The 143,286-nt window shown below is 46.1% G+C and overlaps 2 protein-coding genes, 1 long non-coding RNA gene, 1 other non-coding gene and 1 pseudogene across 7 annotated transcripts; 2 read left to right on the plus strand and 3 right to left on the minus strand.

Annotated features, from left to right (window-relative positions):
- Positions 1 to 22,885: 22,885 nt before the first annotated feature.
- SLC38A7 (solute carrier family 38 member 7) lies at positions 22,886 to 46,348 on the minus strand. 3 transcript variants are annotated; one of them, XM_054533093.2, is made up of 11 exons: positions 45,826 to 46,348; positions 45,064 to 45,192; positions 39,832 to 40,030; positions 39,469 to 39,610; positions 38,455 to 38,553; positions 37,428 to 37,485; positions 37,079 to 37,193; positions 33,289 to 33,436; positions 32,242 to 32,441; positions 31,304 to 31,358; positions 22,886 to 25,261 (listed from the first exon to the last, which is right to left on the minus strand). In XM_054533093.2, exons 1-11 carry the CDS (start codon positions 45,868 to 45,870, stop codon positions 25,159 to 25,161), a joined length of 1,293 nt encoding a protein of 430 aa, XP_054389068.1. In that variant the 5' UTR covers positions 45,871 to 46,348; the 3' UTR covers positions 22,886 to 25,158.
- LOC129050820 (uncharacterized) lies at positions 45,545 to 68,779 on the plus strand. Of its 2 annotated transcripts, XR_008514645.1 has the most exons (5): positions 45,545 to 45,862; positions 47,247 to 47,373; positions 64,094 to 64,216; positions 66,855 to 67,007; positions 67,871 to 68,002. It is a non-coding gene; the product is annotated as an uncharacterized LOC129050820 (long non-coding RNA). The 2 variants fall into 2 exon arrangements; XR_008514646.2 differs by lacking the exon at positions 64,094 to 64,216 and having other exon boundaries at positions 67,871 to 68,779.
- On the minus strand, positions 68,123 to 94,976 carry GOT2 (glutamic-oxaloacetic transaminase 2). The gene is given in 10 exon segments (NM_001131416.1): positions 68,123 to 69,285; positions 70,384 to 70,534; positions 76,718 to 76,883; positions 77,357 to 77,507; positions 78,887 to 78,991; positions 79,218 to 79,379; positions 79,889 to 79,948; positions 82,813 to 82,941; positions 84,411 to 84,567; positions 94,786 to 94,976. Coding segments are annotated over 10 exon segments (1,293 nt in total). The 5' UTR covers positions 94,875 to 94,976; the 3' UTR covers positions 68,123 to 69,162.
- Positions 94,977 to 104,444: 9,468 nt separating this feature from the next.
- On the minus strand, positions 104,445 to 104,551 carry LOC112129514 (U6 spliceosomal RNA). Its single transcript, XR_002911905.2, has one exon. It is a non-coding gene; the product is annotated as a U6 spliceosomal RNA (small nuclear RNA).
- Positions 104,552 to 141,606: 37,055 nt separating this feature from the next.
- LOC100452517 (gem-associated protein 8-like) lies at positions 141,607 to 142,889 on the plus strand (annotated as a pseudogene).
- Positions 142,890 to 143,286: the final 397 nt, after the last annotated feature.

Consider the following 143,286-nt stretch of genomic DNA (forward strand, 5'->3'; position numbering starts at 1 on the left):
GGTTTCACTGTGTTAACCACGATGGTCTTGATCTCCTGACCTCGTGATCCACCCGCCTCAGCCTCCCAAAGTGCTGGGATTACAGGCATGAGCCACCGCGCCCGGCCCCACTTTTTTTTTTTTTTGAGATGGAGTTTTTGCTCTGTCACCCAGACTGGAGTGCAGTGTTACGATCTTGGCTCACTGCAACCTCCGCCTCCTGGGTTCAAGCAATTCTCCTGCCTCAGCCTCCCACGTAGCTGGGATTACAGGCACACGCCACAATGCCTGGCCAATTTTTTATTTTCAAAAGAGATGGGATTTCTCCATGTTGGCCAGGCTGGTCTTAAACTCCCGACCTCAGGTGATTCACCTGCCTCAGCCTCCCAAAGCGCTGGGATTACAGGCGTGAGCCACCATGTCTGGCCAATTCTCTACTTTTTTTTTTTTTTTTTTTTTTTGAGACAGAATCTGGCTCTGTCTCCCAGGCTGGGGTGCAGTGGTGTGATCTCGGCTCATTGCAACCTCCGCCTCCCGGGTTCAAGTGATTATCCTGCCTCAGCCTCCAGAGTAGCTGGGATTACAGATGCCCACCACCACGGCCGGCTAACTTTTGTATTTTAGTAAAGATAGGGTTTCACCATGTTGGCCAGGATGTTCTTGAACTCCTGACCTCAGGTGATCTGCCCACCTCCGCCTCCCAAAGTGCTAGGATTACAGGCATGAGCCACGGCGCCCAGCTGACCAAACTTCCACTTTTTGTAATGAGTTGGAGCCTAGAGTTGAAAAACTCCAGATATTTTTTCCATCTTCTTTGTGGCCACCGTCTTCCCGCCATAGGTGCAGGATGGCCCCAACCAAGAACAGCTGCCAAGATGGCTGGGGAGTGAGAAAGGAAGTCACGACTTATTTAGCGTCCACTGGCAGGCTCTGAGGCTGCCTCCTTCACCAGTTTCCCCTATTGGTTGCCTATACCTGGCACATGGTCAAGTACTCATGGCTGGGTACAGTGGCTGGTAGCTGTAATCCAGCACTGTGAGAGGCCAAGACAGGAGGATTGCTTGAGCCCAGGAGTTGAAAACCAACCTGGACAACATAGTGACACCTTGTCTCTACAAAAAAATTTGAAAAATAGTCAGGAGTGGTGGCACTTACCTGTAGTCCCAGCTACTCGGGAGGCTGAGGCAGGAGGATTGCTTGAACCCAGGAGTTTGAGTTTGCAATGAGCCATGATCGTCGCACCACTGTACTCTAGCCTGGGTGACAGAGTGAGACCCCATCTCTATAAAAGAAAAAGATTGTCACATTTAATTTCAGATTAGAAAACGAAGATTTGGCTGGGTGCCGCAGCTCACGCCTGTAATCCCAGCACTTTAGGGGGCCGAGGCAGGCAGATCACCTGAGGTCAGGAGTTTGAGACCTGCCTGGCCAACATGGTGAAACCCTGGCTCTATTAAAAATACAAAAATTAGCCAGGCATGTTGGTGCGCCTGTAGTCCCAGCTACTTGGGAGGCTGAGGCAGGAGAATCGATTGAACCTGGGAGGTGGAGGTTGCAGTGAGATCACCTTTGCACTCCAGCCTGGATAACAGAGTGAGACTCCATCTCAAAAAAAAAAAAAAAAAAGAAAGAAAATGAAGATTCAAGCCTGGGCAACAAAGTAAGATCCTGTCTCTGCAAAAAATGAAAAATGGCCGGTCGTGGTGGCTCACGTCTGTAATCCCAACACTTTGGGAGGCCGAGGCTGGTGGATCATGAGGTCAGGAGTTCGAGACCAGTCTGGCCAATGTGGTGAAACCCCGTCTCTACTAAAAATACAAAAATTAGCTGGGCGTGGTGGTACGGGCCTGTAGTCCCAGCTGTTCGGGAGGCTGAGGCAGGAGAATCACTTGAACCCGGGAGGCAGAGGTTGCAGTGAGCAGAGATCACACCACTGCACTCCAGCCTGGGCAACAGAGCAAGACTCCGTCTCAAAAAAAAAAAAAAGAAAAGAAAAAAGAAGAAGAGAGAAAAAAAGAAAAAGAAAAAATTAGCCAAGTGTGTGGCACGTGCCTGTGGTCCCAGCTACTTGGGAGGTTGAGTTGGGAGGATCACTTGAGCCCAGGAAGTCAAGGCTGCAGTGAGCTATGAATGCACCACTGCACTCCAGCCTGAGTGACAGAGTGAGACTTTGTCTCAAAAAAAAAAAAAAAAAACAGAAAGAAAAAGAAAAAAGGAAGATCCAGAGATCATTTTATCAGTCTCTTTAATTTCATAGGCCAGGTGAGGTGGCTCACACCTGTAATCCCAGCACTTTGGGAGGCTGAGGCGGGTGGATAACCTGAGGTCAGGAGTTCGAGACCAGCCTGGCCAATATGATGAAATTCTCTACTAAAAATACAAAATTAGCCAGGCATGATGGCACATGCCTGTAATGCCAGCTACTCAGGAGGCTGAGGCAGGAGAATCTCTTGAACTCAAGAGGTGGAGGTTGCAGTGAGCCACGATCCTGCCACCAGCCTGGGTGGCAAGAGAAAAACTCCATCTTAAAAAAAAAAAAAACAGTTTCACAAATAGGTTAACTCAGGTTCAGAGAGGGTAAGTGACCTGGCCAAGGTCACATTGGGAGTTCTGCAGTAAGCTGCCCCTGATCTCCGGGCGACACAGAGTGTCTCCTCTTACACAGTCTGATCTCTGTGACAGCTTCAGGAAGGATGACAATGACAGCTGACATTGAATGCTTTCTATAGACTAGTGATTTCTATTTATTAACTTCTTTTTTTTTTTTTTTTTTGAGGCAGAGTTTTTGCTCTTGTTGCTCAGGCTGGAGTGCAATGGCGTCATCTCAGCTCACCACAACTTCTGCCTCCTGGGTTCAAGCAATTCTCCTGCCTCAGCCTCCCGAGTAGCTGGAATTACAAGCATGTGCCACCACGTCCGGCTAAATTTTTGTATTTTTAGTAGAGATGGGGTTTCTCTATGTTGGTCAGGCTGGTCTCGAACTCCTGACCTCAGGTGATCCACCCACCTCGGCCTCCCAAAGTGCTGGGATTAAAGGCTCGAACCACCATGCCCAGCCTATTTATTAACTTCTTTAATCCTCAGCACAACCCTATGAGGTAGGTAGTATGATTAGCATGCCATGTGAAAGACGAGGAAACTGAGGCACAGAGCAGTTAAAGGAACTTGTCCAAGGTCCTATAACTGGGAAATGGCACACTGGGATTTGAACCCAGCCATCAGATTCTTTTTCTTTTTTTCTATAGAGATTGATCCTTTTTTTTTTTTTTTTTGAGATAGGGTCTCACTCACTCTGTCACTAGGTGGGAATGCAGTGGTGTTATCACGGCTCATTGCAGCCTCGACCTCCTGGGCTCAACCATTCTCCCACCTCATTTTTAAAAATATTTTTGCAGAGACGAGGTCTCACTGCGTTGCCCAGGCTGGTCTCAAACTCCTGGGCTCAAGTGATCCTCCTGCCTCATCCTCCCAAAGTGCTGGGATTACAGGGGTGAGCCACCCCACCTGGCCTGAGATTGATCCTTCTGAAACAGCTGTTGGATTCTTAACTGCTACTCTATATGGCTTGCCTAATATACAGGAGAGAGACATTATTATCATTTATCTGTCAGTCCCAGAATAGGGTTTGGGTTTCTTTGAGTCTAACGTAGGGGCTACAAACCTAATGCCTGTAAGAACCAGGCAGAGGACATGAACAGGTGAAGCACACAGGTGTAAGGCAACAGGGCATGGTGGGGCCAGTGATAAACTGGAGAGCATGTGGCTTTTTTTTAGAGACGGAATTTCACTGTTGTTGCCCAGGCTGGAGTGCAATGGCACGATCTGGGCTCACCACAACCTCTGCCTCCTGGGTCCAAGTGATTCTCCTGCCGCAGCTTCCGAAGTAGCTGGGATCACAGGCATGTGCCACCACGCCTGACTAATTTTGTATTTTTAGCAGAGACGGGGTGTCTCCATTTTGGTCAGGCTGGTCTCAAACTCCCGACCTCAGGTGATCTGCCTGCGTCAGCCTCCCAAAGTGCTGGGATTACAGGCGTGAGCCACCGCGCCCGGCTGCCTGTGGCCTTTTAAAGCCACCCGGCTCCAGAGGGGTATTGCTAGTGGGAAATGCAAACTCAGAGACAGCTTCCCAACAGAAGCCACGAATCTGAATTTTTTAAAATTATTATACAAAAAAAAAATTATTTTACAAATCTGAATTTTTAAGTGTAATCTCTCAATTGTATAAATGATGGCAACTAAACTTCAAGTTTTCTTTTTCCTAAGCAATGTACAGGTCAAAGAAAAGATATAGCTAAATAAATGCAGCTCACAGGCCACAGTTTGCAGCCTCTGGTCTGAGACGTAAAGCATTTCCTTTCTTCTTCATCTCTCTTTCCTCAAACTTTTTTTTTTTTTTTTTTTTTTGAGACAGAGTCTTGCTCTGTTGCCCAGGCTGGAGTGCAGTGGCACGATCTCAGCTCAATGCAACCTCCGCCTCCTGGGTTCAAGCGATTCTCCTGCCTCAGCCTCCCGAGTAGCTGGGACTACAGGCGCGCGCCACCACGCCTGGCTAATTTTTTTGGTTTTTAGTAGAGATATGGTTTCACCAAGTTGGCCAGGCTGACCTCGAGTGGTTCACCCGCCTCGTCCTCCCAAAATGCTGGGATTACAGGCGTGAGCCCCCGTGCCAGGCCTCATCTCTCTTTCTTACTCTTATTCCCTCTGCCCCCTCCCTTTCTTTCTACTTGTTCCCACCTTGAGTGTCCCAACCACCCACCTTCTGGTCATCAGTCTGGTAGTTTTGGCTGAGAGAGTGGGAGTAATCCAAATAACCCACACCAGTAGGGGACTCCAGGTACAGGACTCTGGCCACCAAGTTCCAGCAGTGCGGATTCGTGTGGAGCAACCTGTTGGTATCATTTGCGGGAGGAGGCAGATGTGCAGGTGCCCTTTGGGCTGCAAGGACCAAAGGCATCCATGGGGCTGATTGCAGTGTCTGTAGGGGCTCTTGCCGGTGCCTCTTAACAAGATGTCGGTCAGGGAGGAGCAGAGGTGAGTGCTGTCGTCAGGGAACAGATGTCTAGGCAAGTCCCATTTTCCTTTCTTTCTTTCTTTCTTTCCTTCCTTCCTTCCTTCCTTCCTTCCTTCCTTCCTTCCTTCCTTCCTTCCTTCCTTCCTTCCTTCCTTCCTTCCTTCCTTCCTTCCTTCCTTCCTTCCTTCCTTCCTTCCCCCCTTCCCTCCCTCCTTCCCTCCTTCCCTCCTTCCTTTTTTTGAGACAGAACCTCACTCTGTTGCCCAGGCGGGCATGCAGTGGTGGGATCATGGCTCACTGCAGCCTTTACCTCCTGGGCTCAAGTGAAACTCCAGCCTCAGGCTCCTGAGTAGCTGGGACTACATGTGTGCACCACCCCATCAGGCTAACTTTTAAATTTTTTCTGTAGAGATGAAGGTCTCACTATGTTGCTCAGTCTGGTCTTGAACTCTTGGCCTCAAGAGATCCTCCCGCCTCAGCCTCCTAACGAGTTGTAATTATAGGCGTGAGCCACCACACCCAGCCACAAGTCGTTTTTCTTCCAGTTTCTTCAGATCTTCTCTAGAGAGAACCCTTCCACCGCTTGAGCAACAGAGGGTATTCCCATTTAAAGTCAAACTTTACAATGAAGCTTCTTCCTGAACCTCACCTCCAAGCTTCTCCTTACTGGTTATGTTCTTTCTAGGCTCCTGGGAGCGGGGGATTGCAGAGAGATAACTCTTCCCTGCCAGGTACTGTGTTAAATACTCTATGAGAATTACCGCCTTGCCTTTTTTTTGAGATGGAGTCTCACTCTGTCTTGCCCAGGCTGGAGTGCAGTGGCACAATCTTGGCTCACTGCAGTCTCTGCCTCCTAGGTTCCAGTGATTCTCTTGTCTCCGCCTTCCAAGTAGCTGGGACTACAGGCATGCACCACCACACCTGGCTAATTTTGTATTTTTAGTAGAGATGGGGTTTCACCATGTTGGCCAGGCTGGTCTCAAACTCCTGACCTCAGGTGATCCACCCGCCTTGGCCTCCCAAAGTGCTGGGATTACAGGCATGAGCAACCCCACCTGTGGCTCGCCTTGCTTTTCTTTCTTTCTTTTTTTTTTTTTTTTGAGATGAAGTCTCACTCCATCGCCCAGGCTGGAATGTAGTGGTGCCATCTCAGTTCACTGCAACCTCCGCCTCCTGGGTTCAAGCAATTCTCCTGTCTCAGCCTCCCAAATAGCTGAGACTACAGGCGCCTGGCACCACACCCGGCTAATTTTTGTATTTTTAGTAGAGACGGAGTTTCACCTTGTTAGTCAGGCTGGTCTCGAACTCTTGACTTCAGGTGATCCAACCGCCTCGGCCTCCCAAAGTGTTGGGATTACAGGCGTGAGCCACTGCGCCTGGTCCTTGCTTTGCTTTTCATAGCAACCTTGGAGGTAAGTCCTCATTATTATCCTTATTTCTCAGATGAGGAAACTGAAGCTCAGACAGGTTTATTTGCTCAAGGTCACATAGCTGCTATATGTCAGAGCCCAAATTTGAACTAATCAGTCTGTTTCCAGGGCACATATTATGCTAAACTTCTTTCCCTACATGATGTAAATCCTCACAACACTAACTTTATTGTTGCCCATTTCATAGATGAGGAAACTAAGGCCTGCAGAGGTTAGGGAACAGCTAGGAGGTGTTGGAGATGAGATTGTATGGCCTCTGGCTTATCCAGGCATGTGAACTGACTGCAGCTTTTAGTATGCTCAGGATGGTTTCCTTTCCATGGGATTTTACTCATATAATCTGAAATTAAGGTCCGCAAGGCAATGGATTGGTGAAAACACTGGGACCCAGAGATGGGGAGTGACTGGCCAAGGTGATATCAACTAAGACCCAGCTCTGTCACCTAGGCTGGAGTGCAGCAGCACGATCTCTGCTCACTGCAACCTCCTCCTCCCGGGTTCAAGCAATTCTCCCGCCTCGGCCTCCCGAGTAGTTGGGATTACAGGCGCAGGCCACCTTGCCCGGTTAATTTTTGTTTTTTGTAGAGACGGGGTTTCACCATGGGCATTTTTTTTTAAAGAGACAGGGGCCTGGCTATGTTGCCCATGCTGGTCTTGAACTCCTGAGCTCAAGTGGTCTTCCCGCCTCGGCATCCCAAACTGTTGGGACTACAGGCATGAGCCACCATATCTGGCCCAGGCTTTAGTTTCTTTCTTAATTTTTTACAATCTTGCCCCACCCTCTCTTCATTTTAAAGGGAACTTATGCTCCTGTTTGGCTGGGCTGGGCTGCTTTGATTAAATCTCCTGCAGGGCTGCTCCCAGAAAGCAGAGATCCTCCCCAACAGGAGCTAAACCTAACTTCACATGGTTTAGTTAAGATGAGAGGAGTCTTAGCCAGGCACAGCGGCTCACACCCTGTAATCCCAGCACTTTGGGAGGCTGAGGCAGGAGGATCACTTGAGGTCAGGAGTTCGAGACCAAACTGGCCAACATGACGAAACCCCGTCTCTACTAAAAATACAAAAATTAGCTGAGCGCAGTGGTGGGCCCCTGTAATCCTAGCTACTCAGGAGGCTGAGGCAGGAGAATCGCTTGAACCCGGGAGGCGCAGGTTGCAGTGACCTGAGATCGTGCCACTGCACTCCAGCCTGGGTGACAGAGCCAGACTCTGTCTCAAAAACAAACAAACAAACAAAAAAGATGAGAGGTCTTCCAAGGCCCAGCCCAGTGCTAAATGAACTCTCCTTCTTTTCACTGCTGGTCTGCCCTCAGCAGGATGTAGGCCATAAAGAAAGAACCACTTTTTTAAGCCTAAACATCTTCTTGCTGTGTAACTTCACAACACTCTCCTCCCTCTCTGGGTCTCAGGTTACCTTTCTCTGTAGTGGGAGGGTTGCAGCCAATGACTGCTGAGGTCTTTCTGACTAGGAAATCCTATGGCTGCAGTTGAAGCTTGCCACTAATGATCCTGCAGACACCTCCATCCATAGCTGCCACCCCAACCCATATGGCTGGCGGGGCTGAAGGCAGGCCAGGAACCAGCTGCAAGAACTGGGGCAGCATGAGTCCTCAGCGAGGACCCCAGAAAACAAAGGGAAGCCAATGTTCTCTTGCCAACACAGGGCCGCCTCCCAAGAGGCCCACTTCCAGGCAGCTGGGCAGCTTCCTGGCCACAGGACTGGCTACATAATGTGCAGGGCCCTTGTTCAAGAGTTAGGCCGGGCTCGGTGGCTCACGCCTGTAATCCCAACACCTTGGGAGGCTGAGGCGGGCGGATCACTTGAGGTCAAGAGTTCGAGGCCAGCCTGGCCAACGTGGTGAAACCTCGTCTCTACTAAAAATACAAAAATTAACTGGGTGTGGTGGTGGGCGCCTGTAATCCCAGCTACTTGGGAGGCTGAGGCAGGAGAATCGCTTGAACTCGGGAGGCTGGGGTTGCTATGAGCCAAGATTGGGTCAGTGTGCACTATAGCCTGGGCAACAGAGCAAGACTCTGTCTCAAAAAAAAAAAAAAAAAAAAATTCAAGAGCATTAAACCAAGAGCAGGGACCTTCTAAACAGAGGTCCCTGAGTGACTGCATGGGCCACATACCCATGACATTTACCCTGCCTGGCCACCCTAAGACACAGTACCAAAGGGTCACTTTCTTTCACTTTCACAGGTTTTTTTTTGTTTGTTTGTTTGTTTGTTTTTTTTTGTGACAGAATCTCACTCTGTCACCCAGGCTGGAGTGCAGTGGCGTGATCTTGGCTCACTGCAAGCTCTGCCTCCCGGGTTCACGCCATTCTCCTGCCTCAGCCTCCCGAGTAGCTGGGACTACAGGCGTCCGCCACCACGCCCAGCTAATTTTTTGTATTTTTAGTTTTCACTGTGTTAGCCAGGATGGTCTCGATCTCCTGACCTCGTGAGCCACCCGCCTCAGCCTCCCAAAGTGCTGGGATTACAGGCTTGAGCCACTGCGCCGGGACGATCACTTTCACAGGTTTTTTTACAGTCCCAAGGGACTCTTCATTAAAACCTCGGTGCTCTGGCTGAATGGTGGTCCTGGCTGCAGTTCCACAGAGGAGGGAGAGAATTCTGGCTGGGAAATGACCCTACTGGGTGAGGCAGTGTCTTCTTGGCAGGGATGAAGGTCATCTGGTCTACTTTTTCCTTCATACAAGCCACAGCTATGCTGAAGGTCCCAAAGGATCTCCAATTGACCTAGTGCCAGGCTATAAAGGCTGCGGGCAAGGCAGACTCAGGACTCCAGAGCCAGAAACTCTGGAGGATGTTAGAAGAGCAAGCAGCTCAGTGTGGCAGAATGAGCCCAGCCCAGCCTAACAGGAGCATAAATTCCCTTTAAAATGAAGAAAGGGTGGGGCAAAATTGTAAACAATTAAGAAAAAAACTAAAACCTGGTCCAGGCATGGTGGCTCATGCCTTGCCTGTAGTCCCAGCAGTTTGGGATGCCGAGGCAGGAGGATCACTTGAGCACAGGAGTTCAAGACCAGCCTGGGCAACATAGCCAGGCCCCTGTCTCTTAAAAAATAAAAAATAAAAAATAAATTGGCCAGACGCGGTGGCTCACACTTGTAATCTCAGCACTTCGGGAGGCTGAGGCAGGCAGATCACAAGGTCAGGAGTTTGAGACCAGCCTGACCAGCATGGTGAAACCTCATCTCTACAAAAAATACAAAAGGCATGGTGGCATGTGCCTGTAATCCCAGCTACTCAGGAGCTATTCTCCTGAGGCAGGAGAATCGCTTGAACCCTGGAGGTGGAGGTTGCAGTGAGCCAAGATCATGCCACTGCACTCCAGCCTAGGCAACAGAGAGAGACTCTGTCTCAAAAAAAAAAAAAAAAAAAAAAAAAGGCCAGATGGGTGGCTCACACCTGTAATCCCAGCACTTTGGGAGGCTGAGGCCAGCAGATCACCTGAGGTTGCGAGTTCAAGATCAGCCTGACCAACATGGAGAAACCCCGTCTCTACTAAAAATACAAAAAAATTAGCTGGGCATGGTGGCCCATGCTTGTAATCCCAGCTACTCAGGAGGCTGAGGCAGGAGAATTGCTTGAACCCAGGATGTGGATGTTGCAGTGAGTGGAGATCATGCCATTGCACTCCAGCCTGGGCAACAAGAACAAAACTCCATCTCAAAAAAAAAAAAAAAATTCAACAACCAAAACCTGATTACCCAGCAGAGCACCCTGGCAGGATGCATTTGATAGAGTGGTATGTTCTGTGTTCTGGTGGCCACACCTGCAGTGCACACACCCTGGGCCAGCTCAAATGCTGAGGACGTTCCAACACTGAGCTCACTTAATTCACCCAACAAACCTGTCAGATGTTTATTTTTGTTTTCACCATGTAGATTTAGAAATTCGGACTCAGAGAGGTAAAGTGCCTTTCCTGAGGTTTCTTATGCAATGAGTTTAGAGCTCACTGATCAAATGATAATGCATGGGAAGTGTTATACACAGTGCTAAGTGCATGCATAGTAAATGCTTGAGAAAGGTTAGTTATATAAGATCCTACTGACTGGAAATGGTAAAACCAGGATTCAAATTCAGACTTATCCAATTCTAACTCTGCTCTATTTCAGATATCAAGACTGTCCCAGTGCCCAAGCCCTGTTCAGTTAAACCTCAGTTAATTCGAACTCAGCTATCTGGAGCTCACAATTAGTTTGAATTTTTTTCTCCCCCATGGGCTTTCAATCCTTAGGAGAAAAAATAGCAAATCCTCAAGACACAAACTAGTATTCAGTAAAAGCCAGAGCTTGTACTGAAGTGATGGTCCCTAAGGAGTTCTAATCGACCCAGAGCCAGGAAGTTAGGGTTGTAAGCAAGGCATTCAAACTAGAATTAGTCTATAGGCTGGGCGTGGTGGCTCAAGCCTCTAATCCCAGCACTTTGGGAGGCTCAGATCACTTGAGGTCAGGAGTTTGAGATCAGCCTGGCCAACATGGTGAAATCCCGTCTTTACTAAAAATATAAAAATTAGCCAGACATGGTGATGTGCACCTGTAATCCCAGCTACTCAGGAGGCTGAGGCAAGAGAATTGCTTGGACCCAGGAGGCGGAGGTTGCAGTGAGTTGAGATCACACACTGCATTCCAGCCTAGGAGACAGAGCAAGACTTTGTCTCAAAATAAAAACAAACACAAACTAGAATTAGTCTATGAAGGCAACTTTTCAGGAACATTCTGTGGTTAGCACTCTGGCCCATTGCCTGCACCTTCTCGGTTCTCAAGCCTAGACAGGGGTGACACGTCATAGGTGCTTAAAAACAACTTTTGCAGGAAAGGAAGCTCTTTTCCAGACCGTAAATCAGCCAAGAAAGATTTGGTTTTATTCATGAGGTTTGTTTAAGAAGAAAGGATTTATTTCTTTTTTTAGAGATGGTTCTCACTCTGTTGTCCAGATTGGCCTCAAACTCCTGGGTTCAAGGGATCCTTCCGCCTCAGCCTCCTAAGTAGCTAGGACTACAGGTGCATGCCACCACACCTGGCTAGAAGAAAGGATTTCTAACACATGTTTAGATTATTTATTTTAAACATCAAGGAATATACAGGTTAGAAGACTAAACCCATATCAATCAGGAATTCAGTTACATACAATGGTCATTAGGCTCTGGTTATTTCAGGTCCCGCTGTATTAGCACAGAACCCAGAAGCCTCCCTTATACTAATACTCATGGTGCCAGCTTCCCTTATACCAGTATCTTGGGTGTGGCTGAAGAGAAGGTAGAGTCAGCTTCTCCCTGTGCTTCTGTTAACCATGAGCAGCCAGACAAGTAAGGAGGATGTTGGGATTTGTGAACTGCTAAAGTCTGTGGTGAAGCTGAGAGGCTGCATCTGTCTTACCTCACTCCCTGCCCAGCCCTTGGCTAGTGTTTCTGGTCAGTCCCATTCCCTTTGTCAGCCTGAGCTTCTGAGCAGAGACTGATCGGACAGCTGGCTCTGACTCAAACCTCTGCTCAGCTACTGGCATTTCAGTGCCCCAGAGTGAACGCTAGGTTGCAGAGAAGCAAAGGGGTGGGCTGGAATTGGCTGATTTGGTTCAAGGTCAATTGTAGCTCTTTAAAATCCAGATGTTCCCCGGGGGCAGGCAGGGCATATACATGAGAAAAGCTGCCAGGTTGGAACGGTAGTGAACTTGAGGGCAGGGGTCCATCCAACTCTAGCTCATGGTTTCTAAGCAGGAATGAGGACCAGGGTTGCCGGAAATTCCAATTTCTCAGAGAAGCCAGACATTCAGATACTTTTTTTTTTTTTTTTTAGACAGTCTTGCTCTGTTGCCCAGGCTGGAGCACAGTGGTGTGATCTCGGCTCACTGCAACCTCTGCCTCCCAGGCTCAAGAAATTCTTGTACCAGCCTCTTGAGTAGCTGAAATTATAGGCACATGTCACTATGCCTGGCTAATTTTTGTATTTTTAGTAGAGATGGGGTTTCACCATGTTGGCCAGGCTGGTCTTGAACTCCTGGCCTCAAGTGATCCACCTGCCTTGGCCTCCCAAAGTGCTGGGATTACAGGCGTGAGCTACCACACCCAGCACCCAGCCTGGCTTAGTTTAGCTTTTTTGTTTTTTTTGTTTTTTCCTTTTTTTTTTTTTTTTGGGACGGAGCTTCACTCTTGTGCCCAGGCTGGAGTGCAGTGGCACAATCTTGGCTCACTGCAACCTCCACCTCCCACATTCAAGTGATTCTCCTGCCTCAGCCTCCCGAGTAGCTGAGATTACAGGCACGTGCCACCATGCATGGCTCATTTTGTATTTTTAGTAGAGATGGGGTTTCACCATGTTGACCAGGCTAGTCTTGAACTCCTGACCTCAGCTGATCCACCTGCTTTGGCCTCTCAAAGTGCTGGGATTACAGTCGTGAGCCACCGTGCCCAGTCCCGCTCTTAGTTTTGTTTTGTTTTGTTTTGTTTTGAGGCGGAGTCTCGCTCTGTCGCCCGGGCTGGAGTGCAGTGGCGCGATTTCGGCTCACTGCAAGCTCTGCCTCCTGGGTTCACACCATTCTCCTGCCTCAGTCTCCCGAGTAGCTGGGACTACAGGTGCCCGCCACCACACCCGGCTAATTGTTTTTGCATTTTTAGTAGAGACGGGGTTTCACTGTGTTAACAGGATGGTCTCGATCTCCTGACCTCGTGATCTGCCCGCCTCAGACTCCCAAAGTGCTGGGATTACAGGCGTGAGCCACCGTGCCCAGTCCCGCTCTTAGTTTTTAAATGCTTCTTCTTCTTCTCCCCTTTCCCTACCTTCCTCTTCTTCCTCTTCTTTCTTTCTCCCTTCTTTCTTTTTTCTTAGTCTTTCTTCTCTTCCAGTTTTTTTTTTCCCAAAACATCAGCACACAACGGCTTCTATTTACAACCTCTGGTGAGGAGAAGGCTGAGGACAATTTAATCAGCCAGAGCTGGAAGGAACCACAGAACCTCACCATCTCACAAATGTGGGACCAGCGCAGAGGGGCCTGCCCAAGGTCAGGTAGTGGTGAGCGCTGGAGCCAGCACTGGAAGCCAGGGCCCAGGCTCCAACCAAAAGGAGGATTTCAGTCCCTGAGGCTGAATTAGAGGGGAGAGGTTTGCAGCAGAGAGACTGGAGTTAGTTGTAAAGAACTTCCCAGCAGCGAAGATGGGAGAACTGAGAGGCAGCGGGAAAAGCCATGCTCTCCCTCGGGCCAGGCTGGTGCTTTATTTCATGGAGATTGCACCAGCCCCGCAGACTTGGTCACTTGTCTGGTCTGCTGTCTGTCTTCCCATCTGCTGTGTGCAGCATCTGCCTCATTTCTTAGGGTGTGCCTTGTACACACTGAGCATTTGCTTTGGGGGATCTTGCCCTTTTACTATCTTTAAAGTTTGCCCCTATTTGGCCCTGTTCCCAGTGCAAAGAGCCCTGATGGGAGCTACAGAAAGCGAGTGCCTTTGTTCTACGGTGAATGGCTGTGTCTTAGCTCAGAAGATGAAAGGAAATAATCATTTGTCTACAAATGCTGGGAGCTGGGGTCCTCACAGAATGCAGTGTTTTCCTCTCACCTTAGCTTCTTTGGCTTCAGAGATTCCATTCCAGGTAGGTCCTGCCACAGTCTCTCCTGGCAGCTCCTCCTTGAGTCCTTTTCCCATGACCACAGCCCTACCTGCGGGGAGAGAGCTGGGGGAATAGAGGAGGAGTAGATACTGCAGACTCTACCCATGGGCAGCTAGCTGCTGTTTTGTGCTTTTTCTGAAATAGGTCACTGCTGAATCTGTTCTTTTGAGGAAAAAGGACAGAGAAGGATCTCAGGGCTTCCTCCTCATATCCACATCTTTCCATTCCCTGGATAGAGCATCAAGGACATAGGCAGAGACAGAGGCTCAGCCAGCTAAATATTAACCATTAGACTAGGAAGCTGGAGGCCTGGCTTCCAGGCTGCAGTTAACTGCTGGTGACCTTGATAAGCCACCTTCCCTCACTGGGCCTCAGTTTTCTTCTCATTTTAATAAGAATGTTGGATTAGGGGCCGGGCGCGGTGGCTCACGCCTGTAATCCCAGCACTTTGGAAGCCGAGGCGGGTGGATCACCTGAGGTCAGGAGTTTGAGACCAGCCTGGCCGTCATGATGAAATCCCGTCTCTACTAATAATACAAAAATTGGCTGGCAGTGGTGGCAGGTGCCTGTAATCCCAGCTACTAGGGAGGCTGAGGCAGGAGGGCAGGAGAACTGCTTGAACCTGGGAGGTGGAGGTTACAGTGAGCCAAGATTGTGCCATCGCACTCCAGCCTGGGCAACAAGAGTGAAACTCTGTCTCCAAAAAAAAAAAAAAAAAAAAAAAAAAAAGAATGTTGGATTAAATCAGGTTCCCAGATTTGAGGCTTTCATGGATAAATAAAATCTGTATCTCCGTCAAAAAAAAGAAAAGGTTGAGATTTATTATTTTTTTTTTTCTGAGACGGAATTTCGCTCTGTTGCCCAGGCTGGAGTGCAATGGCGCGATCTCAGTTCACCGCAACCTCCTCCTCCCAGGTTCAAGCCACTCTCCTGCCTCAGTCTCCCGAATGGCTGGGATTACAGGCATGTGCCACCACACTCGGATAATTTTTTACATTTTTCTTAGAGATGGGGTTTCATCATGTTGGCCAGGCTGGTCTCCAACTCCTGATCTCAAGTGATCCGCCTGCCTCAGTCTCCCAAAGTGTTGAAATTACAGGCGTGAGCCACGGTGCCTGGCCATAATCAAAACTCTTGAATCAAAACTAGGACTAGGCTGGGCATGATAGCTCATGCCTGTAATCCCAGCACTTTGGGAGGCTGAGGTGGGTGGATCACTTGAGGTCAGGAGTTCGAGCCAGCCTGGCTAACATGGTGAAACCCCATCTCTAATAAAAATACAAAAAATAGTCAGGTGTAGTGGTGCATGCCTGTAATCCCAGCTGCTTGGGAGGCTGAGGCAGGAGAATCCCTTGAACCAGGGAGGCAGTGGTTGCAGTGAGCCAAGATGGTGCCACTGCACTCCAGCCTGGGCAACAGAGCAAGACTCCGTCTCAAAAAAAAAAAAAAAAAGTCCTGGCACGGTGGCTCACGCCTGTAATCCTAGCACTTTGGGAGGCCGAGTTGGGCAGATCATGAGTTCAGGAGTTCAAGACCAGCCTGGTCAACATGGTGAAACCCCGTCTCTACTAAAAATACAAAAATCAGCCGGACATGGTGGCGCACCTGTTAATCCCAGCTACTCGGGAGGTTGAGACAGGAGAACAGCTTGAACCAGGGAGGGAGAGGTTTCAGTCAGCCGAGAGTGAGCCGAGATTGTGCCACTGCACTCCAGCCTGGGCAACAGAGCAAGACTCCATCTTGGGGCGGGGTCAGGGGCAGGAAATAAAGAAAGATACATGGATGAATGGATGAAGGACAGATGGATACACGAATGGATGCATGGATACATATGTGCATGAACTGGCTGAACGGAATCCAGGGTGACCTGGGAAGAGAAAAGTCAAGAGCTGGCCATAGGATCACTAACCCAAAGCACAGCCCATTAAATCTCAAAATGGGAATGCTGAAAGGTTGGAGAAGCTCCCGGCTTTCAGAAGAGGAGACGGTAGGACTTGCTCCTGGCTCAGAGGTCATTCATGAGGGAGCTAGGAAGGAGTTCAGAGTCCTCTGGCGTTCCTTATCCTTTTATTGACAGAGTGTAATTCTATGCTCCTTTTTCGCCCTTATATCACCTTTTTTTTTTTTTTTTTTTTTTTTTTAAAGACAGGGCTTCACTCTGGTCACCCAGGCTGGAGTGCAGTGGTGCAATCTTGGCCCGCTGCAGCCTTGACTTCCCAAGCTCAGGTGATCTTTCCACCTCAGACTCCCAAGTAGCTGGGACTATCAGGCATGTGCCACCATACCTGGCTAATTGTTTGTATTTTTAGTAGAGATGAGGTTTCGCCATGTTGCCCAGGTTGGTCTTGAACTCTTGGGCTCAAGTGACTCACCTACCTTGGCCTCCCAAAATGCTGGGATTACAGGTGTGAGCCGCTGTACCTGGCCCTCTTGTATCATCCTAATCATTTTATTTTAAACAAATAAATGATTCCCTGTCTCCCATAATAAAATGTGGTTTATTGAGGATGAGGCTATGACTTGAAAACTTTTTTTTTTTTTTTTGAGATGGAGTCTTGCTCTGTCACCCAGGCTGGAGTGCAATGGTGCAATCTCAGGTCACTGCAACCTCTGCCTCCCGGATTCAAACAACTATCTTGCCTTGGCCTCCCGAGTAGCTGGGATTACAGACGCATGCCACCATGCCCAGCTAATTTTTGTATTTTTAGTAGAAATGGGGATTCACCATGTTGCCCAGGCTGGTCTCGAACTCCTGGCCTCAAGTGATCCACCCATCTAGGTCTCCCAAAGTGCTAGGATTACAGGCGTGAGCCACTGCACCCCACCCCATTCTCATTTTTGACCAAAAACCAAAGCCCAAGAGATGTCATTCAGTTTTAGCTGGTGGCTGGGAATCAGGTTCCTGGTCCAACCACTGACCCTCCAGGAGATGGAACTAGTCACATCCCCAGCAAGACCCTCTTTCTCCATGTTGGGCCTTCAGAAGAGACCTCACTGAGTGTGCAGGGTGCAGCTGTAGTTAGTGGGATGTCAGTGAAATGACACATGACCCAGGTCCTCTTTTCCAGGAACTAGGGAAGCTTGCTATTTAGAGTGATGTGAGGTGAATCCTCTTATGTGAAGAATTCCATCCTGATTTACTCAAGGTACTCTTTGATGCCAAATGTAATCTTTTAAAAGAATAACAACAGTCAATGGTTTATTTATTTATTTTTTCATTTATTTCTTCAATCATCCCTCATTATGGGCAAGGTACTTTCTACGAATTCCATATAATTCTTGCAAAAACCCTTTGATCCAAGTATTTGTGTATATTTTTCAGATTATGTGCTAGACAAAATGGCCACAAGTTCTTTGTCACTTCTCTCTTGAAGAGATGGGGTCTAGCTCCCCTCCACTTGAATCTTGCTGGGCTCTGTGACTCACTTGCCTGAGAGAATGCTATGCAAGTGGCATTCTGAGGCTCCTGTAGCTGAAGACACTTCTCTCTGGGCCTCTTGAAATGCTCACTATTGGGCTGAGCATGGTGGCTCACACCTGTAACCCCAGCACTTTGGGAGACCGAGCTGGGCAGATCGCTTTGCACTCAGGAATCCAAGATCAGCCTGGGCAACATGGCGAGACCCCATCAAGAAAATACAAAAGACCCCTACAAAAAAAATACAAAAAATTAGTCGGGTGTGGTGGCATGCCCCTGTAGTCGCAGCTACTCGGCAGGCTGGGGTGGGAGGATCAGGGAAGCAGAGGTTGCAGTGAGCCGAGATCACACCACTGTTGGGACTCTCCCAAGGATGCAGCCACCACACTATGAGAAGTTGAAGCCACATGGAGAGGTCATGTGCAGATGCCTCAGATAACAGCTCAGGCAAGTTCCCAGCCAGCAGCCAGCAAGCGAGTGTGCCATCTTGGACACTGTGCCCCAAGTAAGCCTCCACATGGCTGCAGCTCTAGCTCTAACTAACACTACACAGAAGAGAAGAACCACCCAGCTGATCCTGGTCAACCCACAGGATTGTTACGAAAGTAAACTTTTGTTTAAAGCCTCTAAGTTTTGGGGTGGTTTATTATGCAACAATAGAGAACTGGAGAGATGAGAAAGCTAAACATCAGATGATTATTATTATTCCTGTTTTGGCAGCTGATGCAATTAAGATTCAGGGAAGTTAAATAACTTACTTGAGGTCACATAGCTAAGGAGCCAATGGAGGAATTAGTTGGGAGTCAGACTTTGATCTTTCGGTCTCCAAAGCCCAAGTTTTATGCATTCTGTTCAGTGGGCTTTTCTCCATATCTGACTCCCACACCAAGTGCTTACAAGTATGTGGGACATTAGGATGGGGATGTCATTTTTTGTTGTTGTTGCTTGTTTGTTTGAATAATTTTCTTTTCTTTTCTTTTTTTTGAGACGGAGTCTCGCTCTGTCACCCAGGCTGGAGTGCAGTGGCGAGATCTCGGCTCACTGCAAGCTCCACCTCCCGGGTTTATGCCATTCTCCTGCCTCAGCCTCCCAAGTAGCTGGGACTACAGGCATGTGCCATCATGCAGCTAAGTTTTTGTATTTTTAGTAGAGACAGGGTTTCACCATGTTGGCCAGGATGGTCTCGATCTATTGACCTCGTGATCCACCCGCCTCGGCCTCCCAAAGTACTGAGATTACAGGCATGAGCCACTGCGCCCGGCCCCCAATTTTGTTTTTAATGGGAGAGGATCAAATGGATGAATCTTGTGTCTGTTTCCCCTAGGAAACTTGCCAAGTTTGGAGGACAGGGCGTCTACCTTCTTCCTGTCTGCAAAGTCTCTGGCCTTCCTCCACATCTACTGACATTTTTTAAATTGTATCATACCTAACATTATTACCAAATTATTTCAGTACCAAATCTGGGTTTGTAATATCTACATCTATATCTAGTTTATGTACCTATACAGTTAGCATCTATGATTATTTAATTGGTCTGATTCCCTCATCAGGCTCTGGGCCGTGACTGAGAGTGGCCTTGCCTTAGTATACGGGTGTCACTCAGATGGACCAAGCAGCAGCCAAGTCTCCAGGAGCTCCAGTGACTCAGAGGCCTGGAGTCTCTTCTGTGGCTACAGGGTTCCCACTTTGATGAGCAGAGATTATGCAAAGGTGACCTCTACTGACCAAAGGAAGAAACGGCTGTTATACATTCCCTGTTCCTTCTAGTTCAGCAAAATGACTGACATAGTGACTGCTGTTGGCCAGGCACTTGACATGTATTATTATGCCATCATCCTTGCATTTGTAATGTCTACATCTACAAAATGGGCATCATCACCCCGCTTTATAGATGAGGAAATGGAAGTTCAGGGAAGTGAAGTAACTCCCTGAGTTCTCACAGTGTTAAGAGGCATCGCTAGGATTCAAGCCAGGTCTGTCTGATGCCAACGACTCTGCGCTGTCCACGAGGCACCTGCCACTCAAAAGTGTGGCCCAGGGATTACCAGAGCGTTGGCATCTTTGGGAGTGTTAGCGATGCAGGCCTCAGGCCCCACTCCAGACCTAGTGAATCAGAATTTGTAGCCCAAGGAGAGCCACCAGGGGATTTGCGATAATTCTGTGCACTTGTATCCATGTTAAAGTCTTAGAAACAGGCCGGGCGCGGTGGCTCATGCCTGTAATCCCAGCACTTTGGGAGGCCAAGGTGGGCGGATCACGAGGTCAAGAGATTGAGACCATTCTGGCCAACATGGTGAAACCCTGTCTCTACTAAAAATACAAAAATCAGCTGGGCGTGGTGGCATGGGCCTGTAGTCCCAGCTACTCAGCAGGCTGAGGCAGGAGAATCGCTTGAACCCGGAGACGGAGGTTGCAGTGAGCCAAGATCGCGCCACTGCACTCCAGCCTGGGCGACAGAGTGAGACTCCAACCAAAAAAAAAAAAAAGTCTTAGAAACACCCTGACTCCCAGGAGGTGGCAGGGAAACACCAACATGGGTCCTCTTGGGAAGAAGTTGAATTTGTACATTTCTTTTCTTTTTTTTTTTTTTTTGAGACAGGATCTTGCTCTGTCATCCAGGCTGGAGTGCAGTGACACAATCGCAGCTCACTGTAACCTTAAGACTCCTAGGCTCAAGTGATTCTCCTGCCTCAGCCTCCTGAGTAGCTGGGACTACAGGTAAGCACTATATATATATGTTTTTGTTTTTTTTGAGGCTGAGTCTTGCTGTTGCTGAAGCTGGAGTGCAGTAGCACAATCTTGGCTCACTGCAACCTCTGCCTCCTGGGTTCAAGTGATTCTCCTGCCTCAGCCTCCTGAGTAGCTGGGATTATAGGTGCCCGCCACCATGCCTGACTAATTTTTTTATTTTTAGTAGAGATGGGGTTTCACCATGTTGGCCAGGCTGGTCTTGAACTTCTGACCTCAAGTGATCCGCCCGCCTCAGCCTCCCAAAGTGCTGGGATTATAGGTGTGAACCACTGTGCCCGGATTTTTCATATTTTTTTTTTTTTGCAGAGATGGGTCTTACTATGTTGCCCAGGCTGGCCTTGAACTCCTGGCCTTATGCAATCCACCTCCCAAAGCGCTGCAATTACAGAACTGAGCCACTGCACCTGGCCTGCTCACTTGTCTATTTATGCAAGTTAAAAGCACTGTCTGCCCCCAGTCTTACAACCTGTGGGACCGTGGGCAAAATATTTAACTTCTCTTAGCTTTTGCTTCTTCATAGAAATGTAAAGACCACGACTGTGCAAGTAAAGTGTCAGCACAATATAAGAACTCAACAAACGCTGCTATTCATTCATTCATTCTTTCAGGAACTACTGAGCGCTTGTGCCAGGCACCAGGTGGAGGTGCCTGCTGGGTAAAGAAGACATAAGCCTACTCTCAAAGAGCTTACAATCTAATGGGAGAGATGGACATTAACCAAGTGCTTACAAGTACTTGGGACATTAGGATGGGGATGTCTTTTTTCAAAAATCTGTAGGCTGGGCACGGTGGCTCACGACTGTAATCCCAGCACTTTGGGAGGCCGAGGCGGGTGGATCACCTGAAGTCAGGAGTTTGAGACCAGCCTGACTAACATGGTGAAACCCCATCTGTACTAAAAATACAAAAATTAGCCAGGCATGGTGGTGGGTGCCTGTAATCCCAGCTATTTGGGAGGCTGAAGTAGGAGAATCGCTTGAACCCAGGAGGTGGAGGTTGCAGTGAGCTAAGATCACACCATTGCACTCCAGCCTGGGCAACAAGAACACTCCAGCATGGGTGACAAGAGAGAAACTCTGTCTCAAAAAAAAAAAAATTGTATACATTTTAGGGGTACAAGTACCATTTTGTTACATGGCTATATTGCATATGGTGAAGTCTGGGATTTTAGTGTATCCATCACTGAAATAATGTACATTGTATCCATTAAGTAATTTCTCATTATCCACCCCTCACACCAGGATGAGGATGTCTTGAGTGAAGTGTATGAATGGATGAATTTGGCTGTTTGCACTTGAGTACGCCTTTGGCATAGACGCATCCTTTCCTTCCTTCTGTTCAGAGAAGGTGAAACAACCTCCAGTTATTTGCTCCCTAGTCAGGCCCAAAGCCCAAAGCCCAAAGCCAACCTACCCTTCGAGCCCTTCTGAAGTATTTCTTCCTTGCAGGGTCAGTCCCCCACTTTTACTAGGAGTTGGAGCCTGACCTTCACTTAAGTGTGGCTGGAGCAGAGAGGGAAAGTGTGGTGAGAGATGAGCTGGTTAGACTTGACCCTAAAGGCAAGGGGGAGTCATTAAGACCCTCCCAACACACAGTCAATGTCTGGCTACCTTGGCCACTTTTCAGTTCCTGAAGTCATGTTCCTCCCAGCTCAAGGCCTTTGCACATGCAGTTTCCATTGCTTGGCAAAGTCTCCCCCTCTCTCTTCACTAATTCCTACTCATCAGTCACAGGCCAGCTCAAACATCACTTCCTCCAGGAAGTCTTCCTCGACTCCCCAGACAACTTTCCAGATCCCAGACTAACACACTGTATTTTCCTTCCTTGGCACTTATCACAATTTGGAAGTGTATATTTGTGTCACTGCTTGCTTAGCATCAGTCTTCCCACAACTAGGCTGAGAGCAGTGCTGGAGTCTGCTTTGCTGGTTCTTTTTTTTTTTTTTTTGAGACAGAGTTTCACTCTTGTTGCCCAGGCTGGAGTGCAATGGCATGATCTCAGCTCACTGTAACCTCCGCCTCCCGGGTTCAAGCAATTATCCTGTCTTAGTCTCCCAAGTAGCTGGGATTACAGGCGTGCACCGCCATGCCCAGCTAATTTTTGTATTTTTAGTAGAGACAGGGTTTCAGCATGTTGGCCAGACTGGTCTCGAACTTCTGGCCTTAGGTTATCTGCCCACCCTGTTCTCCCAAAGTGCTGGGATTACAGACGTGAGCCACCACACCCGGCCTTTGCTGGTTTTCTTGCCAGCACTGAGCGTGGTGACTGGTGGCTCCATAACCAAGACAGCTGGGACCTGCTCAACACTCGCCTCTGAAAAGATGGGGGTGGATACTCAGGAGTTTGAAGCTCTTGCCAAGATCTGAAGTCGGGGGACAGTCTGAGACCACAAAGGAACAGGAAGGACACAGTGAGGGCTTCAGTGAAGGCAGAGGTCGCAGGATTGGAGACTGTGATACATTCCTAAGTCATTGGAGAAGGACAGGTAGAACGTGGAAGAAAGCAGGGGTGGCAAGAGCCACTTGCAGGTCCCTGCTTGGCAGAGAGAGCATGGCGGTGCCATTCCGGAGATAGGGGTCAGAGACGGTGACGTGCCATCTACACCTCGTACCCCCGGCCCTTTTTCCTCCTGGCAGTGGCCCGGACTCTGTCCCCAGGACCAGACACAGGGGACACAGCTCAGCAGCACAAATCCCTTTTATTAACCATCTTCCCCTTCCCGAGTATACACAAGTAGAAAAGAAACAGTGAAGTACCCTGACAGGGAGGGTGGGGAGAGGATGGGAGGGGGCTCCTGAGGTTAGGACAAGAGGCCAGTTCCAGCTCCTTCTCCTGACTGGTCTGTCTCTGTGCAATGACTCCACTTACATCCCTCAACCCCCAAAACAAGACACTGGGGGACTGCAGCCCTGCTGACCAGGCTGTCTTCCTAGCCCTGTCAGGGACTGGTGCTGGCAGAGCTTGGTGCTGTGCCAGAGACTGACAGAAAACAGCACAGTGGGTCTGGCCCCGGGGGCAAAGATCAGGCACCAAGAGGGGATGTGAGAAAAGGCAGTTTATCCATCTGGGGACTGGACAGAAGCCCAGCCAGCCTCCAACCAGCTTCTGCTTCTTAGATCGGACTGCCCTGAGTGGTGGGAGGCTGGGCAGGGGGTCCCTCTCATACCCTGTACAGAGGTTTTGGGGAAGAGGGGACAAGGAAATGCTAGGGGCTCCAGGTGGAGGAGGAAGTCTGATTGGTGCCTGGGATTGGCCAAAGTGAGAGGGGGCAGCTGAGGGGCTGAGGTGGTCAAAACGGGAATATAGTGGGGAGTGGGGTGGGAGGTGGGGAGATAGCCTATCTCTTCACCTTGTCTGGGGTAACAATTCCAGTGTGACATCAATGTGGCTGGCCACTGAGGCCAGGCCTGATGGATGTGTGTTGCTGAGGAGGCTGGTAAGAGAGCCCCCACTGCCCTCAATTATGTGCGTGGGAGAGACTGAGCTACATAGTGAAATGGGATGGGAGGTGAAGAGGTGACAGGGTGAGGGGGAAGGAAGGAGCAGACAAAATCCAGACTGGAAGGGGAACTTCCAGGCCAGTGTGGCAGGCTCAAATGCTGCCCATCAGTGACAACCCAGCTGCCTTTTTGTTTGTTTGTTTTTGTTTTTTTGAGATGAAGTTTCACTCTTGTTGCCCAAGCTGGAGTGCAACGGCACGATCTCAGCTCACTGCAATCTCTGCCTCCTGGGTTTAAGCGGTTCTGCTGCCTCAGCCTCCCAAGTAGCTGGGATTACAGATGCCCGCCACCATGCCCAGCTAATTTTTTGTACTTTTAGTAGAGATGGGGTTTCGCCGTGTTGGCCAGGCTGGTCTTGAACTCCTGACCTCAAGTCATCTGCCCGCCTTGGCCTTCCAAAGTGCTGGGATTACAGGCGTGAGCCACTGCGCCCTGCCCTGCCTTTTTTTTTTTTTTTTTTTTTTGTCTCTGGGTAGTCACGCTAGGGCTGGCGGGGAAGGAGGCAGAGGAAAGGCAGGGAGAAGAGAAAACATCACTGAAAAAGAAGGTATCGGGGAGGTACACCCTGATTCTGACCAGTCCAGCCCACACAGAGGGTCTGAAAGGTTCTCAGCCTTCTCCATCACCCACCCTGCAGCCTCTGAAAAGAGGGGCCCATCTCAGACAGAAAAGCAGATACCCCCAAACTTATGGGGAAAGCTAACGGAGGAATACTCACAGCACCGTGGCACGGGACGGCCCTTGGCTTCACAGCCGGGCTGGCACCGTTTGTAAACATTAGACCTGGTGATGTCTGGGGATGGAGGAGAGGGATGCCCAGCCTGGACCATCAGGTTAGATGAAAGAGACAGGGTGGGGCCCCTCAAGGCCTGGGAAATGTCCATTAGCTATGGGAAAGAGGCTGACAGGTTCATGGTGGGGGTTGCCCAGGAAGGTGTGGACAAGGTCTGAATCTACCTGACTATGCATTTGCATGACTTCAGTGCTACCTTTGGAAGTGGCCAGGCTCCTGAGGAAGCTACCACTGGCCTGGGGTAATGAGCACAGCCCCTACTCAGGACAGGGTGCTCTGTGGAGGATGGTGGCCTTCTGTCCATAGTCATTCTCCAGAGGGAAGTCAGACTGGATTCTTTCTTATGAGATCTACCGACTCTCTTCACCCATGGATTCCAGGCATGGAGAAGTTGAGAACTGGGAGAGGAGGAAGGTTCCTCTATGACGTGAGACTTCCTGCCGCCATCCACGGCACTGCCAGGACTAGGGAGCAGGAAGGGGACTGGGTTTGAGCTGTCCAGAGGTGTGGGGCCTGAGTTTGCCCCAGTCCCTGGAAGAGGATGTCCAGATGTCATCCCACCAGTTGGAATGATTGTGGACTAAGAATGGCCCCATAGCTCTAAGAGATGGGTTCCTGCGACCAATGGCAAAGGCCTTGTGTTCCCTGGGAGGCAGTGGTTATGCCAAGAGATCCACAAAGATGGCGTTGGCTGTGGTCTGGCCAAAGATGAAGGCTCCCAGGGTGACCAAGAGGACTCCGTAGCTGACCAGCACCCACCAGCTGTAGAACAGAGGGTGAGAGAGGTCTGATCAGTCATCCCATCCCATGACTGCAGACTTCAGTATATATAACTGTTAATTACTGTAATTATCGCACTTCTCCTGTTGGTAGAGCACTTCCTACTTCCCAAAGACTTCAATACGAAGGTAATGTGGGGCCAGGTGTATTGTCCCTAGTCCATAGGTAAGAAGACCAAGATCTAATGGGAGTAACTGATTGGTCACATCATGCCAGGATTCGAATGTAGGCATCCTGATGGAAAGATGTTCAGAAAAAAGCACGTCACATGGAATGTGGTCTATTTAAAGGAAACAAAAAGCAGACATCTGCAAATGTATGTACCAATTAACAGCAACAGGGATAAAATGGAATTGAAATAAAGGGTGATTTCCGGCTGGGTGTGGTGGCTCACGCCTGTAATCCCAGCACTTTGGGAGGCCAAGGCGGGCGGATCACATGAGGTCAGGAGTTCGAGATCAGCCTGGGCAAGATGGCGAAACCCCATCTCTACTAAAAACAGAAAAATTAGGCTGGGTGCAGTGGCTCATGTCTGTAATCCCAGCACTTTGGGAGGCCGAGGCAGGTGGATCACCTGAGGCCAGGAGTTTGAGACCAGCCTGGCCATTGTGGTGAAACCCCGTCTCTACTAAAAAAAATTCAAAAAATGGCTGGGTATGGTGGCTCACGCCTGTAATCCCAGGACTTTGGGAGGCCAAGGTGGGCGGATCACCTGAGGTCAGGAGTTTGAGACCAGCCTAGCCAACATGGTGAAACCCCGTCTCTACCAAAAATACAAAAATTAGCCGGGCTTGGTGGCGCGCACCTGTAATCCCAGGTACACTGGAGGTTGAGGCACAAGAATCGTTTGATCCTGGGAGGTTGCAGTGAGCCAAGATCACGCCACTGCACTCCAGACTGGGTGACAGAGCGAGATTCCATCTCAAAACAACAACAACAAACCCAAAAAATTAGCTGGGTGTGGTGGTGGGTGCCTGTAATCCCAGCTACTTAGGAGGCTGAGGCAGAAGAATCGCTTGAACCCAGGAGGTGGAGGTTGTTGCAGTGAGCAGAGATCGCACCATTGCACTCCAGCCTGGGCAACGAGTGAAACTCCATCTCAAAAAAAAAAAAAAAAAAAAGAAAAAAAAAGAAATAAAGGGTGATTTTTTAAATTCTTCTTCTTTTTCTTTTTTTGAGATGGAGTTTTGCTCTGTCACCCAGGCTGGAGTGCAGTGGTGCGATCTCCACTTACTGCAACCTCTGCCTCCGGGGTTCAAGCAATTCTCCTGCCTCAGCTTCCCGAACTAGGACTACAGGCATGCGCCACCACAACCAGGTAATTTTTGTATTTTTAGCAGAGATGGGGTTTTGCCATGTTGGCCAGGCTGGTCTCGAACTCCTGACCTCAGGTGATCTGCTTGTCTTGGCCTCCTAAAGTGCTGGGATTACAGGCGTGAGCCACTGTGCCTGGCCGATTTTTTTTCTTCTTTAGACATGTTTGTATGGTTTTTTTTTTTTTTTGAGATAGAGTTTCCCTCTTGTTGCCCAGGCTGGAGTGTAATGGTGTGATCACGGCTCACTGCAACTTCCACCTCCTGGGTTCAAGCAATTCTCCTGCCTCAGTCTCCCAAGTAGCTGGGATTACAGGCAGGTGCCACCATGCCCGGCTAATTTTGTATTTTTAGTAGAGATGGGGTTTCACCATGTTGGTCAGGCTGGTCTCGAACTCCTGACCTCAGGTGATCTGCCCATCTTGGCCTCCCAAAGTGCTGGGATTACAGGCGTGAGCCACTGTGTCCAGCCGACATGTTCGTATTTTTAACGCTTTTATAATGAACAAGTATTGTTATGTAATAAGTTTTTGTTGTTGTTGTTGAGATAGAGTCTCGCTGTGTCACCCAGGCTGGAGTGCAGTGGTGCAATCTTGGCTCACTGCAACGTCCACCTCCTGAGTTCAAGCGATTCTCCTGCCTCAGCCTCCCGAGTGGCTGGGATTACAGGCATGTGCCACCATGCCTGGCTAATTTTTGTATTTTTAGTAGAGACGCGGGTTCTCCATGTTGGCCAGGCTGGTCTCGAACTCCTGACCTCATGTGACCTGCCCGCTGAGATTACAGGCGTGAGCAACCACGTCTGGCCCTTTTATGTAACAAGTTTTTTAAAGCATGCACCTGTTCTCAAGCTTTCTACTATTCAGGGAAATGTGCACATGAAAACAATATGTTTTTCGTCCATCTGTCTAGCAAAACTTAGAAAGGCTGTAATATCCAGCACAGGCAGGGGTGTGAGGAAAAGGGGACTCCCATTCACTGCTGCTGGGACTCTAACTAGCACTGCCTTTTTGGAGGATAATATGAACCCGTGTGCCAAAGTAAAATGAACATGGCTTGTGACTTCACAGTTTCCATCTAAGAACTGATCCTACCCAAATCCTTGAGCATGTGTGCCAAGAAGTATAAGAATATCACATTCAGGACAGTTTCATACAAGATAATATTCTGCAGCCATTTAAAAAATGAAAAAGCATGGCCAGGTGTGGTGGCTCACACCTGTAATTTCAGCACTTTGGGAGGCTGATGCAGGAGATCGCATGAGGCCAAGGAGTTCAAGACGGGCCTGGGCAACAAAGTAAAACACTGTCTTGGCCGGGCTCGGTTGCTCAGGCCTATAATCTTAGCATTTTGGGAGGCCAAGGCGGGTGGATCACTTGAGGTCAGAAGTTTGAGACTAGCCTGGCCAACATGGTGAAACCCCGTATCTACTAAAAATACAAAAAATTAGCCGGGCGTGGTAGTGGGCGCCTGTAATCCCAGCTACCCAGGAGGCTGAGGCAGGAGAATTGCTTGAGCCCGGGAGGCGGAGGTTGCAGTGAGCCGAGATCGCGCCACTGCACTCCAGCACGCCAGCCTGAACAACAAAGCAAGACTCCATCTCAAAAACAAAACGAAACAAAAAAGAACGCTGCTTCTACAAAAAATAAAATAAGTAGCTGGGTATAGTGGTGCATGCCTGTAGTCACAGCTACTTGGGAGGCTGAGGTGGGAGGATCACTTGAGCCCAGGGGTTGAGGCTGCAGTGAGCTATGACTGCACCACTTTACTCTAGCCTGGATGACAGAGCAAGACCTTGTCTCTAAAAAAAAATTTTTTTTTTTTTTTTTTTGAGACGGAGTTTCACTCTTGTTGCCCAGGCTGGAGTGCAATGGCGTGATCTCAGCTCACTGCAACCTCTGCCTCCTGGGTTCAAGTGATTCTCCTGCCTCAACCTCCCAAGTAGCAGGGATTGCAGGCATGTACCACCACGCATGGCTAATTTTGTAATTTTAGTAGGGACGTGGTTTCACCACGTTGGTCAGGCTGGTTTTGAACTCCTGACCTCAAGTGATCCACCCGCCTCAGCCTCCCAGTGTGCTGGGATTACAGGTGTGAGCCACAGGGCCTGGACAAAATTTTTTTTTTTAATTTTTAATATTTTTGTCTTCCAAGACTCCGTCATTCAATCTTTCTTAAAAAAATAAATAAATAAAAATTTTAAAAAAGCAGCAGATCTTCTTATGCTGATGCAGTTAAGTGAAAAAAAGCAAGTGGCAGACCAGATGCTGTGGCTCAGGCTTGTAATCCCAGCACTTTGGGAGGCTGAGGCAGGAGGATCACTTGAGTTCAGGAATGCAAAGCCAGCCTGGGCAACATAGTGAGACCCCATCTTGTAAAGAAAAAGTGTTGGGGGAAACTCAGTCCTCGTTTTTGCATATGGCCTTTGAAGATCAAAACAAATCTTTTTTTTTTTTTTTTTCCTGGCCTTCGAGCTGTCCAGAGATTTTAAAAAAACTACCTGAACAAAATAAACAAATGGGACCTGAGATCTGTCTTCAAATGATTTTGGGGGGCAATACTCCTCCTAAGGCCTTTAAATATTTTTGATGGTAAAAAGAAATGTCAGTGGCCAGGCGTGGTGGCTCACGCCTGTAATCCCAGCACTTTGGGAGGCTGAGGCAGGCAGATCACCTGAGGTCAGGAGTTCAAGACCAGCCTGGCCAACATGGTGAAACTCCATCTCTACTAAAAATACAAAATTAAGCCGGGCATGGTGGCTCACATCTGAAATCCCAGCACCTTGGGAGGCTAAGGCAGGCGGATCACGAGGTCAGGAGTTCAAGACTAGCTGACCAATATGGTGAAACCCCGTGTCTACTAAAAATACAAAAAAAATTAGCTGGGCGTGGTGGCGCATGCCTGTAGTTCCAGGTACTCAGGAGGCTGAGGAAGGAGAATCACTTGAACCTGGGAGGCGGAGGTTGCAGTGAGCCAAGATCATGCCACTGCATTCCAGCCTGGGCAACAGAGCAAGACTCTGTCTCAAAAATAAAAATAAAAATAAAAGTAAAAATACAAAATTAGCCAGGCGTGGTGGTGTGTGCCTGTAATCACAGCTACTCAGGAGGCAGGAAAATCACTTGAACCTAGGAGGAGGAGGTTGGTGAGCCAAGATCACACCATTGCACTCCAGCCTGGGCAAAAAGAGCAAAACTCCGAACTCTGTCTCAAAAAAAAAAAAAAAAAATGCATGTCAGTTACTTCAATTGGTAACTACTGTTTCACTACTAGATTGGGGGTTCGGGGGCTCCCTGAGCTCACCACCTAGACAAGAGGGAAAAAAAGAAAGCATTGGGAAGGCAAGAGAATTAACTGCTGTCTATACAATACTAATTTTAAGTCCAGAAAATGCAGATTGGTGTGGACTGACATTGGTCAGTGGAGGGATATGGAAGAGGAGGCTGGAAAAAGCTGATAGCCAGAAAGGGCTGACAGGAGCCCAGGAGCCAGGTCCTGCTGAAGAGCAGGGGATCATTACAGAGGGTGTGGGACAAATTATAGGAGCTGAGGAGGCAGGGTCTGGGTCTGAGGCAGTGGGGGTGTAGGCTGAGAAAGGTGGGGTAAGAGCTTTAAGAAAAGCTGTTTGAACGTGATATGGGACTGTAAGGGGTGGAGACCTGACTAGAAACTGGAACAAAGGGACTAGACCAGGAAAGCTAAACCTGAACCTGAAACCATTTTTTTTTTTTTTTTTTTTTGAGATAGAGTTTCGCTCCGTCGCCAGGCTAGAGTACAATGGTGCGATCTTGGCTCACTGCAACCTCTGCCTCCCAGGTTCAAGCGATTCTCCTGCCTCCGCCTCCCAAGTAGCTGGGATTACAGGTGGCCACCACCACGCCCAGGTAATTTTTTGTATTTTTAGTAGAGACGGGGTTTTACCACATTGGCCATCCTGGTCTCAAACTCCTGACCTCAGGTGATCCACCTGCCTGGGCCTCCCAGAGTGTTGGGATTACAGGTGTGAGCCACTGCACCTGGCTGAAACCATTTTTCATAAAACAAAACAAGAGCCCTGCATCTGTGTATACATCTGCATAGCTACGTGTACAGACACGCACACATGTACAGAAGTGGTTGAGGACACAGACCATACTGGTAACATGGAGCTATCTCAGAAGGGATGTGGGGGTGAGCAGGTTGTGGGGGAAGAGGGACTTCCATCTTTTTCTATTAAGCCCTTTATTAATGTTTACATTGTTAACAACTAGAACACTACCCAATTTTTAAAAGTATTAAAAAAAAAACCTGGCTGGGTGTGGTAGCTCATGCCTGTAATGCCAGCATTTTGGGAGGCCGAGGAAGGAGGATCACCTATGGTCAGGGGTTCGAGACCAGCCTGGCCAACATGGTGAAACCTCGTCTCTACTGAAAATACAAAAATTAGCTGGGTGTGGTGGCAGGCATCTGTAGTCCTAGCTACTCGGGAGGCTGAGGCAGGAGAATGGCGTGAACCCAGGAGGCGGAGCTTGCAGTGAGCTGAGATCGTGCCACTGCACTCCAGGCTGGGCGACACAGCGAGACTCCGTCTCAAAAACAAAACAAAACAAAACAAAAACCCATGATTTCTAAGTACACAAGCCTCTGACTCCTATCTGTTTTAAGGCCCCCACGAAGCCATGCTCCAATCCAGTGCCTCCCTGAGAGGATCAAGGGCTGGGCCCTGCTTTACCTGGCTGGTTTGACCTCTTCCATCTCAGAGAGTTTGGCTTGAATGAGGCACAGCCCTGAAAGAGAAGAAGTGGCCCCGAGCATTTGTGAGGGGAGAGGGCTCCCTCCCTCCTAGCCACCCCCTTTCCCAAGAAGCAGTGCTGGATGGAGAAAGGCCCATGTTTACTCTTCTAGAAATTCCATCTCTGCCCCCACGCCATATCTTGCTGGGGTCGTCTGGCATCTGCTCTCCCATGACAGGCTGGCATCTGACAAGACCCCTTGGGCAGCATGCTAGACTCATAGCTAAAGGGATGGCACTCAATGGTGACTCAGTGGTGGCCCAACCCCAGGGGTCTTCCTAGTACACTTCCGAGCAGATCTGGCTCCCCCGCTCCAAGCAAAGTAGCTGAGGCTTTGAAGGTGGCTTCCTGGATAGAGACAAGCTGGATAAGGGTGGAACTCATGGCTGGGCAGACAGGGCAGTTCTCCAGGGATCTGGCGGTAGATCTGTGTCTGGAACCCAGGTTCCCTGATGTCTGTGTCAGGGTGCCACCCCAGACCCCACTGCCCTCTGGACTGTAATGGGCTGAACCAGCCAGATAGATCCCTCATAGTCAGGGAGCAGCAGACACCTGAATGAATGGTTAAGAGAATAGACTCTGGACCCAGACAGCGTGGGATGGAAAAGGTTTGTTACTAGTTGAGTTTGTTAAGCTCTAGGCAAGTCTGTGACCCTTTCTGAGCCCCACGTGCCATCAGTAAACTGGAGATCACAACTATACCTTCTTTCCAGGAGATAATGCTTGGATAGGGGCTAGTACAGAGGCGAGGCAGGTGATCAATTAGTGCTGGCGGTTACTCTCTCCTGCATGTTTTGAGCAAGTAGGGAGCTGAGGCTAGGCAGGCCCTGGGAGTCTGTGCTGTGGGGCTGTGAGATGGGGCACCAGGGGTCCGCACCTGGGAAGACGAAGATGAAGCAGGCGGCCAGGCCTCCAATGACTGAGATCACCTTGCCGATGTCAGGGATGAAGAGCGCCAGCAGCAGGGTGAGCAGGAACCAGACCAGCGTCTGCAGCACTCGCCGCCGCCGCTCCCGCCCCACGTCCTCCTCCACTGACACCCCCTGGTAGCGCAGCCACAGGCCTTCCACCACCGCCCTGCCCACAAGGAGAAGGGCTTAGAGGTGCCCCTGCCACTAGCAGCCCCCCACCTCTAGCTCACAGGAGCCAGACCCCTAACTGGGTAGACTGTGGGGAAAGCCCCATTCCTGAGCCTCAGTTTCCTCTTCTGTAAAATGGGCCACCAGCACTCTGTTTACCACGGGGACCAGAGACGGTGAAGGTGGAGAGCTTAGCACTTTGCTTTACATCACATGGAAACTGATATTGTTTTTTCCTTAAAAGGAGCTGTCTGGGGCATCCAAAGGGGAGGGTGTCCATGTGAAAGCTCAGGAAAGGATCTGGATAGATTCTTGTTTTTTTTTTTTTTGAGACAGGGTCTGGTTCTCTCACCCAGGCTGGAGTGCCGTGGTGCAATCTTGGCTCACTGCAGCCTTGAACTCCTGGGCTCCAGCCATCCTTTTGCCTCAGCCTCCCAAGTGGCTGAGTAGCTGGGACCACAGGTGCATGCCACCACACCTGGCTATTTATTTTATTTTGTGTAGAGACGGGGTCTCACTAGGTTGCCCAGGTGGTCTTGAACTCCTAGGCTCAAGCGATCCTTCTGCCTCAGCCTCCCAAAGTGCTGGGTTTAGAGACATGAGCCACCGTGCCATGCCATGGATAGAGATTCTTACAGGACTCACGGAATGTTCTGGTGACCCCAGGACAAAGGGTGCTTCTGAGACCTGGCCTGGGATATGTAGGGACCCATCCTAGGCACCGACTCTTTTCTGCAGTCTTCAGTTTCTCCTTCTACGGGATGGGGTCCACACAAGGCCAAAGGACCATGTTGGAAGGGCTCACAGCGGCTCGGAGGGGCCCTGGGGAGTGGAAGGGGGCTCACCGCCCACAGAAGTGCAGGATAGGGTAGGAGGTGAGCACGCTCAGGATGATGAAGGCTCGGGCAACGGCCACAGCCATGTCCTCCGAGGGATAGGACATGAGCACATCAGGATCCACAGCAGCTCCAAAGGTCAGGAAGCCACAGATGCCTGTAGGCAGGGACAACTGGGTCAGGGCAACCCTGGGAGGGTAGTGGGGTGGACTGTCCACTCCTCCTAGGAGCAACATCAGCCTGGAGGCTGCTGCAGCAGCTCTGGACACTTAGACGGAGGCTCAGAGTGGGAGATGGGGCTCCGATCAGATGCCTTCCTCCCTGACTTCTCATATCCCCCATCGCTGGAAGCCCTCCAGCCCCCAGCTTTCTGAGCCTGAACTTACCCAGCACATTCCCACCTCAGTGCCAGACTGTTCTGTCTGGCAGACCTTCAGATGCCATCTCCCTATCATTCGGGTCTCAGTTTAGATGTCCTTCCTCAGAGAATGCTTCCTGCCAGTCCATCTACAATGACCCCCACCCCAGGCACTCTCTCACATCACCCTGTCCTATTTTTCTTTTCTTTTTTGAGACAGAGTCTTGCTCTGTTACCCAGACTAGAGTGCAGTAGTGTGATCATGGCTCACTGCAGCCTTGACCTCCTCGGCTCAAGCGATTCTCCCACCTGAGCCTCCCAAGTAGCTAGGACTACAGGCAGATGCCACCACACCCAGCTAATTTTTTTGTTGAGATGGGGTCTTGCTATGTTTCCCAGTCTGGTCTTGACCTCCTGGGCTCAAGCAATCCTCCTACCTCACCCTCCCAGAGTGTGAGCCACCACACCCAGCCTTCTTCTTTATTTTTTTGAGATGGAATTTCACTCTTGTTGCCCAGGCTGGCACGCAGTGGCACGATCTCGGCTCAGTGCAGCCTCCACTTCCCAGGTTCAAGTGATTCTCCTACCTCAGCCTCCTGAGTAGCTGGGATTACACCGTGCTCGGCTAATTTTTTTTTTTTTTTTGAGATGGAGTCGTGCTCTGTCGTGCCCAGGCTGGAGTACAGTGGCATGATCTTGGTCTCCTGGGTTCTCATGCCTCAGCCTCCTAAGCAGCTGGTATTACAGTCACCTGCCGCCATGCCTGGCTAATTTTTTTTTTTTTTTTGAGACGGAGTTTTGCTCTTTCACCCAGGCTGGAATGCAGTGGTGCGATTTCAGCTTACCGCAACCTCTGCTTTCTGGTTTCAAGTGATTCTCCTGTCACAGCCTCCCAAGTAGCTGGGATTACAGGCGCCCGCCACCACGCCTGACTAATTTTTGTATTTTTAGTAGAAACGAGGTTTCACTATGTTGGCCAGGCTGGTCTCGAACTTCTGACTTCGTGATCCGCCCACCTCGGGAAGTGCTGGGATTACAGGTGTGAGACACCACGCCCAGCCCTAATTTTTGTATTTTTAGTAAGATGGGGTTTCGCCATGTTGGTTGGGTTGGTCTCGAACTCCTGACCTCATGTGATCTGCCTGCCTGGGCCTCCCAAAGTGCTGGGATCACAGGCGTGAGCCACGGTGCCTGGCCGTTTTTTTTTTTAAAGACAGGATCTTGCTCTGTCACTCAGGCTGGAGTGAAGTGGTACAATCATAGTTCCACTGTAGTCTTGAATTCTTAGACTCAAGTTCCTCCTGACTTGGCCTCCCAAGTCGCTGGAACTACAGGCACATGCCACCATGCCTGGCTAATTTTTTTTTTTGAAGACAGAGTCTCACTCTCTCCCCCAGGCTGGAGTACAGTGGTGTGATCTTGGCTCATTGCAACCTCGGCCTCCCAGGTTCAAGTGATTCTTGTGCCTTAGCCTCCCGAGTAGCTGGGATTACAGGCGCCTGCCACCATGCCTGGCTAATTTTTGTAATTTTGGTAGAGACAGGGTTTTGCCATGTTGGCCAGGCTGGTCTCGAACTCCTGGCCTCAAGTGATTCACCCTGGGATTACAGGCGTGAGCCACCATGCCTGGCCGATGCCTGGCTAATTCTTTAATTTTTGTAGAGATGAGTCTCACCATGTTGCCGAGGCTGGTCTTGAACTCCTGGCCTCAAGCGGTTCTCCCATCTCAGCTTTTCAAAGTGTTGAGATTACAGGCATGATCCACTGTGCCTGTCCCCTAACACTCATTTCTCTCTTTTTTAGAGACAGGGTCTCACTCTGTTGCCCAGTTTGGAGTGTAATGGCATGATCATGGGTCTCTACAGCCTTGATCTCATAGGCTCAAGCGATCCTCCCACCTCAGCCTCCCAAGTAGCTGGGTCCACAGGTGCATGTTACCACAACCTGGCTAATTTTTTAATTTTTTGTAGAGATGGAGTTTCACCATGTTGCCCAGCCTGTCTTGAACTCCTGGGCTCAAGAGAACCTCTCACCTTGGCCTCCCATAGCTGAGATTATAGGTGTGAGCCACTGTGACCGGCCTCATCGCTTTCTAATTTTTTTTTAACTGTACTATCACATTGGTCTTTAAGTAAACAATAATAAAAATAAAAATAATAACAATAATAATAACAATAATTTTTTACAGGCTTATTTTCTGTCTCCCCAGCCAGAACATGAGCCCCAGGAGAATAGGGATTTGGCTGTTTGCCTCTCTTGTTCCTGGCTGTGTATTCAGAGGCTAGAACAGTACTGGCCTAGGCAGCTCCTATGGTCCATCCGTGGAAAGAACTCAGGGGATCCTTCTTCCGGGGTCTCCTACACTTGCTCCCTCATCCCAACCACTCTCCACACTGCAGCCAGAGCCATCTTTCCCCGAACCACCCCCCTGCTTAAAACGCTTCCTCTCTGACTCCCAGCAGCCCTCAAGGCCCAGCAGGATCTGGCTGCCAGTGCCTGTCTGGCCTCACTGCCTGTCACCTGCCCCCATCACACACCACTCCAGCCACACAGACTTTCTTCCTGGCTCAGTGTTTTGGTGTTTTGTGGTTCTTCTGTCTAGAACCGTTCTTCCCCAGCTCCTCCTCTTCTGGCTCTTTCTCATCATTTGGGCCTCCTCTGAGAAGAACCTTCTGTGAACCACTCCCAAAGCCACCTATCCAGTCCCATTCATACCTTCCCCATTTTAGGCTGGGTTGGTGGCTCATGCCTGTAACCTCAGCACTTTGGGAGGCCAAGGCAGGAGAACTGCTTGAGCCCAGGAATTCAAGACCAGCCTGGGCAACATAGTGAGACCTTGTCTCTGCTAGAAAAAAAAAAAAAAAAAAAATTAGCTGGGCACAGTGGCACATGGCTGTAGTCCCGGCTACTCTGGAAGCTGAGGCAGGAGGATCACTTGAACTCGGCAGGTTGAGGTTGCAGTAAGCTATCATCATGCCACTGCATTCCAGTCTGGGCGACAGTTTCTGAGACCCTTTCTCAAAACTAAATAAAATAGAACAAAACAAAACACACCTTCCCTATTTCACTGTCATCAGTATGCTCGCCACCATCTGGAATTCCTTACTGATTCCCTAGTTACTCCTGCATGACTGTCTCTCCAACAAGAATGTCAACTCCATGAGGGTAAGACCAGCTCTATCTCTCTCCATGGCATCCCCCATGCTGAGAACAGTTCCTGGTACTTCCTAGGCACCAACTTAGAACTGGTGAATGAATGGATGAATACGCCACTCTCATCTTGGCAGGAGGAGGCCCCAGGCAGGCCAAGTTCAAGCCAATGCCTGTACAAGTTATGCTGGGAATGCAGGGCTGTCCCCAGGAAAGCCGGGCCCCAGGACCTGGGGACTCCTGTGGAAGTGACAGCACTCTAGTCTCAGGTCTTGAGGGGGGAGCACTCACCTGTCCCCATGTAGACAGCGAGGGCTATGACCATGGCAGCTGTCACCACTCCACCCCAGGTCTTCACTTCAGGCTGCTGCATGCTGTTGAAGACGGGCACACTGCTGACGTGGCACTGTCCAGGTGAAGGGCACAGTCATGGTGGGGAAATGACCTCACCCCCAGTTTCCAGAGGAAGGTACCTTGGGAACAAAGACCCCAGGGACAAGGGGCAAGTCCTGAGGCCCCCGCTCCATCCTTCCCCCCAGGATTTCCTCCATTCTGCCTGGGTTCCTCCTCCTTCTTGGGTTCCATCCCGGGGAGGGGTGATCTAAGGGGACAGCAGGGACCTTGCAACTGGCACTGGCACCTGAAATCCGAAGCAGATGGTGGGCATGGCATTGAACACAGCCATCCAGGAAGCCGGCCTGTGAACAAACACACAAGGTGCTGCCACCTGGGAACCCCTGAAAGCCACCAACCCACCCCACACCCTCACTCTTCATTCAGCCCACCACAGTCTCCAGCAACTGGCATTCTATAGGTTCAACCCACAGAAGTCTGGGAACACGGAGAAGAGGCATCCCTATGTCCGAGGCACCCCCGGGAGGGGGCCTGGAGGCTCAGAAAAGCCCCCCTGGGGCCAAAATCCAGAATTCCTGGCTTCCGGACTGGGGCTTTTGCTTTACTGGTTTGTTCTTTTCAAAAAAAGGAAATTATTTTTGTTTTGTTTTGTTTTTTTGAGACGGAGTCTCGCTCTGTCGCCCAGGCTGGAGTGCAGTGGCGCGATCTCGGCTCGCTGCAACTTCTGCCTCCCGGGCTCGTGCCATTCTCCTGCCTCAGCCTCCCGAGTAGCTGTGACTACAGGTGCCAGCCACCACGCCCGGCTCATTTTTTTGTATTTTTTTAGTAGAGATGGGGTTTCACCGTGTTAGCCAGGATGGTCTCGATCTCCTGACCTTGTGATCTGCCCGCCTCAGCCTCCCAAAGTGCTGGGATTACAGGCATGAGCCACTGCACCTGCCCCCATTTTTTTTTTTTAATAATAAATTCACCCTCAAAGATACAGAAATTACAGATAAGCACATACTGGAAACATGGGCAATTCCACCCTGGGATTCCACCCTCAGGTTCCTCCACGACCCAAGGCCTAGCCTCACACTGGCTCATCTGTTGGATGTGGGTGGCAAAGTGCCTCCTATCTCTGATTCTTGCTCTTCCCTCCAGTAACATCAGATCAGGGGCTCTTTCCTCCTTCCTACTATGACCAAGTCAGCCCTGATGAGCTCATGAGCCTTGAGAAGAGCACCTGTGTGGCCTTCTGGTTCCTGACCCAGCACCTGCTGGGGCCCAAGTGGTGGCTTCTTCCCCATGTCTCCTAGGGCCCTCACCCTCACCTGGTCAGTATGTTCCCTGGGGTCATCTCTTTATCTGGCCAGATGTACTTGATGATAACGATGGCTGTGACGTACCAGGTACCCACGACGCTCAGGAAGCTGCCGGGAAGGAGAGACTAAGTGTCCTCATCCCCAGCTGCCTCTTATCTGATTCCACCCCTAAGGACATCCACCTTCAGCTCTAGTGACCACAAGTGTCCACTGAATGAACTGGGGACTATGCCAAGCAAAGACTCAGGAAATGCCTGAGAAGTAGTTTCAGAGAAACCTGCCACAGCTAGGAGGGAGCTGGAGAGCCAACAGGGGACCCGATCAGCATCTCTGGCCATCGGGAAGTGCTGGTTCAGCTCCATGGCTCAGAGATGATGCAGACAGCAGAGCTCCAAAGCACACCTGGGACTTGAATCAGAGCAGCCCAGCCCGGGCAGGGGCTGTGGGCAGACCATCCTCTGACCCTGGCCTTTGAGAACTAAGAGATGCCAGAGGTAAGAGGATTGAGAGTACAGACACTTTTGTGTCAACATTTATGGGAGCCTTGGAGAGAGCGGAGCACGGCCCCTGCACTTACAGACAGGGAAGCCTAGAAACCCACAACCTTTCAGACACTGAGACAGGAAACCAGTCTCCTTCCTTCATGCCAAGCTGCAGGTAAGATGCAGCCAGGCTGACAGGCTCAAAGACCCAAATCCCTTCCTCCCAGGGAAAGCCAGGCAGCCGCCTTCACTGCCCAGATACTACCTGTTCCTTCTTTGACAAGGACACTTAGAACTGAACTACTCATGGATGCAAAAGGACATTTAGAATTGAATCTCTCACGGATGCATCCTTTTTCTATGATAGAGACAGAAAAGGATGGTCTTATCTGAAACCCTGCAAGCCCCGGTCTGCCCTGCCTTGCCTACTCTTGCTCCCCAAGGTGAGGTGGCATGGAGGAGCAGGGTTCCCCAGGAGCCCTTGGGTCTACAGCTGCCCAGGATCATAGCTTCTGTCTGACCCAGGCTGGGGCCTCCAAACCTGGCATATTTCTGGAAACCAATCTCCCTGGGGATGGAGAGGGGCAGGATGAAGAGGAAGGCAGTGAGGCTGATGGTGAACTTGCGGTCTGTGTACCAAGGGCCGCTGGCCCCCTCCGGCTCTTTCGCCATCACAGCTATAACTGCACAGGGAGGAAGGAGAGAATGTCAAGCCAGGCCACCATGGGGTGTGGCCCTCCTGCTCTGCTGGGCCCCAGGACCTCCCTCTGCCTGGAGGGAGGATTCCCAGATGAATGCTGGGCCCAGGTAAGTCCTGGAGAGGTGTTCAGTGCCTTTTCCCTCCACCCCAGGATCTCTGGGGCTGATAAGAAGAGATGGGGTAGGGACTGAGGGAGAAGCTCACTCTTGTCCTGCTGGTCACCAATGATGATTAGGAAGGCAATGCAGGTGCCAAAGGTGTAGACAGCGATGGCCACCTCACACAGCACACCTGTCAGCTTGCCACACACAGCCCATACCACCTCCTGGTAGGTCCTCTCATTGCTGGCCTGGGAGCAGTAGGCCAGGATGACAAGGCCACTGATGATGAAAACCAGCATACCCTGTAGGCAGAGGCAGAACAAGAGCTTGTGGGAAAGGCCTGGCAGCAGAGGGCACCCTGGGCTCGCCTAGCATTTACTGGGCCAGTGCCCAAAGCAAGCTTGGCAAAGGCAATTTTAAGAGACTGCTAGAGGATGCTGAGTTGAGATTTTCTTTAAAAACAAAAAGTTTTGTGAAAAATTGCAAACATACAAAAGTAAAGAGAATAGGCTGGATGCGATGGCTCATGCCTGTAATCCCAGCACTTTGGGAGGCTGAGGCAGGAGGATCACTTGAAGTCAGGAGTTTGAGACCAGCCTGGCCAACGTGGTAAAACCCCGTCTCTACTAAAAATACAAAAATTAGCTGGGCATGGTGGTGGGTGCCTGTAATGCCAGCGACTTGGGAGGCTGAGGCAGGAGAATCACTTGAAACTGGGAGGCGGAGACTGAAGTAAGCCGAGATCAGGCCACTGCACTCCAGCCTGGGTGACAAAGCAAGACTCCATCTCAAAAAAAAAGTAAAGAGAATAGTAAAAAGAACTGTCATGTATCCACCACTCAGCTTCAAAAATGATCAATGCATGGCCAACTTGTTTCATCATTCCCCTTCCCTCCCACTCTGCATTTATTGTGAAGCCAATATAAGCTATCATATCATTTCATCAATAAATATTTCAGTATGTAGTTCTAAAAGATAAGGGCCCTCTTTTTAAACATACCACAAAATCAGTGTTACGCCTAAAAAATTAGAGATGTAATTGATGTTCAAATTTCTCTGATTGTTGGAAGGCTTCTGAAGTCTCATTTGGGTCAGAGGAAAGAATACTAGAATAGATTAGTCATGTCTGTCATGTGTGAGGGAGGGGAGAGCAGTGCGTGTATCACTTACTGGCCATCCCTGACCCAAAGCCTCCCTTTTGAGGCAAAGTGCCCAGCCGAACTGCACCTCTGCCCTCCCGGCCAGTGCACTCACCATCTGCAGTACGATGCCTGCTGCCACGCCCCCCGCAGTGCTGAAGGCTGCTGGGAAGTTGAGTAACCCTGCGCCCAGGCACGCGTTGACAACGATGAAGATGGCCCCAAGTGTGGAAGTGGTGCCTCTGTCCGGACCCCCAGGAGAGGCTTCCCACTCACTCTTGGGGGCTGTGTCCACACAGGGACTCTGCAGCAGCCGGGCCCGCTCCCCGGCATCCGTGCTCAAGCCCCACTCGCTGTAGTCATTGTTGATGCTGACCTGGGCCATGGCCCCAAGAGCCTTCTTCCTGCAAGGTCTGTGGGTTCTGCCTTACAACCACATGCCCCAGGCAGCTGAGCAACACCCACCTGTTTGGGGCTGTTAGCCTAGGACTCTTCTCAACCTAGATGGGACAAAGGCAGGCACTACTGTTATCCTAAGATGGGGGAACTGGGGAACAAAAAGGTGAAATAACTTTCCCAAGATCACATTGGTAGGGTCCAAACCCAGGTATGCCTCTGTGCAGACAGTGCACTGGGTGCCAGAGTATGGGGAGACAGACACAGAAACAGATCAGGTGCAAATCATGCTTGCTTCCTTCACGCATACAGACTCACTGGACCAGTTAGATGTCAACATAAAATAGGTACTAACACATCAGCACTAGAAAGAGGCCCCGCGTTGGGCAGGTGTGTCATGGATACACTTTATCTCATTCAATCCTTAGGACAGTCTTGTGGTCAAAAGGTTCGGAGAGATCCCATCACTGACCCAGGGTCATATATTAGCAAGTTGCATAGCAGGATTTGGATCCAGATCTGTCTGGCTTCCCAGCCTGTTTCCACCCCACAGGGTCCCAAAAAGACCCCTCACCAAGAACTGAGATTCAACATATTATAGTCCAGCACGCCTCCCGGTGGCCCAGAGTCTGAATTCTGTGGCTTTCGAGGCCCTTCGAAATTCAGGCCAATTCTCGACTCTTATCTCATGTGACAAGCCCCCATGCCTGTCATGTTTGCATCTTCAGGAAAACAATGATTCATCCCATGCTTGGAATGCTCCCAACTCCTTTGCCGCCACCCTTTTAGGTCCTATTTCTTCCCCATTTCCTGGGTCACTCACTGAGCTCTTCTTGGAGCCATGTAGGGGCCCAGAACCACTCAAGCTGGTTTCTTCTCAGTACTCTCTCATGTGCTAGCATCTCACTGGCCACTAGGCTTGCTTTCCTGGGCTAGATTACAATGATCAGTGCCAAACATGCAGTGCTGTTTGTTACTATAAACCACTATTGCTGCAGCTATGGAATGCTTTCTCATTCAATCCTCAATGCAGCCCTAAAAGGTAGACATGACAGTCACCATTTTACCAAAGAGGAAGCTGAATCCCAGAGGGGATAACCACTCTCCCCTCAGTCATACGGCGGTCAGTGGTGGAGCTGGGATTCAAACCCAGGCCTGTCTGACTATAGGGCATCCATCTGTTTGTATCTGCCCCACTCCTGGGTCCAAGATGGTACCTTGGGTATGGTGGAACTCAGATAACAGGCTTATCACCTGACTGATTCTCTTTGCTCTCTGGGTAAACATAGTTGAGATGCAGTTTTTTTTCTTCCAAGAATCTCGAGAGGCTCTGAGGAGCCCAGCCCTGAAAAAGGACCTTCAGTGTTCTCAAGGTTCAGCTCATAGCCTGAGACCCACAGAGAAATGATGGTCCTAAAGCATCAAGTCCACCCCCAGATCAAGAGCAGCCCTGGATAGGGCTGTGATCTGGGTCTCCGAGTAGGTTCTGCCATCAGAATGCTGACTCCTCCGCTGCCTATCTGTGTGACCCTGGGCAAGTCACTTCGCCCCTCTAGGTCTTTACATCATATGTTCCTGTGGGTTGTGTTAATATCAGTAAGGGTTTAAGACTCGATAAATGGTCACTGCTGCTGTTATTTCTGCAGATGCCCCTTCCCATGTTGCCCACCACCACCATGCCTGAGACTCTCCAGCCCTAAGCAAGCAGAGAGTAGAACACTGATCAAAACCAGAGCCTGGGCCAGGTGTGGTGGCTCACGTCTGTAATCCCAGCACTTTGGGAGGTCGAGGTGGGCAGATCACCTGAGGTCAGGAGTTTGAGACCAGCCTGGCCAACATGATGAAACCCCATCTCTACTAAAAATACAAAAATTAGCCAGGTGTGGTGGCGCACCCCTGTAATCCCAGCTGTGCAGGAGGCTGAGGCAGGAGAATCGCCTGAAATTGGGAGACAGAGGTTGCAGTGAGCCCAGATCACGCCACTGCACTCCAGTCTGGGCGACAGACTCTGTCTCAAAACAAACAAACAAACAAAACCCAAACCAGAGCCTGGTGCTATTGGCCAGGTAACAATGGGCACAGAGGCCCTGGGATAGGTAATGGGAGAAAGAGCAGGAAGAAGGCCGGATTTCAAGGGCAGGAACTAAGGGGGCAGGGAGGAGCCAGGGCAGTCTTCCCCAGAGGCTGCTATTAGCTGGTTACCACCCAGGCTGGCGAAATCTGCCAAAGACTCCTTCTCCTAGAGTCTCCTCATTCCTGAGTCCCGATTTCAGGGTACTCACACAAAACTCCATTTTAATTTCTACTCCCTCCCTGGTTTAGTCTTTATTTATTTAGAGACAGGGTCTCACTCTGTTGCCCAGGCTGGAATGCAGTGGCGCAATCAGAGCTCACTGCAGCCTCAATCTACCGGGCTCAAGCAATCCTCCTACCTCAACTTCCCGAGTACCTGGGACTACAAGCGTGTGCCACCACAGCCAGCTAACTTTTTAATTTTTTTTTTTTTGAGACGGAGTCTTGCTCTTGTCACCCAGGCTGGAGTGCAATGGCATGATCTCAGCTCACTGCAACCTCTGCCTCCCGGGTTCAGAGATTTTCCTGCCTCAGCCTCCTGAGTAGCTGGGATTACAGGTGCTCGCCACCATGCCTGGCTAATTTCTGTATTTTTAGTAGAGATGGGGTTTTGCCGTGTTGGCCAGGCTGGTCTTGAACTCCTGACCTTGTGATCCCCCTGCCTTGGCCTCCCAAAGTGCTAGGATTACAGGCGTGAGCCACCACGCTTGGCCAACTTTTTAAATTTTTTGTTCCTGTGGGGAGCAAAATTGGCCTTTCAAAATTCAGGCCAATTCTCAATTCTTCTCCCAGGTGACAAGCCCCCCCATGCCTGTCGTGTTTAAATTTTTTGTAGAGATGAGGAGGTCTCACTATGTTGCCCAGGCTGGTCTTGAACTCCTGGGCTCAAGCAATCCTGCTGCCTAGGCCTCCCAAAGTGCTGGGATTACAGGCATGAGCCACAGCCCCAGGCCTGGTTTAGTCTTTATAGCCCAGAGGGAAAAAAAGGGAACTGAGCAGATTCAGCCATAACGACTGCCCGAACCATTGGGCCACCCTCTCTGATGCCTTCAGCCCACTGGGGGTTTAAAATGACTAACAAGACCCCTTGGGCTACTTCCCATCGCTCCTCTTGATGATGGACAAACAAAGCTGGGGACCATCCATTCATGAGAGGGAAAGGGTGAAAGTTCATATGCTCTCAGCCATCTGTCATCAAGCATGGAACCAAGGGACATGGCACCAGAGGAAACATTCCTCTGCTGGCTCGAAACCCAGCAAGATCTGTCAGATGTCACAGGGCTTACACATCCTCTTATACATCCTGTCACCCAACCAGCAACTCAGCAAAATCAAAGCAGTGAGCAGTGAAGGCAGTCTTGGGACTCCCAGGCTTCCAGTGTAGCTACAGAAAGAACCCTGCAAAGTGACCACTGCCAGAGCTGTGACCACCTCCTCCCCGCTGCTCATGTCACAGAGACAGAGGTCTACAGAGTGACTTGTCCAAGGTCACAAGGCTTGATGTGGCTTCCTGACTCTCCAACCAAAATGTTTCCCTTGGGCACCCCTGCCCGAGTCCTGCACCATCTGCCAGCCTCTCCTGCCACCCACATGAGAGTACATGCTGGGGTCCTCATGGAACTCAGAAGCTGGGGGTCCCACCTCTTGCAGATTCTCTGCCTTGGTTAAGATCTCTTGGCACCCCCACTGCTCACTGGCAAATTACTCAGCCCATTGTTGCACCTTACCTGCTCTTTCTCCCTGATGGGCTGTGCCAGAGGCGGTTGCTCCTTCTCCCCAAAGATCTGGGATCTGATTCTCCTCACTTCCCTTTCTGGCCCCAATTTCTTCTTTCTCAAGACTTTGCCTAAAATTTGCTGTCAGCAGAGGGAAGAGTTTGGGCTACTTCTGTGCTGGCTTCAGCAGAGCTGGAGGAAACTGAGCGGCTCTCACGCTTACTCATGGAATGGAGCTCCAGGACAGACAGGAAAACAGGCCCAGGAGGGAGAGGTTACACTAAGGTCACAGTGGGTAGCTGGCAGAGCCAGAATAGAAGCCTGATGCCCACATGCTCAGGCCAGCGATGTAGGCCCCTCAGATCCCAACTGGAGTGTGCTCCCAGTCCAGCCTGGGGTTGGAGTCCTGAGATAGAAAGGGTGGGCTGCTTTGTGAGGTGAGGCTTTGTGAGGTGAGCCAGGGCGCACCCGGGCCAGGAGGCCGGGGCGGGGCGATTCCCAGGCCTGGAGCGAGAAGGGTGGGCTACTGTGGGGTAAACTGGGGAGGAGCTCCGGGACTCGATCCCGGCCTAGGACTGGGTGGATACCCGCCGGCTGGGCAAAGGCGCGGCAGAGCCGGCGCAACAGAGGGGCGGGCGTGGGGCGAGGACGCCGAGATCTGGACCCCTGCAGGAAAAGGGCCTGAGCTCTTCCGCGGCGGCGGGGACTGAGGCGCTCCACAGACCTCGGGGATCTAACACTTCCACCCCCCCGAGCCTGTCTCCGGCCACTTACCTTGGGGCAGTCTTTCCCGAGCCGGCTGCAGAGACACGTGAGCATGGATCACATGACGCCCGCTCGGGCGGCCGCGGGACACGCTGGGAGTCGTAGTTTCCGCAAATGTGAAGCTTGGACAACACCAGCTTCCTGAATCCTCAGCCCGACAGCACTGCTCTGAGTCAGCCTCGCGTCCAGCCAGCTCGTGTTTATCCTCTTACTTTTAGTCTTGGCCTCTTGACCAAATCAAACACTGCTCCTTCCTCCAAGGAAGAGCATTAGGAGGTCTGGCGTCTTTGCCAGTCCCGGTGGCGGTGGGCCAAAGCTATTTGGCGTCATTATCCTCCCCGTCTCTGTCCTTGCCTTCACGCCCGTGGCCAGAGCACTGGAGTTTTTTTAAATCAGTAATGTGGGGGACCTTGAGCCACGGTCTTTCCTGCAAGAGAGTGGGCTGGGGGCATGGCTACGACCCCACGGCTTAGACTCTAGAACAGTTTTTGAGGGATTGTAGGTGCTCAGTAAATAATTTGCTGAATGAAGAAATGGGCATCCAGTCCCGGTTCTGTTCTTGGCTGTGTGTCACTCACAAGTTGTCACGTAATCTCCAGCATCCCAATAGCCTCATCTCTGTTTTGTGGATATGCTCTCCACTGCACCTACCTCTCCATGCATCAGAAGTCCTCACCGATGAGGACACACTGGGAATCCTTAGAAACCCAAATCACACCTTTTTTTTTTTTTGAGACAGAGTCTCACTCTGTTTCCCAGGCTGGGGTGCAGTGGCAGGATCTTTGCTCACTGCAACCTCTGCCTGCCGGGTTCAAGTGATTCTTCTGCCTCAGCCTCCCGAGTAGCTGGGATTACAGGCATGCACCACCACTCCCAGCTAATTTTTATATTTTTAGTAGAGATGGGGTTTCGCCTTGTTGGCCAGGTTGGTCTCGAACTCCTGATCTCAAGTGATCCACCTGCCTCGGCCTCCCAAAGTGCTGGAATTACAGGCATGAGCCACTGCGCCTGGCCTCCAAAAAGTTTATATAAATTGAATCATACCGGTTGGGTGCGGTGGCTCACACCTGTAATCCCAGAGCTTTGGGAGGCCAAGGTGGGCTGATCACTTGAGGTCAGGAGTTCGAGACCAGCCTGGCCAACATAGCAAAATCCCGTCTCTACTAAAAATACAAAAATTAGCTGGGCATGGTGGTGCACGCCAGTAGTCCCAGCTACTCGGGAGCCTGAGGCAGGAGAATCACTTGAACCCGGGAGGCGGAGGTTGCGGTGAGCAGAGATCATACCACTGCACTCCAGCCTGGGAGACAGAGTGAGACTCTGTCTCAAAAAAAAGAAAAATAGAATCATACTGTCTTAAACAGTTCAGGCCGCTATAACAGAATATCATAGACTGGGTGGTTTAAACAACAGAGATTTATTTTTCACAGTCCTGGAAGCTGTCAAGACTGAGGTCAGAATGCCAGCAGAGTCAAGTTCTGGGGAGGACCATCTTCATAGTTTTCAGATGGCCATCTTCCTGCTGTGTCCTCACATTGTGGAAAGCAGAGAGGGAAGGTAAACTCTCTCTTATTTTTATTTATTTTATTATTATTATTATTATTTTTAGAGACACAGTCTCTGTTGCCCAGGCTGGAGGGCAGTGGTGCAATCACAGCTCACTGCAGCCCCCATCTCCCAGGCTCCAGTAGTCTTCCTGCTTCAGCTTCCCAAATAATTGAGACTACAGGCACGCGCACCATCATGCCTAGCTAACTTTTTATTTTTTATAGAGACAAGGTCTTCCTATGTTGCCCAGGATGGCCTCAAACTCCTGGGCTCAAGTGAACCTCCTGTCTCAGTCTCCCAAAGTGCTTGGATTACAGGCGTGGGCCACCATGCCTGGCCTTGTTTCTTCTTATAAGTGAACTAATCCTGCGGCTGGGTGTGGTGGCTCAAGCCTGTAATCCCAGCACTTTGGGAGGCCGAGGCAGGTGGATCATGAGGTCAGCAGTTCAAGACCAGCCTGACCAACATGGTGAAACCCCATCTCTACTAAAAATACAAAAAACTTTAGCTGGGTGTGGTGGCGTGCGACTGTAGACCCAGCCATTCAGGAGGCTGAGGCAGGAGAATTGCTTGAACCCAGGAAGCGGAGGTTTCAGTGAGCCGAGATCGTGCCACTGCATTCCAGCCTGGGTGACAGAGTAAGACTCTGGCTCAAAAAAAAAAAAAAAAAAAAAAAAAAAAAATAGTACTAATCCCATCACGAGGGCTTTAATTACCTAATTACCTCCCAAAGGCACGTCTCCAAATACTATCACATTGGGGATTAGGGTTTCCACATATCAGTTTGGGATGAACACAAACATTCAGTTCATAGACAACACAGTCTGTAATTTTCTAAGATTGCCTTTTTTTTTTTTAACTCAGTAAAATTCCCCAGAAGAGACTCATGTAAGCTATATACGTCAACACAGATAGGTTTTATTGCTGAGTAGTATTCCATGGTATGTACGTACCACAGTTTATTTGCCCTATCACTCTTTGAAGGACATTTGAGTTGTCTGCAGGTTTGTTTTTTTTTTTTAACATAGCTTTATTGAGGCCAGGCGTGGTGGCTCATGCCTGTAATCCCAGTACTTTGGGAGGCTGAGGCAGGCAGATCATTTGAGGTCAGGTGTTTGAGACCAGTCTGGTCACCATGGCGAAACTCTGTCTCTACTAAAAATACAAAAATTAGCTGGGTGTGGTGGTGCATGTCTGTAATCCCTGTTACTCAGGAGGCTGAGTCACAAGAATTGCTTGAACCTGGGAGGTGGAGGCTGCAGTGAGCCGAGATTGCGCCACTGCACTCCAACTTGGGCAACAGAGTAAGACTCTGTCTCGAAAAAAAAAAGAAGAAATTAAAAAAATAAGAATAGTTTTGTTGAGATATTCATATGCCATAAAATCCACCCTTTGAAAGCGTCCAATAAGATGCATTTTAGTTTCTTCAGAGTTGTGCAATGATGACCACTATCTAATTTCAGAATATTGTGATCACCCTCCCCTACTAAAATCCTGAACCCATTAGCAGTCACTTCCCATCTCCCCCTCCACCAAGCCCCTGGCAACTCTGAATCTACTTTTTGCTTCTGTGGATTTGCCTATTCTTGACCTTTCATATAAATTGAGTCACACAATATGTGACCTGTTCTGTCTGCTTCTTTCACTGAGCATACTGTTTTCAGGGCTCATCCTAGTTGGAACATGAATCAGTATTTCATTCATTTTTACTGCTGAATAATGTTCTGTTGTGTGGCTATACCACATGTAGTGTGGCAGGTCCCCCATCAGGTTACTTGGGGGTGTATGTCCACTGCTTGAATCCTGAATGCTGGGTGGTGAGCCAAGGCCATGGTGCCCAGCCTAGGAGCAGATATTCCTGAGAACTCAAACATCCTGGAGAGGATCTGAGAATCTACCAAGGAAAACAGTCCCACTGCATACACGCAGTAGGCAAAGAGCTAGAAAATTAGCTTAAAAACGGCTTAGAGATGGGAGGTGGTGCGGATCTCTAGCACTGTCCTGCTGCTGTCCAGGAGTGTCCCGTATGTAAGTCCTCAAACTCATCTACTTGCCAAGCTGGACTTGCCTGAGTCATTCTCTGGTCTCTCAACTGCCTCCAAGTTTGGGGGAAGGTTTTTCATACAGTTCAGTGTTTTTCTCATTACACCACATTTTTTTTATCTGTTCAGTAATTGATATTTGTGTTATTTTTTCTTTTTGGCTACTGTGAATAATGGTGCTGTGAACATTCATGTACAAGTTTCTTTTATTTGAGATGGAATTTCGCTCTTTTTGCCCAGGTTGGAGTGCAATGGCATGATCTTGGCTCACTGCAACCTCCGCCTCCTGGGTTCAAACGATTCTCCTGCCTCAGCCTCCCGAGTAGCTGGGATTACAGGCGCCCGCCACCACGCCCAATGAATTTTGTATTTTTAGTAGAAATGGGGTTTCGCCATGTTGGCCAGGCTGGTCTCGAGCTCCTGACCTCGGGTGATCCGCCCACCTCGGCCTCCCTCATGGACTAGTTTTTGTGTGGACATATGTTTTCATTTCTCTTGGGTATACATGTAGAAGTGGAATTGATGGATCAGATGGTAACTCTATGTTTAACCTTTTAAAAATTATTTTATTCGCTGGGTGAGGTGGCTCACGCCTGTAATCCCAGCACTTTGGGAGGCTGAGGTGGGTGGATCACGATGTCAGGAGATCGAGACCATCCTGGCTAACACGGTGAAACCCCATCTCTACTAAAAATACAAAAAAATTAGCCAGACGTGGTGGCATGCACCTGTAGTCCCAGCTACTTGGGAGGCTGCGGCAGGAGAATTGCTTGCACCTGGGAGGTGGAGGTTGCAGTAAGCCAAGATTGCACCACTGCACTCCAGCCTGGGTGACAGAGCGAGACTCCGTCTCAAAAAAAAAATTATTTTATTATTATTATTATCATTTTAGAGACAGGGCCTTGCTCTGTTGCCCAGGCTGCTGCTCAGCACAAAATCCTGGGCTCAAGTGATCCTCCCACCTCAGTCTCCCAAGTAGCCAGGACTGCAGATGTGTGCTACCATGTCCAGTTAATTTTTAAATTTTTTGCAAAGACGGGATCTTGCTGTGTTGTCCAGGCTAGTCTTGAATTCCTGGGCTCAGGCAATCCTTCTACCTCAGCCTCCCAAAGTGCTAGGATTACAGGTATGAGCCACTGTGCCAGTCCTACAACTGTTTTGTATATTGATCTTATACCCTACAATTCTGTTGAACTTATTTACTAGCTCTAATAGTTTTATTAGTGGAATCTTCAACGTAAGATTATAAAATCTGTAAATAGAGATAATTTTATATCTTCCTTTCTAATCTGGATTCCTTTTATTTTCTAGCCTTGACTGTACTAGAACCTCCAGTACAATGTTGAATGAAATGATGAGAGTGGACATCCTTGTTTTGTTCCTTGTTTCAGGAGACAATCATTCAGCGGTTCATTATTAAGTATGATGTTGCCTGTGGATTATTTGTAGATGCCTTTTATCAGGGTAGGAATTTCCTGTGTATTCCTAGTGTGTTGAGTGTTTTTATCATGAATGGGTGTTGGATTTTGTCAAATGGTGGTTTTTTTTTTGCTTCTATTGAGATGATTATGTGATGTTTCTACTTTATTTTATTGATGTGGTATGTACGTTGATTTTCCTACGTTGAATCAATTTTGCATTCCTGGGATTAATATTTCTTGGTGATGATGTAGTCTATGTGAAGCTGTCAAATCCTCAGTTTTTCTTGGTGGGAAGTCTTTGGATTCTTCATTCAATCTCTTAATTGTAAGTCTATTCAAATTTTCTGTTTCTCTTTGAGTCGGTTTTGGTAGTGTTTTTCTTTGAGATGGGGTCTCACTCTGTCACCCAGGCTGGAAGCGTGATCTTGGCTAACTGCAACCTTTGCCTCCTGAGCTCAAGTGATCCTCCCACCTCCCAAGTAGCTGGGACCACAGGCATGTGCCACCACGCCTGGCTAATTTTTTGTATTTCTGGTAAAGATGGAATTTTGCCATGTTGGCCAGGCTGGTGTCGAACTCCTGACCTCAAGTGATCTGCCCACCTTGGCCTCCCAAAGTGCTGGGATTGCAGGCATGAGCCACCACGCCTAGCCAGTTTGGGTAGTGTTTTTCTAGGAATTTGTCCATTTAATGTAGGTTATCTGACTTGTTGGCATATGCTTTTCATAGTATTCTCTTATAATCCTTTTTATTTCTGTAAGGGGACTATTAATGGCTTCTATTTCATTCCTGATTTTAGCAATATGAGTCTTCTCTTTCTTGGTCAGTGTAGTTAAAACTTTGTCAGTTGTGTTGATTCTTAAAAAGAAACAATTTTTTGATTTTGTTGATTTTCTCTATTTTTCTATTCTGTTTCCTTTATTTTAGCTCTAGTTTTTATTATTTTCTTTTCTTCTGCTTGCTTTGGGTTTAATTTGATCTTTCATTTACAGTTTCTTAGATGGAATATTAGGTTATTGAATTAAGATCTTTCTTCTTTTTTTTTTTTGACGGAGTCTTGCTTTGTCGCACAGGCTGGAGTGCAGTGGCGCGATCTCGGCTCACTGCAACCTCTGCCTCCTGGGTTCAAGCAATTCTCCTGCCTCAGCCTCCCATGTAGCTGGGATTACAGGCATGTGCCACCATGCCTGGGTAATTTTTTGTATTTTTAGTAGAGATGGGGTTTTAACACTTTGGCCGTCTGATCTTGAATTCCTGACCTCAGGTGATCCACCTGCCTTGGCCTCCCAAACTGCTTGGATTACAGGCATGAGCCAACGCACCTGGCCAACATCTTTCTTCTTTTTTTTTAACATAGGCATTTATAGCTACGCACTGCTTTAACTACGTCCCGGAAGATTTGATATGTGTTTTCGTTTTCATTAAAATATTTTCTAATTTCCCTTGTGATTTCTTCTTTAACTGATGTTATTTAGTAGTATATTGTTCAACATCCATGTATTTATAAATTTCCCAAATTTCCTTTTGTGATTGATTCCTAGTTTCATTCCACTGTGGTCGGAGAACATACTTTGTATGATTTCAGACCTTTTATGTTTATGGAGGCTTGTTTTATGGCTTAATGTATGGGCTATCCTGGAGAATGTTCCATGTGCACTTGAGAAGATTGCATTTTCTGCTCTTGTTGTGTCAAGTGTTCTATAGATCGTCTATTAGGTTTAGTTGGTTGATTTATGGTATTTTTGGAGCCTTCTCTTTTCTTGTTGACCTTCTGCCTAGTTGTTATATCCATTCTTGAAAGTATGAGGCTGGGAGCAGTGGCTCATGCTCATAATCCAATCACTTTCGGAGGCTGAGGCAGGAGGATTGTTGAACTCAGTAGTTGGAGACCAGCCTGGGCAACATAGTGACATCTCATTTCTACCAAAAACTAAAAAAATTAGCCAGGTGTGGTGGCACATGCCTGTGGTCCCAGCTACTCAGAAAGATGAGATGGGAGGATTGCTTGAGCCCAGGAAGTTTGAGACTGGAATGAGTTGTGCTCACGCCACTGCACTCCAGCCTGGGTGACAGAGCAAGACCCCATCTCAAAAAAAAAAAAAAAAAAAAGATTGTCTTTTGTCAACAGCATGTAGTTGGATCTTTTAAATAAAAAAACTCTTCTGCTAATATCTGTCTTTTAATTGTAGTGTTTAATTCATTTACATTTAATGTAATTACTAGTAAGGTAGGCTTTACATCTGCCATTGTGCTGTTTGTTTTCTATATGTCTTTAGGTTGTTGTTGTTATTCCTCTGTTCCTCCATTATTGTCTTATTTTGTGTTAAGTACATATTTTCTAGTCTATCATTTTATTCCCTTGTGATTTCTTTTACTGTTATTGTTTGAATATGTCCCCCAAAATTCATGTGTCAGAAACTTAATACCTAATGCAACAGTGTTGGGAGGTGAGGCCACATAAGAGGTGATTAGGTCATGAGCACTCTGCCCTGATGAATGGACTAATATCATTATTGTGGGAGTGGGTTAGTTATCATGAGATTGGGCTTATTAGAGAAGCAAGTTCTGGACTGGGGACGGTGGCTCACATCTGTGGTTTTAGCACTTTGGGAGGCTGAGGTAGGCCTCACTTGAGGCCAGGAGTTCAAGACCAGCCCAGTGAACATAGCTGTCTCTACAGAAAAGAAAAAGTAGCCAGGCATGCTGTCTCATGCCTGTAGTCTCAACTATTCAGGAAGCTGAGGCAGGAGGATTGCTTGAGTTCAGGAGTTTGAGGCTGCAGTGAACTATGATCCTGCCACTGTACTCCAGCCTGAATGACAGAGCGAGATCCTGTCTTAAAATAAAAATAAAAATAAAAATAAAAATAAAAATAAAAATAAGTGTTCCACCTTCTGCCATGGGATGACTCAGCATGAAGGCCCTCACCAGATGGCAGCACCATGCTCTTGGACTTCCCAGTCTCCAGAACCATGAGCCAAATAAACTTCTATTGCTTATAAATTCTCCAGTCTGTGGTATTCTGTTACAGCAACTCAAAATGGACTAAGACATTTACTATATACAGTTTTGAGTGATTTTCTTAGTGGTTGCCCTGTGGATTATAATTAATGTTAGTACAACAATCTAGTTAGAATTAATACCAATTTAATTCACTTGGATCCAAATCTTCGCTTCTATATCCTTTTGTTCTGTTCCCCCATATGCTACTTCAGTAATACAAATATGAAAACAGTTTATATACACTATAAACCCATCAACATAGTTTTATTGTTAAATTAAAAAACTTCTTTTTCTGATACAGGGTCTCACTCTGTCATGCAGGCTGGAGTGTAGTGGCACAATCCTGACTCACTGCAACCTCTGTCTCCCAGGTTCAAGCTATTCTCTCACCTCAGCCTCCTGAGTAGCTGGGACTACAGGCATGCATTACCACTAAAAATACCTAATTTTTGTATTTTTAGTAGAGACAGGGTTTCACCATGTTGGCCAGGCTGCTCTCAAACTCCTGACCTCAAGTTATCTGCCCACCTTGGCCTCCCAAAGTGCTGGGATTACAGGCGTGAGCCACTGAGCTTGGCTCCATCAACATAGTTTTATAATTCTTACTTTATGCAGTTGCTTTTTAAATGAGAGAGCATGGCTGGTTGTGATGGCTCATGCCTGTCATCCCAGCACTTTGAGAGGCAGATATGGGTGGATCACTTGAGCCCAGGAGTTTGAGATCAGCCAGGGCAACAAGGTGAAACTCCATCTCTACCAAAAAAAAAATTAGCTGGGTATGGTGGTGTGCACCTGTAGTCCCAGCTACTGGAGAGGCTGAGGCGGGAGAACTGCTGAGCCTGGGAGGCAGAGGTTGTAGTGAGCTGAGGTTGCGCCACCGTACTCCAGCCTGGGTGACAGAGCGAGACTGTGTTTCAAAAAATAAAAAATAAGTAGGGAGCACAAGAAAAGTGTTATAAACAAAAAAATGCATTTGTACTACTTTTAATATTTACTATGTAGTTACTTTTACTGGTGCTCTTTATTTCTTCATTCAAATTACTGTCTAGTGTCCTGTTATTTCAGCCTTAAGGATTTCCTTGAATATTTCTTATAGGGCAGATCTGCTAGCAACAATTTTCTCTGTTTTCATCTGGGAATGTGTTAATTTCTCCTTCGTTTTTGAAGGATAGTTTTGCTGGATGCAGAATTCTTAATTTATGGTCTTTTTCTTTGAGCACTTTGCATGTGTCTGCTCACTGCCTCTAGCCTCCATGGTTTCTGATGAGAAACCAGTTGTTAAGTTCACTGAGGAGCCAGGTATGTGTACCTTCTCTTGCTGCTTTCAAATTTCTCTCTTTGACTTTGGATAGTTTATGATGTTTCTAGGTATGGATCTCTTTAAGATTATCTTAGGACGGGCACGGTGGCTCACGCCTGTAATCCCAGCACTTTGGGAGGCCGAGGTGGGCGGATCACGAGGTCAGGAGATCGAGACCATCCTGGCTAACACAGTGAAACCCCGTCTCTACTAAAAATACAAAAAAAATTAGCCGGGCATGGTGGCAGGCATCTGTAGTCCCAGTTACTCAGGAGGCTGAGGCAGGAGAATGGCGTGAACCCGGGAGGCGGAGCCTGCAGTCAGCTGAGATCGCGCCACTGCACTCCAGCCTGGGTGACAGGGAGACTCCGTCTCAAGAAAAACAAAAAATTTTCTTAGAGTTTCTTGGACGTGTAGATAATGTTTTTCTCAACTTTGGAAAGTTTTCCATCATTATTTCTTCAAATATTCTTTCTGCTCCCTTCTCTCTCTCCTGAGACAGCCGTTATGTATATGTTGGTATGCCTGATGGTGTCTCACAGGTCTCTGAAATTCTGTTCATTTTTCTTCATTCTTTTTTTTTTTTGAGACAGTCTGGTTCAGTCACCGATGCTGGAGTGCAGTGTTGTCATCTTGGCTTACTGCAACCTCCCTCTCCTGGGTTCAAGTGATTCTCATGTCTCAGCCTCCAGAGTAGCTGGGATTACAGGCACATGCCACCATGCTCGGCTAATTTCTGTATTTTTAGTAGAGACGGGGTTTCACCTTGTTGGCCAGGCTGGTGTGGAACTCCTGGCTTCAAGTGATCTGCCCTCCTCAGCCTCCCAAAGTGCTGGGATTACAGGTACACCCAGCCCTCATTTTTCTTCATTTTTTTCTTTCTCTTCCATAGGCCAGATAATCTCAATTGATGTATCCTCATGTTCACTGATTCTTCTGTCAGCACGAATTTACTACTGAGCCTTTGTATTAAATTTTTAATTTCAGTTATTACTGTACTTTTTAACTCCAGAATTTCTATTTGGGTCTTTTTAATAATGTCTATTCATTGATAGTCTCTATATGACAGGACACTGTTCTCATACTTTTCTGTAGTTGTTCAGACATAATTTCCTTTCATTCTTTGCCTATGTGATTCCAAGTCTTTGTCTAGTAAGTCTAATACCTGGGCTTGGGCTTCCTCAGGGACAGTTTCTATTGACGGCTTTTTTCCCTATGTATGGACCATACTTTCCCATTTCTTTACATTTTTCATAATGTTTTTGAAGACAAGACATTGAAAAATAATATAATATGGAAATCCAAAAATTGGAGTTTGTTGCTGCTACCTTTTGCGTAGTGACCTTCCTGGACTAATTCTTTAAAGTTTGTATTCTTTGTTGTGTGTGGCCACTGATGTCTCCTCTGAGTTAGTTTAGTGAATTTGATAGATTTCCTTAAATGCCTTGAACCAGTTAGTATCCCAGCCTGTTTGATTTTAATTCTCTGGTTGGCAGTTTATCCCTCTGTCCTGGACTTCACTTTCTGTTTGCACAGAGCCTCAAGGCCAGCCAGAAGTGAGAGATTAGGATGTTCTTAGATCTTACCTGGACATGTGCACAGCCTGTGCCTGTTCATGGTTTTCTAGTTTTCCAGGAGAATGACAAACTTTTACTTACTTACTTCATTTTTTTTTTTTTTTTTTGAGACAGAGTCTCACTCTGTTGCCCAGGCTGGAGTGCAGTGGCACAATCTTGGCTCACTGCAGTATCCCCCTCCCGGTTCAAGCAGTTCTCCCATCTCAGCCTCCCGAGTAGCTGGGACTACAGGTGTGCGCCATCATGCCCAGCTAATTTTTTTTGCATTTTTTTCATAGAGACTGGCTTTCATCATGTTGGCCAGGCTGGTCTTGAACTCCTGACCTCAAGTATCTGCCTGCCTTGGCTTTGCAAAGTGCTGGGATTACAGTTGTGAGCCACTGCGCCTGGCTCTTACTTATTGAGACAGGATCTCACTCTGTCATCCAGGCTTGAGTTCAGTGGCATGATCATGGCTCACTGCAGCTTTGACCTCGTGGGCTCAAGTGATCCTCCTGCCTTTGTCTCCCAAAATGTCGGGATTACAGGTGTGAGCCACTCAAAACTTTTTAAAGGCCTCTATAGACAATTCATTCCCCAGCTTTTTTCTTTTGAAGTTATTTTTTTTTTCTTTCTTAGTTTTTTTGAGACCAACTCTTGTTCTGTCACCCAGGCTGGAGTGCAGTGGAAAGATCTCGGCTCACTGCAACCTCCGCCTCCCAGTTCAAGTGAGTCTCATGCCTCAGCCTCCTGAGTAGCTAGGAATACAGGTGTGCACCTGCATACCCAGCTAATTTTTGTATTTTTAGTAGAGATGGGGTTTCACTGTGTTGCCCAGGCTGGTCTCAAACTCTTGAGCTCAAGAGATCTGCCTGCCTTGGCCTTCCAAAGGGCTGGGATTACAGGCATGAGCTACCGCACTGGTCCCTGACAACAGTTTTGAGTCTTTTGGTTTTTAAGGCTACCATGGAGCTGGGAGGAGGGGGATGGGAATAGGGCGTTAAATGCCACAAGTCTTGCCGTTCTTACTGAGGTTGTCATTTTTCTTGAATAAACTCTCCTGGGATTGTTGGAAGCCTTTGCTTCATTCCCAGAATGTTGATTTTGGCAATTTTTAACAGTATTCTCATTGCTTTTATGGAAGAGGAGATTCTCTCTTCCACATTGTGCCATTTCAAAAATGCTCTCATAAGAACCATTCTATTTTTTTTTTGAGATGGATTTTTGCTCTTGTTGCCCAGGCTGGAGTGCAGTGGTGCGATCTTGGTTCACTGCAACCTCTGCCTCCCGGGTTCAAGCAATTCTCCTGCCTCAGCCTCCCGAGTAGCTGAGATTACAGGCGCCCGCCACCACACCCGGCTAATTTTTGGAATTTTTAATATAGACAGGGTTTCACCATGTTGGCCAGGGTGGTCTCGAACCCCTGACCTCAGGTGATCCACCTGCCTCGGCCTCCCAAAGTGCTGGGATTACAGGTGTGAGCCACCATGCCTGGCCAAGAATTGTTCTTTATTTTCCACTTCCTCCAGTTGAGAGTAAGAGTTTGGATGGGGATCAATGTTCATATTGATGCAACTGAATTGAGATGGAGCAGATGACTTTGTTCCTTAAACACCTTTGCCTGCAGGATCCAGTAATTCCTTAAGAAGACATAATGCACTTGGTGGTGTGGCCTCTGCCTGCCCTGCTAGACAGATCTCTTGCTGCTCCAATTTTTAAGCTCTAACTTGCTTCCAGGCCTTCCATTATGCTTTTGCATCTGCTGTGGAATATCCTACACTGGACCAACTCAGAATAGGTCTTCAGACATTTGTGGAAATTGAGAAAGAGAAGCTTTTTTTATTTCTTTCTCTTTTTTTTTTTTGAGAGGGAGTGGAGTTATTAAAAACTCCTGGAGCTGCTAGTGAGTATCTTCTCACTGTTGAGAGGATGGCCTTCTCAAGAATGAAGCCAGTACCCGCCAGGCGCTGTGGCTCAAGCCTGTAATCCCACCACTTTGGGAGGCCAAGGCAGTTGGATCACTCGAGGTCAGGAGTTCGATATCAGCCTGGCAAACATGGCGAAACCCCGTCTCTACTAAAAATGTAAAAAATTAGCTGGGTGTGGCGGCAGGCCCTTGTAATCCCAGCTACTTGGGAGGCTGAGGCAGGAGAATTACTTGAACCTGGGAAGCAGAAGTTGCAGTGAGCCAAGATCGCACTACTGCGATCACTCCAGCCTGGGTATCTGAGCGAGACTCTATCTCAAAAAAAAAAAAAAAAAGAAGAAGAAGAATGAAGCCAGTGCCAGCACCAGCAGCAAAAAAAAGTGAAGCTGACAAATGGAGGCAGATTCTTGGCAACATGGAGCACTTGGCTCTGGCTGTTAGACCTACCAGCTAGAGAGCTAGAGCTACTGTTATATCAGCCTTGGGCTGTTCTCCAGTACATGTACATGAGGTAACTCCCTTTTTATTCTTGTGCCAGTCAAGCTGGCTTTTGGCACTTGCAACCAAAGGAGCCCTAATTGGTAAAGTCTATAGTCTCAAAGCCAAGATGGGGAAAAACAATAAAGGGTGCCTTCGAGTTCTAAGCACAAATGACCTACCACAGTATTTGCTCAAAAATATTTATTGAAGGTTGCTACGGGCATCAAATAAGATCATGTACTTTTTTTTTTTTTTTGAGATGGAGTCTCACTGTTGCCCAGGCTGGAGTGCAATGGTGCGATCTCGGCTCACTGCAACCTCCGCCTCCTGGGTTCAAGCGATTCTCCCTGCCTCAGCGTCCCAAGTAGCTGGGATTACAGGTGCCCGCCACCACACCTGGCTAATTTTTGTTTTTAGTAATGATGGGGTTTCACCATGTTGGCCAGGCTAGTCTCGAACTCCTGACCTCAAGTGATCTGCCTGCCTCAGCCTCCCAAAGTGCTGCGATTACAGGCGTGAGGCACCGTGCCTGGCCGATCATGTCCATTTTTAAGTGCCACGTAAATAAAGGTAAGGGATTGTTAAATATAAGCCTGACAGAAATTCTCAGCTGCAATTCCTTCACATTGCTCCAGGAATTGGTCCGAAAAGATCTTTGGATATTGAGTAACTTCCTTTTTTAGATTTGGACATTTAGAGAATGGCCTTCATTTCATTTTTTTTCTTTAGAGTATATATACTTTTTACAAAAAATTTTTTTGAGACGGAGTCTCTCTGTCCCCCAGGCTGGAATGCCATGGTGCGATCTTGGCTCACGGTAACCTCCAGCTTCCAGGTTCAAGCGATCCTCCCACCTCAGCCTCCTGAGTAGCTGGGACTATAGGCCGTGTGCAACCACACACAACTAATTTTTGTATTTTTAGTAGAGTTGTAGTTTCACCATGTTGCCCAGGCAAGTGATCCTCCTGCCTTGGCCTCCCAAAGTGCTGGGATTATAGGTGTGAGCCACCACGCCTGGCCTATATTTTTTAATTAAAAAAAATTCTTTTTTAGAGACAAGGTCTCATTATGTTACCCAGACTGGACTTAAACTCCTGGACCCAAATGATCCCCCTGCCTCAGCCTCCCAAATAGCTGGGACCACATGCTTATGCTACTGCATCCAGCTAGAGAATGGCCTTCCTGTCTGCAGATTCCCCAAACCTACCACCTCACTGGGGACTCGACAGCAAGTTTTTACTGTTTTAAAATGAAACCATGTTGTTTTGTTTTTATCTTCCGCTTATTTCCTAAGCTCTGCCAACTCACTTATTCTCTTTTGATTGTTTTTTTCCTTCTTTGATATCTACTTTACATAATTGTCTTTCAGTACTTTCAACATATGTGAGAATCTATGGCCAAAATTTTCATTTTCTTTGTGGCATTATTTTGCTTTCTTTAGTATGCTCATTTGCCTTGTTTCTCCCACTCCTTTTTTTCTCCTGTATTTTTTAAAGCTTATTTTAGGGCCGGACGTGGTGGCTCATGCCTGTAATCCCAGCACTTTGGGAGGCCGAAGTGGGCGGATCATGAGGCCAAGAGATTGAGACCAGCCTGGCCAACACGGCGAAACCCCGTCTCTACTAAAAATACAAACATTAGCCGGGCGTGGTGGCACACGCCTGTAATCTCAGCTACTTGGGAGGTTGAGGCAGGAGAATCGCTTGAACCCAGGAGGCGGAGGCTGTGGTGAGCCAAATTGTGCCACTGTACTCCAGCCTAGCAACAGAGCAAGATTTCATCTCAAAAAAAAAAAAAAAAAAAAAAAAATTGAAGGGTAAGATACATAGATCAAAGTGAGTAAAATATACTAAATTCAGCACATCCTGATGAATTTTTACTTATGTATTCACTTTTGTAACCATGACCCAGAGCAAGATTTAAAACATTTCTAGCACAGCTCTTATAGCTTTTTTTTCTTATCCCTATGACAGATTAAGCAATTTTTTTTTTTCTTTTGGAGATGGGATATCACTGTGTTGCCCAGGCTGGTCTTGAACTCCTGGGCTTAAGCAATCCTCCTGCCTCATCCCCCCAAAGTGCTGGGATTACAGGTGTGAGTCACTGAGTCCGGCCAGATTAAGCATTTTTAATAGATTTTGTGCTGGTTCTTTTAAAAAAATATATTTACTTTTATGTTAGGAACAACTTTACATGTAATAAATTTTCACTGAAATTTTTACAAGTGTTTATACATACATGCAACCACCACTCAGATTGATACAGAATGTTTCCAGCATCTCAGAAGTCTCTCTTGTGTCCCAGGTAATATCCCCCTCTAGAAAAGGCACCCACTGTTCTGGCTGATGTCATCATAGATTAGTTTTGCCAGTTCATGAACTTCATATAAATTAAATTATACAGTATTTGCCTCATTGGAGTCTAGTTTCTTTTGGTCAATACTATGAGATTCATCCAGGTTGCTCTAAGTAGCTATACATATATACACATATATATATATATAGTTATATATATACACACACATATATACATATATATATATATATTTCCCCCCCATGACTGTGAATTTTAAGAAACTATTCTTTTTTTTTTGAGACAGAGACTCGCTCTGTCGCCCAAGCTGGAGTTCAGTGGCACAGTCTTGGCTCACTGCAACCTCTGCCTCCCAGGTTCAAGTGATTCTTCTGCCTCAGCCTCCTAAGTAGCTGGGACTACAGAAGTACACTGCCACGCCCAGCTAACTTTTGCATTTTTGGTAGAGATGGGGTTTCATTGCCATGTTGACTAGGCTGATCTTGAACTCCTGACCTCAGGTGATCCACACACCTTGGCCTCCCAAAGTACTGGGATTATAGGCATGAGTCACTGTGCCCAGCCAGAAACTCATTCTTCTAAGAGAAAAATTCATTCTTCTGTTGATGAATACTTGGGTTGTTTTTGGTGTTGGCAATTGATATAGTTTGGCTGTGTCCCCACCCAAATCTCATCTCGAATTGTAATCCCCATGTGTCGAGGGAGGGAGGTGACTGGATCATGGGGGTGGTTTTCCCCATGCTGTTCTCGTGAGAGTGAGTGAGTTCTCATGAGATCTGATGGTTTTATAAGCTTCTGGCATTTCCCCTGCTTGTACTTCTCTCTCCTGCCACTATCTGAAGAAGGTCCCTGCTTCCCTTTCAACTTATGCCACGATTGTTAAGTTTCCTGAGGCCTTCCAGTCATGTGGAACAGTGAGTCAATTAAACCTCTTTCCTTTATAAATTATCCAGCCTCAGGTATTTCTTTTTCTTTTTCTTTTTTTTCTTGAGACAGAGTCTTGCTCTGTCGCCCAGGCTGGAGTGCAGTGGCGTGATCTCGGCTCAATGCAACCTCTGCCTCTCAGGTTCAAGCGATTCTCCTGCCTCAGCCTCCTGAGTATCTGGGATTACAGGCATGTGCCACCACGCCTTGGCTAATTTTTGAATTTTTAGTAGAGATGGGGTTTCACCATGTTGGCCAGGATGGTCTCGATCTCTTGGCCTCGTGATCCGCCTGCCTCAGCCTCCCAAAGTGCTGGGATTACAGGCGTGAGCCAGCGCACCCGGCCAGTCTCAGGTATTTCTTTATAGCAGTGTGAAAACAGACTAATACAGCAATTAAGAATAGGTATTGTGTATGTTCTTTTTCATGTCTTTGGGTTGACACATACAAATTTCTCTTAAGTGTATACCTAAGAATGGAATTGTTGGGTCATAGGATAGGAATATGCTATGGTTTCGGTATCTGACTCCTCCAAATTTCATGTTGAAATTTGATCCCCAATGTTGCAGGTGGAGCCTAATGGGAGGTGTCTGGGTGATGGGGGCGGATCCCTCTTGAATGGCTTGGTGCTGTCCTCTTGGTAATGAATTCTCACTCTTGTTAGTTGGCAGAAGTTTCCTTCACAGCTGACTGTTTAGAGGAGCCTGACACCTCTCTTCCCCTCTCTTGCCTCCTGTCTCACCAAGTGATGTCTGCCTATACCAGCTCCCCTTTGCCTTTGTCAAGAGTGATAGAGGCCGGAGGTCCTCACCAGAGCAGATGCTGGGGTCATGCTTCTTGTACAGCTTGTAAAACCATAAGCCAAATAAACCTCTTTTTATAAATTACCCAACTCTGGTATTCCTTAATCCTTGTCTTATTTGCTCCGAGAATACTCACTGGCAGTGCTTATGGCTGCAGCATTTACCCCGAGATAAATTTGCCATGAAATATCTCGCTTTTATTATTTTTGCATCGCTCTAGTATATCAGCTTTGGAAACAAAAGACGTCGTTCTATTTATAGCATTGTGTTTTTAGCAGTGGTATTTTCATTTACTATAGTAATTGCCTATCATTGAAAATGTCAAATCCTGGAAAATGTAGCATTCCTATGCATGATGTTAATTAACATCATTCTCAAACAGTTGTTGGCCAAAGATTCATTTGATGAATCTGATTTTTCAAAAATAGACAATTCTGATGATTCAGGTGATTCTGATGTTAGTTGTTTAGAAATAACTCCAAGAACAGTTTTTATATTTTATTTTCACATTGAAAATCAATCAGATTTGGTTCAGCCTCAAAGAGTGTGTTTATATAAAATTCAAATGAGCACTGGCAGCAAGCTGTGTTTTTTTTTCTAAATGGGAAAGGGTTAATAGCGACACAAAAGGACTAAGACAGCATATGTGTAGCTTTAGTAAATACTGACAGTATTAACTCCACTGGCAAAGTGAGAGTTCTAGTTCCACATCTTCACCAATCTTGGTGGTGTTTGTCTTAATTTTAGCCATTTAGGTGGGTGTGTCTAATAGTGGTTTTGTGTTTCCCTGATGAATGATACTGAACACTTTTTCATATGCTTTGAATATGCAAATTCAAATTTGCATATCCTCTTTTGTGACTTGCCTCTTCAAGTCTCTTGCTCATTTTAAAAACTGGATTGTCTTATTGATTTGGAATAGTTCTGGATATATCTGGATTCTAGTTTTATTTTTTTAAGACAGGGCCTCACTTTGTCACCCAGGATGGAGTACAGTGGCACAATCACGGCTCACTGCAGCCTCAACTTCCCTGGGCTCAAGCGATCCTCCTACCTCAGCCTCCTGAGGAGCTGGGACTACAGGTATGCACCATCACTTCCGACTAATTTTGTATTTTCAGTAGAGATGGGGATTCACCATGTTGCCCAGGCTGGTCTCAAACTTCTGGGCTCAAGAGATCCACCTGCCTAAGCCTCCCAAAGTGCTAGAATTACAGGTGTGAGCCACCACTCTTGGCTTGGATTTTGGTGTTATTTATATGTACTGTCAATATATTCTCCATCTGAAGACTGCTTTTTCACTTTATTGGTTTCCTTTGTGGAACAAAAATCCTTAATTTTGATGAAGTCTAATTATGGTCAGTGCTTTTTATGTCTTGTTTAAGAACATTTGCTTAAAGTTTTGAATATTTTTTTTTTTTTTTGAGATGGAGTCTCACTCTGTCGCCTACGCTGGAGTGCAGGGGCGCAATCGTGGCTCACTGCAACCTCCGCCTCCCGGATTCAAGTCAAGCGATTCTCCTGCCTCAGCCTCCTGAGTAGCTGGGATTGCAGACGTGCGCCACCACACCCGGCTAATTTTTGTATTTTTAGTAGTGATGGGGTTTCACCATGTTGGTCAGGCTGGTCTTGAACTCCTGACCTCGTGATCCACCTGCCTTGGCCCCAAAGTGCTGGGATTACAGGAGTGAGCCACCGCGCCCAGCTCCCCTTTTTTTTAAGATGGAGTTTCACTCTTGTTGACCAGGCTGGAGTTCAATGATGGTGATTTTGGCTCACTGCAACCTTCACCTCCTGGGTTCAAGTGATTCTCCTGCCTCAGCCTCCTGAGTAGTTGGGATTACAGGCACACGCCACCATGCCTGGCTAATTTTTATATTTTCTTAGTAGAGACGGGGTTTTACCACATTGGCCAGGCTGGTCTCGAACTCCTGACCCTCAGGTGATCTGCCCGCCTCGGCTTCCCAAAGTGTTGGGGTTACAGGCATGAGCCACTGCATCCGGCCCTTTTCTCTTTTTTTTTAAGAGATAGAGTCTCACTATGTTGCCCAGTCTGGTCTTGAACACCTGGGCTTAAGCAACCCTCCTGCCTCAGCCTCCCAAAGAGCTGGGATTACAGGCATGAGCCATGGTGCCTGCGCCTACTTTTTTTCTAGACGCTTTATTGTTTCACTTTCCACATTTAAGTCTGTGATGCATCTTGAATAAACTTTTGTATATGTTGTTAAGTAGGGGGTCAAAGTTCATTCTTTTCATTTAGATCATAGTTCACCGCAGCCTCAAACTCCTGGGCTCAAGTGATCCTCCCACCTCAGCCTCTTGGGTAGTTGGGTACAGGCCCAAGTCACTGCGCCCAGCCAAAATTATATTAGTAGTACAATCTCTACCATGTAAATATTTGCACAGAAAAACCAAGGGAAGACAATTCAGTACAAACAATTGTTATCTCCACATGGTAGGCATTTGAGGAATTTAAAATTTTCTAAAATGAGCATACCCTACTGTTATCAATAAAAACTACTGTTTTCAACATTTTTATAAGATATTTTGAAAAAGAAACAATTGGTCTTTCAGTTATCATTAGGTATAAATAAACCAATAGGCCAGGTGCGATGGCTCACACCTGTAATCCCAGCACTTTGGGAGGCCAAGGTGGGTGGATTATTTGAGTGTAGGAGTTTGAGACCAGCCTGGGCAGCACAGCAAGACCTGGTCTCATAAAAAAAAAAAAAAAAAAAGAAGAAAGAAAGAAAGAAAAAAAACCCCCAGTAATTTCTATGAAAAAAAAAAAATCCAGAAAAAAGGCTTAGAATAAACTCTCAAGTTGGCTGAGTAAGTTGGACTTTGGTTGTTTAGATGTATACCTGAAACAGTTCAGGCTGATAGTTCCCCATGGCTGATCTATGGGTGACCTATATTTGAATCAACTGCAGTTTTTTTTTTATTTAAAAAAATAGATTGTCAAGCTTTCTCTTAGACATGCTGAATCAGAATGCCTAAGAGGTGAGGCCAGAGAACTAGTATTTTAAATAAATGATCTAGATTTGGGAACTATTCTACCTTGAATTATAATGAAACAAAGGTACGACTATTCTCTCTGAGCAGGCAGACTACTATCAGATTGGAGAATGTTAACATTTTAGACCCAGACTAGGGAACTAGGAAAAGGCTGTGGGCCAATGTTCTGACCTTCTCAGAAAACCAGCAAGCTGCAGACACCACATGATGAATGGGACTTAGTCCAGTGTAAGGTGGTAGTACCCATGTTTAAAAATAACAAGGTCAGGCCGGGTGCGGTGGCTCATGCCTGTAATCCCAGCACTTCAGGAGGCTGAGGCGGGCGGATTACGAGGTCAGGAGATCAAGACCATCCTGGCCAACATGGTGGAACCCCATCTCTACTAAAGATACAAAAAATTAGCTGGGCGTGGTGGCACACGCCTGTAGTCCCAGCTACTTGGGAGGCTGAAGCAGGAGAATTGCTTCAACCTGGGAGGTGGAGGTTGTAGTGAGCCGAGATCGCGCCACTGCACTCCAGCCTGGGCGACAGAGTGAGACCAGGGGGTGGGGGTTAAGTTCCTTTCACAATGAGTTGAAGTCTTGGCAACCAACTTTCAACCATTTTTGCTCCAGACAGGGAGAACTTCAGTTTCTCCTAACCTAGGCAGTCAGTACCTTTGTAGAGCAGTGGACTAATATGTCTATTGTTTCCCCTTTTCAGATAAAGACATCCAGTGAACCAGTCCTTTCACATATCCTTTCACCACCTTGGAATGTCCACTAGTAACAGGAACACAGAGAAGCAAAGAGTCAGAGCGACCCCTGACCTGCCATGCAGTGTGTCCCTCAGGAGAAGGCAAGGGGGAAAGAACAAGTTGAGCCTGCTTCCCCATCCCAGCAACCATGGGGACACTGTGGAGGGTCTCTGGGCCTGGCTCCTGCTCCATTGCTTATCTGGCTGGTCACTCTCCCACAATGAAAGGTTCCTTGCAGTGAATGAAAGGGACAAAATACCACAAGCAGGACTGATGCCACACAGGTGCCAGTGCTAGATGTCTGCTGACAGGGGCATGTGACCTATATCAGAGGACACAGACTTGCAGTCTGCCATCTGCACCCTGCTTCCAAATCATTTTTTTTTTCCTTTTTTTTTTTTTGAGACGGAGTTTTGCTCTTGTTGCCCAGGCTGGAGTGCAATGGCATGATCTCGGCTCACCGCAACCTCCGCCTCCTGGGTTCAAGCGATTCTCCTCCCTCAGCCTCCTGAGTAACTGGGATTACAGGCATGCGCCACCATGCCCAGCTAATTTTGTATTTTTAGTAGAGACAGGGTTCTCCATGTTGGTCAGGCTGGTCTCAAATTCCCGACCTCAGGTGATCTGCCCACCTCAGCCTCCCAGAGTGCTGGGATTACAGGCGTGAGCCACCATGCCCAGCCCAAATAATTTTTTAAAAATTGAACCAGTTGCCAACTTTTAAGCACCAACAGACCAACCACAGAAATCAAGATTTCCATTTTTCTTGAAAAATGTAAGACCTACCACCTTGGGTGTTCATCCTCACAGCTCCTGTCACTTCACTACTGCTCCTCAATGCTGAGGATGAGAGTTGATCACCATTGATCATCTTAAATCCAGTTCACACCACTTTTTTATTTACGTTACCTTCTTGGCTCCTATAGACCACTGAAGTTGTCACTTCTCCTCCATCCCTTCTACCCCTTGCCTATATCCACAGGATCCTTCATGGGACTCCACTTGTTCCCCACAAGGTCCAAGGTATTACACCCACATTCTCAGCATCTTCGGACTGGACAAACTGAATGGCAACATGAAGAAGAAAACGACGAATCTTCAGCCAATATTTGGAATAGTGGATACATCTACTGGCTTATGATCAGCTACACGATTCCAAACTCCTAGGATATTTATTTACCCACTCCTACCCCTTCCTCCCATTAAAGAAAAAAGATAACTTAGTAGACAGTAGTTGGGTCTACAGTAATTTTATTGTAACAGAGAAACCAGGCCGCAATAAGTCTACATGGTTAGAGCAGATGGTGGTTCTTTCCAGTGGGTGAAGCCTGAATCCAGCTAGCAGCACACAAAGCCTAGAATATCCTCTTTCCTGGTACCACTCTGCACCGCTGGACTCATGGTGTGAGATGAGTGGCTGCACACCACATTCAACAAAGGGAGGAGGTCCAACCGGGCAGCAACAACATCCCAACCGGAGAAACTTACACTATCATTCAAGAGGATGCCGAGATAAAGTACAGTTTCCTACTCTCCACTATTCTTTGCTGAGAAAGGTGAGGGTACAGCATCAGCAGAAAATTATGTTCTTCATTCTTAAATAAATCTCGATAGGATGGAGTTGATGGTCAGTCAAGCAGTAGAATGGGATGAAAATCTGCAATAGTTAAAAAATCTTTGTGTGTAAGGAAAAGAACAGCAATGACAAGGGAGAAAAGAGAGCCTTCTCTTTTTCTTAAATAAGACAGGAAACTGCATTATTTTCCTTGCTGGAGTGGCAGCAGCCTCAGTGGTTTTCATAAAACATCATTTCTGCAGTGCGGCCTGTTGATAAGGTTGCTCCAAGATGGGAGGACAGACACGAGGCCGACTGCTCATGACAGAACTAGGTCTTCTCTCAAAACCTCTAATGTGTGCTGTTTCTCACGACGAACCTGACACTTCAGTTAAAGCTTCTGAAATATTGCCATGGCATAACTGACAGGTTTTTTGGTGTGATGACTTTCTTGCACATGTAAACTCTTTGAGAAAAGTTGGAGAAAAAAGGACAGGGGAGAGTTTGGTTTAATGTTCCAGACGCCAGCCACGGATGCCTCTGCCCTGTGTCACTACATGTTCTTTTCTGAGAAACATTCAAATGCTGAGTGTTACACACTGTGGTTGACAGAAATGATCCACTCACCACCATCCACCCTCTCTCATTGTCTGTGTGAAGCCCTCAATAGCAGAGGCTGAAGACAGAAAGGTTGTCTCTGTTTCCTCGTACCAGGGACATTACTTGGTGACCTGGTGAATGGCATGGGCAAGGTAGCCCACGTTGCTGGAGGTGACCCCTGCCACAGAGATGCGGCCATCCTTTGTCATGTAGATGGAGAACTCCTTGATCAGCCGCTCCACCTGCAGAGAGGAAAGAACTTGGGTACCTCTTCCCGGTACAGGGGATTCTCCCCGGCCTGACATGGCACAGTAGCCAACTTACCAAAGCTCCATTTCCTCGCTTAAAACCTGTTCCCAGAATTTGCTGTTAGCTTGGAATAAAATAAGAATAAAAAGCTACTTTAAGGCTGGGTGCGGTGGCTCACGCCTGTAATCCCAGCTATTCAGGAGGCTAAGGCAGGAGAATAGTTGGAACCTGGAACCTGGAACCTGGGAGGCAGAGTCTGCAGTGAGCCGAGATTGTGCCAATGCACTCCAGCCTGGGCAACAGAGTGAGACTCCATCTCAAAAAAAAAAAAAAAAGCTACTTTAAAGTAGGATGATGAATTCTGAGGCATAAACAGATGGGGAAAAAACACCTTTAGATTCAGCAGAGCCAGGATTCAATTATGAAACAGCTATTCCTCCTGTTGCTCTCTTGGGAGAACCAATAGTGATCATGAACATGATCAAAACAAGCTCTGCTCTTTAGAAGTTTGTGAGTTCATGGGGGATACAGAGAGGTAAACAACTAAAAAAAAAAAGCAAAATAAATGCTAAAAAGTATTACAATACTTTTACCTAAAAGGGCTCCAAAATAACTGTTTTAACTGTTTTTAGGGTAACTTTGAACAGGTGGGTGATCTATGAAGAATCCTTCTGGGGCTGGGCTCAGTGGCTCACACCTGTAATCCCAATAGTTTGGGAGACCAAGGCAGGCAGATCGCTTGAGTCCAGGAGTTTAAGACAAGCCCAGGCAACATGGCGAAACTACGTCTCTACAAAAAATACAAAAATTAGCCAGGTGTGGTGGCACTCACTTGTAGTCCCAGCTGCTCGGGAGGCTGAGGCAGGAGGATCACTTAAGCCCTGGGAGGTGGAGGTTGCAGTGAGCTGAGATTGTACCACTGCACTCCAGCCTGGGTTTCAGAGCGAGACCGTCTCAAAACAAAAACAAAAACAAAACAAAACAAAAAACCTGAAAACATTAAGTAAAAAAGAAAAAAGAAAAAAAAAGAACCCTTCGGGTTTGCAAAGACTGATCAGTTGGTCTGCTGCAGAGAAATCAGAATCACTCACCTGTTCAGGCTTTAGCCCTGTGAAACAGAACATGCCAATTTGGTCGGTGATGTGTTGCCAGTTGTGGGTGGAACCCTCCTTCTTGAGGTTGGAGACCAGTTGAGTCCGCATGCCAATGATGCGGTCGGCCATGCCTTTCACTTCTTGCAGCCTGTAAAGAAACTCCGAGATGCAGCTCATTCTGCCTAAGCACTGACCGATATGCTGGAGTTCACTGCATTTTTACGTCCCTTGAGCGCTCCCCTAGTGTGCCTCAATTTTCAGGTCATGAGTGAGTGACATGCTGTCACTGGCCAGGGAAGAAAGCTATTTTATAGCATTCTGTTTTATATTGGAACACTATTTCCATCAGGCAACTAAAACAGTTAACACACTTGAGTAGAGACAGTCCTTGACTTACCATTTTTCAACTTCATAATGGCACAAATGCAATATACATTCAATAGAAACCGTACTTTAAGTACACATACAGCCATTTTGTTTCTTTCAGTACAGTACTGAATAAATTACATGAGACATTCAGCACTTTGTTATAAAATGGCTTTGTGTTAGATGATTTTGCTCAACTGTAGTCTAATATCTGTTCTGAGCATGTTTAAAGTACGCTAGGGTAAGCTATGATGTTTGGTAAGTTAAGTGTATTAAATGCATTTTCTTTTAATGTAGAGATGGGGTTTTGCCATGTTGCCCGGTTTGGTTTCAAACTCCAAGGTTCAAGCAATCCTCCTGCCTTGGCCTCCCAGAGTGCTGGGATTACAGGTGTGAGCCACCACGCCTGGCCCATTTTCTTTTTCTTTCTTTTTTTTTTAGATACAGGGTCTCAGTCTATCACCCAGGCTGGAGTACAATGGTATGATCATGGCTTACTGCAGCCTCAATCTTCCAGGCTCAAGTGATCCTCCTGCCTCAGCCTCCCAAGTAGCTGGGACCACAGGTGCATTCCACCATGCCTTGCTAATTTTCTTTTTTTTTTTTTTGTAGAGACAGGTTCTCCCTATTTTGCCCAGGCTGGTCTGGAACTCCTGGGCTCAAGTGATTCTCCCACCTTGGCCTCCCAAAGTGCTAGGATTACAGACATGAGCCTGGCCTTAAATGCACTTTTGACTTATGACAGGCTTATTGGGATGTAACCCCATCATAATTGCATCTGTATTAAGAAAAGTGGGCTGGGTGCGGTGGCTTACGCCTGTAATCCCAGCACTTTGGGAGGCCCAGGCGGGCGGATCACGAGGTCAGGAGATCGAGACCATCCTGGCTAACACAGTGAAACCCCGTCTCTACTAAAAATACAAAAAAATTAGCCGGGTGTGGCAGCGGGTGCCTGTAGTCTCAGCTGCTGGGGAGGCTGAGGCAGGAGAATGGTGTGAACCCAGAAGGCGGAGCTTGCAGTGAGTGGAGATGGCGCCACTGCACTCCAGCCTAGGTGAGAGAGCAAGACTCTGTCTCAAAAAAAAAAAAAAAAAAAAAAAAAAAAAGTGAATGAATCACTCTAAAACCTACTAAGATTAAGGTAAAAGCTGTGGGTTAAACAACAAAAAAAATGACCTTATTTTTGACATGGATGAAATATACATTCCCATCTTCACAATTGAGACAATGTACTATGAATCTACAATGAGCCAAGCTATTTTAGGTGGTGAGGACTGAGACATAGTCCTTGCCTTCAAAAGCTTGCAAGAGATGCTGGTAACCAAACCTGTAAACCAAGTACGGAATATGGCCGCAAAATGTAAAACACATAGGACACTGCTATGCTAAAAGCCCCAAGGAGGGTAAATTCTGTCTGAGGGACTGGAGAAGGTAGTCCTTTGACTGTGCACAGGGATCACCTGATTCTGAATACAACCTTCCCCTTCCTCAGAATCTACCCTTTCCACTCCATTCCCATGGCTCTGGGACATTCTTGGCTCTCACCAATGACATTCCCATTTACAGTTTATCTCCCTGTTCTTAGGTGTTCACTTTCCTAACCCATCTCTCTATAATGATGTTATGCACAGTTAGAAGAGAGACCACAAACTGCCAATTAAAGACCAAATATGGGACTAGTAATGTTTTACTTCACCCAGTGAAACATTTTTAAATTGGGCACTTGTGCCTAAAAGCTTAAACCTGTAGTTTCTCTTGAAAAATGAGAAGCTGATAGCACTGTATTAGCAAAATAATTACTGGCTGGAGCTGAGGAGCCCCTGGCCCCTCCAGCTATGGCATCTGATTTTAAATTTCCTACAGTGTCCATCGTCCAGCTTCATTCACTTTGAGGCCTGGATCCCAAAGATATTAAGTGCATGAACAGGGCTAGATGTGGAGCCATCTTAGCCAAACCCCTCCATCCTCCTTGTTGCCTGGAGAATCAAGTTCTGACTTCTTACAGTATCAACCAGGGTGCTTCACGATCTGCTCCACCTTCTCAGCTTGGCTGCCTCCCACAGTCCTCCTCACACTCGTGTTTTCGTCACGAAAACAACTTGGGGCTTTCTACACAAGTTCTGCATAATGCACGTCCCAGGCCTATGCCCTCACTCAGATCTCTGCCCAGTTTCCTTGTCCGTTTCATTTCCTTCACAAAAAAAGCAGCCCTTTCCCCTCTTTAAGGCACAGCTCACATGCCGCAGTCATTACATCTTCTCCAACTCCCCACTAGAATCAACAGCTCTCCCTTTAGTCATCATTTATTCCATTCTGTCTTATATTAAATCTCACGTGTGGCCAGGTGCAGTGGCTCACATCTATAATCCTAGCACTTTGGGAGGCCAAGGTGGATGGATCCATTGAGGTCACGAGTTTGAGACCAGCCTGGCCAACGTGGTGAAACCCAGTCTCTACTAAAAATACTGAAATTAGCCAGGCGTGGTGGTGGGTGCCTGTGATCCCAGCTCAGGGGAGCCTGAGGCAGGAAAATTACTTGAACCCAGGAGGCAGAGGTTGCAGTGAGCCGAGATTGTGCCACTGCACTCCAGCCTGGGCCACAGAGCAAGATTCTCTCAAAACAACAACAACAACAACAACAACAACAACAACAAGAAAGTCATGTGTGTATCTTTCTCATCGGATTATAACCACCCTGAGGGTAGTCATTAACACAGTATGGCATCTTTGTCTACTACAGACTCTCAAATTGTGTATTGAAATGCATGCATTAAAAAAAATCTTCATAACCAGAGAATATGAAAATATTTCAAGAAACATTGAAAATATTAAGTGAAAAAAGCTTAGTATAATTCTAAGTGACAAAACCAAAGCCAGTCCTGCACATACATATATAACAGTATGTCACAACTACAGATAACAATGGGTGGCTGGGCGCGGTGATTCACGCCTGTAATCCCAGTACTTTGGGAGGCCGAGGTGAGCAGATCACCTAAGGTCGGGAGTTCGAGACCAGCCTGACCAACATGGAGAAACCCCGTCTCTACTAAAAATACAAAATTAGCCAGGCGTGGTAGCACATGCCTGTAATCCCAGCTACTCGGGAGGCTGAGGCAGAAGAATCGCTTGAACCCAGGAAGCAGAGGTTGCAGTGAGCCAAGATTGTGCCATTGCACTCCAGCCTGGGCAACAAGAGCAAAACTCTGTCTCAAAACAAAAAACAAAAAACAAAAAAACCCACACACACAAATAAACAAACAAACAAAAGACAGACAAACAAACAAACAATGGGCAAGGGAAAAAAAAAAGCTGAGTTAGAATAGCTAGAGTTATGGTTAATTTTTTCCCTTTCACAAACTTTCTGAAATATACTTACATGTTAATATCATGCTGCAAAAAAATATAACTTAAAAAGTACTCAATTTTTTGGTAGGTCTAGCATGAACCTATTATATCATAAAGAATTATCCTGAGCTGGGTGCGGTGGCTCACAGCTGTAATCCCAGCACTTTGGAAGGGTGAGGTGGGAGGATGACTTGAGCCCAGGAGTTTGAGACTGGCCTGGACAACACAGTGAGACCTTGTCTTTATAAAAAATCAAAAGGAAAAAACAAAACAAACAAAACAAAAACAAAAAAAACTATCCTGAACCAGACTCTTAGTATTTACTTTAATGTTCATGAGACAGAAAGTGAAGACAGAAAAAATAGTTGTCACATGATGACTAGGGGAGGTACATATCCAGTTTCTTAGAGATAGCAGATTTAGCTTTTCTACCCAAGAGCTGCTCAGAGATGTGACCTCTCAACTAAGCAGCTACACAGGATAAACTCATATAACAAATCACACCTTCCACAGGCATCATGGTTTTATGAACTCATAGAGTAGGGGTTGGCATACTTTCTGTAAATGGCTAAACAGTAATTATTTTAGGCTTTATGGGCCATATGGTCTCTGCCTGCTACAACTGCTCACTCGGCCGTGGCAGCAAAGAAGTAGCCATACAAAATTCATAAACAAATGGGTACAGCTGTGTTCCAATAAAACTTTATTTACAAGAATAGGGGGCAAACTGGATTGACTCTCAGAACAGTCTGCCAACCCCTTTCTAGAGCAGTGTTTTCTAAATTATGTGTCATGACCCATTGGTAGGTTAATTTTTTAATTTTTTATTTTCTTTTATTTTAATAGAGACACAGTCTTGCTATGTTGCCCAGGCTGGTCTCGAACTCCTGGGTTCAAGGGATTCACCCGCCTTGGCCTCCCAAAGTGCGTGCTGGGATTATAGGTGTGAGCCACCTTGCCTGGCTTAGTATGTTAAATTCAACTTAGTAAGATGCAATTGGCATTTAGAAAATATTGGAGTGAAGGCTGGGCTTGGTGGCTCATGCCTGTAATCCTAGCACTTTGGGAGGCCGAGGCAGGTGGTTCACTTGATGCCAAGAGTTTGAGAACAGCCTGGCCAACATGGCGAAACCCCGTCTCTACTAAAAATACAAAAAAAAATTAGCTGGGTCTGGTTGTGCACACCTGTGATCCCAGCTACTCGGGAGGCTGAGGCATGAGAATTGCTAGAGCCTAGGAGGTAGAGGTTGCAGTGATTGTGCCACTGCACTCCAGCCTGGGTGACACAGCAAAGACTGTTTAAAAAAAAAACAAAAAACAAAACAAAACAAAAAACTCGAGTAAAGCTCATGAAGGCTTTAGTATTGAGTCTGAAAAACAGTTTCAGTCATATACACATATAAATATATAATATGTTCAAGGACATGATGTAAAATATCTATTTTTAAAATTTTATAGATGGGGTTTCAGTATGTTGCCCAGGCTTGTCTCAAATGATCTTTCCATCTCAGCCTCCCAAAGTGTTGGGATTACAGGTGTGAGCCACTGTGCCCAGCCTTAAATATATTTCTTATGTGGATTGTGGTCAAAAAGATGTAGTAACACGAATTCAGAGAACAGATGTTGAGAGTCAGATAGTACAGATAATAAAAAACAGGCTGAGTGCAGTGGCTCACACCTGCAATCTCAGCACTTAGGGAGTCCGTGGTGGGAGGATCATTTGAGCCCAGGAGTTTGAGGAGACCAGCCTGGGCAAGACAGCAAGACCCTGTCTCTACAATAAAATACAAAGATATGCAAAAATACTGATTCAATGCTAGCAATTATTAGGACACAAACAAAAATATGATGTTTTTAAGGAAGTTTTCCTATGTAAGGTACTTAATTTGAAACTGATTTTAGGGGAAAGCAGGTTCTATTTAACATGGAGATGACGGAATAAAAGGAACTACCATTTAAAAATTATGTCTGCCTCTTACAGAGAAATACCAATTAACTTGGTTCAAAGTGCTAACAAATACTCGGGAGGCTGAGGCTGGAGGACCGCTTGAGGCCAAGAGTACAAAGTTACAGTAAGTTAGGATTGCAACACTGCACTTCAGCCTGGGTGACAGAGCAAGACCCTGTCTCAACCTATCTATCTATCTATCTATCTATCTATCTATCTATATAGATTGAGACAGAGTTTTGCTCTTGTTGCCCAGGCTGGAGTGCAATGGCGCAATCTCGGCTCACTGCAACCTCCGCCTCCCAGGTTCAAGCAATTCTCCTGCCTCGGCCTCCCGAGTAGCTGGGATTACAGGCATGCACCACCACACCCGGATAATTTTGTATTTTCAGTAGAGACGGGGTTTCTCCATGTTGGTCAGGCTGGTCTCGAACTCCCGACTTCAGGTGATCCACCCGCCTCGGCCTCCCAAAGTGCTGCGATTACAGGCGTGAGCCACTGCGCCCGGCCTTAATTTTTTAAAAAAGGAATGCACATTTTTTGCTCCCTTCCCTGCCTTCCGCATATGGAATCTATGGGGTACTGTATATCACTAGAGGTCAATTAAAAACTAGCTTTGAAGGAGCAGTGGTGGGAACAGGTGGGTGGCTGGGGAGTGGCATAAGCCTTTACCATTGTTTTCGCAAATCTGGGGTGTTCAGAATGGCAGCAGCAATCCGGGCCCCATTGAGGGGAGGGTTGGAATACATGGGACGGATCAAGATCTTCAACTGTGACTCTACCCTTTTGGCTTCATCCGCATCTTTGCAGACCATAGTGAAGGCTCCTACACGCTCACCTGAAAGACAAAAATGGATCTTGTCTTCTACTTCTACTATCTAATGTGCTAAAGCAAATCATGAGTGTATTTGCTATGTATTATGTGTTTCCATCCAAAGGACCCCAAAATAACTTTATTATAAATAAAAAGCTTTCAACAACAAGAGTGGTGAACTGAGGCACAAGGAAGTTTTGAGTACTCAGAGTATTCAAAAGTATTTTTTATTGTATCTATCTTCTTGGCTCATGGATTTCTTACTTTTTGTTTAGAGAAGCAGTAATCAGTTTCCTTTGCTGGAAAAATTTAAGGACACCGAAGAATATATGGCTAAGAAAATCAGTAAAATCTACGATACTGGTCTTTCATCTTAGGGTAGGGAGGAACATGGACATGGATGGACACACACACACACACACCCCCACAAGCTCTATGCCCTCGTGGCATTCTCTCCCAGCATGAGAGCATGTGTCATGCTGGGTGCTGTAGCTTACCATATAAGCCCATGTTCTTGGCATATGATTGGCAGAGACAAACATTAATGCCCTGTTCGATGAAGTGGCGCACAGCCCAGGCATCCTTATCACCATCACCACTGGCAAAGCCTTGGTAGGCCATGTCAAAGAACGCAAAGAGATTCCTTTTCTGAGAAGGAATGAAAGATCAAAGCTTTAGCAGTCTTTCTGAAGAGGCCCCAGATGTTTATAAAAGTCTGAAAGATATTTATGTGAGGTGGACATGGTCCCAATAAGCACAATAAGCCTTTTCTGGGGCTAACGTAATCCTGGAAGACTCATCTTATACCCAGGACTCATGAGACAACATCATTAGAGCCATTTTATCTTGAAAGCGCTCTCCAAATGCTGTTTCTGTCTCATTCTGTTTGCAGCTTAGATTTGACAGAAGTTAAAGAAAGGGAAACTGCCCAGGCATGGTGGCCCATGTCTATAATCCCAGCACTTTGGGAGGCCAAGGTGGGAGGATCACTTGAGCCCAGGAGTTTGAGATCAGCCTGGGCAACAAAGTGAGATGCTGTCTCTATGAAAAATAGAAAGAATTAGCCAGGCAGGTGTGGCAAACATGTCTGTAGTCCCAGCTACTCAGGGGCTGAGGTAGGAGGATTGTTTGAGCCCTGGAGGTAGAGGCTGCTGTGAGCTGTGACTGTGCCACTGCGTTCCGGCTTAAGGCGACAGAGTGAGACTCTTGTCTCAAAAGAAAAAAAAAAGAGAGAGAAAAGAAAGGGAAATGAAAAGGAGTGAAAAGGGAAAACAGGGACATGAGACAACAGGAATAATATTTTCCTCCCTAGGAATTTTGACTAGTGTCTTCTTTGACAGCTGGCTACACTTTGAGAGTGATCATGGCAATGCTGCAAAGGAGAGGACATGAAAAAGTGTTTAAAAAGATCAATAAGCAACCACTGACCAGGGCGAATATAGGCATCAACAGCAGACATCCTGGGGCCAGTGGACAGGTTTTATCAGAGTTCCCTACATCCAGGATGAGGAAAAAAATTATTATCTTTTTTTCCTTTTTAGAGACAGAGCTTTGCTTTTGTTGCCCAGGCTGGAGTGCAGTGGCACAATCTCGGCTCACCACAATCTCCACCTCCTGGGTTCAAGTGATTCTCCTGCCTCAGCCTCCCAAGTAGCTAGGATTACAGGCATGGGCCACTACGCCCAGCTAATTTTGTATTTTTAGTAGAGACGGGGTTTCACCATGTTGGCCAGGCTGGTCTCGAACTGACCTTAGGTGATCCACCCGCCTCGGCCTCCCAAAGTGCTGGGATTACAGGCATGAGCCACCGCGCCTGGCCAAAAAAAATTACTTTCAAATACTCATGCGTCATCAATCCCAGAACTGCTAATCACGCAAATGGGGAGCCCTTTTCTGGCAGCTTATCCACCTGTGTGGACATTTCACGCAGGTTCAAGGTTAAGACTCTCTTTGAGACATTGCCAAATTAAGCCTCCAAAGCTGGTTACTAAACACAGAACTGTCGCCAGTGAGTTCATCCTCCTCACCTTCACTACTGTTGCTATTTCCTTCCACTGTTCTGGACGCGGGTCCACTCCCGTGGGATTGTGGGCGCAGGCATGCAGAAGAAGAACACTCTGCTCTGGTATTTTCTAAAGAGAAAAACAGCCAAGAGACGACTTTGCAGCTTTAAAGGAAACGGTTTATCTGAAATGCCACAGGATCGTCATCATTTGATAAGTAACAAAGGTAACCAGAAGTGTGGGAATCAGCTCTTCCCCAGTATTTTAACTCAGATATTGGGACATGGTAGGAGACATCAAATGTCTGCAAGCAAGGAGTTTGATTCACCTCTTTCACCCTGAAAGCCACACTTACTGAAATATCCTCCACAGCACCTGTGAAGTCAAAACCGCAAGTCTTGGGGTCATAATACCGATAACCTTGTAGCTGCATGCCAGCATCCCTGAAGATGGGTGTGTGGTTTCCCCAGGATGGTTTGGGCAGAAAGACATCTCGGCTGAACTTAAAAAATCTTTGCTAAAAGATGGGACGAAAGGAAACAGAAAAATGAACAAAGGAGAGGCAAAAAAATGTTGACGTGCTTTACTGAGAGAACATTTTTCTCCACTGAAATCCAGTTTCTCTCTATGGTTGAGAAGCAGTATTGACTCAGCAGTAAGACTGCCTGGGTTGGAATAGTCTCTGACAGTTATACTGGCTGTGTAGCCAAGGACCTTTCTGGGTCTTGCTTTCTTCACTTGTAAAGGGGGTTAATTGTACCTCTCTCACAGGGATTAAACAAGTTAAAATGCAAAAGCTCCCTAGTAAATAGTAAGTTCCTAGTGAACTGAATTTATCATCATCACTAATATATCTTTCCTGTAATTTCTTCAAAGTCCTTTCATTTTTTCATCAGAGAATAGGACATCTGCAAACTTCATGGAAAGAAGAAATCTACTTCTGCATCAACAGTCAAATACATACACAACAGGAAGCCCTGTCATCTGGAATTTATAGTTCTTTCCTGAAGAAGCTTCCAGACTCACCAGAAAACTGGCTCCGATCCTTAAGGCTCCAGTTCCAGAAATGGTCTGCACAGTGACAAACTGAAGGAGAGATACCCACGGTCAGTGATGTGCAACACTCTCTATATAGGCCCAGACCCAGGGCCACTGCTCTGTCCAGGACCCTTCATACTTCAGAAGCTCATTCTTTATGGCCTGTTAGTATCATTCCATGTTACAGGCGAAACTTTCAGAACACAAAAATTCCTCCTCAATATGAAAAATGGGTGAATTATATAAAAGATATAAAAAGACACTGAGAGGCTGGGTGCGGTGGCTCATGCCTGTAATCCCAGAACTTTAGGAGGCCAAGGCAGGTGGATCACCTGAGGTCAGGAGTTCGAGACCAGCCTGGCCAACATGGCGAGACCCTGTCTCTACTAAAACAAAAATTAGCCGGGCGTGGTGGCGCACGCCTGTAATCCCAGTTACTAGAAAGGCTGAGGCATGAGAATTGCTTGAACCTGCGAGGTGGAGGATGCAGTGAGCTGAGACTGTGCCGTTGCATTCTAGCATGGGCAAAAGAGTGAGACTCTGTCTAAAAAAAATAAATAAATAAAATAAAAAGACACTGAGAACAGTCACTACATTAAAATACTACTTTAGAATTATACAAAGTAGAATGACTCTCTAAACATCAAAGTTCCTTGAAAAGCAAGTCAACAAGTATACAAGGATAACATTACAACATTTTAAAGGTTTTCTGGCCGGGCGCGGTGGCTTATACCTGTAATCCCAGCACTTTGGGAGGCCGAGGTGGACGGATCACCTGAGGTCGGGAGTTCGAGATCAGCCTGACCAACATGGAAAAACCCTGTCTCAACTAAAACTACAAAATTAGCCAGGTGTGGTGGCACATGCCTGTAATCCCAGCTACTCAGGAAGGCTGAGGCGGGAGAACTGCTTGAACCCGGGAGGCGGAGGTTGTGGTGAGCTGAGATCGCGCCATTGCACTCCAGCCTGGGCAACAATAGCGAAACTCCATCTCTAAATAAATAAATAAAGGTTTTCTAAGAGGTCCCCTTCTATGTGTTTTCATAATCTGAAAATATTCATGTTTTGGGTAATAGGAAGATGCCTGAGGTGAATCTCCTTATTCAAATTGGTCAACTTTAAGGGACAAACAAGAAATCACCGTAGGTTTAAGAGGTTTTTGCTTGTTGTTTTTAAAGGTGTTGTAGAAGTACAAGGCTCTACAAAACGTATTTTTCTGGACTGGGGTGGCAGTAGATTAAAGAGGGAAAAACCCAACTAAAAAATTATTTTAAATAGTTTGTCCTGAAAACTTTGGCATGATGGAAATAAAAACCTCACTGTAGGTCCCATAATACTATGATTCACAAAGGCACAACAATTTTTTTTTTTTTGAGACAAGTTCTTGCTCTGTCACCCAGGCTAGAGTGCAATGGCATAAACTTGGCTCACTGCAACCTCCACCTTCTGGTTTCCAGCAATCCTCCCATGTCAGCCTCCCCAGTAGCTGAGACTACAGGCGTGCACCACCACACCTGGCTAATCTTTGTATTTTTAGTAGAGACAGGGGTCTCACCATATTGGTTAGGCTGGTCTCGATCTCCTGACCTCAGGTGATCCACCCGCCTCGGCCCCCGAAAGTGCTGGGATTACAGGAGTGAGCCACTGCGCCCGGCTGAGGCACAACAACTTATAAAAGACAAGCTGATGTTATTTTAAGGTAGGCCAGCCTCATACTTGGTTGTTATCTAGACGGAGCAGAGACTAGGCAAAAAAACACATGAATTAAAAAGTACAGAAATTTCCAGGAGGGGCTAACAGGCAGTTGACTGTATGGACAGAACTAAACCAAATTCTATTTGACGTAGGATAATTACTACATAACCCTGGGGTTGAGGTTGTGTGCTTCACTCTGAGTTAACAAATTCATGTGTGGACTTAGACCAGTCTTGTAAATAAAGTGTATTTATTCTGGCTTTTCAGAGGGGGAAGGGGAGAGAAAATGTTGACTTAATTTTGCTAGTTTGTATGTTTCTTCACTCCCCAGGCTTACCCAGAAAAACATACAAATGCACTCACTAAAAAACATGTTTTTTTCCAAAGAAAGTGAACCACAGTGTGCATGAGTTCACATGTTGGGAGCGTGGTCTTCTTTCTGTGTCCATGTGGGCTGTGAAGGGACAGCAGAGGGCTGCCAGACTGGTCCAGCCCCCACAGTTCACCCATGGCTTGTTTCCTGCTTGCTGCTTCTGTGCAAGTTGGAAGCTTAGGACATGAGGGTGTGGGCTAACTGCAAGCTTAAAACTCAGCATAGTTAACATTTCTAAAGCATATTCAATGTAAAATGAACATAAGCAGGTAGAGACTAACAGCAAAAGTAACATCAAATCTATCAGTCAAATGACTACCACATTTTCAGGATTACTAGTAGCACATTTTTGGAATTGGTGTCCATGAAAATTATTTTATTTAATGATGGCAATTTACTATCAAATAAGAATTATTAGAAATAGTGTGGCCTCCTCAAAACAATCATTACACACAAAATGAGTTATCTTTTCATATTTCTTAATTTTTTTTTTTTTTTTGAGATGGAGTTTTGCTGTTGTTGCTCAGGGTGGAGTGCAATGGCGAGATCTCGGCTCACCACAACCTCTGCCTTCAAGTGATTCTCCTGCCTCAGCCTCCTGAGTAGCTGGGATTACAGGCATGCGCCACCATGCCAGGCTAATTTTGTATTTTCAGTAGAGACAGGGTTTCTCCATGTTAATCAGGCTGGTCTCGAACTCTCGACCTCAGATGAACTGCCCACCTTGGCCTCCCAAAGTGGTGGGATTACAGGCGTGAGCCACCGCGCCTGGCCTAAAATTGTTTAAATAATTACAAATTTGTTAAAATAGACCTGGGATGATGCCAGAGACTGCTCAGCTTACCCGGCCACTCTTCAAGACTTCGCTGTTCTCACCCAGGGCTAGTTCTGCAGATGCCTTGCAAAATTCAGCCAGTCCCCCAATGGGCAGGTATTCCTTGTCCAAATTTTTTGCGGCAATCTGGGCCTCTGCCTAGACAAGAGAAAATACATCCATTGAGTTTCTTCTCTTTACTTGGAATTACTATGATTAATGTTTAAAGTTTTATAAGTTAAGTTTTGGAGGTAAAGTCTTTTTTTTTTGAGACGGAGTTTTGATCTGTCACCCAGGCTGGACTGCAGTGATGTGATCTCGGCTCACTGCTACCTCTACCTCCTGGGTTCAAGTGATTGTCCTGCTTCAGCCTCCCGAGTGGCTGGGATTACAGGCGTGCACCACCATGCCCAGCTAATTTTGTATTTTTAGTAGATACGGGGTTTCACTATGTTGGCCAGGCTGGTCTCGACCTCCTGACGTCAGGTGATCCACCTGCCTCGGCCTCCTAAAGTGCTGGGATTACAGGCATGAGCCACTGCGCCCGGCCAAATCTTTTTTTAAAATTTGAAGTTACTCTCCGAGAAGAATGGTAGGTAGAACGCTTGATAGTTTATATTGCAGAACAGAAACACTTTCTTTTCCAAACTGTATTTTATTGTTTAAGTTAGGTTTTATGTGGATGGGTATAGTCTCTCTTGGTTACAATTTAACATAAAATGAGATTCTTGGAATGCACAAGACCAAGGTTTAAGAGCAACACCTAAAATAGATATAAGATGATTAAATCAAACTAAATACAAAACGAGAAGCATGTCAAGCTATATGCCAGTTTAAGAACTTCGAAGGGTTAACAGTAATAGCCACACATCTTCGTGCTTTGGCATTGGAGGCCTGGCTGTCCCTTAGAAGTTGTGTTACCCTAGGCAAGTTATTTAGCCTTCCTGAGCCTCAGTTTCCTCCTCTGTTAAATGGAGGAACTATTTCTACCCCTCACAGTGTTGAGGTGAAGTGTGAATGAGGGAATGTACAATAGTGCTTGGTTGTGATGCAGGTTGCAGTAGCAAATACTTGCTGAATAACTTAAAAAATTATTCTAAGGGGATTTGTTATATTATTTAGTTAACAAATAAGGATGCTACTAATAAAAATATAACAAAAGAAAGAGGTGAAAACATTCCATAGCTCAGCAGGAAGAAAGGACAGAGCATGCCTGTGTACAAAGGTTTGACTAAGGTAATCACAGTTAGAGAAATGGAAAATAAAAATAGTAATCCACGAAGAGCTGTTCCTCTCACCAAGAGACAGTGCTTAAAGTCTTGGTCCTCTTATGCACCTTCAGGATTAAACTAGGCATAGCTAAGCATTTCTAAAGCATATTTAATGTCTGTTTTATAGATGATCACAGAACCATAGAAAGTTCAATCTTGGAAAAAAACAGGTGGTTCCAACCTCTCACCTTTACAGTCAAGGAGACTACAGTCCAGAAAACCCGGGTAATTCATGCCATTAGTGCCAGAACTAAAGCCCAGGGCTCCTGATTCCCGGTCCAGCACTATTCCTGCCACTCTCCAGGGCTCTCTTCAGTTTATTCATCCCACTCAGAAGAAGATGAACAGCAAGCTCACCTTGCGGACGCTAGGCAGCACGTAAGGCTTTCCGTTATCATCCCGGTAGGCACCAACTCCCAGATTCATCTTTTTGCTATTGGTGTCCCTCTTAAAGGCTTCAGTGACTCCCAGAATGGGATCTGGAGGTCCCATTTCCACATGGGTCCACCAGGAGCTGAAATGAGAAATACATTAGCTCAATCCCATTAGCTAGATCCAAGATCCATTTTACTTATTTATTTATGAGATAGACTCTTGCTCTGTTGCCCAGGCTGGAGTGCAGTGGTGCTATCTTGGCTCACTGCAGCGTTTGCCTCCTGGGCTCAAGTGATTCTCCCACTCCAGCCTCCCAAGTAGCTGGGATTACAGGCATGCATCACCACGTCAGCTAATTTTTGTATTTTTAGTGGAGATGGGGTTTCGCCATGTTAGCCAGACTGGTTTTAAACTCCAGACCTCAAGTGATCCACTGCAACTGGCCATATTACTCTTATATATTTAAAATTATGAAAAATACAAATTTGTGTTAAATGAAATTGAATTGCTATTCTGACAAACTTTTTTTTTTTTTTTTGAGACAGTCTCGCTCTGTCACCCAGGCTGAAGTACAGTGGTGCGATCTTGGCTTACTGCAGTCTCTGCCTCCTGGGTTCAAACAATTCTGCCTCAGCCTCCTGAGCCAAAACAGTATTGATTTACAGAAAATTGAGCAGATAGTACAGTCCCATATACCCTTACCCCCAGGTTTCCCCTATTAACATTTTACATTGGTATGGCACACTTGTTACAATTAATGAATCCATACTGATACATTATTACTATTTTTGAGACGAAGTTTCCCTCTTCATCACCCAGGTTGGAGTGCAATGACGTGATCTCAGCTCACTGCAACCTCTGCCTCCCACATTCAAGTGATTGTCCCACCTCAGCCTCCGGAGTAGCTGGGATTACAGGTGATCGCCACCATACCCAGCTAATTTTTGTATTTTTGGTAGAGACGGGGTTTCGCCATGTTGGCCAGGCTGGTCTCAAACTCCTGACCTCAGGTGATCCGCTCGCCTTGGCCTCCCAAAGTGCTGGGATTACAGGCATGAGCCACCGTGCCTGGTCCATACATTATTAGGTCCACACATTATTTAGATTTCCTTAGCTTTTACCTATTTCTGTTCCACAATTCCATCTAGGACACCACATTATGCTTAGTTGTGTGTCTCCATAAGCTCCTCTTGGCTGTGACAATTTTGGGAATGCTGGTCAGGTATCTTGTAGGATGCCCCTCTACTGGAATTTGTCTGATGTTTTTCTTATTAGACAGGGGATATAGGCTTTTGGGAGAACAGTAATTGTATTTTGTAATATGCCAGCTTGACAATTTCTTTTTTTTTTTTTTTGGAGCCGGGGGATGGAATCTCACTCTGTCACCCAGGCTGGAGTGTAGTGGCGTGATCTTGGCTCACTGCAAACTCCGCCTCCTGGGTTCAAGTGGTTCTCCCCCCTCAGCCTCCCAAGTAGCTGGGATTACGAGTGTCCGCCACTACACCCAGCTAATTTTTGTATTTTTAGTAGAGATGGGGTTTTACCATGTTGTCCAGGCTGGTCTCGAACTCCTGACCTCATGTGATTTGCCCGCCTCAGCCTCCCAAAGTGCTGGGATTACAGGCGTGAGCCACTGTGCCCAGCCTTGAAGACAATTTCTAAGATCTTTAGGGTAACTTACACTTTTGGTCTAATATTACAATGAATTGATTAACAGATTATTATTCATTGCATACCTAAATAATTTCTAAGATAGACTACAGACACATTGATTACCAAGCATAATTTAAAATTTATATACCTTTGTTTATTTTTACATGCTCGAGAGGCTATAGCTTTGAGTCATTAAAATAAAAAGGTCTTTCTTTGTTGCCACTTTAAGGAGGTATAAAAGGGATATATGTGGCTGTAGAAGTTGTACTGCATGTGTTCACGAGTTTTGCCAGTCTGTTTAGAATGCTTGTGTAGGACTGACATCACCACCCTCTCTTCTTAATTTTCTCTGGGAAATAGAAGCTACTTTGGTTAAAAGATAAGCAATGAGTGTTGAGACCACACTAGGATCAATAGTGACAAATAAATACAACTGTGTGTTTTTAAGGAAAAAGAGTAGTATTGGTCTAAAGCAGCAGTTCTCAAACTTTGTGATCTTTAGATCCTGTTATACTCTTAAAACTTACTGAAAACCCCAAAGAGCTTTTATTTATGTGGGGTATAACTATTAATACTTACTGTATTAGAAAAACTGAGCAGCTTGTTATACTTATTGATTCATTTGAAAATAGCAATGATGGAAACACACTGCATGCTAACATAACTAACACAGAACTAACATGTTCCCAGGGAGAACTACCATCCTAGAAGACCAGTTTGTTTTAAATATGAAAGAGCATATGAGGACAAAACTTAGTGAATTTTGTTTATTTTTTATTTTTTTGAGACGGAGTCTTGTTCTTGTCGTCCAGGCTGGAATGCAATGGCGCGATCTCGGCTCACTGCAACATCTGCCTCCCAAGTTCAAGTGATTCTTCTGCCTCAGCCTCCCAAGTAGCCGGGATTACAGGCTCCTGCCACCATGCCCGGCTAATTTTTGTATTTTTAGTAGAGACGGGGTTTCGCCATGTTGGCCAGGCTGGTCTCGAACTCCTGATCTCATGATCCACCCACCTCGGCCTCCCAAAGTGCTGAGATTACAGGCGTGAGCTGCCCCCGGCCTGCTTTTTCTTTTTATTTATTTATTTTTGAGACAGAGTCTTGCTCTGTCACCCAGGCTGGAGTGCAGTGGCACGATCGTGGCTCACTGCAACCTCTGTCTCCGGGTTCAAGTGATTCTTCTGCCTCAGCCTCCCAAATAGCTGGGATTACAGATGTGTGCCACCACGCCTGGCTAATTTTTGTATTTTTAGTAGAGACAGGGTTTCACCCTGTTGGTCAGGTCTCTAACTCCTGACCTCAAGTGATCCACCCACCTTGACCTCCCAAAATGCTGGGATTACAGGCGTGAGCCACTGCACCCGGCTGTGAATTTTGTTTTGATTTATAGTAAGTGAATCTGAAAAGAAGCTGAGTTAACTTTTTTTTTTTCTGTTTTAAAGAGATGGGTCTCGGCCGGGTGCAGTGGCTCATGCCTGCAATCCCAGCACTTTGGGAAGCCGAAGTAGGCGGATCACCTGAGGTCAGGAGTTTGAGACCAGTCTGGCCAACACGGTGAAACTCTGTCTCTACTAAAAATACAAAAATTATCTAGGCAAGGTGGTGTGCGCCTGTAATCCTAGCTACTTGGGAGGCTGAGGCATGAGAATCACTTGAACCCAGGAGGCGGAGGTTGCAGTGAGCCGAGAACGCACCACTGCACTCCTGCCTGGGCAACAGAGCAAGACTCCGTCTCAATAAACAAACAAACAAAGAGATGGGTCTCACTCCGTCCCCCAGGCTGAACTGCAGCCTTGACCTCCTAGACTCAAGCCATCCTCCCACCTCAGCCTTTCAAGTAGCTGGGACTACAGGCACACACAAGTTAACATTTTAACAAAGTTTGCCCAATCTTGATGGCCTAGTTTCCTTGGTTTAGTGATTAATGACTTCACCTACAATATAAAAGGTTTTTTTTTTTTTTAAAAAAAAACAAAACTGTGCAATCAGTTTAGAGTGTAGAGATTCTCTGCCTTGCCAGAACACTTTTCTAGGCTTTATGATCTTCGAAAGCAATCATTAAGAACACTATGCTAAGGGCTGGGAATGTAAAGAATAGTACAACACAATCCCTTACCACCTGACTAGTCCACTGTGGTGATCAGCAGGGATCTGCATGCAGTGCAGGCTGGGCACTGCAGGGAGATGATGGATAGTGATACACACCTACCCAGGGCATTATTATGGGCTATTACTTATGGAAGCCCTGAGCAGAGGACCTAATAGCTTGGAGAAGGGAAGGAAAGTACTGCACAAGGTTAGGAAGGCTTCCCAGAGGACATGACTTAGCAGCTGAGTGCTAAGGCTGAAAGGAGGAGTAAAAGGGCTTTCCAAGCAGAGACTTAAGAATAAAGGCTCACGGTGAGAAAGAGCTGGGGGTTGTTGCAGGAGAATCGCTCAAGTTCTCCTAGTAATCACTTATCCACTGTGAATCAGCCACGTTTCAGTATGGTACCATGGAAGTTCTCTGTGTTCACCATGCTGATAAACTCGTGAATTACCTCATGAACATTTCTTTCCTAACAAAGGTTCTCTTAATGTCCTTGTGGCCAGTCAGCACTCATACACCTCACTCCTCCATGGGGCACACTTGATGGCAGTACAGAGTTTAATTCATGCTCCCTTGACAAGTTAAAGACTGCTGCAGTCTCAATCGTTGTAATTAATTAGTGTGTACAGTCAATTCTCTGTTATTAAACGGCAGATTATTTCCAGTTTTTGGGATTTCCCAGGCTCTTATTTCTTGTAATGGTTCTTTTAATAGTTTGCCTTGGGTAATTTCAGTACTGGGCAAACTGCATGGATTCAAATAATAGCTCAGTCACCTGCCAGCTGTGTGAGCACTGGCAAGTAAATTAAGCCTCAACTTTCCTTATCTGTAAAATGGGGCCATAGAACTACCTATCTCACAGGGCTGGTATAATGATGAAAAAAACACTCAGAACCTAGATTGGCAGAGTGCTTGATGTTCGCTAATAGTCATCATTACTAAATTATTACCACTCCACTTTTATTTGTAACCATCCTGCATCCTAGCACAGAGCCTGGTGAGGTCAGTATGTAGAGAATTCAAGGAGCATATACAGCCGAAAGACCTTGTGACCAAATGCAGGTCCTTGCTGCTTTTCTTTCTCTTTGAATACAAAGCGAATCAAGCATGGCTGTGGGGGGAGACAACGTTAATCAGTTTAACAATAACCCACAACCCTCCGACCAACTAACCTTTTCTGCTTTTCTGTTTTTTGAGACGGAGTCTCACTGTGTTGCCCAGGCTGAACTGTAGTGGCATGATCTCAGCTCACTGCAAGCTCCACTTCACGGGTTCAAGCGATTCTCCTGTCTCAGCCTCCCAAGTAGCTGGGATTACAGGCGCCCGCCACCACGCCCAGCTAATTTTTATTTTTTATTTTTAGTAGAGATGGGGTTTTGCCATGTTGGCCAGGCTGGTCTTGAACCCCTGACCTCAAGTGATCCGCCCACCTCAGCCTCCCAAAGTGCTGGGATTATAGGCGTGAGCTACTGCGCCCGGCCCTTTTCTGCTTTTCAATTACTACTGCATAGTTTTTTCTAGAGTATCAGGAGACACTGCCATTATCACCCTTCCCCCTCACTAGTGTTGGTGCCAGTTCTTTTAATAGCTTGCCTCTCATTTTGTGTTGTTGTGGCTCTAGGTTGCTTGGCTGTTCCTAGTACCTAGGCGATAGTAAGACGCACAGATACCTTAAACTAACTTCTGAACTGGGCCTGAAGAAAGCTTTCATTATTACTTATCCACAATTCAGACCCTGAAAACATGTAGCCACCTGTCTATCTACATCACTGTCATTAACCGCTGAGTGAAAGGAATACCCTGAATGTCAAGGACATACTAGATTATAAAAGAGAACACTTCTGGAAAAGTTTTCATTTTTCAAAAGATGGTCTGGCTGGGCGTAGTGGCGCTTGCCTGTAGTCCCAGCTATTCAGGAGGCTGAGGTGGGAGGGTCACTTGAGCCTAGTGTTTGAGACAAGCCTGGGCTACATAGAGACCCTGTCTCAGGAAGAAAAAAAAAAAGAAAAAGAAAAAACAATGGTCTGTTTCCTCCAAGACCCTCAATCATAACAAAGCCACTGCCCACTGCTGCCTACCACAAGGAGAGAAGGCATCATTCTTGTTAAATGGTGTGAAAAGCACTTATTTTTCAAGTTGTTTAAAATGTTAAGCATAGAAACTCAGAAACCATAGCCTTGTGTCTTCTGGTGTACCTTTTAAGAATTCTTTCTTTTTTTGCTTTGGAAAATGACATGTTTTTATTGCTATGTTTGCAGTGGCTTTTTAGCACAGTAAGAATGTCCCTGCAGGCCCACCACCCTCACTCAGCTCCAGCCCTCCAGCCTCTGTCTTTTAAGAATTCTAAACACAATTTCAAAATACTGAATTTTTAAACAATCTAAATATAGGAGCAGGGATACTCAATTTTTTTTTAAATGTAATAAATTATGTTCATTTTACAATTACAATGCTAGTTTTGAGACTGAAAATGAAATACAGATTAAAGAACACAGGTATGAAAACCACATATCTATTGCTTGAGACAAGTTTATAATCCAGATCACAAGGAAAGTTGTTCTTAGCCAGAGAGAGAGGAAGGGGTTGCCTAGCTAGGGAACACTGACAATTTATGGAGACATTTCTGTTCGTTGAAACTCTGGGGGAAAGCAGGTGCTACTAGCATCTGAAGGGCAGAGGCCTGGGAGGTTTTTTTAACTTTTATTTCAGGTTCACGGGTACATGTGCATGTCCTGGGGGTTTGGTATACAGATAATTTCATCATCTGGGTAATAGGCATAGTACCTGACAGTTGTTTTTTCTGATTCTCTCCCTCTTCCCATTCTCTACCCTCAGGTAGGCTCCAGTGTCTGTTGTTCCCCTCCTAGAGGGATATAAATTTTTTTTTTTGAGACAGGGTCTCACTCTGTCACCCAGGCTAGAATGCAGTGGCATGACCACGGCTCACTGCAGCCTTTACCTCCCGGGCTCAAGTGATCCTCCCCGAGTAGCTGGGACTACGGGTGCGTGCCACCATGCCTGGCTAGTTTTTTGTAGAGATGGGGTTGTGCCATATTGCCCAGGTTGGTCTCCAACTCTTGTGCTCAAGTGATCCTCCTACCTCAGGATCCCAAAGTGCTGAGATTACAGGTGTGAGCCACGGCACCTGGCCCAGAGGGAATACTCAATTTGATTAGCCCCACATTAGTAACCATCTTTCAGCTCCTCCATGCCTTTCATTATTCCATTTCTTAAAATGGTAAAGACTGCACACACATTGTAAGAACTCTGATGTTTTTAAAGGAATTGAGTAGATGAAAATAAGAGTGTTCTAGGGGCAAAACTCATGCTGATAACCTGTGACCTAGAAAGTGATTTCTATCAGTAGACTTTGGATACAGGCACAAAGCCTCAAACATTGAGGAATATTGACTGGTCATCCAAGAGAGGTTAGGTACAAAGTATTCAGGTAAGCCTTTCCAATTGAAACGCATTGCAATTTCCCCGGAGCTTAAGCCTACTTAGAGTTTTACAGTTTTTAAACTGCTTTTCCTCACATTCTTCTTACTTTAAAATCAGAAGGGAAGTTAATTAGCTTGCACACAATCACAGAGCTAAAAATGGCAGAGACAATAGCACAGCTGTGATCTTTTTTTTTTTTTGAGACACAGTCTTGCTTTGTTGCTCAGGCTGGAGTGCAGTGGCGTGATCAGCTGGCTCACTGCAACTCTTCACTTCTCAAGCGATCAGGCTCAAGCGATCCTCCCACCTCAGCCTCCCAGGTAGCTGGGACTCCAGGTGCACATCACCATGCCCGGCTAATTTTTGTATTTTATGTAGAGACAGGGTCTTGCCATGTTGCCCAGCTGGTCTAGAACTCCTGAGCTCAAGCAATCCACCTGCCTCAGCCTCCCAAAGTGCTAGAATTACAGGTGTGAGCTACTGCGCCTGGTCTGTGATCTTTTAACCAATGGTTATGGTACCACAGTTGCACACTGCATTTTTAAAGTATCACGAGACCTGCTGAGTTATTTCACCAAAAAGTAAATAATCAGAATTAAATAATTAAAAGCAAATCATTATAAACCAAAATACATTAGCATTTATTTTTCTTCACTGAACTGCAACTATGTCTGATCTCATGTCACTATACATTTACAGTACAGGTCAACAAGAGAAAGTTTTATTCGCAGTGTTTAGCTAAATGATACACTTGAATTTACAAAGAGTTCCACATATTTACAAAGAGTTCCAAGTATGCCATTGGATAAATCCTCAGTTCTTCAGAATAACAACAGACAAAGTTTTATTGTATTAGAATGAGCAATTTAAATAGAAATATCGATGAGTTCAGTTTAAGTATTTTCCACTTTTACCATTTGGAGCTAGGTAAAGATCACTTCCACAGTGTAAGGAGGGAAGTCTGATCTTGCCTGAACAGTTAACCTTCATGCCAAATATGGCATCTGATTCTATCACCTAATCAGGTATCATTATTTAAATCTGAAGAGTAATTCCTCAACATTAGGTGCTCAACTATTTGAAGAATTTATTTTCTGGTCAGGTGGGGTCGCTCAGCCTATAATCCCAGCGCTTTGGGGGGCTGATGTGGGAGGAGTCTGAGACCAACACAGGGAGACTCTGTTTCTACAAAAAATAAAAAAATTAGCTGGGTGTGGTGGTGTATGCCTGTAGTTCCAGCTACTTGGGAGGCTGAAGCAGGAGGATCACTTGAGCCTGGGAGGTCAGGCTGCAGTGAGCCATGATTGTGCCACTGCACTCCAGCCTGGGCAACAGAGTGAGACCCTGTATTTAAAGAAAAAAAAAAGAGGGAATTTTTTTTTTTTTGGTACATATTTTGCAGCATTGTGGTTCCTCTGTGTAAGATTAGTCGAGAGAAGGAACAATAAAATCTGTAACTGGTTATGATCAATTAGTTGTAAACACTATTACACTTGGACCAGCCTATGTTCAGATTTTGATCTAAGATACAACATTAAAATGTCATACTGTATTTGTTTCTGTTGCATTACGTGAAAAATCAGGGCTTAAAATAAAAATATCCAATACAAGAGACATGCCAGGAACTGTTAATAGTGCTGAGATGTAACAGTGAATATAAAGTAGGTAAAGTCTCCGCTCTCATGGAACTTATATTCTAGTGAGAAAAATACAGAAAAGAAAAATGAGTCAGACTCTCCAACTGAAAGAATGACTAACCCTGACCCAAAGGGATTTTCACCAAGCACTACAGCTTCAGGCGACCTAGCCAAATCCATAAAACAAGGTATTATTTTAAGATTACTACAATAGGGAAACATACTTTCTCTTGCCGGAAATTTTAAGCACTCCTTTGGTTTTCCAAATTTGCTGCATAAATAACTCCTCCTGGCTCTGGCCCACTAGGTAGGCAGACTTAAAGAGCACACGTTGACAGTGGGCCAGGAAGGAGCCAAGTCAGGAAGAGAAGAAAGTGCGAAGCCTGGGCAAAACTGTACTGCCAAGGCTGTGGGGCCTTGGAAAGGACAGATAGTTCTGCTGGCTGAAAGACACAGCGCATACAGTCAAACGAAAGGCCAAGCTACGCTTTGCTCCTTGCAGTTAATACCTGCTTGGGGGTGGTTTTAAAACTCAGTTCCTTATTAAGGTAGTGCTTAAGGAGAGTGCTCCAAATCGGCTTGAGTTGAATTAATCGTCTGGCTCCGGTCTCATTGGGAATGAATTACTAGAGCTTGTTTCAAGTTCTGAAATTTCCCTCCATACTATTATACACGTCACAGTACGAAATTACGTTGTCATTTTTTGAGCAATGACAATTTGTCATTGTCCTTCCCTCGCCTTGTTCACAGTTGTATCGCTGGCATCTGGTCCAGAGCCTGGCTCTGAGAAACTGCAGTTACGAAATATTTACTGCATGAAAGAGCACAGGGAGATGGAGAGGAAGATTGATGGCCTCCCTGCAACCGGACCTCCTTAGGGGCAATAAGGAAAAAACAAAACAAAACAAAACAAAAAAAGAGACACACTACACCTCGACCCTTTCCCAAGCAAAGGCCAAAGGGGCCCCGGGGTCACAGGGACCTCGGGGGGTCGCAAGGTCAGGAGGATGCCGCACGCCAAGGTCGCAGGTGCGGGGAGGAAAGCGAGGCCCGAATGCCGGCGCCCCGGAAACCTTCCTCTCGCGCGCTTCCCGCCCAGGGCACACACGCGGCAGCCAGCCGCCGCCGGCCCACCGACTCGGGCGGGCCGGGGGCCAGGACAGGTGCGCCCGCCGAGCCCAGGGCATCCTATCAAGGGCACGGTCGTTACCCGGCGCCGCTGCCCCAGTACTATCCGCACCCCTCCCACTGAATGGGAGTCCGGGAGCCGCCGAGGGCCACACTTCCTTTCCCTAGGGATTGCGTTGCACGCCCTCCTGCAGGGCCCAGTGCAGGGACCAGAGGGATGTGGGATCCTGAGGATCATTGTGGGGCACGGACGCTCAATCCTCAGCCTCCAGTAAGGGAAAGCCGAGGGGGTGGCAGTGTGAGTGACAGTGTGTATTTGGGAGCCGGGAAGGGTGAATGTCCTGGAGTGCTCGCAGCTCGGCGGGGCAGGGCCATCGCCCTGGCTCCATCTCCGTTTCCCTTGGCTTACCTGGCTCTGGCAGAGGCCGCGGCGGCGAGTCCCGGGTGGAAGGCGGCGGCGATCCCGGGGAGGGCGCGGCCAGAGTGCAGCAGGGCCATGGTGGACCGTAGGAGGGCAGTGGGCAGCCGCAGGACGGAGCAGAGGGCGAGCGGACACACACACAGGGAACCGGCTCCCGTTGAAGGTAAGGACAGCGACTTCCCCGGGCCAGAGCGGCCGCGTGCTGGGCCCGAGCCACGTCACAGCGATCCCTGGCGGCCGGCGGGCGGAGCGGCGTGGGCTCAGCGGAGGTGGTGGAAGAGGATGACTGCACAGTTTACCTACGCCCAGCCCTTGCTGCGCTTCATTCATTTAATCCAGCCGGGCCAGGCCTGGCCGGCCGAAGAGGTGGCTGCTGTTATGGCAGTTTGAAAGATGAGAAAATGTAGGCTGACATAGTTGACGTATTTTGTCTGATGCCTTACAGCCATTAGGACCCAAAATGGCCTTACTTTCAACCATAATAGTTTCCCTAAGCACAAGTCATGTCACGTCGTTCCTGAATGTTTCCTTATCCTCCACCCTTTTTTTTTTTTTTTTTTTTTTGAGATGGAGTTTCACTCTGTCACCCAGGCTGGAGTGCAGTGGCGTGATTTCGGCTCACTACAACCTCTGCCTCCCGGGTTCAAGCGATTCTCCTGCCTCAGCTCCCCGACTAGCTGGGTTACAGGCTCCACCACCACGCCCGGCTAATTTTTGTATTTTTAGTAGAGACGGGGGTTTCACCATGTTGACCAGTCTGGTCTCAAACCCCTGATCTCAAGTGATCCGCCCGCCTCAGCCTCCCAAGAGTGCTAGGATTACAGGCATGAGCCACCGCGCCTGGCTTCCTTATCCCTTTTATGGAGAGGGTCGCATGTGTATTTTGTGGGGGCAGTTGTGAGGATTAATAAGATTAGCAGATTATGTCTAAAACAGGGCCTGATTTAGTAAGCACAGAATAACCCATGGTCATTAATGACAAACTCGTGTATGTCAAATCCTGATGACTGTTTGTGGAAGGAAATGAATCAGTTTTAAAGGAAAAAGCAAATGAATTTCAGACACATCCACAAGTCAGACGAGTCTTTCTCATGTGTAGTCTATTTCTCTGATACTCGTCTCTTAAAGCCAGGTAGGGGCCCGGTATGTTGGCTTATGCCTGTAAACCCAACACTTTGGTAGACTGAGACAGGAGGATGGCATGAAACCAAGAGTCTGAGACCAGCCTGGGCAACAAGATGAAACCCCCATCTCTTAAAAAAATAAAAAAAATTAGCTGGATGTGGTGTCCCGTGCCTGTTCCAGCTACTCAGAAGGCTGAGGAGGGAGGATCGCTTGAGCCCATTAATTCAAGGGTGCAGTGAGCCAGGATTGTGCTACTGCACTCCAGCCTGGGTAACAGAGTGAGATGCTGGCTCTAAATAAATAAATACATACATAAATAAAATAAAACTGAGATAGAACTGTGTACCTTGGCAATTTAATATCCCCTCTGTGGCTCCACGATGCCCGAATGGTAAAGTCTAAATCCCTACTTAGGGCCATAGTCTAGGTCCTTCCAGCCCAGCTCCAATTTACTGTCTCAGACCCTTATGCTCTCACATGACCTTGACCTATGCACCTATAGGCCATGACTTGGGATTCTACCTGTAAAAAGTAAAGTAGAGATTCCTCTTCAAAGACTTTCCTCCCTGTCTAATTAAAAATAAATAGTAACTTCTCTTAAAAACAAAATGTACTCAAAGACCTGTACTAACATTCTTAAATATCTGCTAGCCATAATAAAGAAATCAATGTGCTTTATGTTCTTAGCTCCCACCATTTAGCCTAAATATGTGCCCTGGCATGCTTATACTGGTCCAAGCAAGCATTAGGTCATAGCCTGTTCCTCTTCCTTATTTGAAGGTGTTTTTACCTTTCTCAGCATTCCACAAGTTACTTCCTCCTTCCTTTGCTCTCCTCTGCCTTTGCCTCTTTTAAAAAGTTCTAAGTTGCTGGCCAATCAGAACAAATACAAAATGTGAGGACCTGTTCCAGTCAATGAAAACCGGACACAGCAGCAAGGTGGACGCATCAGGTTATAAGTGACCCTGTCTCCTTTATTTGGTGTACTCTCGTGGCAAAACTGCTGTCGAGTGTACCCTTTCTGCAGAAAGTATAAAAATGGCCTTGCTGAGGAAATTAAATTTATGTTCAAGTGCTATTTCTTTACGGCACCAAGAAACAAGCATTTCAAACATACCAGTACATCAGTTTGCTCAGGCTGCTGTAACAAATCCCCATGAATTGGGTGGTTTAAAACAACAGAAATTTATTCACTCACAATTCTGGAGGCCCATAGTCAAAAATCAAGGTGTTGGCAGGGTTTGTGTCTTACACAGAGTCTCAGAGACTCTGTTCCCATGCTTCTCCTAGCTTCTGGCAATTGTCTGCACTCCTGGGCATTTGTGTGCTGTTAGAGGCATCACTAATCTCTGCCTCTGGTGTCACACAGTGTTTGCTCCCTGTCTGTCTCTTCTCTTCTTTTAAGGACACCAATCATATTGGGGTAGGGTGCATCTTAATTGCCTCATCTTCGCCTGATTACATCTGTAAAGACCCTATTTTCAAATAGATCACATTAATGGGTTCCCCAGGTTAGAACTTAAACATATCTTTTTTGGGGGCACATTTCAACCCATAACAACTACTATTCCCAAAACAATTACACTTCCAGGTATAAACCCTAGAGATCTTCTCATACATTTTTAAGGCTGTCAGTAAAGCATTGTTTATAAAAGCAAAACAGGGAACAACCTAGTCGCCCATCAATGGAGGAAGAGATGGATGTTCTGCCACAGTCTCATGATGGAGCATTACAGTACTACTAACATGAATGAACTCAATAGATGTCACCATGGATAGACCTCAAAAACATAAACATGCTATAGAATTATACATATAATATGGTGCCACTTAGATAATATTTTTAAAATACATGAAACCATAACATACATTTATTCATAAATGTATGTAAAAGTTTGAAAAAATATGCCAAGGATATAGTTCAATACAGGATTAGGAGGGCATGAGCATATTTGCCCTTGTGGAGGGAAGGAGACAACTTTGTCATATTTGCTTCATAAAAATTATAGATAAGAGGCAGGTGCGGTGGCTCATGCCTGTAATCCCAGCACTTTGGAGGCCAAAGCGGGCGGATCACCTGAGGTCAAGAATTAGAGACCAGCCTGGCCAACATGGTGAAACCCTGTCTCTACTAAAAATACAAAAAGTAGCCAGATGTGGTGGCACGTGCCTATAGTCCCAGCTACCCGGGAGGCTGAGGTAGGAGAATCGCTTAAACCTGGGAGGCAGAGGTTGCAGTGAGCCTAGATCATGCCACTGCACTCCAGCCTGGGCACAGAGCAAGACTCTGACTCCAAAAAAAAAAAAAAAAAGAAAAAATACAGATAAGATTAACAATTGTCACCATTTTGGGGTTGAGTATTTGTCACATTGGATTCTGTACTTTTCTGTATGTGTGTATGTGTGTGTGTACATATAGTTTTTTTGTGTGTGTGTATGTGTGTATATATATATATACATATATATGCTAATTTGAGTTCCTGATATGAAAGGTGGATTGGAAGGAACAACCCTACAGTGGGGAGACTAGGTAGAAGGAAGGTTTACACAGGAATCCAGGCAAGAAATTCTGATTGCCTGAGTTCAGGTAGAGGTAATAGTGATGGAGAAAAGGTTACAGATCTGGGGCATATCAAGGAGGTAGAATCAGATGGATTTGGTGATTAGATGCAGAGAAAGGTAGAAAAGGAGTCAGAAATAATTCCCAATGCTTTAGTTAAAATTGGGGTTGTCTGCAATTAACAGAGACCCCAAATAATTGACTTAACATAAAATATATCTTTCTCACATAAAAATCTGGAGATAGGCAGTCCAGGGTTGGGGTGGCATTTCTGACCCACTGAGTCCTTAGGAAGCCAGGTCCTTCCAGATCCTCGCCCTGCCCTCCCTAAAGTGTGGTTGACTCCCAGTGGTCCAAGATAGTAGCCACAGCTTCATCCATCACATCTCCATTCAAGGCAGCTGGAGTGCAAAGGACATACACCAGTTAACTTTTAAAAGAGTTAAAATATGGGCCGGGTGCAATGGCTCATGCCTGTAATCCCAGCACTTTGGGAGGCTGAAGCAGGAAGATTGCTTGAGTTCAGGACCAGTCTAGACCAGTCTAGGCAACACAGTGAGACTCTGTCTCTACAAAAAAAATGCAAGAATTAGCCAGGTGTGGTGGTGTGAGCCTGTAGTTGCAGCTACTTGGGAGGCCGAGGTGGGAGGATTGCTTGAGCCTGGGAGGCAGAGGTTGCAGTGAACTGAGATTGTGCAACTGCACTCAAGCTTGGGCAACAGAGTGAGACCCTGTCGGGGGGTGAGGGGTCGGGGGTCGGGGGGAAGTTAAAATAGGAGGAGGCACAGTGTGGCAAAGATCAGATGGAGGAGAGAGTGAGCCAGGGGAGCACAGAGGAGGAAGGGCTCAATGTCAGCTGTGGAAATCAGGGAGGCCTTCATGGGGGAGGTGACATTTGAGCTGAACTTTAAAGGACAGAGGTAATGTGGTATGTGGAGGAGGAAGGAAGGAAAAGAGAGGGCCTATGCCCCTCCTGATTATCTTCCTTGTCCTGGCTGTCTACCTCCCCAGTCTCCCTCCACCCCCCTCTTCTGTGCACCTGCCTCTTCTGGCCATTGCCCTGGGCTTTTTCACCCATGCACCTCATATTTCTAACCCTACTATTAATTACTTGGATTCCTGAATCCTGCATTTCAGGTTTTGGTCCTGAGCCACGGGTCCTTTAAGCTGTCCACCTGCTCTGACAGTCTCAGGAGCAAATGACAGCACTCCTTCCCCCTTGGGGTCAACCACCATGTCTCCATTTCTCCGTATTTTACAATATGGAGTAAATGCTCATTTAAAAAAATCATCAAGTTTTTGATTTTTGAGTAAGACTCCATCTCAAAAAAAATCATAAACTTTGTTAAAACATTATGAATTTTTTTGCGATTTTTTTTTCTTTAGCTCTTCAGCTGTCGTCAGTGTTAGTGTATTTTATGTGTGACCCAAAACAGTTCTTCTAGTGTGGCCCAAAAGATTGAATACTCCTGTCTTACACTGTCACCTCGGGACATCTATAAAGCTTAGATGTTGCAAAACAATGAACTTTGTCCTTAAGAAACACAGGTAATTTACTAAAAATGCACATGTAGACCTATGATTTTAATTTAAAACCATCTTCTAGATATTTACCGAAGAGCCCTTCCCTCCACCCTTTCTCTTCTCCTTCCACCATTCCAGGGACTAAGTACAGGACTATGTCTAGTTCCAAGAGGTCTAGGGACAAAGGTCTCTCCCAGAAGACAGGCGTTTGTAAAAACAAACAAGAGTACATTTATAAAGGGATTATCTTACTTCCTCTACTTTTAACATACTTTGAGCATTATAACTTATTTTATTATTTAATGCATGCAATAATAACTAAAATGCGCATATAGAACAATGGTTAGGCCATCTGAACTAATCTAACCCATGGGCAAAGAACCCTTCTCTCTGCAAACTTCCTCCTCCCCATCACCCACCACCACCCAATGAGCAGTCAGCATACCCTCTAAGACATCAACTTTAACAATTCTGTCCCCAAAATGCAACCACTCCTATAATATTAAAAAAAAAAAAAAACTTGAAGGGTATTACTTTAGCCCTTTTAACATATTTTTGTGCATTTTTAAACATCTAGGAAGATGAGCTGTTTCAAACAGGACTTAAGTTTCACTATACACACAGTACCATTGAGTAAATGGTGCACATACATAACAAAGGCTATAATTTCAATATGTTTTCTAACTAGGAACATTCTGGCCTAGAATCCTTCCCCTTCCTACCTCTATCAACCCAGGGGACAAGTATAAGCATCTGCAATGCTTAGAAGGGATTTTTTAATTTTAATTTTTATTTATTTATTTTTTTAAGACAGAGTCTCATTCTGTCGCCCAGGTTGGAGTACAGTAGTGCAATCTCGGCTCATTGAAACCTCCGTCTCCCGGGTTCAGACGATTCTCCTGCCTCAGCCTTCTGAGTAGCTGGGATTACAGGCACATGCCACCATGCCTGGCTAATATTTTTTTTTTGTATTTTTAGTAGAGATGGGGTTTCACCATGTTGGTCAGGCTGGTCTCGAACTCCTGACCTCATGATCCACCCACCTCGGCCTCCCAAAGTGCTGGGATTACAGGCATGAGCCACTGCGCCCAGCCTGGAATTTCTTTTTTTTTTTTTTTTTTTTTTTTGAGACAGAGTCTCGCTCTATCACCCAGGCTGGAGTGCAATGGTGCAATCTTGGCTCACTGCAAACTCTGCCTTCCAGGTTCAAGCCATTCTCCTGCCTCAGCCTCTGGAGCAGCTGAGGTTATAGGCACCCACCACTATTTCTAGCGAATTTTTGTATTTTTAGTGGAGATGGGGCTTCGTCATGTTGGCCAGGCTGATCTCAAACTCCTGACCTCAGGTGATCCACCTGCCTGGGCCTCGTAAAGTGGTGGGATTACAGGTGTGAGCCACCACGCCTGGCCTTACAAGGGATTTTAACAATTTCACTTCCATAAGTGTTTTTAAGAACAGTCTTTCCTATGAATTTTAACATAAAGTGTACTCAGTGTATTAGTTTACTAACTTCACTTTTGTCATATGCTGGCAAGCTCTTTAACATCTTGAAAGACTAGATGTTGTAAAGCAGGACTCATTTGACCGTTATATATGCTAGATACACAGCAAAGTAAAATTAAACGCACAGACGTAAGGGACAACGGTCAAATGTTGTTCACCATAAACACTCTTGTATAAAGCCTTTTGAACTTTCTTCTCCTCCTTCATCCCTGAACTAGCACAAATATAATAATGTGTACTGCTCAGAGAAGTGGCGTGACCAATTTCTAAAAGAATATTTCATATGAGTTTTAACAAAAGGATATCTACAAAATGTATTACTTACTACCTCTACTTTTAACATACTTGGTCCACTTCTAAATATCTAGAAACAGTAAATGTTTCAAATAAGGACTTAGGCTGGGCGCAGTGGCTCATGCCTGTAATCCCAGCACTTTGGGAGGCCGAGGTGGGTGGATCATGAGGCCAGGAGTTCAAGACCAGCCTGATCAACATAGTGAAACCCCATCTCTACTAAAAATACGAAAATTAGCCGGGAGTGGTGGCATGCACCTGTAGTCCCAGCTACTCGGGAGGCTGAGGCAGGAGAATTGCTTTAATCCAGGAGGTGGAGGTTGCAGTGAGCCGAGACTGCACCACTGCACTCCAGCCTGGGTGACAGAGTGAGACTCCGTCTCAAAAAAATAAAATAAAATAAAAAAATAAATAAATAAATAAAAAATAAAAAAAATAAGGGCTTAAGTTTTCCACTATATACACAGTAATGTTAAATAAATGACACATGTAGCAATGGTTATATCTGAAAGTATCTTCTAAATAGGAACATTCTGGTTTCTTTTTTTTCTTTTTACTTTTTCACTTCCTTGTCAGTGCCAAGGAACATTCTGGTTTGAATCCTTCATTTCTTCCAACTCCTCTCCTCCACCAATCTGGTGGATATAGGGACATGTGTCACTTAGAAGAGATGTTATCATTTCACTTCCAAAAGTCCTTTTCAGAAGACAGCTTTTCATGAATTTTAACACAAACTGTACAAAATGTGTTATTTACTAATATTTAGAGACTAGATATTATAAAACTAGGACTCATTTGTCCAGTATATACACAATACATACTGTACAGAAAAGTTAAGTGAAATGCATGTAACATATAGGGCAATGGATAAACTGAAATTTTCTGTTTATTTATTTGAGATGGAGTTTCGCTTTTGTCACACAGGCTGGAGTGCAATGGCATGATCTCAGCTCACTGCAACCTCCGCCTCCTGGGTTCAAGCGATTTTCCTGCCTCAGCCTCCCAAGTAGTTGGGATTACAGGTGCCTCCCACCTCACTCGGCTGATTTTTGTATTTTTAGTAGAGATGGAGTTTCGCCATGTTGGCCAGGCTGGTCTCGAACTCCTGACCTTAGGTGATCTGCCCGCCTCAGCCTCCCAAAGCGCTGGATTACAGGCATGAGCCACTGCACCCATCCGATAAGCTGAAATTTCTAGTACACAGTAACAAAACACATTTTGCAATTTCTTCCCTCCTATCTCCCTCAACCCAATGAATAACTACAGAGATTATACTGTTCTCAGAGGTATTTCATATTAGAACTTGTCCACTGTATACACAGCACTGTTAAAATTACACGCATGTGGGCCGGGCGCGGTGGCTCACGCCTGTAATCCCAGCACTTTTGGAGGCCAAGGTGGGCGGATCACCTGAGGTCAGGAGTTTGAGACCAGCCTGACCAACATGGAGAAACCCTGTTTCTACTAAAAATACAAAAGTTAGCCAGGCATGGTGGCGGGCACCTGCAATCCCAGCTACTCGGGAAGCTGAGGTAGGAGAACCGCTTGAACTCAGGAGGTGGAGGTTGCAGTGAGCCGAGACTGCACCATTGCACTCCAGCCTGGGCAACAGAGTGAGACTCCATCTCAAAAAAAAAAAATTGCATACATGTAACAATTGATACAGGTTGAGTAATTGAAGTTTTTGCATATAATTTGAGGTATCTTCTAAGTATGACCATCGTGGGCTTGAACCATATGCTCCTCACTTCCTTCTCTCTGTCTTCAATCCAGTGGACTAGTACAGGCATGTGTAATGCTTACAGAGGTTGCACAAACTCATATCCAAAAGTCATCTACAGAGGACAGCGTTTCCTATGAATTTCAATACAAACTGTACAAAATGAGATAATTTTACTAAGACTTGGTCATACACTGGCAGCCTCTTTAACATCTAGAGACTATGTGTTGCAAAATTAGGACTCATTTGTCCATTACATACACTAGATACACAGCAAAACAAAATAAACAAAATGCGCAGAAAAACGGTGTCTGAAAATTTCCAAGTGTGAATGCACTAGCATATAACCTTTTGCAATTCCTTCCCTCCCACCTCCTGCGGTGGTTTAACAATTTTATTTCCAAAAGATAATATTTCTTATGAATTTCAGCAAAAAGATATTTACAAATTGATATTTTACTACCTCTATATTGAACATATGTTGGGTACTTGTAAACATCTACATGGACTAGATGTTTCAGGTAAGGATATTTGTCCTCCATAGACACAGCAGTACTGAATAAACCTCACACATGAAACAATAGTTGCAGTTTTCTTTTCTTTTCTTTCTTTTTTTTTTTGTTCTGATACAGAGTCTGGCTCTGTGATCCAGGCTGGATCTCAGCTGACTGCAACTTCCGCCTCCTGGGTTCAAGCAACTCTTGTGCCTTAGCCTCCCAAGTAGCTGGGATTACAGGCACGTGCCAACATCCCCAGCTAATTTTTGTATTTTCAGTAGAGACGGGGTTTCACCATGTTGGCCAGTCTGGTCTCAAACTCCTGACCTCAGGTGATCCGCCCACCTTGGTCTCCCAAAAAGCTGGGATTACAGGCATGAGCCACTGTGCCTAGCCTGTTTTTTTTTTTCTTTCTTTCTTATTAGAAAATATGGGATGCTTCATGAATTTGCATGTCATCCTCGCACTGGGGCCATGCTAATCTTCTCTGTATCATTCCAGCTTTAGCGTATATGCTGCCAAAGTGAGCACAATAGTTATCATTTGAAAGTGTCTTCAAAATATGAACATTCTGGCCTAAAACTGTTCCCTTCTACACCAACGCAGTGGGCTATAATGCTCAAATTTTCAGATGACGATCTTTCCTAGGAATTTTAAAACAAAATGTACAAAATATATGAGTTTAACTAACTCTACTTTTGCTTTTGTCATACACTGGCAACCTCTCTAACATCTGGAAAGAGTAGCTGTTGTAAATTAGGACTTGTTTCTCTTTTATGTGCACGATATACACAGATAAGTAAAACAAAATGCACAGACAGAAGGGCTAGTGGTTAATCTTGCTTCATTATAAACACAGTGGTGCAGAGTTCATTGTACTTTGAGAGGCTACAGTGAGCTTCCTTCTTCCCCTGAAGCGGTGCACAAACACGACGTGTACTACGCAAAAACATTTCATATGAATTTTAACAAAAGGACTCCTGTAACCCCAGCACTTTGGCAGGCAGAGGTCTGCGGATTGTTTGAGGTCAGGAGTTCAAGACCAGCCTGGCCAACATGGTGAAACCCCAACCATCTCTACTAAAAATACAAAAATTAGCTGGTTGTGGTGGTGCACGCCTGTAATCCCAGCTACTTGGGAGGCTGAGGAAGGAGAATGGCTTGAACCTGGGAGGTGGAGGTCGCAGTGAGCCGAGATCGCGCCACTGCCCTCCAGCCTGGGCAGAGCGAGACTCTGTCTCAAAAAAACAGTTTTACAAAATGTGATATTTTACTACCTCTACTTTTAACATATATCAGGCACTTCAGAATGTCTAGAAAGACTAGATATTTCAAAAAAGTACTTTGCACTGTCAACTATATATAAAGTCGTGAAGAATAAAATGCACACACAAAACAATGATTATGATATGAAAACATTTTCTCCATATGACCTGCCTGGCATAGAACCTTCTCTTCCTTCTCACGGTCTTCTGCTTCATGTCCTCTAACCCCTGTACAAACGTGGACGTGTGTCACTCTTGGTGCTTCTATATTTCAAAAAGTCATTCCCAGCGGGGGTGGCAGGATTGGGGTGGGGTAGCTCATGCTTGTAATCCCAGCACTAAGGGAGGCTGAGGCGGGAGGATTGCTTGAGGCCAGGAGTTCTAGGCCAGCCTGGGAAACATAGCAAGACCCTATCTCTGCAAAAAAATAAAAAATAAAAAAAAATTAACTGGTTATGGTGGCATGTGCATGTAATCCCAGCTACTCAGGAGGCTGAGGTAGGAGGATTGCTTGAGCCCAGGAATTTGAGGCTACAGTGAGCTATGTTCGCATCACTGCATTCCAGCTTAAGTGACAGCAAAATCCTGTCTCAAAAAAAATAAAAAGAAAAAAAAGTCATTTTCTGGAGACATACCTCTTTAAGATTTTTTAGAAAAACAAGTGGATGTTTACAAGATGTGTGATTTTCTGTCACAGTTGGCAACCTCTTTACATCTAGAAGGACTAGATGTAGCAAATATTTTGTTTTGTTTTGTTTTGTTTTTTTTGAGACGGAGTTTCGCTTGTAGGCCAGGCTGGAGTGCAATGGCGCAATCTCGGCTTGCTGCAACCCTCCTGGGTTCAAGCAATTCCCATACCTCAGCCTCTCAAGTAGCTGGGATTACAGGTGCCCGCCACCACACCCAGCTAATTTTTGTATTTTTAGCAGTGATGGGGTTTCACCATGTTGGCCAGGCTGGTCTCAAACTTTTGACCTCAGGTGATCTACCCGCCTCGGCCTCCCAAAGTGCTGGGATTACAGGCGTGAGACATTGTGCCTGGCTGCAAATGTTTCCTTTTTTCTTTTTCTTTTTATTACTATTTTTGACACAGGGTCTCGCTCTGCTGTGTTGCCCAGGCTCTAGTGCAGTGGCACGCTCATAGCTCACTGCAGCCTCTGCCTCTCAGGCTCAAGCATCCTCCTACCTCAGCCTCCTGAGTAGCTGGTACCACAGGTGTGTATCACCACACTTGGCTAATTTTTAAATTTTTTGCAGAGAAGGGAGTCTCACTATGTTGTCTAGGCTGGTCGTGAACGTGCCTAGGCTGATCGCTCAAGCGATCTTCCCACCTTGACCTCCCAAAGTGCTGGGATTATAGGCATGAGCCACTAGCCCAGCCAAATTTTTTTTTTAAAAAGGTTGGGGGCAGGTTGAGATTAGCTTTTTCATGTTATATACACAGGCCTTCTGTGTATCATACACACAGCCAGTAAATCTTTCCAAAGGGTGGTAGGCATTTCCAGTTGGCCAAATGTGGTCTCTTATTCTACCATTTCTCCCCACCTATATTAAGGTCTGGTAGATTTGTCTGATGGCTGCCGACTCGTCCATCTGTTGCTGTCCTGGGCTCCCTCATCTCCTGGCTGGTTCAGGCCTAGGGAGGTCTTGTCCAATTGGGACAGAGCGGGCAGATCTGCGCGGCCCCATGGCCTACAGAGGTGACCAAGCCTGTGTCAGTAGACCCGCCTTTTCGCCCGGCCACACCCGTGCCACTCAAGGGCACTGTGTCCTAGCAGCTTTCAGGGGCTTTGCCTGGGCCTGGCAGGACTGGGCCAGCAGACCTGTTGGCTGGTATGGTTCAGGCTGGGAGGGGCTGCCACTGCCATCAAGTCACCCAGGTGGGGAGGGGAGAGAGGCTCCCTGCTGCCTGGGCAGCAGCAGGGCGAGAGCTCTGGGTATCTGCAGGGCAGAGGCTGCAGCCTGTCCCGGGGACCCCCAGTTCATCTGCCAACCTGGAAGAGCTGGCCTCGTTCCGTTTCTCACCCGGCTTTCTGCTGGAACGTAAAATCAGTTTTGTTTTGTTTTGTTTTGTTTTTTTGGAGACAGGGTCTTGCTTTGTCAGTTAAGCTGATCTTGAACTCCTGGGTGACTGTGCCCAGCCAGAATCAGTTTTAACAAAACAATGTGCAAGTCCTTGGATTAGGCAGTCTGAGTGATCTTTGGGTTCAGGAGTTCATGGCGCCAAGTTCCATCACTTAGAACTTACTAGACACCATGCTCTGTTCTGCTGCATCCAGAGCTTCTCTGGGCCTCTCCCATTTGTTTCCTGCTGGCTCCCAGACAGACCCAGAGGAAACATTTCCAGAATGACCTCAGAAATGATTGCGGGGATCATTTTCACCCAGGGATCCAGGTAGATATATATATATATGTATGTAGATCGGATTCTCCTGGGAGGAAGGGTTTGGGAAGGTCTAACAATGAGGGGGTCCTGAGTCAAAGAAAGGTCCTGTCTTCACCTACTCGCTTACATCATCATTTGTATTGTTATTTAATATTAATTTTTATTTTAGAGACAGGTTCTTGCTCTGTCATCCAGGCTGGAGTGCAGCTGGAGTGCACAAATGATAGCTCACTGCAGTCTTGAACTCCTGGGCTCAGGTGATCCTCCCGCCTCAGTCTTCCTATAGCTGGGACTATAGGCATGTACTACCATACCCGGCTAATATTTTCTTTTAATTTTTTGTAGACAGGGGGTCGCACTGTATTGCCTAGGCTGGTCTTGAACTCCTGGCTTTAAGTGATCCTCCCGTGTCAGCCTCCCAAAGTGCTGGGATTACAGGCATGAACCACTATGCCCAGCTGTACTGTTGTTTTAAAATTACTTTGACCACAGCTGTACATTCTGCTGAAATTATGAAAGCTGTTCTGTAGTAACCAGGGATCAATACGGACAAAGCTTTCCTGCTAAGTAACTAACTCCTCTCAACCAAAAGCCTCATGCTCCCATCTTAATCTTTTTTTTTTCTTGGAGACGGAGTCTCCTCTGTTGCCCAGGCTGGAGTGCAGTGGCGCGATCTAGGCTCACTCCGCCTCCTGGGTTCCAGTGATTCTCCTGCCTCAGCCTCTCAAGTAGCTGGTGGGACTACAGGCGCATGCCACCACGGCCGGCTAATTTTTTGTATTTTTAGTATTGATGGGGTTTCACTGTGTTAGCCAGGATGGTCTCGATCTCCTGACCTCATTGTCTGCCCGCCTCGGCCTCCCAAAGTGCTGAGATTACAGGCGTGAGCCATGGCACCCGTTCTTTTTTTTTTTTTGAGAGGGAGTCTCACTCACTCTGTTGTCCAGGCTGGAGTGCAGTGGCGCCATCTTGGCTCACTGCAACCTCTGCCTCCTGGTGAGAGATGACAGCATGCTGGCAGCCCTCTCTCACCCTTGGCGGCCACCACTCTGGCCGTGCTTGAGGAGCCCTTCAGCCCGCCACTGCACTGTGGGAGCCCCTTCCTGGGATGGCCCAGGCTGGAGCCGGCTCCCTCAGCCTGCGGGGAGGTGTGGAAGGAGAGCCACAGGTGGGAACCGGGGCTGCACACGGTGCTTGCGGGCCAGCTAGCGTTCCCGGTGGGGGTGGGCTTGGCGGGCCCCGCACTCGGAGCTGCCGGCCGGCCCCGGGCAGTGAGGGGCTTAGCACCCAGGCCAGCAGCTGCGGAGGGTGCACGGGTCCCCCAGCAGTGCTGGCCCACCAGTGCTGCGCTCGATTTCTCGCCCGGCCTTAGCTGCCTCCCCGCGGGGCGGGGCTCGGGACCTATAGCCCGCCATACCTGAGTCTCCCCCCACCACCCCACCGTGGGCTCCTGCGCGGCCTGAGCCTCCCCCACGAGTGCCATCCCCTGCTCCAGGGTGCCCGGTCCCATCAACCGCCCAAGGGCTGAGGACTGCCGGCACACGGCGCGGGACTGGCAGGCAGCTCCACCTGCAGCCCCGGTGCGGGATCCACTAGGGGAAGCCAGCTGGGCTCCCGAGTCTAGTGAGGAGTTGGAGAACCTTTATGTCTAGCTAAGGGATTATAAATACACCAATCAGCACTCTGTATCTAGCTCAAGGCTTATAAATACACCAATCAGCACTCTATGTCTAGCTCAGGGTTTGCAGACGCACCAGTTGGCACTCTGTATCTAGCTAATCTGGTGGGGACTTGGAGAACCTTTATGTTTAGCTCAGGGATTGTGAATACACCAATCAACACTCTTATCTAGCTAATCTAGTGGGGAGGTGGAGCACTTTTGTGTCTAGCTCAGGGATTGTGAATACACCAATCAACACTCCTATCTAGCTAATCTAGTGGGGAGGTGGAGCACTTTTGTGTCTAGCTCAGGAATTGTAAGCGCACCAATCAGCACCCTGTCAAAACGGACCAGTCAGCGCTCTGTAAAACAGACCAATCGGCTCTCTGTAAAATGGACCAATCAGCAGGATGTGGGTGGGGCCAGATAAGAATAAAAGCAGGCTGCCGGAGCAGCAGCGGTAAGGTGTTCGCGTTCCCTTTTCTAGTCTGAAGGCTTATGGTGTTTTCGCTCTTTGGACTGGCACTGCCTTTATGAGCTGTAATATCACCTTGAAGGTCTGCAGTTTCCTTGCTGAAACCATGGAGACCAAGAACCCACCAGGAGGAATGAACAACTCGACGCCCACTTTAAGAGCTGTAACACTCACCGGGAAGGTCTGTAGTTTCACTCCTGAGTCAGAGAGACCAGGAACCCACCAGAGGGAACAAACTTCCGACACGCCGACTTTAAGGATTGTAACACTCACAGGGAGAGTCTGCGGCTTCATTCTTGAAGTCAGACCAAGAACGTACCAAATTCTGGACACGCTGGATTCAAGTGATTCTTCTGCTTCAGGCTCCGGAGTAGCTGGGGTTACAGGCACCCACCACGCCCGGGTAATTTTTTTGTATGTTTAGTAGAGGCGAGGTTTCACCATGTTGGCCAGGCTGGTCTGAAAATACTGACGTCGTAATCCGCGCGCCTGGGCCTCCCAAAGTGCTGCGGTTACATGCGCTCGACCATTCCCAACCCAATGTTGTTGGAGTTGTGGAGTATATAGAATTCTAGAAACTTGAAAAAGCTTTTAGAGCTCATTTGGAGCAGTGCTTCTCATGTTGTAACATCACCTTGAGAACTTGTGAAATTGCAGGTTCTGAATTCAGCATGGGTGTTGCAGGTTGAGGGGAGTGACTGTGCTTTTTTTTTTTAATGAGACGGGGTCTCATTTTGTTGCCCAGGCGGGAGTGCAGTGGTGCAAACAAGGCTCACTGCAGCGTAGACCTTCCGGTTTCAAGTCATTTGTCCACCTCAGCCTTCTGAGTAGCTGGTACTTCAGGCACACATCACCACACCCAGCTATTTTTAGTATTTTTTCGTAAAGATAGGATTTTGCCATGTTGGCCAGGCTAGTCTTGAACTTCTGGGCTCGAGCAATCCACCCACCTTGGCCTTCTAAAGTGCTGGGATTACAGATGTGAGCCACCATGCCTGGCTGCTTCTGTATTTTTATTTTTTATTTCTTAAAATATTTGTGATGGAGTCTTGCTCTGTTGCTCAGACTGGAGTGCACAGTGGCACGATCTTGGCTCACTGCAACCTCTGCCTGCCAGGTTCAAGAGATTCTGCTGCCTCAGCCTCTCGAGTAGCTGGGATTACAGGGGCCTGCCACCACGACTGGCTAATTTTTGCGTGTGTGTGTGTGTTTAGTAGAGACGGGGTTTCACCATGCTGGCCAGGCTGGTGTCGAACGCCTGACCTCATGTGACCGGCCCACCTTGGCATCCCAACGTGCTGGGGTTACAGGTGTGAGTCACTGCACCTGGTTCTGTATTTTTAGTAAGTTCCCAGGTGAGGTCAGTACGGGCTAGTGGACCACATTTTGAGTATCATAGATTTGGTTCATGCCCTGGCTGGGCATGATGGCTCATGCCTGTAATCCCAGCACTTTGGGAGCCTGAGGTGGGTGGATTACCTGAGGTCAGGAGTTCAAGACCAGCCTGGTCAACATGGTGAAACCCCATCTCCCCGTCTCTACTAAAAAGAAAAAAACACAAAAAACTAGCCTGGCATGGTGGCACATGCCTGTAATCCCAGCTTCTTGGGAGGCTGAGGCGGCCGAATCTCTCGAACCTGGGAGGTGGAGGGTGCAGTGAGCCGAGGTCATGCCATTGCACTCCAGCCTGGGCAAAAAGCACAACTCCTTCTCAAAAAAAAAAAAAAAAAAAGATCTGGTTAATGTCTTACCAGCCATTTGTAGATGTTAGACTGAGGCCTGAGACCGGAAACTCGTGTCCCAAACTCCAGACTTCCCACAATGTATATAGAAAATCTGAGGCCAAAAGAGGGAAGTATTGATGAAGATCACACAGCAAAATGGGGTTTGAGACTGGAAACACAAGCGCAGATGAAGCGTAGATTCCCATATCAATTCCAACACCAAACATAAACAGCTAAGAAGACCCTTTGATCTGTGCCCAGCCCTGAGCCGCATCTGTGGCCTGTCTAGGAATCATTTTGGGGCTTTCTCTCCAAGCCCAGGCTATAGGATGGATTCTGCAATTTAGCCTTCAGGCTCTAGGAAGAAAAAAACCGGAAAGTCTTCCCCCAGGGCCAGAACTCTGAGAGGGAGTGTCCTGTGCAGACTCACACTATCGGGAAATGTGCTGGCAATCCCTGAGCAGTAAGACAGCCCCCTCTACACAGACATTTATTTAAATGTGTGAGAGCAAGTGTGTGTGAGATGCTCCTGTAGACATGGGTGGGGGGTGTGTGTGCGCGCGAGGAGCCGACTATGGAGTCTGTGGAGGGTGTGGACTTGGGGTCATTGTGTTTGAGCATGATGTTGTTGTTTTTGTATGTGTGTGCATGTGTGAAAGTCAGTGAGTGGCGTGTGTCTCTATGCAGGTGTGTCTGTGTATTGTGCATGTTTGCATGCCTGTTTTCTATGTGTGGGAGGCATGAGGAATGGATGTGTGGCAGATTCCAAACCCATTAGGCCAGAAGGACAGAGGAGGCCGAGTGAGCCAGGGAGAGGGATGCTGGGTGGCCTCAGTGGCTTTGGTAGCATCCTCGTGGGGGATAGTGCTGGTTGAAAGGACCGCTTTTTTTTTTTCATCCTTGCGGGGGATAGTGCTGGTTGAAAGGACTGCTTTTTCTTTTCTCTTCTTGAGACGGGGGTCTCTATATTGCCCAGGCTGGTCTCAAACTCCTGGGCTCAAGTGATCCTCCTGCCTTGGGCTCCCAAGGTGCTAGGATTACAGGCATGAGCCAACGCGCCGGCCAAAAGGACTGCTTTTATCTGAAGCAGTAGCCCTTCCTTTGGACCAGGGTCTTTTGTATTCCTACAACCCTGCGATCCCGGGCTCAGCCTGCTCCAGGGGAAATGCAAAGCCTCAGGAAAAACTGAAGGAGTCCTGCAGGAAGGCACTGGCTTGCCCTTGGCAGCCTGGCCCAGGAAGAGGCAGGAGTCGTCATCGCTGGTGACTCTGTTCCTCCTCATGGTCAGACAGCATCTCCTGAGCCCCCACAGAATATACTAGTTTCTGGCTAGCAGCCCCTCTGGAGACCTCTCCCACTGGCCCACAGAGTGTCTTCAGATACTTTTCTGTGCACGTGAAATTATTCAGAAAAAGTACAACCACATACCCTACCTGATAATTATAAGGAATTTAATAAATTATTTAAAAAAATCCTTTATAGTAGTGTCCATCTGTGGCCCCTGTTTTGCAGCTCCTGTGGGGGTGTCCTGATTGCCCTTCATTATGCCCCACGTTCAGACTTTTCACCAGAAGAACCCCAGTTCCCTTGCTGGCTTGGGTCACCACAGCAGGAGCCACAGGTTCTAGACTGGCCCTGGGCTCCTGCTGGCTGCTTGCAGGGATGGGGAACAGAGCAGCAAATGTGCTGGTGAGTGCCTGGGTGTGTCCTGTCCTGTGCCAGGGCCTGGGGTAGATAGAAGTACTCAGTGTGGAGATTCTAGGAGCTTAGAGTGGAGGGAGTTTGCTTCTGGCTGGGGAACTGGGAGAGGTGCATGGAGGAGGTGGTGTGTGAGCAGGGCCTGGAAGGAAGAAGGGGAGTTTGAACATCGTCATCTGTACTTCATGGCCATAGTGTCTGAAAGGGCTGGGCACAGTTATCTTCCCCATTCACACCTGTGAGCACAGGTCCTAGATGGTGAAGTGACTAACCCAGGGCTACATGGATCTCCTCTGTCAGCTTTGCCTTTCAGATAGGTGGCCTATTGTTTTTTCCAATTTCCAATCATTCCTGCCCCTCTGGCTGCCTGTGCTGGATCCACCCTGTCTTGTTCAGGGGGGTGAGGACCAGGCACCAGCACCAGCCAGGTCTGAGGCATGAGGGCCTGAATATATCCCACCACAGATTCCAAATACCTGTCGTCCTCCTGCCACTCCCAAGACCTGACATGCCCATGGGTGAGTCATATCTGACTTGTCTATCCATCTCCCTTAAGCCAGAGATCCAAGAGTCATCCTTGGTCTGTCTCTCTCTCACCTCCCATGCTTCCCAGTTGATCTCCAGAACATGTCTGGAATGGTAATGTTCCATGAAAGAGTTGTATATGCAAAGCAACACCCAAATGCTGAAGGAGCCCCGAAACCAAAGAGGGAGGCAGACAAATCTAGTTTTTCTGTATAAGGTGACTTACTGGGGGAACTTAACTGAAATGTGGTCTTGGGCAACTGGCAAGACAGGTAGATTTTTGGACCACAGCCCCGTTGACCCAGGGCTTACATCTTGGGGTGGGGGAAGTATGCATGCTGTGGGAGGAGTGTGTAGGTGCTTCTGGGGGCATCACAGTGTATGATTTCTGCAACAGCATTCAGGTTTTGTTTTTGTTTTTGGAAGAATAGGTGAGACTTACAATGAATAGATGTTTTACAGAAAGAGTAACACATCTGCTAAACATTTTAGAGCCATTCCTGGACTTGGGATTAGTCAGAAGTCACATGGTAGATTAGCATTTAAAATAAAGCCACTCTTGTCCCCACAAGTAATAGTAATGATAGTAACTATAAACACTCATTCACTGTTGTATTCCTCACAGTGATGCTATGAAGTTGGTGCCCAAGATTCATAGCCAGGGAGGAGCAAAGTGGAGATTCAGCCGCAGTCATCTCCTCGTCACCCCCTGCCTTTCTCCATCTGCATGGCCGCCATCATCAGTGCTCTCTTGGCCCACACCCAGAGCCCCTCAGTGGACTGCAGGACTCTTCTCACTCATCCAGAACATTCCTCACAGAGCAACCTGTGGGATCCTTCTAAAATAAGCAGCCATTCATCTCTTCCTTGCTTAAAACTGTTGACAGTCTGTCTACTGCCCTCAGCCTCGAGTCTAATCTCTATGTAGCCTGCATAACTTCACGTAACTCCATGTAACCCGTGTAACTCCATGTAACTTCAAGAGGCCTTGGAAGATCTGCCCACCGACAGAAGCAGGTGCCAGCCTCCTCCCATGAGCATTCAATGCAGATAAGTTCAACCATGTCCAATGGGGCCCTCAACTGCCTTGGTGTCCCCTGTCCCCTGTGTGCCTTCAGTCTCAATGGTCAACCATTATGTGCTGAGAGCAGAAGTAGCCACACTAGGGGATGTTGCAAAACAGGGCAATTATGAAAGAATATACTGCATCTGCCACAGGCCTATGAGCAGCTTGAAGGTGGGAACGGTGATTTTGTGCTCTCTAAGCGCAGTGACAAATGCTACTAAATTCAAGTGCAACTGCCAGAAGAGTGCAGAACAGACATCTAGCCTGGGGTGGCAGGAACACCTGGGCTGAGTCTAGAAAAACGAGTGAAAAGTTTATTAAGCAGAAAAAGGACAGATGTTATCAGAAGGAGCAGCACCGGTCAAAGCTAGAAGACATCAAAGAACAAGGTAGCACAGTCAAGGTCAAGATGTTCCCAGGTAGGAGGGGGACAAGAGATGTCCCACCAGCCTGATGAGGTTTTCTTTCTTTTTCTGAGATGGAGTCTCCTTCTGTCGCCTAGGCTGGAGTGCAGTGGCATGATCTTGGTTCATTGCAACCTCCACCTCCCCGGCTCAAGTGATTCTCGTGCCTCAGCCTCCCGAGCAGCTGGGATTATAGGCGCCTGCCACCACGCCTGGATCATTTTTGTATTTTTAGTAGAGACAGGTTTCACCATGTTGGCCAGGCTGATGTCGAACTCCTGACCTTAGGCGATCCACCCACCTCGGCCTCTCAAAGTACTGGGATTACAGGCGTGAGCCACCACACCCGGCCTTTTTTTTTTTTTTTTTTTTGAAATAGGGGTCTTGCTCTGTCACCCAGGCTGGAGAGCAGTGGCACGATCATGGCTCACTGAGGGGATTCAGACAAACCCCAGGCCTGAGTCAGCTTGCAGAGTGTGGAGAGCAGGGAGAGGGGTGCAGTCACTGACTTCAAAGTCAAGACTTGAGGCTTTACTGGGGAGAGATTCTCTGTGCTCAATAGTAAGGGTTTTTTTTTTTAGTTTTATTTTTAAATGTTTATTTATTTAGAGATTGGGTTAGGAGACTGGCTAATTTTTGTTTTTTGGTAGAGACGAGGTTTTGCCATGTTGCCCAGGCTGGCCTCGAACTCCTGGGCTCAAGTGACCCCTCAGCTTTCCAAAGTGCTGGGATTACAGGTGTGAGCCACTGCACCTGGCCAGTAGTTAGAATTTGTGCTCTGCCCTCCTAACCATAATTTGGAGAAACAGAAACCAGTATACAAATTGACAACATTTAATTCCTCCAAATAGTTCTGTTTAAATCATGCTAATGTTAACTGAAGGAAAAACATGAAGCTTTTAAAGAATTAAAGATAGTTTTATTCAGAAGTCTTACTGAGGGCTAGAAACCGAAGCCTACAGCCTGGGAGTGGCCTGTTAGAGATGTCCTATCAGACTGCTCCAGAAGTGCCCACTGCTCATACACGGGTGGCAGAGGTTCAGTATGTGTAAAATCACATCCAGGCCAGGTACAGTGGCCCATTCCTGTAATCCCAGCACTTTGGGAGGTCGAGGCAGGTGGATCACCTGAGGTCAGGAGTTTGAGACCAGCCTGGCCAACATGGCAAAACCCCATCTCTACTAAAAATACAAAAATTAGCTGGATGTGGTGGTGCACTTGTGTAGTCCCAGCTACTTGGGAGGCTGAGGCAGGAGAATCGCTTGAATCCAGGAGGTAGAAGTTGTAGTGAGCCGAGATTGTGCCACTGCACTCCAGACTGGGCAACAGAGAGAGACTCCACCTCAAAAAAAGAAAAAAAAAAAATCACGTCCAACGTGTTCAGAAGTTACACTAAAGCAGAATCACATCAAAGTTTGTATATAAGAGTACATCTGGTTGGCTGGGTGCGGTGGCTCACGCCTGTAATCCCAGCACTTTGGGAGGTTGAGGTGGGCAGATCACGAGGTCAGGAGATGGAGACCATCCTGGCTAACACAGTGAAACCCCGTCTCTACTAAAGATACAAAAAATTAGCTGGGCGTGGTGGCACGTGCCTGTAGTCCCAGCTACTTTGGGAGGCTGAGGCGGGAGAATCACTTGAACCCAGGAGGTGGAGGTTGCAGTGAGCCAAGATTGCGCCACTGCACTCCAGCCTGGCAACAGAGCAAGACTCCGTCTCAAAAAAAAAAAAAAAAAAAAAAAAGAACATGTGGTTATAGCTTATAGAAGCATAACCACTAACCCTACTGGACATTATCTTATGTGTAGGAAAAGGCAAGGATCATTTACCTTTAAAAAAATTGATTTTTGAGAACGGGTCTTGCTATGTTGCCCAGGCTGATCTCTAACTCCTGGCCCCACAATTCTCCTGACTTGGCCTCCCAAAGTGTTGGGATTACAGGCATGAGCTACTGCACCTGGCCTCATTTATCTTTTAAGGAATGTATTGACTCAGGCGAGAGATGTGGGAGGCTGTGTGCTCTGTCCTTTTCTGACTTCAAGACATTTTTCCCGAGAGCCGTATTTTATCACAGAGTCAGGGGTTCAAGGAGAAATGAGCAAATACGGCCTCTTAGCACTTGCTGCTTTGTCTTACACTAAGCACCTGAAAGAGCTGAAAAGGTAAGAACAAACTTTAACTTCAAACTGGAAGCTATTCTTCTGCCTTAATCTGAGCCGCGGTGTCTGGCCCACTTCCAGGCCCAGGGCTAGCTCTCTCCTTGCTTTTGTGAATTTCAACTTCAGTAAACCCTTTCTTCAGTAAACCCTTTCACATAACTCCAAGGTTCTTGTGGATGTTTTAATTATTAAAAAAGATGGCCAGGTGTGGTGGCTCACACCTGTAATCCCAGCACTTTGGGAGGCTGAGGTGGGCGGATCACCTGAGGTCAGGAGTTCGAGATCAGCCTGACCAACATGGTGAAACCCCATCTCTACTAAAAATGCAAAAATTAGCTGGGCGTAGTGGCGTGTGCTGGTAATCCCAGCTACTTGGCAGGCTGAGGCAGGAGAATCCCTTGAACCCGGGAGGCAGAGACTGCAGTGAGCAGAGATTGTGCCACTGCAATCCAGCCTGGGTGACAGAGAGAGTCCTAGAAAACTGTGTTTGGGAAGGAACACTTTATTTTTTTAAGATGGATTCTCGCTCTGTTCCCCAGGCTGGAGTGCAACGGCGTGATCTCAGCTCACTGCAGCCTCCGCCTCCCAGGTTCTAGTGATTCTCCTGCCTCAGCCTCCTGAGTAGCTGGGATTACAGGTGCCCAACACCACACCTGGCTAATTTTTGTATTTTTAGTAGAGACGGGTTTCACCATGTTGGTCAGGCTGGTCTTGAACTCCTGACCTCAGGTGATCCACTCATCTCAGCCTCCCAAAGTGCTGGGATTACAGACCTGGGTCACCATGTCCGGCTAGGAGCACTGTTTTTAGAGGGAAAATCCTCTCATTCTCTCTTTTATTCAGTTCATTCCCAGTTACTGCTTAGGTCTCAAATTAGGTAACCTTTCTTTGGGAATCCTTCTCTGCCTTGCCTGACTACCCAGAGACAGAGTTAAGTGCTTTTTTGATGGGCTTCTTAACACAGTTCTTATTAGAATACGTTTCATACTTTATAATGATAATTCTCTGTTTTTTTCTTGTCTGTTCTCTCTGTGAAGGCTTGTGAGGGCAGAGACAGAGCCCACCTATGATATTTTCTGTGCACCTAGAACCTGGCATAGCACATCACATATATATTATAGAATGATATTCTGCTTATGGATTTCATCAGTTCGATGCAGGATTTTTCTTGTACACTCTGCCAGCCAGACACCTCTGTGGCGACAGCCTTGCCCAGAGCTTGCCCTGGGCTTGCTGTAGGAGATGCCCCGTCTACTCGGCCCACCAGGCCACACCTGGCTTGCATTCCGGCACAATCCCATGGCTGCTGCAACTGCGTGCTCAGCTCCTGGCAGAAGTGGGTGTGTGAGCTAGCAAGTGTGGGATCTGGCTGGCTGTTCCAAGTGCTGGCACAGGAGCGGGCTCCAAGTGGGGCTTGCAGCTGGACCAGGTGTGTCACACTGAGGGGAACACAGTGGTACCCAAGCGGGGGTGCCTGAATCCCGGAAGCCCCAGAGGGGTTGTTATAGTATGCTAGTAGCTCTTTCATTCTGGCCGTCAGCAGCCTGACAGGTGGCGGCGTGTTAATAGCTCTGTCAGTCCTGTTGCCCTGCTCCGGCCAGCAGCTCTGGGGCTGGCTCTGCCCTGCCACTGCTTCCCCTCATGTGGGGCAGCTGCTCTCCGCCAGCAGAGAGTGGAGGGTCATGGCGTTGCAGCCTTCTTTGTACCCACGTTCAGTGGGTCCCAAGTTCTTGTCCTGCATCCTAGAAGAATGAGGTTATGCTGACAATTGAAGGGTGAGGAGGGTGGAGAAGAATTTTACTGAGTGACAAAACAGCTGTCAATGGAGAGGGGATTCGAGGGTGGTCCTCCACCCAAAGTCGGGTGGTCTCTTTCTAAGTGTGGGTGGGTCTGGGGTTTTTATGGGCTCGGAATGGGGAGTGTGTGCTGATGGTTTGTGATTATGCAAAAAAGGCTAAAACAAAGGTACCAACCAAGGGTGGGCACGACAGTGCATATAAAACCAACTAGGGAAGGGTAGGTATATATAAAATAAGTGAAGGGTGGGGATCAAGCAGAGGAAAGCATGCCAAACAGGAAGAGAGGTTCTCAATCCCATCTATGGATTTACCTGGGACTTGTAGCTTCACTTTCAAGCTTTAAACTGTCTTTGGTTTGAAGGTCGGGTTTTCACTGGGGACCTGCTCATGTCTGCCTAGGGATTTGTCTGCCTCCTGCTGCTGTCATGTTCATCAAATATTTATTGATGCCCTCACCAGGCCGCCTGTTTCACTGTGAGACAGTGTTGGGTGTGACAGTGCTGTACCTTATGGTGAGATAAACTCTGTGTACCTTCTATTCATAGGCCTGTATCTGATAATTAGAGCCAGGAGAAAAAAAGAAACAAAACCATGCCTATGTGAATACAGGTGTTAGTGTTTTAATAATCTCTTCTTTAGCCCTTGGCATGAGAAACAGCTGAGGACCTGGGGCTTTCTGGTCTGTAGCCCCTGTCCTCCTAATCTCTCTTCTCTGGCTAACAAAACATTAAAATGTCATGATAAGAATTTAGAGCCGCATCGCTGCTGCTTATTTGGTTTAAAAAAATAAAATAAAATTAAAAAAATATAAAAAAGAATTTAGCACCACAGGAGATGTCTGACCTAGGCAAGTAGAGTGAGATGATCACTTCCATTGTTTCGAACTTTATCCTTTTATTAATACAACTCAAGCACATATTGGTGTGTTGATGATAATGGCCTGTGGCCAGCAGTAGCGTATGTGAAAAAGGAATCCTGGCCGGGCTTTTTTTTACAGGCATGGTGGCTCATGCCTGTAATCCTAGCACTAGCACTTTGGGAGGCTGATGTGGGTGGATTGCTTGAGATTAGGAGTTTGAGACCAGCTGGACCAACATGGTGAAACCCTGTCTCTACTAAAAATACAAAAATTTGCTGGGTGTGGTGGTGGCAGGCTCCTATAATCCCAGCTACTTGGGAGGCTGAGGCATGAGAATCGCTTGAACCTTGGAGGTGGAGGTTGCAGTGAGCTGAGATCGCACCACCGCACTCCAGCCTGAGCAACAAAGCGAGATTCTGTCTCCAAAACAACCAACCAAGCAACAACAAAAAAACCCCTAGGAGTGCACAGCTTGTTTATTAACCTTTTTGAGAGTGTGGCAATTTTCATATAATTTTTAAAAAGTATATGTGGTGTTGAGGCATTTTAGGCACTATCGTGATTACAGAAAACGCCATTTTATGCAATACCTTTGAGAATTCACATTGACTAGAATTCCATGTTCCACTCAGCTATGGCTTGTCTTTGGTAGGACAATTACTATTTAGCACTTGGCAAAATTCTTTGTACAATTTGACTGGACTTATTGGTAAAAAGAAGAAAAATTGCAAGTGACACTAAATTCTTCTCAGATAACTGGACATTCTTGGTTTTCCAGTATTTTAGAAAATGCCAGAGCAGGAGAAAGAATGGGGTTTGGAATTAGACACATTTGGCTTTGAATCTCTTTTCTACCACTAGGTAATTGTATGACAATGGAGAGGTGATTACTGCACTGAAAATCAGTTTCCTCAAGTGAAAAAGGCAATCAAGTTACGTCACAGAGCTTGGCGTGAGCAGCGCTCAGTCAACACCAGCTCTTCATGGGTTGTGGTTTCCTCCAGTTCCTGGATGTGCGGAGTTCATCCTCCACTGACTGGCGCCTTGGTCGACAGTGAGGTCTGGTAAGTCCTGCCACTAAAACTGTTATTGAATGTGCTAGATCTCCAGTGACTTCTGTGTTTAAAATAGGAAGTAAGGAACAGATAGATGCAAGATCCCTCTGAACCTTGAGATCTGGTAGTTCAGGAGCGTTTTCTCAGCTTGGACATCTTGTGCAGAGTGGTTATGTGCATGTGTATGTGTGCGTATGTATAATAGGCACACCTGTGTAGAAGATAACAGGACCCTTGAAGTGAATGAGGGCGGGAGTGTATACCTGTGGTTGCATGGGGAGGACAGCCCCTGACCAGAAGATGTTTTCGGATGGAGCCCCTGCCCCTACCAACAGTTCTCAGGGCCTTCTAGTATTCTATGAGCTTACTGCGAGGTGTTACGGAGGTGGCCTCGGCTGGTTGTAGCATCTCTAGGCAGCGGCTGCCATCTCGTGGTAGAAGTCTCAGGATGCTTCCTGCAGAATGCTGGCTTCAAGGGCTGAGCCTTTTATCTGGCTTCTCAGCAGGCCAGATTCTGCTTTTCAAAGAGAATTAGGTGATTGCACCAGAAAGCAATTTAAAAAATGTATAAACTGAACAAAGTTAGATGTATTCCGGAGTAAAATGTATGTCATATTTATTTGTTTATTTTTATTTTTATTTTTTTTGAGATGAGATTTTGCTTTTGTCCCCCAGGCTGGAGTGCAATGGTGAGATCTCAGCTCACTGCAACCTCTGCCTCCCGGGTTCAGGTGATTCTCCTGCCTCAGCCTTTCAAATAGTTGGGATTACAGGCACCCACCCCCACACCCGGCTAATTTTTTTTGTATTTTTTAGTAGAGACGGGGGTTTACCATGTTGGCCAGGCTGGTCTCAAACTCCTGACCTCTGATCCACCTGCCTCGGCCTCCCAAAGTACTAGAATTACAGGCATGAGCCACCGTGCCCGGCCCTGTCATATTTATTTTTAACTTTATAGAAACTTTACACAGTGCCAAGCCACTTAAGGTCGTCTGTCCAAGCCCTTGATAAACCCATTCACTCCGCTCTACATTGTTTACTTAGGGAAAAAAATCCAGATCTTTATAACATAGACTTGTATACTTACTGAACCAAAAAAGGTCCAAATCCACTCTCTTCTTTATATTTTTAAATTTAGAAATTCTAACATGGGTATATGTTAATTGGAAAGGGCATAAGATAAAACGAAAAGAAGAAAACATCTTCTCACATCCTCTCTCTCCAAAGGGAACTAATATAAATGGTTCCTTCTCATTTTTTTAAAATTTATTTTTATTATTTATTTTTTTGAGATGGAGTCTCCCTCTGTCACCCAGGCTGAGTGCAGTGGCACAATCTCGGCTCACTGCAACCTCCGCCTCCTGGGTTCAAGCGATCCTCTTCCGTCAGCTTCCCTCCTACATCAGCTTCCTGAGTAGCTGGGATTACAGGCCCATGCAACCATGCCCGGCCACTTTTTTTATTTTTAGTAGAGACAGGGTTTCACCATGTTGGTCAGGCTGGTCTCGAACTCGTGACCTCAGGTGACCCACCCGCCTCAGCCTCCCAAAGTGCTGGGATTACAGGCATGAGCCACTGCGCCTGGCTTTAAATGTTTAATTTAAGCATTTAAATTAAATGCTTAATCAGTTTAATCAGGCTGAGCACGGTGCACCTGTAATCCCAGCACTTTGAGAGGCCGAGGCCAGTGGATCACTTGAAATCAGGAGTTTGAGACCAGCCTGACCAACATGGCAAAAACCCGTCTCTACTAAAAATTCAAAAATTATCCAGGTGTGGTGGCACATGCCTGTAGTCCCACCTACTCGGGAGGCTGAGGCAGGAGAATTGCTTCAACCCGGGAGGTGGAGATTGCACCACTGCACTCCAACCTGGGTGACAGAGTGAGATTCTGTTTCTTTTTTGTTTTATTGTTAGGTGTTTTTTTTTAATTTTTAATAGGCTTTTTAAGAACAGTTTTAGATTTACAGAATAATTGAGAAGATAGTACATGAAGAGAGAGATCCCACATACCACACATGTGGCTTCCCCTCTTACTAACATCTTACCTCAGTGTGCTACATTTGTTTTATATATATATATATATAAATATTTATTTATTTATTTATTTTTGAGATGGACTCTTCTTGCGATGCCCAGGCTAGAGTGCAATGGCACGATCTCAGCTCACTGCAACCTCTCCTTCCCAGGTTCAAGTGATTCTCCTGCCTCAGCCTCTGGAGTAGCTGGGATTACAGGCGCCTGCCACCATGCCTGACTAAGTTTCGTATTTTTAGTAGAGATGGGATTTCACCATGTTGGCCAGGCTGGTGTTGAACTCCTGACCTTGGAGGTGATCCACCCACTTCGGCCTCCCAAAGTGCTGGGATTACAGGTGTGAGCCACTGTGCCCGGCCACATCTTTACTTTGTGATGGTTCAACATATGAACTTTGTTTCATGAACAAAATTATTAGAAATGTTGTATGAAATTACCCACCGGGTATGTGTATACGGTGTATATGAAACATAAGTGCTAAGACTTGGGTCTCATCCAAAAGATATCATATGTATATGCAAATATTCCAAAACCTGAAAATATCCAAAATCTAAAATACTTCTTCATATCTTTCGTTCTTATTTTTATTTTTATAGATTTAGGGGGTACAAGTGCAGTTTTGTTACATGGATATATCACATAGTAATGAAGTCTGGGCTTTTAGTGTACCCGTCATCTGAATACTGTACATTATACCCAATAGGAACAGTCTCATTCGTCACCCCCCTCCCATCCTCTCACCTTTCGGAGTCTTCACCATCTATTATTTCTCCGTATGTCCATGTGTACTTATTGTTTAACTCCCACTTACAAGTGAGAACATGTGATATTTGACTTTCCGTTTCTGAATTATTTGACTTATGATAATGGCCTCCAGATCCATCCATGTTTTTGCAAGACATAATTTCATTCTTTTTCATGGATGAGTAATTTTCTCTGATGTATATATCATATTTTCTTTGTCCAATCATCTGCTGATGGACACTTAGGTTGCTTCCATCCCTTTACTATTGTGAATAATGCTGTGATAAACATCTGAGTGCAGGTGTCTTTTTTATATAATGATTTGTTTTTCTTTGGGTAGATACCTAGTAGTGGGATTGCTGGATCAAATGGTAGTTCTATTTTTAGCTCTTTAAGAAATCTCCATATGGCTTTCCATGGAAATCGTACAAATTCACATTCCCACTAACAGTGTGTAAGTATTCCCTTATATACCTATACACTTAAAAGTGTTCGCTTTTCTCCACATCCTCACCATCTGTTGGTTTTGTTTTTATAATGGCCATTCAATTGGTATAAGATTGCATCTCCTTGTAGTTTTAATTTGTATTTCTCTGATGGTTAGTGATGTTGAGAAATTTTTCATGTTTGTTGGCCGCTTGTATGTCTTTTGAAAAATGTCTGTTCATGTGCTTTGTCCACTTTTTGATGGGGTTATTTGTTTTTTTTTCTTGTTGAGTTCCTTGTACATTCTAGATATTAATCCTTTGTTGGATGCCTAATTTGCAAATATTTTCTCCCAATCTTTAGGTTGTTTGTTTACTCTATTGATTATTTCTCTTGCTGTGCAGAAGACTTTTGGTTTAATTAAGTCCCATTTGTCTATTTTTGTTTTTCTTGTATTTTCTTTTGAGGTCTTAGTCATAAATTCTTTGTCCAGGCCAGTGTCCAGAGGATATTTTCTTAGGGTTTCTTCTAGTTTTTTTTTCTTTTAAATAGTTTCAGGTCTTACATTATACTAGTCCGTTTTCATACTGCTGTAAAGAAATACTTGAGGTTGCTGGGTAATTTATAAAGGAAAGAGGTTTAATTGACTCACAGTTCCACATGGCTGGGGAGGCCTCAGGAAACTTACAATCATGATGGAAGGCGAAGGGGAAGCAAGAACCTTCTTCACATGGCGACAGGAGAGGGAAGTGCAAGCAGGGGAAATGCCAGACACTTATAAAACCATTAGATCTTGTGAGAACTTAGTATCAGGAGAACAGCATGGGGGAAACTGCCCCATGATCCAATTACTTCCCTCCCTTGGACGTGTGGGGATTACAATTGGAGATGAGATTTGGGTGGGGACCCAGAGCCAAACCATTTAAGTCTTTAATCCATCTTGAGTTAATTTTTGTATATGGTGAGAGACGGGTCCAGTTTCATTCTTTTGCATATGGCAATTCAATTTTCCCAGAACCATTTATTGAATAGGGTGTCCTTTCCCCAGTGTAGTGTATATTTTTGTGAGGTTGGTCAAATATCAGTTGTTTGTAGGTATGTGGATTTACTTCTGGGTTCTCTCTTTTGTTCCATTGACCTATGTGTCTTTTTTTTGAGAAGGGCCTCCTCTGTTGCCTAGGCTGAGGTGCAGTGGCATGATCTCAGCTCACTGCAGCCTCGACCTCCCAGGCTCAAGTGCAATCTTCTGACCTCAGCCTCTGAGTAGCTGGGACCACAGGCATGTGCCACCATACCCGGCTAATTTTTGTACTTTTTTGTAGTGATGGGGTCTTGCTGTGTTGCCCAGGCTGGTCTCAAATTCCTGATTCAAACAATCCTCCCACCTTGGCCTCCTAAAGTGTTGGCATTACAGGTGCGAGCCACTGCACTCAGCCTATGTGTCTATTTTTCTACCAGTGGTGTGCTGTTTTGGTCACTATAGGCTTGTAGTATAATTTAGAGTCATGTAATGTGATGTCTCCAGATTTGCTCTTTGTTCTTAGAATTGCTTTAGCTATTCGGGCTCTTTTTTGATTTCATATGAGTTTTAGGATTTTTTTTCTAATTCTATGAAAAATGATGTTAGTATTTTGATGGGAATTGCACTGAATTTGTAGATTGCTTTTGGCACTATGGTCATTTTCACAATATTGATTCTACCCATCCGTGAGCATGGGTTGCGTTTCCATTGTTTGTGTCGCCTATAATTTCTTTCAGCAGTGTTTTGTCGTTTTCCTTGTAGAGAACTTTTACCTCCTTGGTTAGGTATATTCCTAAGTATTTTATTTTATTTTTGCAGTTATTGTAAAAGGCGTTGAGTTCTTGATTTGATTCTTATCTTGGTCGCTATTGGTGTGTAGCAGAACTACTGATTTGTGTACATCTCCCTTCCTTCCTTCTTTTCTTTTCTTTTCTTTTCTTTTCTTTTCTCTTCTCTTCTCTTCTCTTCTCTTCTCTTCTCTTCTCTTCTCTTCTCTTCTCTTCTCTTCTCTTCTCTTCTCTTCTCTTCTCTTCTCTTCTCTTCTCTTCTCTTCTCTTCTCTCTTCTCTTCTCTTCTCTTCTCTTCTCTTCTCTTCTCTTCTCTTCTCTTCTCTTCTCTTCTCTTCTCTTCTCTTCTCTTCTCTTCTCTTCTCTTCTCTTCTCTTCTCTTCTCTTCTCTTCTCTTCTCTTCTCTTCTCTTCTCTTCTCTTCTCTTCTCTTCTCTTCTCTTCTCTTCTCTTCTCTTCTCTTCTCTTCTCTTCTCTTCTCTTCTCTTCTCTTCTCTTCTCTTCTCTTCTCTTCTCTTCTCTTCTCTTCTCTTCTCTTCTCTTCTCTTCTCTTCTCTTCTCTTCTCTTCTCTTCTCTTCTCTTCTCTTCTCTTCTCTTCTCTTCTCTTCTCTTCTCTTCTCTTCTCTTCTCTTCTCTTCTCTTCTCTTCTCTTCTCTTTCTTTTCTGTGACAGGATCTCGCTCTGTCGCCTGAGCTGGACTGGGGTGGCATGATCATGGCTTACTGCAGCCTCAGGCTCCTGGATTCAAGCAATCCTCCTACTTCAGCCTCCTGAGTAGTTGGGTCTACAGGTGCACACCACCACACCTGGCTAATGTTTTTTTTTAAGACATGGGGTCTCATATGTTGCCTAGATTGATCTCTAACTCCTGGCCTCATGTATGCCTTCTTTTGAAAAGTGTTCATGTCCTTTGCCCACTTTTTAATGGGGTGGTTTGTGTTTTGCTTATTAATTTAAGTTCCTTGTAGATTCTGGATATTAGACATTTGTTGGATTCATAGTTTACAAGTATTTTCTCCTGTTTTGTAGGTTATCTGTTTATTCTGTTGATAGTTTCTTTTGCTTTGCAGAAGATCTTTAGTTTAATTAGGTCCCATTTGTCAATTTTTTGTTTTCGTTGCAATTGCTTTTGGTATCTTTGTCATGAAATCTTTGCCAGGGCCTATGTCTAGAATAGTATATCCTAGTTATCTTCCAGAATTTTTATAGTTGTAGTTTTTTAAAAAAGAATTTTTTTTAGTGATAGGGGTCTCACTGTGTTGCCCAGGCTGACCTTGAACCTCTGGCCTCAAGCCATTCTCTCGCCTCTGCTTCTCAGAGTGCTGGGATTATGGACATGAGGCACTGCACCTAACTCACACCATTTGTTAATAAGGCCATCCTTTCTGCATTCCTGATATTTCTTTGTAAAAAATCAGCTGTTAATTATATGTGAATTTTTTTCTGGATCCTTTATTCTATTTGTCTATTTTTATGCCTCTGCCATGCTGTTTTTATTATTGTATCTTTTAAATAATTATTGACTGGGCACAGTGGCTCATGCCTGTAATCCCAGTTCTTTGGGATGCCAAGATGGGAAGATCACTTGAGCCCAGGAGTTCAAGGCTGCAGTAAGCTGTGATTGCCCTACTGTACTCCAGCCTGGATGACAGAGCAAGACTCTATCTGAAAAAAAAAAAAAAAAAAAAAGGAAAATTATAAAAAATTCTTGAAATTAGGTAGGTTGGTTCTCCAGCTTCATTCTTCTTTTTCTGAATTGTTTTGGTTATTTTAGGTCCTTAGCATTTGCATATGAATTCTAGAATCATCTTGTCGATTTCTACAAAAAGTCTGCTGCGGTTTTGATTGGGATTATTTTGAATTTACAATTTGCGGAAGAATTGACATCTTACCAATGTTAAGTCTTTTGACCCATGAACAAGGTATACTTTGTCATTTATTTAATTCTTTTAAAATTTCTCTAAATATTTTAGTGTATGAGTCTTTTCCCATTTAAAAAAAGGATTTATCTCTAAGTATTTAACCTTTTAGAATGCTTTTGTAAGTGGTATTATAAAAATTTCTATTTCCCAGCCGGGCGTGGTGGCTCACACCTGTAATCCCAGCACTTTGGAGGCCGAGGCGGGTGGATCACTTGAGGTCAGGAGTTCAAGACCAGTTTGGCCAACATGGTGAAACTCTGTCTCTACTAAAAATACAAAAATTAGCCTGGCATGATGGCAGACACCTGTAATCCCAGCTACTCGGCAGGCTGAGGCAGGAGAATCGCTTGAACCTGGGAGGCGGAGGTTGCAGTGAGCCGAGATCACGTCATTGCATTCCAGCCTGGGTGACAGAGCCAGATTTCATCTCAAAAAAAAAAAAAAAAAATATATATATATATATAAAATATATATTTCCAATTGTATGTAGCTAATATAGAACTATATTAGATTTTTGTATATTGATATTGCATCCTACAACCTTTCTATATTACTTATTAGTTCTACTAGCTTTTTGGATGATTTCATGTTTTTCTATATAGGTTTTTGTGCTGTCTGTGAGAAGACCATGTACTTCTTCTTTTCCAATCTGGATGGCTTTTTTTTCTTTTTCTTGCCTGATTGCACTGTCTAGGACTTCCAGTATGATGTTAAATAGAAGTGGACATCCTTGACTTGTTCTTGATCTCAGGGGAAAAGCATTTAAGTCTTTCCCTATTAAGTATGTTAGCTCTGTGTGTGTGTGTGTGTGTGTTTGTGTGTGTGAATGGCTTTTACCAGGTTGAGGAGGTTCTTCTCTATTATTTGTTCACTAAGAGTTTTTATCAGGAATGGACGTTGGATTTTGGCAAGTGCTTTCTCTTCATCTGTTAAGATAATAATGTTTTTTTCTTTAGTTAGTTAATGTAGTAAATTACATTGAATTTTGAATGTTAAACTAACCCTGAATTCTTTGAATAAATCTCACTTGGCCCTGGTATACTATTCTTTTTATATATGTATAATTTAGCATTTGACATGCTAAAATTTTGTTTAGAATTTTTATGTCTAAGTTCAAAAGGATTATTGATCTTTGTATTTCCTTGTAATACTTTCTTTCTGGATTTTAGTGTTAAGAGTATTATTAGCTTCATAGAATAAGTTGGAAAGTATCCCCTTCTCTTTAATTTTTGGAGGAGTTTGTATTGAATTAGCATTATTTCTTCTTTAAATATTTGGTGGAATATACCCGTGAAGCTATTTGGACTTGGAGTTTTCTTTGTGGGGATGTTTTAAATTATAACTTCAGTTGCTTTTATAGGTATATCTTTTCAGTTTATTTTTTCTTTAATGATCTTTGGTAATTTGTGTCCCATAAGGATTTTTTTTTCATTTTATCTAAGTTTTTGAATTTGTTGCCATAAAGTTATTTATTATATTTGCTTTTTATCTTTAATATCTGAAGAAATTTAAATGATGTAACTTGTTTATTTCTGATATTAGTGATTTGTGTGTCTCTGTTAGTCATTCTGGCTAGAGATTTGTTAATTTTATTAATCTCAAATAACCAGCTTCTGGTTTCATTGTTTTTCTCTATTGCTTTTCCATTTCATTGATTTCCACTTTGATCTTTATTATTATTTTTCTTCTGCTTAATTTAGGTTTAGTTTTTCTTCTTTTTTATTTTTTAATTATACTTTAAGTTCTAGGGTACATGTGCACAACGTGCAGGTTTGTTACATATGTATACATGTGCCATGTTGGTGTGCTGCACCTATTAACTTGTCATTTACATTAGGTATATCTCCTAATGCTATCCCTCCCCACTAACCCCACCCCACAACAGGCCCCAGTGTGTGATGTTCCCCTTCCCGTGTCCAAGTGTTCTCATTGTTCAATTCCCAGCTATGAGTGAGAACATATGGTGCTTGGTTTTCTGTCCTTGTGATAGTTTTCTGAGAATCATGGTTTCCAGCTTCATCCATGTCCCTACAAAGGACATGAACTCATCATTTTTTATGGCTGCATAGTATTCCATGGTGTATATGTGCCACATTTTCTTAATCCAGTCTATCATTGATGGACATTGGTAGTTTTTCTTCTTATCCTGGTTTCTAAGGTGGAAGCTGAAGTTATTGATTTGAGACCTTTCTTCTTTTCTAATATAGGCACTAATTTCTGTTAGTATTGCTTTATGGCACTTTATAAATTCTGATACGTTGTGTTGTCATTTTCATGCTGCTTGGAAAACTTTCTAATTTCCCTTTTGATTTCATCTTTGACCTGTGGGTTATTTAGATGTGTACTATTTAGTTTCCAAATATTTTGGGATTTTTCCAGAGCGATTTCTAACTTAATTAATGTGTGGGCAGAGAATATACTTTGTATGCCTTGAATTCTTCTGAAATAATTGAGACTTGATTTATGTCCCAGAGTAGGATTTTTTTTTTTTGTAACTGTTTTTTGTTCATTTGAGAAGAATGTTTATCCTGCTGTTGTTTGGTCGAGTGTTTTATAAATGTTAACTAGGTCAAGTTGGTTCATAGTTGTTCAAGTCTACTATGTCCTTGGTGATTTCCTGTCCACTTGTTATATCTTTTTTTTTTTTTTTTTCTGAGACAGGGTCTAACTCTGTCACCCAAGCACTGGAGTGCAGTGGTGTGAACATGGCTCACTGCAGCCTCGACCTCCTGGGCTCAAGTGATCTGCTTGCCTCAGCCTTCTGAGTAGCTGGGACCACAGGCTCATGCCACTATGTCCAGCTACTTTTTACATTTTTTATAGAGATGGGGTCTCACTTTGTTGCCCAGGCTGGTTAAGAACTCCTGGGCACAAGTGATCCTCCCATCTCGGCCTTCAAATGTGCTGTGATGACAGGTGTGAGCCACTGTGCCTAGTGTTCTATCAATTTTTGAGAGAGAGAGAGAGATATTGAAATTTCCAAGTATAACTGTAGATTTATCTATTTTTGTGGACCACATTTTGAGTTGCAAGAATCTGGGTATTCCCTGCTTCTTACTTCTCTGGGAAGCTTTTTCTAACCTCTCAGCTCACCCTAGAATGAAGTACACACTACTTTTGCAATCAGAGCATTTAACAGTGTTTAATTACCTGTTCATTATTCTGTCCCCGCACTAGATCATTATGTCTTAGATAACAGTGATCGGGTTTTGTTACATTCACATATGAAGGACTTGAGAAATATATATATATTTTAATCGAGACAGAGTCTTGCTCTGTCACTCAGGCTGGAGTGCAGTGGCATAGTCTTGGCTCGCTGCAGCCGCTGCCTCCTGGGTTCAAGCAATTCTCTTGCCTCAGCCTCCTGAGTAGTTGGGATTACAGGCATATGCCACCATGCCAGGCTAATTTTTGTATTTTTAGTAGAGACAGGGTTTCATCATGTTGGCGAGGCTGGTCTTGAACTCCTGTAGTCAAGTGATCCGCCCACCTCAGCCTCCCAAAATGCTGGGATTACAAGTGTAAGCCATCATGCCCGGCCAACTTGAGAAATATTTGATGTTAAAGATATTTAGGACTCAGTAAATGAACATGTGACATAACTAAAATCAGAAATCAGAATTCAATGGAGTTAGGGAATTGCTGAAAGGAGTGGCAATGAGAATATAAAGATCTTAGAAATGAACAAAAATTATTGGGGAGGGCATGACTTTTCACATGTTGCAAAATGGAGAGTGAAAGCTGAAGAGAACATCTGTTATTGTTTTTGTTTCTTTTTTCTTTCTTTCTTTTTTTTAAACATAGTCTTGCTCTGTCACCTAGGCTGGAGTACAGTGGTATGATCTCGGCTCATGGCAACCTCTGCCTCCTAGGCTCAAGCGATTCTTCTGCCTCAGCCTCCCAAGTAGCTGGGATTACAGGTGCCCACCACCAAGCCTGGCTAATTTTTTGTATTTTTTTTTTTTTTTTTGAGATGGAGTCTGGCTCTGTTGTCCAGGCTGGAGTGCAATAGCGTGATCTTGGCTCACTGCAACCTCCGCTTCCTGGGTTCAAGCGATTCTCCTGCCTCAGCCTCCTGAGTAGCTGGGACTACAGGCACGTGCCACCACGACCAGCTATTTTTTTTTTGTATTTTTAGTAGAGAAGGGGTTTCACCACATTGGTCAGGCTGGTCTTGAACTCCTGACCTCATGATCTGCCCGCTTTGGCCTCCCAAAGTGCTGAGATTACAGGCATGAGCCACCGCACCCAGACAATTTTTTGTATTTTTAGTAGAGACGGGGTTTTGCCATGTTGGCCAGGCTAGTTCAAACTCCTGACCTCGGGTGATCCACCCACCTCAGCCTCCCAAAGTGTTGGGATTACAGGTGTGAACTACCACGCCCAGCCTGTTATTGGGTTTTATTAGCATTTACTCAAATTAAGAGGGTCATATTGCTGATCCTTTTTGTTTCCCTTCCTTCCAAAGGATCCAGGTAAAATGTTGACCAACATGCAGGAAGTGGGCATCAGTCAAGAGCTCATGTGAACATCCAGGGATCACAGAGATTACAAGGGCCTATCCTGGGTATTGTGGCCCAGCTGTAGGGAATGAGGGATTTACTTTGTTTACAGTAACCAGAAGTAGGAAATTAATGGGAAAATTAGGTATTATGGTTGCTGAAGAGAACCACTGGTGTACAGTAATAGTCTGAGGACACATGCCAGATTCTAAATGGAAAAGAGGTGAGAAAAAAAAAAAAAAGCAAGAGGGGGATGGTTCAGGATGAAGCTTGAGAATGAGAGAAAGCTGCCAGAGATGCCTTCATTTTAGTCTTGTGATGTGGGGACGGGGCAACAGGCTTAACGGGACAGAGCTGGGCTCTGCTAGACAAGGTATAATCTTTAGAAGTGGTACATTCAATGTCATTCTGTCATAGTGACAGAATGAAGCTCTTTCAATGCTTAAAGACCTGACTTACAGAGCCAAGACAGATGGTGAGCAGCAATCACTGATAGAAAAATGTAAACTTCACAGAGTATTTTATCTCCCATCTGTTTCCCTCTGCAATTTCAACCTGGTACCATAAATCTAAATTCTGTACTTTCCCTCTTCAGGCTACCCAGGTTGCCTCTGTCTTAGAAGGTTGTAGGCAGCTAAGCTGTTTTGGAAGTGACCTGTTTGTCCAAGATGTTGAGTTTAGAGTTTTTAAAGGGGGTCCCCTTGCTTATGTTGTCAGACTGTATTAATGTATTCCTACGCTGGGATTTGATTTTGCATATACCGTATCTTCATAAAGAGACCAAAATAGGTCATTCAATAGCTTTGTGTTCAAATGCTCTGCCTTAGCTACTCACAGACTTACTCTACTGGCATATTGATATATGACTTTATTCAGATCTCTGTCTAGGAATTGGCAATACAGATATAATTTGATATGGTCTTTGCCCTTAAGGAGTGCATGATCTAATAGAAAAGAAAATGAGTGAATATTACATAATTATGTATACAATAATTTATGATTTCCCATAAATCTGTGGGTTGTCTTGCTTGCTGGGGCTCAGCTGGGAGGTTCTTCTGCATGTCTTGCTTGGTGGCCTCTTATGCAGATGCATTCAGCTTGCAGCTGGGCTTGACTGGAAGATCCTACTTGGGTTCATTCATATATCTGGTGCCTGAGTACTTTTCCCGGTGGTCTTTCTCTTTCTTTGTATTGTCTCATCATTTAGTAGTCTAGTTCAAGCTTCTTTACAGGAAGGTGACTGGCTTCACCAGGGAGAAAGTGGAGGTTTCTGGGCTTTTTATTTATTTATTTAGAGACAGGGTCTTGCTCTGTCACCCAGGCTAGGGTGCAGTGGTGCAATCTCGGCTCACTGCAGCCTTGAACACCTGGGCTCAAGCAATCCTCCCACCTCAGTCTCCTGAGTAGCTGGGACTACAGGTGCATGCCACTACACCTGTCTAATTTTTATATTTTTGTAGAGACAGGGTTTTGCTACATTGCCCAGCCTGGTCTCCAACTCCTGTGTGCAAGCGATCTGCATGCCTTGTCCTCCCAAAGTGCTGGGATTATAGGCATGTGCCACCATGCCTGGCCTCTGCTGGGTTTCTTAAAGGAGAAGACCAGAAATAGCATCCATTCTGCTGCATTTTATTGGTCAAGGAAAGTCACAGTGCCAGTCCTGAGTCAAGAGGAAAGGTAATGAACTTAATGGGTGAAGTGGCACACACTTATAGGCAAGGAGGGGATTGACAGCAACCCTTTTTGGAAAGTATCTCCCACAGATACAAATAAATAAACCATAACTAAAATTTAGTGAGCACTTCTGTGTCAGACAGCAGGCCAAGTACCTGACATGTATTATATCATAAAATCCTCATACATGAAGTTCCCATATCCAGTGAAGTAGTAATCATTCTTATCCCCATCTTATAAGCCAGTGGAAGCTGGCAGAGATTAAATAACCCCAGGTCAAATACCTAATCAATGATGATGCCAGGATTCAAGCCCCTTGGAGCTGGATTTGTTGTACTCTGAGAGGGAGGTGAGTGCATTGGTTAAGAACTCAGTCCTGTAGGTCATCATACTGTAGTAAATGCTATGAAAGAGGGTTCAGAGAATAAAGATCTCTTCTATTTGGGGGTTCAGAAAAGTCTTCAGGAAAGGTGCCATTTGAGTTGCATGTTGATGCTTAGGAACGATTTAGACCTGAACAAATTTGGGAATTAAGGATTTCTTGTAGGCAGAAAACATCATAATATATATGTGAGGAGAGGAAGCAGAGGCATGCACTGAGACTAGCAATCATTTCAGCTTGGGTGGCCTCTAGAATTCAAGGAAGGAGCCAGCAAGAGCTGTTGGAGACGGGAAGTTTGGGGTCAGATTATGAAAATAGTTGAATACCAGGCTGAGATATTTGGGCCTTTATTTAGTGGAAACTAGGGAGACATTTAGTGTTTTGGAACAAGAGCTTTATTTTTAAAGGTTAAAATCACTGGCTAGGTACAGTGGCTTACGCATGTAATCCCAGTATTTTGGGAGGTTGAGGCAGGTAGGTCACGAGGTCAGGAGTTCGAGACCAGCTTAGCCAATATAGTGAAACCCCATCTCTACTAAAAATACAAAAATTAGCTGGGCATGGTGGCACGCACCTGTAGTCCCAGCTACTCAGGAGGCTAAGGCAGGAGAATCGCTTGAAACCAGAAGGCAGAGGTTGCAGTGAGCTGAGATCGTGCCACTGCACTCCAGCCTCGGCAACAGAGCGAGACTCCATCTCAAAAAAAAAAAAAAAATCACAGGGTAGACTTGATACACTGAAATGGAGATACTGAAGGCAGGATGAACAAAGCGAATGCTTTTTCAATGTCAGTTGAGAGGGAAACTTTATACTGACCATCCATTGGAGTGGTGAAGAGGTATGGAATAGTAGAGATATTGAAGAGTTTGGTAGTTGAGGAAGGAGTCAAAAATAGATCTAGAATATCCAGCCTGAGTAACCAAAAGAATAGAGATGGGGCAGACTTGGAGAACATATAATTATTTAAATTTGAGGGCTACTGAATTGACTTCAAACAGCACTGTTGACCTTGCAAGGGGCCAAGATGGACTTCTGGGAGTTGGTCCAAAGGTGAGAGCCATTTATAATGAAGAAACATGACACTTTTCCTTTTAATTAATTTTGCAAGATATTGCAGACCAGTGACCTGGTTTTCTCCTTTTCTCTTCATTACTCTCAATTATTTCCAAAATTAGTCAGATGCAGTGGCTCACACCTGTAGTCTCAGCTACTCAGGAGATTGCGGTGAGAGGATTACTTGAGCCCAAAAGTTCTGGGCTGTAGTGCGCTATGCCCATGGGTGTCCATGCTAAGTTCAGTGTCATTATTGATGACTCTTGGGAGCTGAAGACTGCCAGGCTGCCTAAGGAGGGGTGAACTGGCCCAGGTCAGTAATAGAGCAGGTCAAAACTCCCGTGCTGCTCAGCAGTGAGATCATGCCTGTGAATAGCCACTGCACCGCAGCCTGGGCAACATAATGAGACTCCATCTCTTAAAACAAACAAGCAAACAAACCTCAAAGTAACCCAAACCCAGTGACGTTTCTGGCCTGCTCCATTGGCTTTTACTATCCTCCACCCACATCCCTCTCCCTGCTACCCTCACATCAACATCATAAAAGGTACTGCCTTGTATCAGGGCAATTGGTGCTCAATGGGGCACTATGCCTTGATCATCTGCTTTACATATAAAGAAAATGAGATAGAGAAAAGTTAAATGACCAGCATAACGTAAAACCAGGATATGTGTGTTGACCTGAGTCCGTGCGGGAGGGAGGGCATTTATGACCTTTATTCACAGGGTGTGGGATGGTGGAAGGCCAAGTCATGGTCGGATGAAACAAATACATACGGGAGGGATGAGTATTGCTTTGTGACCTGGCAGCATCAGGACTAATCCTGGGATAAGTAGAGCTGTGAACTGATGACTCACTTTCCTTTGCAGAGGCTGGAAAATGCAAGATGTTTACTCGATAAGAGCCCTAATAGGTTCAGGATAGAAGATTCTGTAATGGTGCTGTGATTAAGGACTTTCATTCTGATTAGAATTACACCCTAGCAAATGAGTGTGAACTATCAGAACTTAAGTAGCTGCTCAACAGAACGAATGCAGTCATTTCTGAAGTGGCTTGTTAACTTACTATTTCCTACCACTCTGTCTCATTACTGACACTCACCCTTATCGTTCATCAAGATTGGTAGCCCCTTGAGGAGGAGAAGACGAGTGGGAGATTGTATAAGTTGTCTGTACCAGGTCCCATGCTGAAGGGAAAGGGCCCACATAGGAGCAGGTTTCCAAGAGCTTCTACAATTTGTTAAGGACCTCCTAGGTCAAGCTATTGTTACCTGCGTGCATATGCTAAAACAATACTACTGTTAATATTTGTAATAGTAACAATGACAATAATAACTATCATTTATTTCACAGTTTCAACTGATCTTACAGTGGGCTGGGCGGGATGCATATTATTTTGAATCCCCTTAACAGCTCCCTTTACAGATGGGAAAATAGATTTCTCAGTTCCACAGCTTTAAATCCTGTTTCAGACACCAAAGTTTGTGCTTTGTCTTCTGTGAAGGGAATTGAGATTGCTATTTTCTTTTCTAAGACAGGGTCTCACTCTGTAACACATGCTGGGGTGCAGTGGCTTGATCAGGGCTCACTGCAGCCTTGACCTCCTGGGGCTCAAGCAATCCTCCCACCTCAGCCTCTGAAGTAACTGGGACTACAGGTGTGCACCATCATGCCTGGCTAATTAAAAATTTTTTTTTTTTTTTGTAGAGATGTAGTTTCGACATGTTGCCCAGGCTGGTCTCAAGCTCCTGGGCTCAAGTGATCCACCTGCCTTGGCCTCCCAAAATGCTGGGGAAATTGCTATTTTCTATCTTACATGGTGGGGAATAGAAATGTTAGAATAGGCCTTTGAATCTAGTTTTCATACCATCTTTTGGTTATTTTAGTGAGTATGGGGAATATATATATATATATATATATATATATAGTTCCCAACATTGTAATTCTTCATTCTTCCCCATCATCATGGTAGTCAGGTTAGGACGCTTGTGGGAATGATTCAGACTTGAACATCAGGAAAAGCTGGGCCAAACACAAAATTGGCCACAAATACAGAGCTTGTGGATTTATTTTATTTATTTATTTTTAAGAATGCTTGTTTGTTTACTTTCAATAGCTTTAAGGGTACAAGTCATTTTTGGTTACATTGATATATAGTGGTGAAGCCTGGGCTTTTAGTGTGCCCATCACCTGAGTAGTGCACATTGTACCCAACAGGTAATATTCATCCTTCTCTTCCCTACCACCATCCCTGCTTCTGAATCTCCAATGTCCATTATTCCACTCTTTATGGCCCTGTGTACCCCTAGTGTAGCTCTTGCTTATAAGTGAGAACATGCAGTATTTGGTTTATGTGGATTTATTTTGGGTCATCTTCCTCTCTGCAGCTAGGCTGGCCTCTGCTAATAGGAGGTGAACATTTTGAAGCTACATGTGAATCAATACTTACCAGGCTTAGCTTAAAGTAATAGGTAATATTGATTAGAAAGGAAACCTATTGCATGTGTGGGGAAATACAGCTGGCTAAGTAGGCAGCTTAGCGTAATGAAAGCAACACAGACTCTGCGATCCAACAGACACTGGTTTGAATTTTGTCTCCAAAACTAACCTTGCAACTTTGAGGAATTCTCTTGATCATTCTGAGGCTCAGTTTCCTTGGCTGTAAAATGCACCTACCTCACAGGCTTGGTTGAGGAAGCTATTGCTACTATCAGTAGATGCCAAGGCTTTCTAGTCCTTGGGTGCTATAATAGCTGTTTTAAGTACATTCTGTGTGTGTGTTTATGCTTTTGTTGATGCTTGGAGGCTCCCAGACCTTTATTTTGGAAATAGGGACATCAGTTTTTGCTATTATATTTTTCTTTACTTTTTTTCCCCCCATTTGTGGTCATTGACATTTTTCTGAACACCCCAGCCTGCTCCTCCTCTCCTTAGAGACACGTCGATATGGCATTATGGAATTCTAAGGAGTAAGCAGGATACTCCTGGACGCTGTTGTGGAGTAAAAGGAAAAATCCAAGCAGAAGGCAAGACACAGAGGGGCTGTGTACAGGGCTGTTCATATAGCCCTTCTCTCTGGGACAACCCTCTCTGGAGCCCTAAACACTTAAAGGTCCAAACTGGTGTTAGGGTACTGAATTTAACACAGGATATTAATTATTTACTAATTCCTTTACCCCCCTTTTCAATTATCTATCTCTTTATATTTTTAGCTAGATAATATCCATCTATATTTAATTACACCAATAATGTAACACATAATTATATAATTCAAGAAAGTGGATATAGTGTTGCAAAAATCTAAGATCTTTGCATTGCATAGAAAAAGGGTTTAAAAAGGTAAAGCAATACTTAGAACTAGAATCTGGTAGGTCAGGGATGCGTTTGTAATCACAAAGAATGAATTTCTAGCTTGTCTTTGGACCTTATCAAATGTTACCTCACACTATAGATATTTTCTAATAATTTTATCACTGTTTCTTGTAGTACAAAGTCATTGCCAATTCCACAGTACCTAGTTCAGAGCTGGTACATAGAGGTGCTTAGTTTTTTTGGTGGTGGTGCTTTTGATTCAGGAAGAAAATTAGAAAGAGGGACTTGGCCAATTTCAATGAATCTGTACAGTATTATATGAGGTGTTGTTCATATCTGTTCAGTTAAACAAATACTTGAGTGTTTGTTTTGTGCAATACTGAGTATACAAAGAAAAATGAACATAGTTCCTGCCCTTGAACTTATCATAGTTTGGGGTGCAAAAATCACACAATCAGAAAATCTCATGATCACATATAGGATATTATGAAAAATAAAAGGGGGAAGAGGAGGTTAACATTATCTGGGGTTTTGAAGAAAGCTCTGGGCATGGCACCTTCATTAAGAACCTGAATGAATGAATAAGAGTCATCCAAGGGGAAAAAGGAGAGTCCATTCCAGGCAAAGAAGTCAGTGTAAGCAAAGTGAGAAGATATGAAACAAAAAGCAAGTGGGGGCTGGGTGTGGTGGCTCATGCCTATAATCCCAGCACTTTGGGAGGCTGAGGCGGGCGGATCACCTGAGGTCAGGAGTTCAAGACCAGCCTGACCAACATGGAGAAACCCCATGTCTACTAAAAATACAAAATTAGCTGGGTGTGGTGGCATGTGCCTGTAATCCCAGCCACTCAGGAGGCTGAGGCAGGAGAATTGCTTGAACCCGGGAGGTGGAGGTTGAGGTGAGCCAAGATCGCGCCATTGCACTCCAGCCTGGGCAACAAGAGCAAAACTCCGTCTCAACAACAAGAACGACAACAACAACAACAACAAACAAACAAGTGGGAAATTTGGTGTTTTACCAGAGTGTAGGCCCAAATGAGCCTCCCACCTCAGCCTCCCGAGTAGCTGGAGAATTCCCAATTCCCAATTCCCACACCTGGTAGCATGTGCCACCACACCTGGCTAATTTTTGTATTTTTAGTAGAGATGGGGTTTCACCATGTTGCCCAGGCTGGTCTCAAACTCCTGAGCTCAAGCGATCCACCCACTTTGGCCTCCCAAAGTGCTGGGATTACAGGCATGAACCACCGGGCCCAGCCATGGTCAATGATTTCATGAAAAAAGTGGCTGGAGCACAAGTTCAGACTCAAGTAGAGTGGCTCTGAGTCTGCATCCTAGCACTCCTCCATGCTGCTTCTCTTGGTCTTGAAACCAAGAAGTTGCTTATATTTTTGTCAAAGGAATCTTTTCCTTAGTGAATTCTTGTAATTAAAAAATAACTTTCTTATTTGTTTAATATTCATTATAGAAAATTTAGCCAGCACTGATAAGCAAAAAGAAAAACTCCATTTCGAACATCCTTTAGGAAACTATTTAAAACAGTTTGGGATTTCTTTCTATTGTTCTCTCTCTCCCTCCCTTTCTCTCACTTTACTTTCCCTTAATTTTGTGTGTGTGTGTGTTTGTGTGTGTGTGTGTGTGTGTGTAGTATAGAGTGATGCTTTGGACCATCACTCTAGGTCATTAGATATTTTGTAGTCTTCTTTCTTTCTTTCTTTTTTTGAGACAGGGTCTCGCTTTGTTGCCTGGGCTAGAGTGCAGTGGCGTAATCATGGCTCACTGCAGCCTCTATCTACTGGGCTCAAGCGAACCTCCCATCTCAGCCTCCCTAGTAGCTGGGACTGCAGGAGCATGCCACCATGCCTGGATAATTTTTGTATTTTTTGTAGAGATGGGGTTTCACCTTGTTGCCTAGAGTGGTCTGGAACTCCTGGCCTCAAATGATCCACCTGCCTTGGCCTCCCAAAGTGTTGGGATTATAGGGGTGAGCCACTACACCCGGCAGGCTTATTTTTAATAATTGCATAACACTCGTTTTTGGGTCAATTTTAACAATTATTTTTAACTTTTTTTTTTGTCTTATGAATTCTTCATTTGTGACAACTTAGTTTTTTGAACATATAAAAATTGGGAAACAGGCCGGGCGCAGTGGCTCATGCCTGTAATCCCAGCACTTTGGGAGGCCGAGGTGGGCAGATCATGAGGTCAGGAGATCAAGACCATCCTGGCTAACATAGTGAAACCTCATCTCTACTAAAAATACAAAAATTAGCCGGGCGTGATGGCACGCACCTGTAGTTCCAGCTACTTGGGAGGCTGAGGCAGGAGAATCACTTGAACCCGGGAGGCGGAGGTTGCAGTGAGCGGAGATGGCACCACTGCATTCTAGCCTGGGCAACAGAGTGAGACTCCGTCTCAAAAAAAAAGAAAAATTGGGCAACAACACACACTGGGGCCTGTCGGGGTAGGGTAGGGGGAGGGAGAGTATTAGGAAAAGTAGCTAATGCATACTGGGCTTAATACCCAGGTGATGGCTGATAGGTGCAGCAAACCACTGTTGCATACGATTACCTGTGTAACAAACCTGCACATTCTGCACATGTACCCTAGAACTAAAAATAAAAATTAAAATAAAAAAAGAATTTAAAAAACTGTGTATATTAGCACGCTTCCAGTCACCCCAGCAACAGCCACCTTCTCCCCACTCCCCCAGCCTGTGTCTCTCCAACGAAAACTAGGCCCCTACTCGCCCACTGCCCGGGATCTGCAAGCTGCGCGCCCATGAGTTTCAGTGCCTATTTGGACTTTCACAATCAGAGATGGCAGTGGTGAAGGCATCAACATCGAAAGCTTCCAGGCCTTGGTATTCTCATCTGGCATATGCAAGATACTGGAAACATTATCATCAAGCAGTGGTTTGATGGCAAAGCCATCAGAATGCCTACAGGAAGGCCGTGGAATCCCATTTCAGTCTCCTGTGGCGCTTCCCTTTTTTTTTTTTTTTTAAGACAGAGTCTCGCTCTTGTTGCCCAGGCTGGAGTGCTGTGGCACAACCTCAGCTCACTGTAACCTCCACCTCCTGGTTTCAAGTGATTCTCCTGCCTCAGCCTCCCATGTAGCTGGGATTACAGGTGCCTGCCATCACACCCGGCTAATTTTTTGTATTTTTAGTAGAGACAGGGTTTCACCGTGTTGGCCAGGCTGGTCTCGAACTCCTGATGTGATCTGCCTGCCTTGGCCTCCCAAAGTGCTGGGATTACAGGCGTGAGCCACCGCGCCCAGCCGGCACTTCCTTTCTGCACTTCTTTTCCAAAGCTTTTATGACAAACAGGCTGGATATCCTCAGTCCTGTGACCATCATGTGGCCTAGCAGGACTCCCTCTGCAGTTCTTCACATTTCAGAGGGTCTGGGCAGCATCCACATGACAGCACTGGGATCCAGGCATCCACGAGAGAAGACCAAGCTTTGTTTAAAGAGGAGGGGTAGATGCAGAGGTAGAATGTGACCTGAGCAATATGGAAATCCCCGAGGATCTCCGCCAGTACTTTGCAGAAACCGGGAGGCACAGAGAACGAGGGTGGCGGCAGCAGCTGGATGCAGCGTGTCTGGACAGCTACGTGAATGCCGGCCACGACCTTTGCTACAACACCCACTGGTCGGTGGAGCCCCCGACTGAGCGGCCTGGCAAGCGGTGCTAGGCTGAGATGAAGCGCTTGTATGGGAACAGCGCTGCCAAGCTCCAGGCCATGGAGGCTTCGGTGCAGCTGAGCTTTGACAAGCACTGTGACCGAAAGCAACCCAAGTTCTGGCTGGTCATCCCCGTGAAGTTCTCAGCTCGGGGCACAGGGCCCCAGCCTTTCCCTCTTCCTTTTGGGTACACTCTCTTCATTCTCCCTCTGTACATTTCTCAGGGAAAGGGGGCTTTGTATTGAGGTACAGGCATGTTCACCACAGTCCCAGTGGGCCTGTCACAGGGTGGATGTACAATGCCAGCCCCTTGGGGGTTGGCAGGACGTGTTCTCTTGCCAATATGATACATTTTCTCCTGACATAAAATAATTTTGTATATATTACACTGGTTTTTGCTGTCAATCAAAATCATTAACTGCCTAGAAACAAAAAATTGTATATATTTAAGGTACACAACGCGATGTTTTGATAGACAATGTGAGACAATCATCACATTCCAGTAATTAACATATCAATCACTTCTACATAGTCACCATTTCTGTACCCTTTGACCAACATCACCCCATTCCCATCTCCTCCCAGCCCCTGGCAATCACCATCCTACTCTGTGCTTCTATGAGTCTGGCTATTTTAGATTCT

The sequence above is a fragment of the Pongo abelii genome, chromosome 18 (assembly GCF_028885655.2).
Source record: "Pongo abelii isolate AG06213 chromosome 18, NHGRI_mPonAbe1-v2.0_pri, whole genome shotgun sequence".
Lineage (NCBI taxonomy): Eukaryota > Metazoa > Chordata > Mammalia > Primates > Hominidae > Pongo > Pongo abelii.

Bases quoted from the DNA above. Each gene is read 5' to 3' on its own strand.
- SLC38A7 (XM_054533093.2), bottom strand. From the start codon at position 45,870: ATGCTCACGTGTCTCTGCAGCCGGCTCGGGAAAGACTGCCCCAAG. The intron at 45,193-45,825 runs GTAAGTGGCCGG...CTCTGCTGACAG, and splicing joins TCGGGAAAGACTGCCCCAAG to CAAATTTTAGGCAAAGTCTT. The intron at 38,554-39,468 runs GTTTGGAGGCCC...CCTTCCCGGCAG, and splicing joins GGTTTCCAGAAATATGCCAG to CTTCCTGAGCGTCGTGGGTA.